At 38.4% G+C, this 144,179-nt stretch overlaps 2 pseudogenes; both read right to left on the reverse strand.

Annotated features, from left to right (window-relative positions):
• Positions 1 to 23,625: 23,625 nt before the first annotated feature.
• LOC150042573 (vomeronasal type-2 receptor 116-like) lies at positions 23,626 to 102,492 on the reverse strand (annotated as a pseudogene).
• A 129-nt stretch (positions 102,493 to 102,621) lies between these two features.
• Positions 102,622 to 115,246, reverse strand: LOC150042574 (vomeronasal type-2 receptor 116-like; annotated as a pseudogene).
• Between the last annotated feature and the right edge of the window lie 28,933 nt (positions 115,247 to 144,179).

A 144,179-nucleotide genomic window follows, 5' to 3' on the forward strand; every position in this document is an offset into this window, starting at 1 on the left:
TTCCCAGAGGGCTACTTGCTCAAATTCAGCATGCAGCCCTTATGCTTGTAAGAGCCTCTCACCTCAAGAGTCGGCTGTTTCTTCCATAGCAAAAAATTCATTAGGGATCCCAGGAGCTATTCAGTGAATTTGTGGGGTGCCTTACTGAGGCTGTGGATCAATTTATAGGGTGCAAAGAGACAGATAATGAACTCATTAGACCTCTTGCCTTTGAGAATGACAATTCTGCCTGTCAGGCTGCAATACCTCCTCTTCGCCATGGCAAAACTCTTTCTGATTACATCAGACTTTGTGCTGATGTTGACCCAGCCTCACGTTATATTGGATTGGCTATTGGAGTCGTCTTCAAAGATTTTACCCAGGGACCCAAGGCTAAGACATGTTTTAACTGCAAATAGCCTGGTCATGTTTTGAAAGATTGCAAGGCCCCTAAGGCAGAGCAGCCTCCCCCTTCATCAATTTGTCCCCGAGGCAAACAAAGAAAACATTGGGCCTCAGAGTGTAAGTCCAAAACTGATATCCATGGAAAACCATTGCCGCCAAAGCAGGGAAACTTGATGAGGGGCCCAACCCAGGGCCCCAAGCCAACACTGGGATTGAACCCTGGGGCTGTCAGGTTTGTTCCCCAATCTCCAGCTCATCTAATGTCATCTCCCTCATGTGAGCAAACCCAGATAGTGCAGGACTGGACCTATGTGCCACCTCCCACTCCATATTGACTCCTGATTCTGGGACTCAGATCCTTTCCACTGGAATTTTTGGCCCTTTTCCCCAAACACATTTGGCTTAATTTTGGGACACGGAAGCTCCACCATCTAGGGTCCTAATATTTCACCAAGCATTATTGATAATGATTATACTGCCAAAATCAAAATAGTGGCAACTGCTTCTCAAGGACCTTTAACTATTTTCCTTGGCCAGAGCATTGCTCTATTGGTATTGCTTCCTCTTATTACTAATAACCCCAGTCACGAACGCTGGAGAGGCACTCATAATTTTGGTTCCTAAGATACCTATTGGGTAGAGGAAATTACACATAAGAGGCCTTTATTAAAGTTAAAATTAGATGGAAGGGTTTTTGAGGGCATAGTTGATACAGGAGCAGATGCTACTTTCATCTCCAATAGAGATTGGCCTTCAGCCTGGCCCCTTAACCCTCCTATAACTCACTTAAAGGAAATAGGACAGACTTCTAACCCTCTTCAAAATTCTAAAATTATTTTGTGGGAAGACGAGGAATGAAACAAAGGCACGGTGCAGCATTATGTGGTCACCGGCCTCCCAGTTAAATTATGGGGAAGAGACATTCTTTCTCAGATGGGACTCATTATGTGAAGCCCCAAAGAATTAATTACTCAACAGATACTTAACCAAGGATATCGCCCAGGTTAAGGGCTGGGAACGAATTCTCAGGGTCTTACGGCGCCCATCCAGATGGATGCTAAGTCTGATCACGCTGGCATTAGCTATAAAAATTTTCTTTAGTGTCCATTGACATGTCTGTAGTGCATGCAGAGAAAATTTCTTGGAAAAGGACAGAGCCTGTGTGGGTTGATCAGTGGCCTCTAACAATTGAAAAGTTGGCTGCAGCCACAGCGTTAGTACAGGAACAGATTGCTGCAGGCCACATTGAATCTACTACTTCCCCCTTGGAACACACCCAATTTTGTAATAAAAAAGAAATCAGAAAAGTGGAGACTTCTTCAAGATCTTAGGGAATTTAATAAGGCCATGATTCCCATGGTTGCCCTTAACATGGCCTTCCTACTCAGGTTGCCATTTCCAAGGGATACTATACAATTGTTATTGATTTAAAGGATTGCTTTTTCTCCATCCCTCTCCATCCTGAGGATCGCCAATACTTTGCATTCAGTCTACCAGTAGTGAATTTTAAAGGCCCTATGCCTAGGTTTCAGTGGAAAGTTTTACCCCAGGGGATGGCCAATAGCCATACATTGTGTCAGACATTTGTTGCTCAGATTATAGATCCATTCAGATTAAAGGATCCCTCTCTATGTAATTCATTATATGGATGATATTCTTCTTGCTGGACCAGATGCTGATTGCCTTCTCCATTTTTCTCAGCAACTATCAAATGCTCTTACCAGTGCAGGTCTTCAATTTGCACCAGAGAAGATTCAGTTAAAACCTCCATATATATTTTTAGGCTTTGAGTTTTTTTCCAATAAAATATTATCCCAAAAATTCAACTTAGGATTAATCATCTTAAAACCTTAAATGATTTCCAAAAACTCTTAGGTGATATCAACTGGCTACGCCCCTATCTTAAATTGAGTACGGGTGAGCTTAATCCCATGTTTGATAGTCTTAGAGGAGATTCTGACCCCCTTTCTAAATGCTCTTTGGATGCTCCTGCTCAAGAAGCTCTCTCCTTAGTAAAGGCAGCCATTTCTAAACAGCAAATTACTTTTGTCAATTATGACCTACCCTTACAGTGTGTCATTTGTGCATCTAGTTTCACACCCACTGGCATCTTTTGGCAGAAAGAGCCCCTTTCTTGGGTACACCTGCCTTTTGAACCATCTAAGGTCCTTATACCCTACACTACGTGGGTGATGGAGCTAATTAAAATAGGAAGGGAACAAAGAAGAAAAAATTTTGGCAAAGACCCAGATAAAATAATTTTACCATATACTCCCTCCCAGATTCAATGATTAATTCAAAATGATGATGATTATGCTGTTTCACGCATTTCCTTTTTAGGCACTTTCGATAATCATTATCCTGTTGATAAACTTCTTCAGTTTTTGCAATATCAACCCATTACCTTCGCTGTACAGACCTTCCAAAAACCCCTTCCTAATGCCTCCTTTGTGTTCACAGATGGCTCCTCCAATGGGCAAGCTGCCTTTTCTATTAATGGCAAAATTACTTCCTTAAAGTTCCCCTATTGTGATGCCCAGTTGGTTGAGTTGTTTGCAGTCTTACAAGTTTTCTCTCAGTTACATACTTCTTCTTTTAATCTGTACACTCATAGTGCCTATATTGTTCATTCAATACCATTGCTTGAAACAGTGCCTTTTATTAAGCCAACTACAAATGCTGCTCCCCTATTTTTCTTAATTCAACGATATATTCAAACTAGAAGTTGTCCCTTCTTTAGAGGCAACATCCGTGCCCACTCTGGCCTCCATGGACTTTTGACAAAGGGCAGTGAAACAATAGACCAAGCTACCCCATTGGTACTTTTAGCTAAAAATGACCTGATAGCCCAGGCCAGAGAAGCTCATTCGCTACATCACCTTAATGCCCAGACCCTTTGTCTTCGTTTTAAAATCACCAGAGAGCAGGCATGGCAAACTGTGCCAAAATTGTATTACCCTGTTGCCAATACCCCGTTTGGGTCTTACTTCCTGAGGATTGGTTCCTAATGAATTGGGGCAAATGGATGTTACTCAGGTTCCCTTTTTTTGGTACTCTTAAATATCTTCATGTTTCAGTAGATACCTTATTGGAATTATTTTTGCTACACCACATTCTGGTGAGGCCTCCAAAAATGTTACCGCCCATATACTTAATTGCATGGCAGTTATGGGAAAGCCTAACATTATTAAGACTGATAATGGCCCCGGATATACTGGTATAAATTTTCAACATTTCTGCTGCCAGATGCAAATAAAACACATCACTGTTATTCCCTATAATCGTCAAGATCAAGGAATTGTTGAATGAGCTCATCAAACCCTTAAAAATACTTTTCAAAAGTTAAGAACACAAAACTTATCTCCCACAAAAGGAACTCCAAAAATATTCTTCACCATGCCCTATTTGTTATTAATTTTTTAACACTGGATATTAATGAAAAATCTGCAGCTGATCGCCTTTGGCACCCCCAAATTATTAATAATTATGCAACTATTATGTGGAAGGATCATGTGACTTCAAAATGGAAGGGCCCTGACCCAATGCTGATCTGGGGAAGAGGATCAGCCTGTATATTTGATAATAAAGAAGGCACTGCTCATTGGCTCCCAGAAGGACTCGTAAAGCCTATTGATAACTCTCCTTCCAGGGAAGGTTAGCTCTCTGAGAATAAAAACCTTTACTTCTATTCTAGAAAATCGTCAAAACTGCTGTGGATCCTACAAATGTCAGTCTTGCTTTTGCTGCTGTCATCATCAGAGAACACAGACCTCTACTAGATAAAGAAACCCTCCTACTTTCACTTTTTGGCAACCCTTTGATGGCCATGGGGGCACACCAATCCCGATTGCCATTCCAAGCAATAATTCCCTTAGCCCTATTAATTCTGCCTATTAATTCTTTCTGCTTTTTTTTCAGTCCTGGGCTTGAGCTCAGGGCCTGAGCACTGTCCTTGGACTTTCTCAAGGCTAGAGCTCTACCACTTGAACCTCAGCCCCAGTTCCAGGTTTTTTTTTCTATTTATGTGGTACCAAGGAATCGAACCTGAGTCTTCATGCATGCTAAGCAAGCACTTTCACCACTAGGCCAAACTCCCGGCCTCTTTGTCCTTTTTTACTCAATCTTAGAATAATATCTTTGATATACATGTAGGAGTAATTTCTTTTAGCAATTGTTTAGCAGTAATTATTTACTCTTCTCCTACTATTTCCCTTTGCCCTCCTGTAGGAAACGTATTTGTCTGTGGAGGCAACCTGACCTTTACCCAACTCCTTGTATAATGGCCTGGAGTTTGTGTACTTGCTTCACTGCTCCCCGATATAGACATTATTCCTGGAAGTGAAATTCTGCCAATTCCCAGACTAGAAATGGTAGGAGGAAGACATAAGCAGGCTGCTTTTATTCCCCTCCTGGCAGAATTGGGAATCACTGCAGCCCGAGGTGCAGGAATGGCAGGATTGGGGGTGCCACTACACTCTCACGCCAAATTGTCCAATCAGTTAATAGAGGATTTCAGGCATTGTCCAGCACTATTAGTGACCTTCAGGATCAGATGGACTCCCTGGCTGAGGTAGTTCTTCAGAATAGAAGAGAGCTAGATTTACTCACCACAGAAGGAGGAGGAGTTTGTTTGGCTTTACAGGAACGTTGCTGCTTTTATGCAAACAAGTCTGGTATTGTGTGAGACAAGATTAAGAACATCCAGGGGGACTTGATCAAACATCGCTGAGAATTGTTTGATAACCCCTTTTTGAATTGGATTAAATGGAATGTTGCCTTACCTCTTTCCCCTCCTAGATCTTTTGTTTGGTATTTTGATTATTGTATCCATAGGACCATGCATATTCAATAGAATCATGAGTTTTGTAAAACAGCCAATTGACGCCCTGGCATCTAAACCCCTTCTAATTCATTATCATGGGCTATATTTGGCCACTCAAGAGGCAGGTGAAGGCACGGAGGCCACCATCTCCTACTACCCAAGCAGATCAACAAAGAACAGCAGTTCTACAAAGGCAGCCAGAATCCAAACCGGCTAGATGTAGGCCATGGGCACCTAAGGAAGGGTAGAACCGAGAGGTATCTACTGTCTTGGGATCAATGCAAAAGTGCCGATCGCGCTCATGGAAGCAAACCCATCTGCATAGGGGTTGGATCGGGGTAAAAAATCCCCTCCCCTCAAAAAGGATCCTGTAAAGCCTTCCAGAGGGATGTGTTAATGCCAATCATGCTTAAATCTTTGATTTCTCTAAGATATGGTTTTGCTTATAGCTGCTTCCAAACGTATTGTAACAATATTTGGCCTTTTAATAAATTAAATAAAGAGGGAGAAGAGGATGGGGACAAAACAGCTTTTGCTATGACATGCAGAAATCATAAGATTCTGTAAGCTGAAAGAATTAAGTAATAAACTAAAAGAACTTATTAACTGTAAAAATCTGTAACTTGAAAGTATTGTTATTTGTTTCTACTAACCCTTCCATGACAACCCAACTGCAATATTCTGTAAGCAAAAAGAGCTTGATTTATGTATCCTGCTTGGCAAATATGAAGATCACAGTCCAGAAGAGACCATGCCAAAACACAAGAGCCTCTTTCAAAAACAAAAACAAAACAAAGCAACAACAAAGCAACAACACACCCCACCACAAATGAAACCAAGATCCAAAAAGTTAACGAATCCTCCCCCCAAAGCCCTAAACGGAAAAACAGGAACCCCAGAGGAAAAACAAAGAAAACCGGAACCACAACCAAAAGGCACCAACAAGTACGCAAGGAAAGACAGGCTCTGGTCGTTTGGCCCAGTGCAATGGAGTGCTTGCCTAGCTGGATCCCATTCCTTGGGACCACATTCCTAGACAACACTGACTGAGATCCTCCTGTTCACCCTTTCCCCATAGCTGAGATGACCCTAGTGCCCTGAGGGCCCTAGTGCTCCTGGCTTCCCTGTTGGTTGAGTTGGGATGGTGATAACTTCTGAGAGGAGGGCAGGCTTAAGGGGTGAAGACCCTGCCCAATGGAGGTTCCTAAGGAGTTTGAAAACTAACTGTAGGAGGATGTCCTAATACCATGCCATACACTCCCTCAGCTATCTTTAGGAAAGACAAGATAGGATGGATGTTTCCAGCGAGCTTGCCCAACTTTTGTGGTTAAGTCATAAAGTACGAGATGGAGAGAAATGCGTTGTGGGAGGAGGGAGGAATAAAGTCGGTTTGGGGAGGGGTGTCTCAAGTCTGAACATCCTAGCTACTCAGGAGGCTGAGATCTGAGGACTGCAGTTCAAAGCCAGCCTGGCAACTACAGGACCTAAGACTCTCACCACCAAGGAATTGTTAGAAAAATGGGAAGTTGTGCTGTGGATCCAGGGGTAGGGCAGTAGCCAAGAGCAGAAGAGTTCAGGGACGGGGCCTAGAGTTCAAGACCCATAACTCACAAAGCAAGCAAGGAAGCAAAGATACCAGACAAGAAAAAGGCCAAAAAAGGGAAGAGAAGAAAGAGCCTTTTGGCCATAGGGTCAAACCTCACTTTCAGTGAAAATTCCCCTGAAATGGCCCATGTAGACAGAAGTGGTCAGAAGCATTTGCCTGAAAAAGGAATTGAAAGTTGTTGCTGCTGCTGCTGCAATGTAAATTCCAGCGCCTATTGTTATGTAAATCAAGTTGCCTGGGACAGGTGCAAGGTTTCAAGCCTTTTCTGGGGCTCTGCCACTCTTAGCATAAATAAGAGGGACAGTCGGCCTCTCAGGCCTCTCGGAGGAAGGGCCACCCCAGCTAGACAATCTGCATTGGGAGCTTGAATAGCACCTCTGAGTGTGAGAGCGGTAGGATCTGCTCTTTTCATTCTTGTTCATCTTCTCTTTGGTCTTTTATGAGCTCACTTGGTGGGTCCGTGGTTCGTTCAGTCTGTCAGTGTGTTGGTTTGTGGGTCGGTCAGTCTGTCGGTCGGTCACTCTCGGTGGGTTGTGTGGCTAGTGCCCGGCCTGGGGGCTACCCCTGATGCCCTCTGGGCTCTGGGCTAGCGATGTACCACTGGAGCCAAAACACTGCGATTGATTACCAGGTGGTTGATCGGAGGGAGGAGAGAAGGGGGTCAGGCGCGCTTTCCTAAGCGGGCAGGCCAGGAAGCGCGACCTTCAGATCCCAGCCCGCCTAAGTAGCTAAGATGATTGGTGAGAGCTCGCGATGCCCGCCTTGCCGGTTTCAACGATGGACTGCAAAGCTCTGCAAGCCTTCCAGAAGGAGCTGAGCTGCGCTGTCTGCAGAAATACCTTCCTAGTCCCAGTCACAATAGACTTCGGCCAGTTTCTGTCGACCTTGTCTCTGCCTGTCCTGGGAAGAAAGGCAGACCCTCCCAGGAACGTGCCCTGCCTGCCTCGAACCCACTCAGCAGGGAGACCTAAAGTCTGACGTCCTTCTGAAGAGCCTGGTGGCCCTTGCCAGAAAAGCCAGGCTCTGGCGATTCCTGAGCTCAGAGGAGCACAGTGTGGCCCACACAAGGAGACAAGGCACATCTTCTGCCAGGTCGACAAGGACCTGCTCTGTGTGCAGTGCTCCTGCTCTCAGGAGCACGAGTCTCAGAACCACCAGGCCGTCGAAAGGGCTGCTGAAGAGCAATGGGAGGCCATTTGCAAGCTGATGTCCACCATCTGGAACAAGGTACAAGAAAACAAGAGGAACATCCACAAGAACAGGAGACTCATCATCCAGTGGGTTCGGTATGTGAACCTCTACCGAGGGACCACCAAGGAGTTTTTTGCAATGCTGTGTGAGGAACGCCACGAGGAGGAAAAGAAGCATTCAGAGAGACTTCTCAGCGAAGGAAGACAGGTTTTAGGGCAACTCAACCAAATGGAGACCCAGATGATTGAGAAGAGGCGCCAGCTCAGAGAAACCTACCAGGACCTGATCCAGACATACCAGAAGCCAGACCTGGAAGTTCTCCGTGCTTTCGACTTGACACTGGAGAGTTGTAAGGAAGTGCTGGCCTTCATGCCTGGCCCTCTGAGGCCACAGCTCCATGTGCTTCCAGTCCCTGGAGTACTGGAGAGACTCAACAGGTACCAAATGGTCATTTCCTTTTGAGAGGCTGCCCACAATCAAGATGAGCCTCCTGCTCCTCCGCAAGAGGTTGCGGCCAACCGTGGAGATGCACTTGGGAATCCTGCTGAACACTCCATCAACTTGACTGCCTTCAGGGCCCAGGTCTTCAGCTCAGGAAAACATTACTGGGAGCTCAGTGCCAATGGTTTTTCCACCTGGGCTGTAGGAGTCTATAGGGACTCGGTGGTAGGGAGAGACCTCCCCATGGATGAATCTCAGGACCTCTTTCTTCTTTTAACTCTGAAAACCAACACCAGCAACAATCTGTTCACCACTTCTCCACTTGTGTCTCACTACATGGAGATGCCTCTGGACCTGGTTGGGGTCTTCCTTGTCCTAGACAGTGGGAGTGTGCGCTTTTGGAATGTCGCCAAGAGTTCCCTTATCTGGATATACCCCAATGGAACTCTGCAATTTCCGGTCAGGCCCGTTTTTCACAGAGGCAACCCATTGAAGTGAGTGGAGAGCCTTTCCAGGTGTTGAGAACTCCGCACCTGAGAACCGGGCTCACAAGCATCCCCATCCCAACTCAACCAACTGGTAATCCAGGGGTCTCTGCTATGTCATCTCACCTATGGGGAAAGGGTGAACAGGAAGATCACAGTCCAGAAGAGACCATGCCAAAACACAAAAGCCTCTTCCAAAAACAAAAGCCAAAACAAAGCAACAACAAATCAACAACACACCCCACCACAAATGAAACCAAAAACCCAATAGTGAATGACATCTCCCCCCAAAACCCTAAACAGAAAAACAGGAACACCAAAGGACAAACAAAGTAGTCCATAACCACTACCAAAAGAAACCAATAAGTACGTAAGGAAGGAAAGACAGGCTCTAGTCGTTTGTCCCAGTGCAATGGAGTGCTTGCCTAGCTGGATCCCATTCCTTGGGACCACATTCCTAGACAACACTGACTGAGATCCTCCTGTTCACCCTTTCCCCATAGCTGAGGTGACCCTAGTGCCCTGAGGGCCCTAGTGCTCCTGACTTCCCTGTCTGTTGAGTTGGGATGGTGATAGCTTGTGAGAGGCGGGCAGGCTTAGGGGTTGAAAACCCTGCCCAACAGAGGTTCCTAAGGAGTTTGAAAACTAACTGTAGGAGGATGCCCTAATACCATGCCATACACTCCCTCAGCTATCTTTAGGAAACACAAGGTAGCATGGATATTTCCAGCGAGCTTGCCCAACTTGTGTGGTTAAGTCATAAAGTACGAAATGGAGAGAAATGAGTTGGGTGGGGGGAGGAAAAAAGTCGGCTTGAGGAGCGGTGTCTCAAGTCAGTACATCCTTACTACTCAGGAGGCTAAGATCTGAGGACTGCAGTTCAAAGCCGGCCTGGCAACTACAGGACCTGAGACTCTCACCTCCAAGGAATCATTAGAAAAATGGAAAGTTGGGCTGTGGCTTCAGGAGTAGGACAGTAGGCATGAGCTGAAGAGTTCTGAGTCAGGGCCCAGAGTTCAAGCCCCATAACCCACAAAGCAAGCAAGGATGCAAAGAAATCAGAGAAGAAAAAGGCCAAAAAAGGGAAGAGAAGAAAGAGCCTTTTGGCCATGGGGTCAAACCTCACTTTCAGTGAAAATTCCCCTGTAATGGCCAGTGTAGAAAGAAATGGTCAGAAGCATTTGCCTGAAAAATGAATTGAGAAGTGTTGCTGCTGCTGCAATGTAAATTCCAGCAAGTATTGATAGAAAAGTCTTTTGAGAAATCATATGAATATCCTCATGTTCCAAATAGAGGACTCTAGATACAGAATGATTCATACTGGGTTGCTTAAGTTCAAAAGTTTTTTTTTTAATGTCATAGCAGCTTTGAACTGAAGCATTATTTTGTATTGTCATGACCTTCAAACCAGCAGTAACTCCATTTGACTAATTTTATTTCAAGAAGCTAGGGAAGTGTAAAATAACCTTCACAAGGTTATTTCGATGTTTAAGCATCAGTGCATGAATTTAAACCTGTGTCAGGCTGACTAAAAGCCAATTTTCTCCTGCTTTGCTGCTTTATATCAGAAGTGAGATCAAGTTCTGTATTACATGTTTGTACCTTGAGTTTATTAGAGTTTGACATGTAGTCATGGGTCCTTGAAGATGCTGAATCTGTCATCTGAATCAGAGAGGGGAGAACTCCATAGAAATCCACACAAGGCAGGGACTGATGGTTCACACCTGTAATCCCAGCTACTGAACATCTAAGATCTGATGCTCATGGCTCAGGTCAGCTAAGTTAAGAAGCCCATGTGAATTTCTTTTTTCTTCCTTCCTTCTTTCTTTTCTTTTCTTTTCTTTCTTTCTTTCTTTCTTTCTTTCTTTCTTTCTTTCTTTCTTTCTTTGTTTCTTCTTTCTTTCTTCTTCCTTCCTTCCTTTCTTTCTCCCTTTCTTTCTTTTTCTCCTTCATTCTTTTTATTTGCCACTCCTAGGGCTTGGACTCAAGGCCTGCCCAATATCCTTGGGCTTTCTCAAGGCTAGGGCTCTACCACATGTGCCACAGCACCACTTCCAGCCTTTTCTGTGTATGTGATACCTAGGAATTGAACCCAGGCCTTCATATATGTTAGGCAAGCATTTTACCACTAGGCAAAACTCCCAGTCCCGGAAGTCCATGAGACTCTTATTTCCAATGAACTACGGCAAAGCTGGAACCGGAGCTATCGTTTAAATAGTAGAGCATCAGCCTTGAGTGAAAATGCTAGACAGTGTCCACATCCTGGTATTAAATTCTTACTAATGAACTCAAACTAAACCAAACAAACACATTTATCTGCAAGTCAGAATTGTTTGCTTCAGGCACAGCGAATTGTATTAAGCCATACATAATATACAGTATGAATCTGAACCCAGGCTGTCAGAATGTAAAACCCATATACATTATTTAGAGGAAAGTCAAACTAGATATACCAGTGTTAATAAATAGAAGTACTTAATATTAATTTTTTAAAAATAATATAATATATATGTTACTTTACATATATACTATATAAAATGTAACAGTGGAGTATCTAAAGATCACATACAACAAGAATATTGCCTTTTAGAAACAGGCTTTTAATATATTTACCATTATAGGAATAGCAATCATAATATTATTCATCATCATGGATAGTGATCAGAATAAGTACTATTCTTTTCTTTTCTTCTGTCTTCTTTTCTTTTGTTAGTTTTCTACCAGTGTGGGACAGTGCCACCTACGGATTTTTCTTAGTATGTGGTATCAAGAACACTTACCACTAGGCTACACTTATGGCCCTAAGTACTATTCTTTAAAAGGGGGCTTACACTTGCAGTCTTAGTTATTCAGGAAGCTGAGATCTAAAGACCAAAATTCAAAGCCAACCTGGATAGTAAGGTCCATGTTTATTTTTTTCATATATTTTTATTTAATTAATAGAAGGGTTACATTTTATTTGTCACATAGAAGGTGCATTAATTCACATACATTGGTACTCTTTCTCATGTCTTAGTCATCATTCCCTCCCCACCACCCCCACCCCACATCCTATACAGGAAGCTGAGATCTAAGGGTCAAAGTTCAAAGCCAACCTGGACAGTAAAGTCCATGATTCTTTTGTCTCCAACGAACCAGCAAAATAGCCAGAAGTAGAGGTACGGCTCAAGTGGTAGATCACCAGCCTTGAGGGAGAAAAAGAAATCTCAGGGACAGAACACAGGCCCTAGAACTAGCACATTAATAAATAACAACAACAACAAAAAAAAACCTAAACAAACTGAAACGAAGGAAGGGAATATAATATAAATAGTTTTATTTATGTATATATATATTATACATATACATTATGTTATATCATTATATTTATAATATATTTTATGTTATATATTTATATTACATTTAATATATTATATATTATATATACATGTTATATATTTACATTACAGTATATTTTATATAAGTATATATACATATATGAAACTTACCACATTGCATATGTAATCTGACATTTAACCTTATTTATATTAAATATATAATAGATACTTTCTATATTATATATAAACAAAGGTTATATAGAGCTGGAAATTTGTCCTAGTAGAACAGTACTTGCCTAGCACACATGAAGACCTGGGTTCCATTCTTAGGTACCACATAGAAAAATAGCTGGAACTGGTTCTGTGGCTCAGGTGGTGGAGCTCTAGCCTTGAGAAAGCCCAAGGACAGTGCTCAGGCCCTGAGTTCAAACCAGGACTGGCAAAAAAGAGGGAGGTTATATATATATATATATATATTATTATTATTAAAAGCATTAAAAGTTCATATATACTATTGAAATAAGGTTGTGTATTATATATACATACATATACATATATATTTAAACCTGCATAAAGTAGTGCATGCCTATAATCACAGCATTTTGGAGTCAGGAAGTCTCAAAGATTAAAGTAGCCTAGGTTGTATTGCAACCTGAATGGCAATTAATTATATATAAAAGTCTGCTTATTTAAAAGAATGCTACTCAATTTGTGGACACTTGACATGTGCACGCAAGCTTTAGAATTGTTGAACTACTTAGGAGCTGAATGTGGGAATAAAATTGTTGGAATCATTAGTAATGTGTTTCTTCCAATGGGTCTTTTTTATTTTTCCTCTCTTTGGTGAGTGGGCAGCCTTTTGCACTTCTGTAAAAAATATTTGCTTCATGTCAAGAAGGCCCCAGCGATGAAATTAATAGAGAAAGGATTAGAAAAAATTCTGGGGGAGGAAAGTGCTTTGAGGACCTTTCAGGGTTGCTAAGGAAATTCTTGTAAGTTCTTGAGCATGCAGAAGCACTAAGGAAACATATCTGCTGTTTAAAAGACTTCTCTAATCCCAAGCAGAAATCAGTTGACAGAGTGGGGTTGGGTTTTGCTCCCTGGGTGGCCATTCTTTAGTGTGGAGCTTTTGTAAGAGCCCCTGGGCTAATAAACTTCTCACCTGAAGAACTCCTGCCCTCTGCAGTGGTTATAAAAATCCAGACACAGGGGCTCGGAGTTTGGCCTGGTGGTTAAAGTGCTTGCTAGCATGCACAAAAACCCGGGTTCAATTCCTCCGTACCACATACATGGAAAAAAGCCAGAAATGGTGCTGAGGCTCAAGCGGTAGAGCTGTAGCCTTGAGAAAGTCCAAGCACAGTGCTCAGGCCCTGAGCTCAAGCCCAGGACAGGCAAAAACTAAAAGAAAATAAAATCCAGACACAAAGCAGAGACCAGTCAGTCCCCCAGGCTCAGCAGCCTGGTCTACTCTTGCTTCCCTGCCTCTACCCTCACCCAGACTGCAGGAATGCAAATGCAGATCCAATGAAACTTGGGGAGTTTTAAACACCTTTAAGTTCAAAAAACTGGAGAATATGCCTGAAGAAATAACCCCAACCTCTTTCATGCCACCAATCACTGTTTCTTTGCTTTTTTTCACTGAGGAATTAATATTATTATTTAAATGAGTTTACATCTGTCTTTATTCTTGCAAAAATAAAATACCCAAGCCTTCATTGCCAATCTACGTGGGAAAATTAAAATATAGAAATAGAAACTGTACGTAAAACAAGTACAGCCTGACTTCAGGATACATTTATCCAATGTTCCCATTTGGTATCAATTTACCATTCCTTTGTAAGTTATTACTCTAGTAGAATTGGTGCCATCTGTTTTGATGGATCCACTGAGTGCCAGACTTTGTGTTTTGGATGGAGTAGTTTATTTTGTTTTTCTTCTCTGAATAACCTCATTGCTTTGCATTTTAAGAAAATCCACTTAGGTTAACTTAGGGAGTTGCCTGTTGGAGAAATTTCCGGATACTAAATCATTAAGGAGAGTATCTTATTTGTGATTTATGGAACCCCAGTCCAGGTTCTCTAAGCAACAAAAGCTGATAAATTTCAAGGAAATTCTGGATGGATGGTTCCATGGATTGTTAAAGCTACTATGTGATTCATTATTGTACTTAGATTACCCCTCCTTTAAATCTCATGGATACCATGTAATTAGTTCAGGTTGCACACACACGCACACACAAACACACACATGATGTCTATTTGTTCAGTGGAATAAAAGTTTTATATTTCAAGCCCTGTGTGAAACAATATACTTTCAGGAAAAAATCCTAAAACAAACAAGAAAAGATACAATGCTTCTTTTTTAGCCATGCTGTGAACCAAGGGGTATAAAACCCTTGACTTAAATTTTTAACCAAGATGTTTATTCCATAGTGGAATTTTAATATCTTTTTCGGTGGTGGGGAAAAAGGTGCCATGCCTATTTCTACTTCATAAATTGCAAAAATGCTTATTTGCATTGTGGGATTCTTTCTTAAAAATATTTATCTATAAAAATTTGAGTGTCGGGCCGGGAGTTTGGCCTAGTGGTAGAGTACTTTGCGCAGCCTGCACCAAGACCCGGGTTCAATTCCTTGGTTCCACGTACACAGACAAAAAGCCAGAAGTGGTGCTGAGGCTCAAGTGGTAGAGCTCTAGCCTTGAGAAAGTCCAAGGACAGCGCTCAGGCCCTGAGCTCAAGCCCAGGACTGGCAAAAATAAAGCTGAGTGTTGCTTGCTTTGACAGTTGGAAAAAAATAGGATTCCCATTTCCTTACAGTTTTTTTTTTTGCCAGTCCGGGGGCTTAAACTTGGCCTGGGCACTGTCATTGAGCTTTCTCAAGGCTAATGCTCCACCACTTGAGCCACAGCAACACTTGTGGCATTTTCTGTGTATGTTCTACTGAGGAATGAAACTCAGGGCTTCGAGCATGGTAGGCAAGTACACAACCTCTAGACCACACTCCTGGCCCCGTCTTTTGTACTTTTGTGTTGGGATTTTGTTTTTGAGAGACAAGTACAACTTTGGGTCATTTTAATTCCTTTATACCTACAAGAGATTCCTAAATAGTTACAGCTCTTCATGTTCTGGAATTGACTTATGTGTTGATACTTTAAACCAATTATTTACTTATTGTACTTCTAGTAAGAAGAAAAATATTGAGTACTATGTTTTGTTTTCATATTTAATAGCAGCCAAATTTAAATGTATTGAGAAGGGTGGTGTGTGTGGGGTTTGAGGAATGTAACGGCTTGGCTAGCTAGAAATATTGTTTATATTAAACTCCTTTTAATGTGAATCAAACAATAAGAAAAGAAGCCTCAGGGAAGTTAGCTTTGAAATGAAGTCAGTTGATATGTTATCATGTTTGTCTTTATTATTATTATTATTTAACTGGAAAAGTACACAGTAACACAGAAATTGCTTTATATCACAAAGTTCCTAAGGCTCAGATGCCCCTCCCCCCTTTCTTCTTCCTTCTCTCTTCCTTAAAACTTAGTGCTTGTGTACAGACTCTTATCTTTTTCTTTAAAGCCTGATACTCTACCACTTCAGTCCCTGCTATATTTCTGGATCTTTAGTAGTTAATCAATGATAAAGATCTCACAGATTTCATGCTTTGAACTTTGATTTTCATGATTTTAGCCCTCCTGAATAGGTAGGATGACTGGCTTGAGTCACAAGTACCCAACTAGATTGATTGATCACTTGATTGATTTATGGGTCTTCCATAAAATTTTATCTGAAACCTTACTTATACAATTCAAATACAAAGATTGTGGTCAATTGGATCTGAGGTAGCATTTTCTCTTATATACATGGAATTTATGTATGTAATTTGTGTTGTAAATATTATCTGTCTTTTTTGCTAAGATGGTCATTCCTGCAGGTCTAAGATCTTGGTCTTCATACTCTTTCTCAGAATCCAGGCTATCATCTCTATTTTATTGATATAAAATTCTAATTGAGAATATATCTTTTTTCCATTTATTACTTTATATTTTTATGCTGGTAATGGGACTTGAACGCAGGGCCTGGGAGCTTTCCCTTAGCTTTATCACTCAATGCCAACGCTCTATTTCCAGCTTTATTTTTGTAGGGAATTAAAGAATCTCATGGACTTTCTTATCAGGACTGGCTTTGAAGTGTGATCCTCAGATTTCAGTCTATTGAGTAGCTATGATTACAGGTACAAGATGCCCAGGCCTGGCCTTATTATTGCTTTTAATTAGGAAACGACTTTAAAAATATTATGTTTAAGTAAGTGCACAAAGAGATTTCAATTCCATGTGTCTGTTCATAAGTACAATGCATCTAGATCAGTGTCATCTAGTACTGTATTGTTTGGTTAGTTGGTTTTACCAGTCCTGTGCACTGTCTTTGAGCTTTTTCAAGGGTACAGCTGTACGACTTGAGCCACAGATCCACTTCCAGCTGTTACTGTATTCTTTTGCCATCAATTCCTTTCTTTGTAGAATATGACTTTGCAAAGGAAAGAGGACTGGAAGCAGATATGCAATTCACTGAGGGACTTCATGTGGCTGAGATACAAATGGAAGACCATGTTTTGTGAATGACATTGATTGATTTCACATTTTCCTTTCTTCTCCCTGGTCCACTTTCTATTAGGAAATTTTGGTGATGACTGTTCTAGACAAACCTGATGTCAAGCTGCCTAAGGCAAGTTTCATTAGGGATTAAGGATTTTAGGAGTTTCCTTAAAAGTAACTGAGCAAAGAAAATGTTAGTGTCAACGCTTGGCATAATGAAAGTGCTAACAAAAACTTAGCTATTGTCATATTTTAAAAGAATTTTCTTCACATACAATGAGACTTATTGTTGCCCAAAGTTCTATGTGTCATTTCACTGGATAGTTTGAAACAATACAAAGAAGACTTCATTTTTAATAGGATTTCATGATCTTATCTAAGTGTCATATAGATAGGAATTATTTTCACTAACGGCAAGACAAAAGAATGCACGTCTGTTTTACAACTTCCCACCTCAACTCATCTGTTAGTCCTGGGACTTGAACTCAGGACCTGGGCATTGTCGCTGAGCTTTTTGCCCCTCAAGGCTTGCACTCTATATACCACTTCGGCCACGGTTCCACTTCCAGATTTTTTTCATATATTTTATTGTAATTTATAGAAGGGTTACATGATATTTGCCAGATAGAAGGTGCATCAATTCACATAAATTGATACCCTTTCTCATGCCTTGGTCGCCATGTCCCTCCCATCCCACTCCCATGCCTCAACTTGGTTCCTCACCTTCCCTAAACAATTTCAAATAACCAAATACAAATATATCCAATATATCAGGTTACAAAGTGAGATATTGTAACAATATGTGATAACCAAGGGACAGCAAAAGAGATGAGAGATAACATAGTACATTAAGGACACCAATCACTCATTATATGGCTTTTGTTTCTATATCCTAGAGGTCCTTTCATTTAGCATCATACTATGTGGCCTTATGTATCTACTTTATGCTCTATCGCAAATCTCTGCTAGGAGAGCCCAAGGTTTCTACTGATTATGACAAATGAGTGAGACCATTGAGCCTATGTTCATTTGAGTCTGGCTTACTTCACTTAATGTGATTTTTTTCTAAGTCTTTCCATTTCTTAACAAATGGGGCAATGTCATTCTTTCTGAGAGCAGCATAGAATTCAATTGTGTACAAATACCACAACTTGTTGATCCACTCATCAACTGAGGGACATCTGGGTTAGGTCCATACATTTGCGATGGTAAATAGTGCTGCAATGAATATCATTGTGCTAGTGGGTTTAGCATGTCCTTGTTTCTGGAAAATTGGGTAGATGTCTAGTAGTGGAATTGCTGGGTCATAGGAGAGCTCTATTTATAGTCTTTTGAGAAAATGCCTTACTGCTTTCCATAGTGGTTTAATGAGTTTCCACTCCCACCAACAGTGTAGTAGTGATCCCTCCTAGTCACATCCCCTCCAGCATCTGTTGTTATAAGTTTTCTTGATCCTGGCCATTCTAACAGAGGTGAGGTAGAATCCTAGAGTTGTTTCGATTTGTATTTCTTTTATGACCAGAGATGTTGAGCATTTTTTCATGTGTCTATAGGCCATATTTATTTCTTCTTCAGAGAATACTCTTTTTATGTCTTAGCCCATTTTTAATGGGATGGTTATTACTTTGGAGATTAGTTTTGGAGAGATTCAATATTTTGAGCTGTTGATATATTTTAGATATGAGGCCTTTGTGGGTTGTATGGTTCTTCTCCCATTCTGTAGGCTTCCTAATTAATTTACTAGGTATGTCCTTGGCAATACAAATGATCTGCAGTTTAATGCAGTCTCACTTACCACCTTTCTCTGATTTGTTGTGATTCTTGGTCCTTATTAAGGAAGTTTTGACCTCTACCAAAGAGGCCTATTGTATCTCCTATTCCTTCTTGTAAAGTTTCCAGTGTATTGGCTTCTACTTCCAGATCTTTGATCCATTTGGAGTTAACTCTAGTGCAGGGTGACAAAGAAGGATCCAACTGTAGTTTTCTGCAGGTGCTTAACCACTTCTGCCAGCACAAGTTGTTGAGGAGGGCATCTTTCTTCCATTCTATATTATTGACTCCCTTGTCAAAGTTTAGGTGGCCATAGGTCTGTGGTTTAATATCTGGGTCTTCAGTTCTATTCCATTGGTCTTCAAGCCTGTTCTTGTGAGAGTACCAAGCTCTTTTGATAATTATAGCTCTGTAATAGAGTCTAAAGTTTGGTATTGAAATTCCTCCTGTGCTGTTCTTTCTGCTAAGAGGTGTATTTGCAATACTGAGTTTTTTATTATTCCATATGAAATTTTGGATTGCCTCTTCTATTTCTTTAAAGAATGACATTGGTATATTGATGGGTATTGCGTTGAATTTTAGATAGCCCTTGGCAAGACTGTTATTTTCACACTATTGATTCTTCTAATCTGGAGAATGGGATGTTTTTTCATTTCCTCAGTTTTGCTTTAATTTCCTTTTCCAGGATTTTAAAGTTTTCATCAAAATTGTCCTTTATATTCTTAGTTAAAGTAATTCCTAGGTACTTTATTTTCTTTGAGGCCATTGCAAAAGTAGTTGCTGTCCTGACTGTTGCCTCATTCTTCACACTGTTGGTATAGAAGAAAGCAGTTTATTTTTGAGGGTTAATTTTATTCCCTGCTCCCCTTCCAAAATTTTGAATCAGCTCAAAGAGCTTGGGAGTAGAGTCTATAGGATTCTTTAAATACAGAATCATGTCATCTTCAAAGAGGGATAGTATTACTTCCTCTTTCCCTATTTGGATCCAATTTATGATTGCTTCTTGCCTTATTGCACTGGCTAGGAATTCTCATACTATGTTAAGGAGGAGTGGAGAGAGTGGGTATCCTTGTCTCATTCCTTATTTTAATGAGGATGGCTTTAGCTTTCCACAATTAAGTATAATAATAGCTGAGGGTTGGTTACACACAGCCTTTATTATACTGATGAATGTTCACCAACCATACAATGGACAAATGCCTTCTTCTCTGAAGAAGAAACAAAAATGGCCTATAGACACATGAAGAAATGCTCAACATAACTGGTCATAAAAGAAACGCAAATCAAAACAACTCTAAGATTCCTCCTCACTCCAGTTAGAATGGACAGGATCAAGAAACTTATAACAATAGAGGCTGGAGGGGATGTGGCCAGGAGGGATCACTACTACACTGCTGGTGGGAGTGCAAACTTGTTCAACCACTATGGAAAGCACTATGGCATTTCCTCAAAAGACTTAACATAGAGCTTCCCTATGTTCCAGCAATTCCACTACTTGGCATTTAACCAATCATCCAGAAACAAGGACATACTAAATCCACCAGCACCACAATGTTCATTGCAGCACTATTTACCATAGCAAAGATTTGGAACCAACCTAAATGTCCCTCAGTTGATGAATGGATCAACAAGATGTGGTATTTGTACACTATGGAATTCTATGCTGCTGTCAGAAAGAACGACATTGCCCCATTTGTTAGGAAATGGAAAGACTTAGAAATAGTCGTATGAAGTGAAGTAAGCCAGACTCAAAGGAAATGAGGCTCAATGGTGTTCCTCATTTGTCATCGTTAGTATAAACCTTGGTCTCTCCTAGCAGAGATTTGCAATAGAGCAAAACCTTGATACAAAAGGCCATGTAGTATGACGCTAAATGAAAGGATCTCTAGGATATAGAAACATAAGCCATATAATGCATGATTTTTGTCCATAAGGTATTATGTTATCTCTCATCTCTTTTGCTGTCCCTTGGTTTCTCATATTGTTACAGCATCTCACTTTGTAATCTGATGTATCGGATATATTTGTAATTGGTTATTTGAAATTGGATAGGGAAGGGGGGAAAACAAGATGAGGGGTGGGAGTGGGTGGAGGGAAATGGGACCAAGACATGTGAAAGGTATCAATGTATGTGAATTAATGTACCTTCAATCTGGCAAATATCAGGTGACCCTTCTATTAATTACAATAAAAATATATGAAAAAGTAGCTTTTGTTTAGAACTGATTGTATATATATAATGTTTAATACATATTTTAAAAGATTTATATTTAATAAGGCCATATAGTATGTAGCTAATTGAAAGTACCTCTAGGATATTGGAACAAAAGCCATATAACGAATGATTGTTGTACTTAATGTACTATGTTATCTCTCATCTCCTTTGCTGTCCCTTGGGTATCTCATATTGTTACAGTACCTCAATTTGTTATCTGATATATTGAATTTATTTGTATTTGGTTATTTGAAATTTGATTGGGAAGGGGAAAAACACGACGGGGGCGGGTGGGAGTGAGAGTAAAGGGTAGCAAGACATGTGAAAGGGTATCAATGTATGTGAATTAATTCACCTTCTATGTGGCAAATATCATGTAACCCCTTTTTAATTACAATAAAAATTATATAAAAGATTTATATTTAATGTATTTTATAGTATATATTATATATTGCATATAATAGACTGGGTGTGATATATATATATAGGATATTATACATATAAAATATTTTTGGAATACTTTTCTATAAAGAGTATGTATATTTGTTATTTAAAATTACAGTGTTTCCAAAAAATCATGTGCTTCTTAATCTATAGGCATGTAATAATAACAATACAATATAATTTTGTAATAAAAACTAGGTGAGGTGAGAATCTAGAGCCAGTGGAATGGTTTTGGGAATGGAAGTTGAAGCATCATTGTGTTCTAGGATCATGGTTCTCACTGTTGAGAAAAGCTGAATGTATGTCTACCCTGACATAACAAGGGCAAATGCATGTAAGATATTCACTAAAAGCGTCTGCATAGACACTATCCAGAAGAGGTAGGAATTCAAAACCAAAATATAAATGACATTACAATGAATGAGTAGAATTTTAAAACAATTATTTAATTGAGCAGTACACTGTGATGAGACAACATAACCCACCAAACACACAACAGTATAGGTGATGTAACTAAGCAAAATGAGGGCTTATGATATACTTCTGTTGATATGGGAATAAAAAACTGACCAAGTGCTTTTATCAGTAGCTTCTGTCTGTGATCCTAGCTACTCAGGAGGCTGAGGTCTGAGGATTGTGGATTGAAGCCAGCCTTGGAAGAGTACATGAAATTTTGCTCCTAAATGGGTATAGGAATGATCACAATATTTCTTTAATCCAGAAAAATCTCAACCGATTCAGCACATTTGTTATGCAAGTCTCATAAGCCTTTTTGTTTGGTCTGAAATCCAGAATGTCTGGGGGCTATTCCCTTCACATACCATCAGTGGTTCTTTTCTCTGTATTTATTAGAGAACTAGGTCTCAAATGTCAAGAAATATTGTCTATAACTCTGGTATGCCAGCTAAGATGAAAGGTCATGAATTTTATTTTCTCAGTGTAATCAAAGGTAAAAAAAACTGTCATAATGGCTAAGTGTGTGCATCTAGACTGAGATTTTCTGTAAGGAGATTAAATAGGATTGTGGCCAGAAAAATTACATCAGACTTAGCATTTAGTGTAATACAGGTGCTTGATGTGAGGCAATTCACTGTTTGAAAATGTTTCCTGAATCCAGATTCACAACTGGTATAATATTTTGTTCAAAGTTTAGAAGAACTTAGATAAAACTTAAGAAAATAAGAAGAGTAATAAGAAGAATGTGTAGAGAAAAGAGGGAGGTAGATATTGGAGATTTCAATGATACAAATTTTAAAAAGAAAAAATAAACAAAACAACAACAAACAAAACAAAAGAGAGCACAACAAAAAAGGAAAAAAAAAAGGTTGGGGGAACTTCCTCAGTATTGTGAGTTCTTACCCAAAAGATTCTAGGGTTGAGAACCAAGAGAATAAAGAGCAGGTGACAGCACCAATATAGATATCATTTTTAATCTGACTACACCCAGAGCTGTCACTGTGTTTCTAGGAACGACCACAGTGGCAGAAGGAATGCGGGAAAAGAGACGAGAAAAAAAAGCAAAAAAAAGAATGAATCATATCGTTTAATAAAAGGTGTAGGGAAAATGGTAAAGAGAAAATAAGAACTCCAAAAATGCAAATGAATAGGAGTAGAACAACAACAACAACAACAACAACAAAGGGTACTCTTCAATTTTTTTGGGGGGGTGTGGTGGGCAGGGTAGGAAACTTGTGTCTCTACTAAATTCGGGATCTCTTCTGATTTTTCTTTGTGTTTTTTTTTGGATCAGATTGCTTGTTTGGGAAAACAAAGGTGAAAGATTTGCCGGCGGCTTTGTTTACCAGGTCTGTGGCGCAGCGCTGGGGACAGACTACAGAATCACCAGGGTTGGATGTCTGGCTAAGTTATCCCTGGGAAATCCTTTGCCAGTTAGAATCGTGGCACTGCCAGCATCACCTCTCAGCCTCCATTTGCTTTGGCCGGGTCTTTGCCAGCAGTCAAGATGGTGCTGCTCTCAGCTGGTGCATAAGGAGGCACCCTCCCAATGCCATTCTGTGAGCAGAAGTGGAAACTCCTCCTCGGAGGTACTCACAAATTGCTGGATTCTCCGGTTCCATAAAGCTGGCCTCTCCGTGTATTGCCAGGTGTCGGCTCTTGGCTCCCGAAGGCTCTGTGTGCCTCTGTCTGCATTCAGCATTTCTACATCAATCAAGGTAGACACCTATCCCCTAGGCAGCCAGAAGTTGTATCTTGGCAGGAGCTCAGAACGACTCACACTGAACCGCTGCCATCTTCCACAGATCTCCTCCTCATTGAAGTAATTTCTATATTATTATCTAATGTAATTCCAGGAAAGAAATACGGATTAAGTTCAGATCTTCTATCACATGACCATTCACATTAGTCATGTAGGGTAGGCTTTGTTCCTCTAGTATGTGTTTTATATCTGAAGCCATGGACAGAATTTCTTTCTGGTCTTAACATGATTAGGTAACATTTGGGGGCAAAGATGCAGCCTAAGATCCCTGTAGTAGAAGCCAAGACAGAGAATATCTTCACAGCTACCACGTTCTTCCCCTTGGCGCTATGATATACTGGCAGAAAATTAGCCCACACACTGCAGATCACCAGCATGCTGAATGTTAGGAACTTGGGTTCATTGGAAGCATCAGGTAGGTTCCTGTCAAGGAAAGCTACAGCGAAGCTGGCCAGGGCCAGGTCGCCAAGGTATCCCAGAACACAATAGGAATCAGTGAAGGAACCTTCATTGCACACGATGAGGATGTGGCCATATTCATAGTGTGCATCTGTGTCAATGAAGAAGGAGAGGCTGTGATCAAGAATCCACAGATTGCCACCTTGGTAATTGTGCAGAGGGGAATAATGAAATTAAGAGCCCCTGATAACAATAGCCACTTTATTCTTTTTCCTAGAGAAGTGACCTTGAATTCTTGGACCACAGTCATAGTTTTTGTGAGCACTGTGGAAATTGCTAAGGTGAACACAATTCCAAATGTGATCTGCTGCAGCATGCAGGTGATTGGGTTGGGAAGGCCAATAAACAGAAGGGAGCAGAGGAAACAGAACATAAGGGAGATGAGCAGGATGTAGCTGAGAGCCTGGTTATTTGCCTTAACGATTGGAGTTTTGTGGTGTTTCACTAAAACTCTTAGAAGAATAGAAGTGAGAACAGAGAAGCAAACAGTCATACAGTCCAGGGCCATCCCTAAGGATTCTCCATGAGCCATGAAACTTACAGATTTTAGGAGGCAATGGTTTCTCTCTGGGTCGGCATATTGATTATCTGGACACCTCACATATTGCTCCATATCTAGTGAGGAATATGAATTATCATTAGCCTCTGTTGCATAGTATCCTTTCTTCAAAGGAAATTTGGCAATCACCATTTAGAGGTAAATTTAACATGGTAGTAGTTATGATAGTAAAAGCAAGAGTTCTCAGATACTTCAAGAAATATCTGCTATTCTATTTCTATCTCTCTACAACCATAATTCACCTTTATTCTTGTGTTCTATTTTTTAGTGTTTAGAAAACTTTCCAGATCTTTATTAAGTAAATAAATAAGCAAGAAGGTAAGCAAAGAAGCACATGGATAAGTAGAAAGGCAGGGAAACACTCTTTCAGAGTTTGGGTGCTGTCAAAGGGAGAGAGACATCATGCTCTATTTTTTTTTACTTTCTAAATGCAACTCCTTTTTACCTTTAGTTCTATGATACATAGTGATATTGTGATAGATTTGTAATTTCTAGTATCTTGACAATAATTATTACAATGTTTGATGCTACAATATTAATGTTCTTTACTGTATACACAAATCAGTGAACACCATTCAAAATTATCAATAATAAAACTTATATTTTCCTATGTTTTTGGCTAACATTAATAGAAACCTTTTAGCCCTCCCTTGAATTTAGCACGTTGTATTTCTCACCTCACGTACTGTAGAACAAGAACCAAAGAACTCATTAAAGGTCTGTAGCCATGTTATGTATGCATAACAGTTCTATCTATTTTGTTAAGTAAACTCAGCTTTCTGATCACTTGCTCTGTGCAAACAGCAGTTGTAAACAGTGGGAATAAATTTTTATGTGTTTTATTGTAGTTGAAACCTAATTTAAAAAAATGGAGACATTATTCTAAATAATACGTCTCATTATTTTGATAGAGGTTAACTCAACTTGCTGAATAGAGAGAGGAGAGAACTTCTTGAAATATACACCTATACATTCAAACCCCACAGTTTGTGTTATTATAAAAAGCAGTTTTCCCAAGGTACAGTGGCTCAGGCCTTATGGAAACTTAGAAAGATATTTTCAAGATCTCAGTTTGAATTCAGTGGGACAGAAAATTCTGTGAGCAATATTCTCAATTAACCACCAAAAGGGCTGTAAGTAGAATTGTGCCTCAAGTGTTAGAATATTAACCTTGAGTAAAAAAGATTAGGGACAGTGCCAAGGCACAAGACACACACACGCAACACACACACAAACACACACACAAGACACACACACACAAAACACACACACACACACACACACAAAGGAGAAATATCATAAGGAAAGAACTATTCTTTCCTACCATCATAATTTAGAACTATTTTATCAAGTTAGATGAATTGAGAAAAATGAGGAGAGTTGCAGAATGACTACATAGGACATATGCTTTCCAGTCACATTAGAAATTTCATTCTCTGGGCAAGGGATGCAATCAAAACAACAGGCAGACTTTCCCTCCTGCGGTGATTTCCTGAATCCAGATTCACAACTGTCACTGCAGACTGAATGAGGTATCTGAGAAAAAGAAAGGAAGAAAGATATCAGTAGCTACTTAGAAATTACTTAGAAATCCCAAATGTTCACTATTGTGAAATAATTCAGCTGTCAAGCAATATACTTCATGCCTAAATCTGATCACTGCATTAAATTCTGCTGTAGATTCCAAAATAAAAATTCCACATAACTTGTATACTACAGTCTTGACATTCAGCTTATTGAACTATTGAAGAAAGTGGAGCTTTTAAAGATAGTGGAGGCTGGGAGTTTGGCCTGTTGGTAGAGTGCTTGCCTAGCATGCACGAAGACCCGGGTTCAATTCCGCAGTACCACATACATAGAAAAAAGCCAGAAATGGTGCTGAGGCTCAAGTGGTAGAGTTCTAACCTTGAGAAAGTTCAAGGACAGTGCTCAGGCCCTGAGCTCAAGCCCATGACTGGCAAAAAAAAGAAAAAAAAAGATAGTGGATAATGGTGAAAGAGTATGTCTTTCCAGCTAACACTATGAAACTTCCTTGAATTTATGTCATTATATGTTGTGTCTTGCTTATATGTGAAATACTGAAGGACAATGAAGAAGAATCCAAATTGAAGCTTTCAAAGCATGCTCTACATCACAGATATCACTTTTATAGTGATATGTGAGCCCTAGGCCCTTCATATCTTTCTTTATGCTTCTCAGTTACCATGTGTTGAGATTGTTCTTTTTTGGACAAGAAATCCAACAAACAGTCTAGATACTACCCAGGTAATGGCAGCCACTAAAAATCAATCTCTTTATTATCAGTACCTTCCCCCATAAATACATTCCAGGCAGTAGGAAATGAATTTTATTTCAGGTCCTCTGCTCAGCTCTAGGTACACATGAGACATTTTTAGGCCAGCTTCAAAGTAAGAAAATCCTGTGATCTTCATTAACAAAGATTTCATTAGTGTCTGTGAATTGATGCTCCTCAGAGGTCTATTAATTGATGAGCTTTGGGAATTTCTAAGCCTCTCACGTCATTCCGATGTTTCAAATACCATGGATATAATGGTTACATTCTAGACGTGAAACCCTGCTGTCTGACCTCACAAAGTATAATCATTAGATTATGGCAACATAAAGAATATTACTCCCATTTGCATTCTCCTGGAATGCATAAGACTTGGCATGTCTCCGAAGAGGTCTGTGATCTTCATGTATTTGTCTGCTGAAGCAGTCACAAGATAGCGCTTTGATTTGACTATTCAGGTCAACATTAGAAATTTCATTATTGTGTGTTTTAAGTATATAAACTGTCTTGTTTGAATAGGAATCACATATAAATACAAATCCATGTCCCATGCTAGCTAAAAAATGCACAGGTGAAAGGTGATTCTAAGTGACTCATCAACTGCACAATGAATTGCCACATTTGCTGGATTTGGTCTGGAGTTTGGAAGTCATACAGTGGCACTGATTTATAATCTAATTCAGAAATCAGTGTCTGTGCTTTGAGTGGATGAAATTGTCAAGTCTGGAGTTCGTCTGTGTGCGTGAAAATGGTTGCCACTGCTTTCCCTATGGACATATGTTATGGGACTATGTGGCTGTCATCCAATGCCCTCACCAACACATTCTGCCATGAACAGTCAAGGAAAACATCAATATGCTCTACTGCTGAGGAGTTCTTCCATTTTTGACAGAGCAATTCATTTTATTTGTTTTCAAGAATTCCAACAAGCCCCCTACATACCATTCAGGTGAAGATATGTACAAAGACAAGCAATATCTTGCCATTACATTAATTTCTGTCACCACAGATACCTCATTAACAGACCAACTAATCACTGAATGACTTGCCCACAAATGCGATCAAATGAACCTTTCAGCTTTATAAATTTATACTCAGGAATATTGTCACAAAGATGGAAACTTGTTAAAGCAGGCTTTATCTTTGATTATACATCATCATTCCCAAACTTACTGATCATTTCCACCCAAGACTCAAGAATAAGAAAAATTTTGAAGTTGGATATACTTAAATGTGCAATGGTAGGGCATAAATGAGAAAGAGGGACATAAATTTCAGATTTTTTCTTACTTCTGTATAATTGAAATTATGATGACTTTTATCAAACCCACATCGGTACTTCCTAAGGCCCACTCTATCCTATATTCCGATAATGACACCTGATGACCATGTGGGGCATCACTTTACGCTGAAGACCTTCTGGAAAATTCCAAATGTTGAAAATATCATACTCTGCCTTTAATTTCTTTCTTCATCCAAAATATAATTGTTTCCAGCAAGACTGTGAAACTGGATATTCTTTAAAAAAAAAGGGTGCCATTATTAAACCATGTGTGGTGGCTCATATCTGTAATCCTAGGTATTCAGGAGGCTGAGATCTGATAATTAAGGTTCAAAGCCAGCCTGAGACTCTTATCTCCAATTAACCCAGAAAATGGGAAGTGGGGCTTGGCTGAAGGGTAGGATGGTAGACTTGAGCTGAAGAGATCAGGGGAAATGCCCAGGGCCAGGGGTAGGATAGTAGCCTTGAGATGAAGAGTGCAGGGACACTATCCAGCCTGAGTTCAAGCCCCATGACCTATAAAAAAGAAAAGAAAATTTAATTACCTTGGGCTTATTAAAGGTATACATAATTACAGATTATAATTGCAGATAATATTACACACACTCAAAGACTACAACCAGATACCTTATTTAGAATATAAAAACTGTGAGCATACTGATTCATTTGAAACACAAAAAATTAAATGGGATGGGACATTCATTCCTTTTATGTCAATTTTGTCTTCAAGTGTACATGAACACAGGTTAGGAGTACCTTCAAATATTTAAACAAATAAAAGTATCTTCTGTCAGTTGCAAGCATCTCACACTTGTATCATCCTAGCTACTCAAGAAGCTAAATTATGAGAATTGAAATTGGAAGTCAACCCAGTCAAAAAAGACCCTTTGAGATCCTATTTCCAAGTTACTACTCAAAAACTGGTAGTGAAAGCTGTGGCTCAAAATGGTAGTGCTCTAGAGTTCAAGCCCCAAGACTGACAAAGAAAATAAAAAGAAAAGAAGCTGCTCTTGAGCTTTACAAAAATGATCTGAAAGTACTTCATTTAATTCTCTATAAAATCCCCTTACAGAATGCTGTGGAAAAGTTTGAACCAATACAAACATGATACTGACTACAGTCTATGTTTGAAATGAAGTTTACAATTTGGGGAGAGGGCAGTAGGAATGGGGGAATAGGGAGAAAGGTGGTGGGGTAAAACTTTTAAAAAATAAATGTACTAATATATGATCTACAATAAAAATTTAAAAATAAAAATAAAGCATAAATTAAAAGCTAAATTATTTACCAGAAAAAAACAGACCAGAAATAAACAAAAAATATGACTTTGCTGTTCCAACAAAGGGAATTACCTGTGTAGGGGAAGGCAGCATCCCTTTCCCATTACTCATCAGTGTCAATTCTGTTTGATCAACAAAGATTTCATGGAGGGCATGGGCCACAACATACACAGCATTATATAAGTTGTAACTCTCTTCACACATGGCCATGTCAAAAATATGTGTCAACCACCACAAGGAAGGTTCATGAAGACAATTCTCCCATGTAACACAATCTGGCTCAGAAACTGAACATTTAAATAAGAGAAACACAGCCTTGCAAGATAGAAATCCCAAAAGCAGCACAACAGAAATAAAGATAAGAATACAGCAGCACCAGACAAAGATATATATTTTTCTATACCATGGAAGAGAATAATTTTTAGCACGGCCACCTTGTCTTCAAACTATGGGAGGCAATCTCAGGATACACTTGTCAAACAAGCATTTGAGAAGAATGAAAATATAGAAACAATGACATCTTATCCAGCAAAAAGTGTGTATGTGTGTGTATGTGTGTGTGTGTGTGTGTGTGTGAGAGAGAGAGAGAGAGAGAGGGAGACAGAGACAGAGACAGAGACAGAGACAGAGACAGAGAGAGACACACAGAGAGTATTTGTATATGTGTGTGTGTTCTAGAGCATGAAATGAGTGGCAAAATTTTCTTTGTGAGTTTATTTTCTCAAGGCTAGGATTTTGACATTTCAATTACAGGTCTCCTTCCATATTTGAGTGTTTAATTGGAGATAAAAGTCTCATAGGCTCGCTACAAGCCTCAATCATCAGACAGAAGCCTTCTTAGTACTTAGGATAACAGTCATAAGCCACCACACTACAATAATAATTTTTAACTACCCTCACAATGTAAGTATTAGCAACTAAATCCCTGACCACTGGTCATCATGGAGAGAAATGTGTCTACAGCCTTTTAGTGCAGAACTCATGCCCCTAATTCAGTTTGTTTGTATTAGCATTACCTCGTATTCTACATTGACAGCTGGTATGGAGGAGATACAGGGAACCTGGAATAAAGTGTAGAGGTTACAGCCCTGGAAAGACAGCAAACCCCAAATCCTCTCCTAACACCAGATAGAAAATTACTCCACAGTAGATACAGGATAATACAATGAAAGTAATCTACTACTTGTGCATAGGGATGGGAGTTCAGAGTAGAGAACACAGAACATTCATATGTGCACTTGGAGTTCTCACAGCTATAGCTCATACTGAACACAAAACAGTACATGAAAAGGCAACATTGAGTTACTTACGGCTTGTTCTCTTCATGACTACAAGCATCACTGGTATTGCCTTCTCTTCCCAAAGTGTAGAGAGGGAAAAACCCAGAAATCATCACATCTCCATCCATGTGTGCTCGGTGTTTCATTGTAGAAAAGCAGCTTGTGCCAGCCAAGGACCTGACAGAGCGTGAAAGCTGGAGAATAATGAGGGTTAAAATCAAAAGGCACATCCCCGAAGCAACTACACAGCTGAAATTCTGGCTAGAAGTGAGACCCATAATGTCAGATATGTATATCAATATATCTTTATATATATGTACATATATATATATATACTTAATTCTAAAATTCTCATCATGTGTTATTAAGACATGTGCATGTCTGTGTGCATGCAATGGGAACTCAGACTACAAAAAATATAGTTTCTTGTAAAAAATACATACCAATTTCCTTAGCACATGCATTAACTGGCATAAATCATGTGCTGGTTTAACCTTTATCTTTATTTTGGCAGCATATATTCTTAGACTTCTTCATAGAGATTTTCACTGGAGCGAGATAAAAGACAGTGTTGAGGGCTGGGAGGGTGACCTAGTGGTAGAGTATGCACAAAGCCCTGGATTTGAGTCCTTGGTGCCACAGTGAGGGATCAGGATGAACTATTTTAATTCATCTAGCTTTCCTGTAAAACAACATAGCTGCTAAAAGTGTTGCCATGACACGTGGTAAATTTGCAAAGAACAAAGAACTAGGCTCAAGCCTAAGTTTTGCTTCCCTGCCAATGAGTTGCAGTTTCCTTAAAGTCCTCTGCCATACCATAATACTAGGTTCCCCAGCAACAACCACAGGAAGACAGAGAATATGGGCATAAAACAACGGTTTGAGGAAGACTTCAGAACCAATCAAAACACAAATGATCTTTTTGTTCAAATTCTATCCATCCAGGGTATACTGTGATGGTATCACGCCTAACCTCCAAACATCGCGAATAAAAAACAGTTCCCCACACATTTTGAGATTCACTCTCAGCTGGCCCTGCTACTTTAGGATGTGCTGGTGTGAGTCCAGGCTGGAGCTTGCCCTACAATAAAGACCCTTTTGCTTTTTGCACCTGTGGTGGTCTCCTGGTGTCCTTTGACATTACCTCAATCTGGACATTTCAACGGAAACAGAAAAATCTGGAAGTAGTGCTTTGGCTATGTATATTATTTATAAACAATAGATTACTATGTTTCTATCAGATAGAAAGCCTTTGAAAATTTTGTAATTAAATGGAAAGACTGGGAACTTTTTTTATTATGATCAGAAAATCAGACCCAGAGATAACAATAGTGCCTTTCTAGCTTTGGAAAACCTCAAGGATAGTGCTCTGAGTTCAAGCTGGAAGACTAGCAAAACAAATTTCAATGTTGAGTAGGAGATGATGGCCAAAAGAGAATAGGGAAAGGTAAAACTCTCTCCACAGAAGCAGAGTTTTAGTTTCCCCTCAGGATTTATACATCTCGGAACTCACACCAAGTACGATTTAATTCTCCAGATATAAACCAAAGAATAGGTGTGCTGAATCAGGGAAAGTAACCATGACAACATTGGCCTAGCATGTGGGCTTCAGCTGTTCCTTCAGTTTGATTTTAACCAGAAAAAAGGGAGACCAAACCTCATCCATACCCCCAGCTGGCCTGGTTCCCCCTCCTCAACCCCAACAGGTGGTCAATAACCCTGCGGTGGTGGGGAGGGGAGAGCAAGGTTGGCAGCAGGCCAGCAACTATGCTGAATTAATGGGAGGGCTCCAAACTGTTCGAGGAAGAGCTTGCACTCCGACTTGGCTTTTTTCAGGATCCCACAGGACCTGGCTAGGTGTCAGAAGTGGGTGGAGAATTGTAGGAGAGCAGACTTGGAAGACAAAACACTTCATCAGGGAAATACACATGATTCACACTGAGACCTCCATGATCTGTAGAACTAGTCTTCACAGGACAGTTGAACGGTTTCTATGTTGGACTGTGGCTGATTGAGCAGTGGGCTCCTATTCCATCCATTTAAATTCATGCAAAGCCCACCAGCTGGGCTGACTCTGCTACTGTTGCCACAGCTGACTTAGCTCACTGTTTCTTTGGAGAAGACCTCTGTATCATTATAGCTTCCTTGATGTGACTCCGTAGACTGGAATGCCTAATGCCAACCTAAAACTCTTCTATGGAGACATACTAGTTGCTCATTGGAGACATAATTTCTTCCCTGCTCTATTTCCATCATCTTCTACTTGACATCGAATTTTTTCTCACTCAGATCACGATGTCTTTCAGGAACTCTAATAACAAATGCTGCCGAAATTAAGGGCAAAGGAACAATTACACATGATTCAAGTAGGTTACACAAGGAAGTATAAAGAGATTTATGATATTAAGCATGGCAACTAACTTGTGGGAATGAGGCCCATTGCACACACACACACACACACACATATATATATATGTATTTTTACATATAAGCTCTTCGTATGGTTAACTTAAAATAAGGAAAAATTAAAATTTTAAGTGATAAAAAAATCCTATAAGAAACCTCCACACTGCTTTCCAGAGTGGCCGAATTAGCTTACAATCCCACCAGCAGTGCAGTAGGGCTCCTTTATCTCCACAACCCCATAAGCATCTGTCATTGTCTGTGTTCAAAATCTTGACCATTCTTGTTGGGTTAAGATGGTATTTTAGGGTTGTTTTTATTGGCATTTCCTTTATGAACATGGATGATGAGAATTTTCTCATATGATTTCTGCCATTTTAAACTCTTCTTTTGATAAGTGTATCTTTTCTATCCTAAACATCATAACCCAGGATAAAATAAGGACACCTGCTCAGCTATGTATATCTCTGCACTATTCACAATAGCCAAGGGATGGAAAAAGTTCAGATGCCCTATTGCAGATGAATAGATAAAAAATATGATACATATAGAGAGAGACAGATAGATAGATAGATAGATAGTTAGACAGATACACATATATTATATATATATATATATATATATAATGGAATGCTACATAACCAACAGAAAAAATAATGGCATTTGGTGGTATGTGGATGAATCTAGAGCGAATCATGTTCAGTGAGATAAGTCAAGAACAAAAGGCGCATGCTGTCCTTAATATTGGGCTATTTGATCCAAACAGTAGAAGAGCAGTGACTCCATATTTCTGTACCCAATGCTCTGGACAAGGTATTAGAAATGTAAACACAACTATATAGACATAAAAATTTGTGACTGTCAATTATGATCATACAAAATGTAATGAATAGGCTATTACATTAGAATGGAATTCTCATTAGAAAGTACAGAAATGGATTACAATACTGAAGTAAATCTCTTTTCAAGGGCCATTGAGATGTCTTCAATGAAAATGTGTCTAATATATTTTGATAAATAGTAATCATAGTTAGTTGTAATATTAAGGCTTGTAATGGAGAACCTTTTTTTCGATTATCACATGTTCTCAGACAAGTACATCATGAAAAAAAACTGAGTTGTGTGTGTAGAAAGTTCAGTAAAAGTTACCAGTTTTGTTGGGGCTGAGTGTGGAGTCAGACTGAGCTTGCACCTGCAGTACTGCTTAGAGCTAAGCACACAAGGAGATGAGCTGCCATGAAAAACAACTTGTATCATAGTGAATGACTCCATGCTTACCAACTTTGAGCTGTGTCAACAGTATTGTGAACTTTCTGGCTTTATCACTTCTTGCTGGGGTGCTATGTCTGAAACTTGCTTGTTGTTTTATATGAAAGTAACCCCTGGATGTTTCCTGTTTCTAAAGTAGTGTATAAGACTAGAACCAGTATAAATCTACAGGATAAATCTGCAGTCGCTTTAGGCTCCACCTTAAGCTGTAGACCTTCCAACCCCATCTGTTTCTTGTGTTTTTCTTCTCATCCTCACCCCTAAATCAGGAATCCTGCCTTGATACCGGCTGGCCTTGGCACAGTTTGAAAGAGCAATTTCAGAATACAAACATGCAACACATTTTTGACAATGACTTTATTAACATCAAATTGCTGGTTTTACCAACATCATTGCTGAATTAGGCAATAGCATATGGCTGCTTTTGTGGAGGCCTCTGTACAATAGCTTGCATCAAATTGTAATCTGTGGATCTTATGGCAATTTGGTGTGCAAATTGACCATCTGTGTATGATGCCCTAATAACTTTGGTTGACATGTCACTGGGAAAGAATTTTTTCTAGTCATTTCTATATGCATCTGATGTAGCATCCTCTGATACAATCCAGTTGCATCATCCTAAATGGCTTTTGAGAAAATAGTTCCTTGGCACAAATGTTGAACCAAATTTATCAAAGTTAACTCCCTTCCTGGGGCTTCACTGTGATTTTGGAGGAAATCCATGTCACCTGAGATGAACAAGGAGAATCTGAAAATTTGTTTTCCAAGTTGTGGTATTCTCTAGCATGCATAGCCACAGCTGCAGAGCTGCAATAAAAGAGTTTTACATATTCTGCCTGTGGCTTCACCAAAGGATTTGGTGGAAGATGAGCTACAGTGTCAATACAAAGACAAAACTGCAACTATACAAAGATATATGAGCATATATACCTGACACTGTGGGCAACTTCTAGCCAGAATTTCAGCTGGACAGATATTTCAAAGATGTGTCCTTTGATTTTCACTCAGTCTTTTCCAGCTTCCCCTTCCTGTCAGGTCCTTGGCTGGAACTAGCTGCTTTTCTACAATGAAATATTGAGCATATGTGGATGGAAATGTGATTATTTCTGGGTTTTTCCTTCTTTACACTCAGGAAACAGATGGCAGTAACAGTGATGCTACCAGGGCTGAACATACAAGCCATAAGTAACTCAATATTTTATTTCCATATACCATTTTGTTCTCAAGATGGGAAGCAGGTGAGGGAAGTCTAGGTACACAGATGATGTTATCCATCTGTACTACTATGATATCCTTCTCCCTGTGCACTGGAAATAGTTTATTTTCATTGTTTTAATTTGAATCTATTTGTGGTAATATTCTACCTGCTAGTAGAAGAGCACTAGTAGTAGTAAAGTTTCCTTCCCTTCCATATCTGTAAGCTCCTCACTTCCAGCATTAATTTATCCACTCCATCCAAGTTGCCATTGCAGGGGATCAAATGATTTTATTACTACCAACCAGAGTCAGTGGCATAAGTTCTTTAATGAAAGGCTTCAGAAACATTTCCTTTCTCACAGACAAGTGGTCTGAGAAGAGCTCTTTGGTAACTTGTATTGTGCGGACATCAATAAAAATTCTTATTGTAGGCTGGTGGCTCATGACTGTCTATTCTTCACTATGTTGGAGGCTGGTATTTGACGACTAATGTCTGAAGCAAGCCCCAACATAAAAATCTGTGACACTTTTATCTCCAATTAACCGTCCAAATCTGGAAGGAGAGCTGTGGGTCAGGTGGCAGAGTTCTAACCTTGAGAAAATAAGCTCAAAGACAGTATCTGGCCTCTGATTTCATGCCCTAATACACACACACACACACACACACACACACACACACATTCTCTTTTATTGCAGACAAATAGTTACTTTTACAAACTAACCACTGTAACACTATTTCATGTCAGATATGCTTCACGACCCAGGCATGACCAGGCATTGTAAAAGATCTTTTATGATAGATTTTTGTCTGCCCTCAGTAACTTTTTGTTTACTCATGTACGTGTATATTCTTGGCTCTTGTCCTGGAATAGAGGACCTCAGTAATAAATGCCTAAACAAAGATAATGGAAGGGAAGAGAAGGGGAGGGAAGAGGAAGGGATAGGACGGGGGAGGCATAAGAAAATGGCTATTTGGAGCTCTAAGAAACTCTAACAGCCTACTCCACATGTATTGTAAGAAAAAATGTCACTGTCTCTATCATTTTCATTATTTTTCAACTGCTTGGGTGACAAGCGTGTCATTGGGTATTTGCCAGCATTTGGGAGCTAAAATGGCAGTGATAAACCTGATATATTACATATATGTCTTTATCTTATATGTCACTGATGCTTCCTTATATTTATTTCTTTTGGGCTGGCCCTGGGATCCAGCACCTGCACACTCTCCATGACCTTTTTGAATGAAGGCCAGTGCTCTACCACGTGAGCCACAGCTCCACATCTGGCATATTTTGGATGTTAAATAGAGATTGAGTCTCTTAGACACACCTACTGAGGATGGGTTCAAACATGGTCCTCAAATCTCAGATTTCTGAGTAGTTAAGTCTACAGACATAACAAAACTTTGCCTTAGCTTATTTTGTTTCTTCACCACTCTCTACCAATGTTTTTTTCTAATTTTCCTACTCTTAAATTTCCCCACACATGTTTCAGTCCTTTTGCACATTAGTGCTAAGATAGACATATTAAGCAGTATAGTTCCAACAGGTTGATGTTTCTTATCTATCTGCAGAAATGAAAAACAGTATGGTCTGGGTTAGGTAAAATTTCATGTTTGGTATTGATTACAGACATGAGTATTTATTCATGAAGTTATTCATATAGACAAGTGTATTGCTGCAACTAGAAATTGGTAAGTTAGAGATTTGACTCAACTCTACATCCATTGATGCTCCAAAGTATTTCTCAATTGTTATACAATAGGGTACTTTTGCCACCTAACTGATTCATATTTTACTACCTTAAATGACATGTACTTTGATTGCATTTATGGCCATATTTATAACGTGTCACATACCCTGTTTTCTCTCTCATATCACTTGAGCCACCTATCTACATCTGGCTTACCATTGGTTAACTGCATATATGAGTGTCTTGGAGAGAATTGTAATACAACAAAACCTAGATATATAAGACCATACAGTACGATGCTAAGTGAAAGCACCTGTAGGATGTAGAAACAAAAGCCATATAATGAGTGATTGTTGTCCTTAATGTACTATGTTATCTCTCATCTCTTTTGTTGTCCCTTGGTTATCTCATATTTTTACACTATATCACTTTGTTATATGATATATTGGATATATTTGTATTTGGTTATTTGAAATTGGTTAGGGAAGGGGGGAAAACAAGATGAGAGGTGTGCGTGGTGGGGAGGGAAATGGGGACCAACACAGGAGAAACGGTATCAATGTATGTGAATTAATGCACCTTCCATCTGGCCAATATAATGTATCCCTTGTATTAATTACAATAAAATATATGAAAAAAATTTAAAAATTTTGAAAAAGTGCATCATGGAATTTTCTGCTCCAGATTGTCTTCATTGAGGCTCTTTGGATATGATCCTCTTGGTCAGCTATGATTACAGGAACAAATAGTTTTCATTTCTGAGGTATCCCCTATTTGTAATTTTTATCATCATAAAAGCTGCAATTCTTTTTTTATAATTTTTATTTTATCTATGACTTAGTACAAATTATGTTTTGAAAGGTTTCCATTGTGATTTTTTTCCACAGAAGTGCCTAGTACATTTAGAATAAATTTACTTTCTAAATTTACCTTCTCCTTCATATATTTTATATTAAAGAAATTAAGCAATGATTTTCAGAATCAAGCTCTGTGATCCAGAACATTAGCATGAACACTGACTGTTTCATTTTATGGAGATAATTCCAGATACAAATGTGCATGAATGACTAGTTGGACTGTAAATTATCTACCTATGAATATATTTTTAATGTTATCAACGAAATGAGAAGCCTCTAGTTTTCATGGCATTTGCATGACAAACTTTACTGACATGTAAATAAGCAATGAAAATGTAAACTCATACTATCTCTAAGGGACTCTTTGAGGTACTAATCTGCAAGTTCTCTCCTTACAATGTTATTTCTTCACTTGAGGTTGCAGGTACTTAATTAAAAATTAAATACTATACCAGAAATATATACACCTTCACGTCTACAACAGGGGAACAGCACTTAAATACCTTGTGTCTAGCATGCAACTCCAGCTCAGATCATAGCTCTTTATTTTTAAAGGCTTCATTCATCATAACATAAACTGGAGTGTCTCAAAACAAGATTTTTCACACAGGTAGAGCTAGTGACTCCGAGATAATGGTAATAGAATATATGGTATCTGCTGAAAGCCCACTCTATTGTTAATGGATGACAGGTTTTGTGGGTGTGCATCTGTTAATAGAGCACTTTCTCTGCTGAAATAATTTTCTGAATCTCATTCATGAAAAATTCTCTTCAAGTCCTTACATAATCCTACATACACTGCATTAATGTTCCATTCCCATTGTGGTTCATGTTTATACACACTCATTGGCAAAGGTCAAACATTCAGTCCATCAAAATTATGAGCTTTGAAGTACTCCTAAATTTCTATACTCTGTTCACAGATGTATCTTTATTGAAGTACTTCTAAATTTCAGTGCTCTGTTCATAGATTTATCTTTAAGAACTACCAATTTGCTTGGGCCTTAACTTTTGCTATGAAGAGATCAATGAAAACCCTGATCTTTACATAACTTGAGTCTGGGGTTTGATGTATGTAATGTTCAACGTAAGGTTTGGAAAACATTTAAAAATCCCTTCTACAGCCTCTTGGGGAACTATAACATTTCAAACTACTCCTATATGAGAGAGAGAGACCAAATCTCTAGCAGCACTTACAAGACCATCGAGATTAACAACTGCTCAAGTTGGGACGATTTTGGACCTCTACCGTTTTCCACAAGTAAGGGTAGGAGGAGTGGAGTGATATTGTTTAAATTTCAAGTTTGGTATTAGAAATTTATACAAAGAGACTGGATTTATGAGCATATCAAATTGGTAATATTAAAAAATAAGAATTCAAGATAATGGGAGGGCCGGGAGTTTGCCCTAGTGGTTAAAAGCTTGCCTAGCATGCATGAAGAACCAGGTTCGATTCCTTAGTTCCACATACATGGAAAAAAGCCAGAAGTGGTGCTGAGGCTCAAGTGGTAGAGCTCTAGCTTTGAGAAAGTCCAAGGACAGTGCTCAGGCCCTGAGCTTAAGCCCAGGACTGGCAAAAAAAGAATTCAAGATAATGGGAAATATTATCCAATTTCTTGGCAAAGATGAAGGAAAAGCTTTAGCTTTATCAATTATTTTTTTTAAACTACTAGGAAATGAAAAATGAAAATAGAATATAAAGGCATGTTGAGTGGTGCTTTTGGCTCACAAAGAGAATCTTAGCTACTCAGGAGATATATTCCTAATTCACTAGCAAAATAAAGGAGGAATACGTGGTTCAAGTGGTGCAATGCTACCTGTGTTATTTATTCACAATGGAATTCTATGCTGCTATCAGAAAGAATGACATCCCCCCATATGTAAGGAAATGGAAAGGCATAGAAAAAATCATATTAAGTGAAGTAAGCCAGACTCAAAGGAACATAGGCTCAATGGTTTCCCTCATTTGTCATAATCAGTAGAAACCTTGGACTGTCCTATCGGATATTTACTATAGAACAAAACCTAGGTACATAAGGCCATATAGTATGACGCTAAATGAAAGCCTTCCAGGATATAGAAACAAAAGTCATATTATGTATGATTGTTGTCCTTAATGTACTATGTTATCTCTCATCACTTTTGTAATCCCTTAGTGTGGTTTCTTTTAAAAGAAATCCTCATACTAGACATTTCTTAAAGACATAATACTAATGAATTCACTTCCTTGAAAGTGCATTGAATGCTAAGCATTGGAGGTTCATATTTGTAATCATAGTTATTCAGGAGACTGGGATCTGAGTAGAAAACCAGCCAAGTTAGAGAGTATCATGACGCTCTTATTTACAACTAACTATCAAAAAGCCTAAAGTGGAGCTATGACTCAAGAGTGAAGTACAATCCTTGAGTGAAAAAGCTAAGAGATAGAACATAGGCTTTGAATTCAAGCTCCAGTACTGGCACACACAGACACGCACATATGCAAACACACACACACACACACACACACACACACACACACACACTTGCGCACACAGATGTGTGTTATGGATCTAAAACTAAGAATATGATGTATGTATGAATCCTTCTTTTTTAAATTTTTTTCATGCTACAAATATTTAATATTGTAAAGGTGATATACAGAGAGGTTACAGTTATAGAAGTCAAGTAATAAGTGGCTTACTTTTTTCACGTTTAATAAACAAGTATTCAAGGAGGGATTCTTTTTTCATATATTTTTATTGTAATTGATAGAAGGGTTGCATGATATTTTCCAGATAGAAGGTGCATTAAGTCACAAACATTGATTCCCTTCCACCTGTCTTGGTCCCATTTCTCTCCCTCACACCCCCACTCCTTATCTTGTTTTCCCCCCTTCCCTATCCTATTTCAAATAACCAAATGCAAATATATCCGATATATCTGGTAACAAAGCGAGATACTGTAACAATATGAGATAACCAAGGGATAACAAAAGAGATGAGAGATAACATAGTACCTTAAGGACAACAATCATTCATTTTATGGCTTATGTTTATATAACCTAGAGATCCTTTCATTTAGCATCATACTATATGGCCTTTGGTATCAAGGTTTTTCTCAATTGCAAATCTCTGCTAGGAGAGCCCAAGGTTTCTACTGATTATGGCAAATGAGGGAAACCATTCAGCCTAAGTTCCTTTGAGTCTCCCTTACTTCACTTAATATGATTTTTTCTAAGTCTTTCCATTTCCTAACAAATGGGGCGATGCCCTTCTTTCTGACAGCAGCATAGAATTGCATTGTGTACAAATACTACAACTTGTTGATCCATTCATCAACTGAGGAACATCTAGGTTGGTTCCCTCTCTTTGCTATGGTAAATAGTGCTGCAATGAACATTGTTGTGCTGGTGGATTTAATATGTCCTTGTTTCTGGATGATTGGGTAAATGCCAAGTAGTGGAATTGCTGGGTCATAGGGGAGCTCTATGTTTAGTCTTTTGAAGAACTGTCATACTGCTTTCCATAGTGGTTGAACAAGATTCACTCCTACCAACAGTGTACTAGTGATCCCTCCTGGCCACATCCGCTCTAGCATCTGTTATTATTAGTTTTCTTGATCCTGGCCATTCTAACTGGAGTGAGGTGGAATTTTAGAGTTGTTTTGATTTGCATTTCTTTTATGACCAGAGATGTTGAGCATTTTTTCATGTGTCTACAGGCCATATGTATTTCTTCTTCAGCGAAGACTCTTTTTATGACATGGCCCATTTTTTAATGGGATGGTTGTTACTTTGGAGGTTAGTTTTGGAGGGATTCAATTTTTTGAGTTGTTGAAATATTGTAGATATGATGCCTTTGTCAGTTGCATGGTTCTTCTCCCATTTTGTAGGCTTCCTAAGTAATTTAGTAGCTATGCCCTTGGCAAAACAAAAGCTCTGAAGTTTAATGCAGTACCACTTATCCAGCCTTTCTCTTACTTGCTGTGATTCTTGTTCTTTATTTAGAAAGTTTCGACCTGTGCCAAGGAGGCCTAGGGTATCTCCTATTCCTTCTTGTAAAGTTTTCACTGTGTCAGCTTTTACCTCCAGGTCTTTGATCCATTTGGAGTTAATTCTAATGCAGGGTGACAAAGAAGGGTACTAAACCAGGTGCTAAACCAGTTTTGCCAGCACAACTTATTGAAGAGGCTATCATTCTTCCAGTCTTTTTTTGAGTCCCTTGTCAAAGATTAGGTGGCTTAGGTCTATGGTTTAATATCTGGGTCCTCAGTTCTATTAAATTTGTCTTCAGGCCTGTTCTTGTGCCAGTACCAACCTGTGTTGATAATTATAGCTCTGTAATAGAGTCTAAAGTTTGGAATTGAAATTCCTTCTGTGCTGTTCTTTTTGCTAAGTAGTGTTTTTGCTATACGAGGTCTTTATTATTGCATGTGAAATTTTGGATTGCCTCTTCTATTTCTTTAAAGAATGCCATTGGGATGTTGATGGCTATTGCGTTGAATTTGTAGATAGCCCTTGGCAAGATTGTCATTTTCACAATGTTGATTCTTCCAATCCAGGAGCATAGGAGGTTTTTCCATTTCCTAAGTACTGAATTAATTTCCTTTTTAAGGGTTTTAAAGTTTTCATCAAAAAGGTCCTTTACATTCTTAGTTAAGCTAATTCCTAGGTACTTTATTTTCTTTGAGGCTATTGCGAAAGGAGTTGCTTTCCTGATTATTGCCTCGTTCCTCTCACTGTTGGAGTAGAGGAAGGCAGTTGCTTTTTGAGGGTTAATTTTATAGCCTGCTACGCTTCCAAAGTTTTGAATCAGCTCAAAGAGCTTGGGAGTAGAGTGTACAAGATTCTTTAAATACAGAATCATGTCATCTGCAAAGAGGGAGAGTTTTACTTACTTTTTCCCTGTTTTGATCCCCTTTATTGTTGCTTCTCGCCTTATTACACTGGCTAGGAATTCTAATACTATGTTAAAGAGGAATGGAGAGAGTGGGCATCCTTGTCTTGTTCCTGATTTTAGAGGGAATGGCTTTAGCTTTTCGCCATTAAGTATAATATTAGCTGTGGGTTTGTCATACCCAGCCTTTATTATATTAAGGAATGTTCCTTTGATTCCTAGTTTCTCCAGAGTTTTTAACATAAAGGGGTGTTTGATCTTGTCAACAATCATGAGAAAATCATGTGATTTTTGTCCTTGCTCCTGTTGATGTGTTGAATTATGTTACTTTATTTTCGTATGTTGAACCAGCTTTGCCTCCCTGTGATGAATCCTGTTTGATCATAGTGTATAATTTTTTTGATAAGTTGTTGTAGAAGGTTGGATAGTATTTTCTTTAGAAGTTTTGCATTGACATTCATTAAAGAAATAGGTCTATAATTCTCTTACTTTGATGAATCTCTGTCTGACTTGTGGATGAGGGTTATACTGGCTTAATAGAATGAGTTTGGTAAAGAACCTTCCTTTTCAATTTCGTTGAAGAGCTTGAGGAGTATTGGTGTGAGCTCTGCTTTGAAGACCTTGTAGAATTCAGCTCTGACTCTATCTGGCCCTGGGCTTTTCTTAGGTGGAAGGTCTCTTATTGCCATTTCTATTTCAGAGCTTGAAGTAGGCCTGTTTAGTTGGGTTGGTTTTTCTTGGTTCAGTGTGGGTATGTTAATATTGGCTAGGAATTCATCCATTTCTTCTACATTCTCAAATTTGTTGGTGTAAAAGTTTGAGAAGTGTTTCCTCATGATATTCTGGATCTTAGTAATTTCTCTCGAGATTTTACCATTTTAGTCTGCGATTTTGTTTATTTGGTGTGCACTCTTCTTTTTTTTTGGTAAGATTTGCTAAGGGTTTGTCGCTTTTGTAAATTCTTTCAAAGGAGCAACTCCTTGTCTGTTGGTTCTTTCTTTAGTTTTTATTTTGGATTCCTAATCATTTAATTCTGCTTTGATTTGAATAATTTGCTTCCTTCTACTGGGGTTAGGGTTAGTTTGTTGCTCTTTTTTCAGGAGCTTAAGGTGAAACATTAACTTGTTTGTTTGCGATTTTTCCAATTTGTTGTTTTAGGCACTCAGCGCTGTAAATTTTCCTCTGAGTACTTCCTTTGCCGTGTCCCAAATGAGTTGGTATTTTGTGTGCTCCTTATTGTTAAATTTCATGAACTGTTGGATTTCTGATCTGATCTCTTCAATGTCCCATTGGTGATTCAACAATGTGTTGTTCAGTCTCCATGAGTTACAGGGTTTTCGTTGGTGTAGATAGGTGTTCAGTTCCAATTTGATGCCTTTTTGGTCTGAGAGCGTGAAGGGAATAATTTCAGTGTTTCTGAATCTGTCCAGGTTTGTTTTATGGCCAAAATGTGGTCTGTTTTGGAAAATGTCCCATGTGCTGTTGAAAAATACCTGTAGTGTGTTGTTGCTGGGTGGAATAATCCGCAGATGAATGTTAGATCTAGTTGCTCTACACAGTTGTTCAATTCTAATATTTCTCTTTTGCGTCTATCCCTGGTTGATCTGTCCATAGGTGAGAGTGGTGTGTTGAAGTCACCAACAATCACTGTGTTTCGAACTATGTATGGTTTCAGTGAAAGTAAAGTTTGATTGATGAAGTTCGGAGCTCTGGGATTAGGTGTGTAGATGTTTAGGGCGATTATTACTTCCTGAAGGAAAGATTCCTTTAGTAGTATGTAGTAACCTTCGTTGTCTTTTGTCACTAATTGGAGTTTGAAGGCTATTTATCTGATATGAGGATGGCAACTCCAGCCTGTTTATGGGGGCCATTAGATTGATAGAGTTTATTCCAACCTCTCACTTTCAAAAATGTTTGTTTTTTTGTGGGGTAAGATGTGTCTCTTGAAGACAGCAGAACGATGGATTTTGCTTTTTATCCAACCAGATAGTCTCTGTCCCTATTTGGAGTGTTAAGTCCATTGATATTGAGAGTCAGGATTGAGAAATATTTATTAGTTCCTGCCATTTATACAATCATTCATTAGGGCCTGTGTCTTGATAGTTCTTGCGGTACTTAGATGCTAGGAGTTTTAGGTGCCATTTCTTTGTCTGTATTATGTTTGTGTTGGTTTTCTATGTGTAGAACATCTTTGAGACATTTCTGTAATATTGGTTTGGTTGCTACATACTGTTACAGCTTTTCCCTGGAATGGAATGTTATTGTTGCCTCAGTTATAAATGAGAGCTTAGCTGGATACAGTATTCTTGGTTGGTAGTTATTTCACTTCAGGGCATGACATATATCCTTCCAATATTTTCTTGCTTGCATGGTCTCTGCTGAGAATTCTCGGGTTATTCTGATTGGTTTGCCTTTATAGGTGATCGTTATCTTCTACCTGGTTGCTTTTAGGATCCTGTCTTTGGTTTCTATTGATCCTGTATGGATTACAATATGACGATTGGATGTCCTTTTCTGATCTGGTCTATTTGGGCTTCTAAAATCTTGTATCTGGATAGGCCTGCCCTTCTTGATATTTGGGAAGTTCTCTGAGATAATTCCCTGACATATATTTCCAATACCATTGACCTCTTTCTCCAGACCCTACTCAATATGAATTAATCTTAAATTAGGCTTCCTACTTGTATCTTGGACCTCTGTAGTGTTTTCTCATATTTCCTCGATTTGAATTGACTCATTTTCTGTTCTTTCTCTATAACAACTAAATTATCTTCAACCCCAGAAATTCTCTCTTCTGCATTGTCTAATCTGCTATCAGAGCTTTCTACTTTATTCTTCATCTCCCTTGCTTCTAATTGCTCAGTTTTGATGCCTTACATGTCTCATTTTAGGTTATGTAGTAGTTCCTTGATTTCCATTTGAGTGGTTAGCTCAGCCGCTTTATACTCTTGGATTTCAGTTAACATTTTGTTTGTGGATTCTATGAATTCATCCATTTTTCTTTGCAAAACCTTAAATATGACCTCCTTTATGGCTTCCCCTTTTTCACATATCACCTTGTTTATGGTTTCCTCTTGTTTAGCTATGGCTTCCTCCCTTATCTCTTTCTTTAAGTTTTCACACATTTCATTAATGATGTTTATCAATTGCATTTGTACAGCACTTGGAAGATTCTTCTAGATTTGCCACTGACTGCTCCATTGCTTGTTTTGTTGAGTGGCAGATCCTATTCCTTGATTTGAGAATTTTCTTGAGTTTCTTGTTCTGCCCATTTGAAAATGGGAGCAAGATTAGTACTAAACAAGATTACAATTTTTCAGATATAACTAACCTAGACCTTTTTAGTTGGCTGACAATATATGTTTGCTCTTTTAGATTGGTAATATCACTTCTTTTTGTGCACTTACATACAAATCCAATACAACCACATATTATCGATTTATCACCAAACCATAAATGCCTCAATCTAAACTCTATTGTATTTAAGTCCCTCTGGACATAGAGTATAATTGAACACCTAGGGACACATCATTGCTCAACAACCATCAACTGTAGATTCATGCATTATAAGAGTTGAAGGATGAAGGGAGGACCAGAGAGAAAAATAAAATGAAAGTCGACAATGGGGGTAGGAAAAGAATACTGCAGGAGTTTATGGTTATTATAGTAATGAAGGAAAATGTTGTGTAAGATAACTGATCTAAGGTGATAGACAGGTAGAATATTTGAATAGAAATTTAGATGAACTCAAGCAAAACTTATAAAAATAAGAAGAGTAAAAGGAAAAATATATAGAGAAATCAGGGAGGTAGATATAGGAGATTTCAATGGTACAAATTTTAAAAAGAAAAAAGAAACAAAACAACAATAAAATAAAAGCAATCAGAACATACACAGACAAAAACCAAAAAAACAAAAAATAAAAACCAAGAAAACAAACAAACAAACAAAAAAGTTGGGGGAATATTACTTACTATTGTGAGTTGTTACCCACAAGATACTAAGGTTGAGAACCAGGAGTTTAAAAAGCAATATGGATATCATTTGAATTCAGACTGTACCCAGAGCTATTACTGTGTTTCTAGGAACTACCACAGTGATAGAAAGGATGCAGGAGAAGAGAGGAGAAAAAAAAAGGAATGAATGGTAACATTAGACAAAAAGGTGCAGGTAAAATTGCAAAGAGAAAAATAAGAACACCTAAAAATGCAAATGAAAAGGCATAGAAGAACAAACAAAAAAAAGAAAAAGGGTATTCTTCAGTTATTTTCGGTGGGGGCAGGATAGGAAAGTAGTGTCTCCACTCAATTTGGGATACAAAAACTTCACAAAGTCTTTTTCTCTTGTGATTTGGCCTTGCAGTTCTTCAGATCAGATTGCTTGATTGGTAAAACAAAGCTGGAAGATCCGAGGGGGGTTTTGTTTACCAGGTCTGTGGCTGGTGCAGGGGATGGCTTCTGGCCAGTGCAGGGGATGGACTTCAGCAGCGATGGGGTTGGATTTTTGGCAAAAGGGTCTCTGGGAAATGCTTTGCCAGTAAGATTGATGTCACTGTCAGCAACACCTCTCAGGCTCCAATTGCTTAGGCCTGGTCTTTGCCAGTAGTCAGAATGGCCCTGCTCTCGCTGGAGTGTGAGGTACTCCCTCCCAATGCCATTCCATGAGCAAATGTGGAAACTTCTCCTCGGAGGTACTCACAAATTGCTGGATTCTCCGGTTCCGTGGAGCTGACAGGGCCATGCACGGCTGAGTGTCATCTCTGGCTTATGCAGGCTCTGTGTGGCTCTGTCTACAGCCGGCGGGTCTGTGCCACCATGAAGACCTGTCTGCCCCGCAGCTGGCCGGGCTCCAAGCTGTCTTCTCTCGCCGGTATTCTGCCTTTTTCCTCCCCGACTGAGATCTCTGTGGTGCTAAAGCTTACTTAAGATCAATTTCTGGTAAAGAACTGTCCCCTACACTGCCACAACTTGAATCTTGGTGGGAGCTCAGTACGTCTCACACTGAACCACCGTCACCTTCTGCCCCGCACGCACTTCCAGATTTTTACTGGTTAACTAGACATAGTGATTCTCTGATTTGTATGCCTAGGTTAAAAGTGTGAGCCCCACATCTCAGCCTCCTGAGTAGCTAGGATTACAAGAAATACACAGCAGTACCCAACAAATGTAGTCTTTAAACCACTAATTAATTATAAAGAACAAATCATAAGATTATATCTAGTATGGTGTGATGGTTCCCTTATCTTTCCCTTCCACTCCCATCCACTCTCTACTCTTCTCCTTCCCTTCCTTTTTCTTCCTCTCCTTCTTCACATTCTCTTCCTTTTCCTGCCCTTCTATCCCTCTCATCCTCCCTTCATCCCTCCCTCCTTTCTCCTCTGATCATCACAGTAAAACAACAGTGAAACAACATCGCCACCCAGTGTCCATTCATATAAATATAATAAAAAAATACAAACATATTTTAATTTTTTGCCAGTCCTGGGCTTGAATCTAGGATGTCAGCACTGTCCTCAGGCATTCTCAAGGTTAGTGCTCTGCCACTTGAGCAACATCACCACTTCTTGCTTTTTCTGTGCATGTGGTACTGAGGAACCATACCTGGATCTTTTTGCATGCTAGGCAAGGAATCTACCTCTAGGCCCAACTCTGGCCCCTGAACAACATATTTACAGTGAATCGACAAATTTCATCTTTTTAAAGATTTCTTTTAGCCAAACACCAATGGCTTAAGCCTGCAATTTTAGCTACTCAACAGGCGGCAATATGGGGAATATATTTCAAAGCCAGTCTTAGTGAGAAAGTCCAGGAGATTCTATCTCCAAGGAAACACCAAAATGGTGAATGTAGAAGTATAGCTCAAATGATAGAGTGCATGTCTTGAATACAGATCTAAAAACATGAGACCCTGAGTTCAAACTGCAGTATTGGAACAAAATTATCTTTAGAAGCTCTTCTCCCACTCTGTAGGCTTCCTAATTAATTTACTAGGTATGACCTTTGCCATACAAAAGCTCTGAAGTTTAATGCAGTCCCACTTATCCAGCCTTTCTCTGATTTGTTGTGATTCTTGGTCCTTATTAAGAAAGTTTCGACCTGTGCCAGAGAGGCCTAGTGTATCTCCTATTCCTTCTTGTAAAGTTTTCAGTGTGATGGCTTTACCGCCAGGTCTTTGTTCCATTTGGAGTTAATTCTAGTGCAGGGTGTTAAAAAGGATCCAACTTTAGTTTTCTGCAGGTGCTTAACCACTTCTTCCAGCACCAGTTGTTGAAGAGGGTATCTTTCCTCCATTCTATATTTTTGGGTCCCTTGTCAAAGATTAGGTGCACATAGGTCTGTGGTTTAATATCTGGGTCTTCAGTTCTATTCCATTGGACTTCAGGCCTGTTCTTGTGCCAGTACCAAGCTCTTTTGATAATTATAGCTCTGTAATAGATTCTAAAATTTGGTATTGAAATTACTCCTACACTGTTCTTTCTCCTAAGAAGTCTTTTTGCTATATTAGGTCTTTTATTATTCCACATGAAATTTTGGATTGCCTCTTCTATTTCTTTAAAAAAATTACATTGGGATATTGATGGGAATTTTGTTGAATTTGTAGATAGTTGTTGGCAAGATTGTCATTTTCACGATATTGATTCTTCCTATCCAGGAGCATGGGAAGTTGTTCCATTTGCTGAGTTCTGCTTTAATTTCCTTTTTCAGGATTTTACATTTTTGAACAAAAATATCCTTTCCATTCTTAGTTAAGATTATTCCTAGGAATTTTATATTCTTTGAGGCTATTGCAAAAGTAGTATCTGTCCTGATTGTTGCCTCATTTCTCTCACTGTTGGCGAACAGGAAGGCAGTTGATATTTGAGGGTTAATTTTATATCCTGCTCCCCTTCCAAAGTTTTGAATCAGCTCAAGGAGCTTGGGAGTAGAGTCTATAGGATTCTTTAAATGCAGGATCATATCATCTGGAAAGAGGGATAGTTTTACTTCCTCTTTCCCTATTTGGATCCCTTTATGCTTGCTTCTTGCCTTATTGCACTGACTAGGAATTCTAATACTATGTTAAAGAGGAGTGAAGAGAGTGGGCATCCTTCTCTCGTTCCTTATTTTAATGGGAATTGCTTTAGCTTTCCACAATTAAGTATAATACTAGCTGTGAGTTGGGTACACACAGCCTTTATTATACTGGTGAATGTTTGCCAACCATACAATGGTCAAAGGCCTTCTCTGAAGAAGAAACAAAAATGGCCTATAGATACATGAACAAATGCTCAACATCTCTGGTCATAAAAGAAATGCAAATCAAAACAACTCTAAGATCCCACCTCACTCCAGGTAGAATGGCCAGGATCAAGAAAACTTATAACAACAGGTTCTGGAGGGGATGTGGCCAGGAGGGATCACTACTACACTGCTGGTAGGAGTGCAAACTCATTCAACCACTTTGGAAGGCAGTATGGCATTTCCTCAAAAGACCAAACAGGGAGCTCCCCTATGACCCAGCATTTCCACTACTTGGCATTTACCCAATCATCCAGAAACAAGGACATACTAAATCCACCAGAACAAGAATGTTCATTGCAGCACTATTTACCATAGCAAAGATAGGGAACCAAGCTAGTTGTCCCTCAGTAGATGAATGGATCAACAAGATTTGGTATTTGTACACAAGGGAATTCTATGCGGCTGTCAGAAAGAACGACATTGCCCAATTTGTTAGGAAATTGAAAGACTTAGAAAAAATCTTATTAAGTGAAATAAGCCAGACTTAAAGGAATTTAGGCTGAATGGTTTCCCTCATTTGTCATAATTAGTAGAAACCTTGGGCTCTCCTAGGAGAGATTTGTAATAGAGCAAAACCTTGATACAAAAGGCCATATAGTATGACGCTAAATGAAAGAATCTCTAAGATATAGAAACATAAGCTATATAATGAATGATTGTTGTCCATAAGGTACTATGTTATCTCTCATCTCTTTTGCTGTATCTTGATTATCTCATTTTGTTACTGTATCTCACTTTGTTACATGATATATCAGATATATTTGTATTTGGTTATTGGAAATTGGATACGGAAGGGGGTAAAACAAGATGGGGGGGGTGGAGAGAAATGGGGATCAAGGTATGTGACAGGGTGTCAATATATGTGAATTAATGCACCTTCTATCTGGAAAATATCATGTAACCCTTCCATTAATTACAATAAAAATATATGTAAATGTATCATTTTTTAGGTCTGATTGTACATATATAATGTATAAAACATATTTTAAAAGATTTACATTTAATGTATTTTATAATATATTATATATCACATATCCTAGACTGGGTATGATATGTATAGTATAATATACATATAAAATATTTTTATGGAATGCTTTTCTATAAAGAATATGCATTTTCGTTATTTAAAGTTACAGTGTTTCCAAAAAATCATGTGCTTATTAAATTATATGCAAATAATAATAACAACACAAGATAATTTTGTAATAAAAACTAGGTGGGGTGACAATCTGGAGCCTGTGGAATGGTTTTGGGCATGGAAGTTGAAGCATCATTGTGTTTTAGGATCATGGTTCTCACTGTTGACAAAAGCTGAATGTATGTCTACCCTGACATAACAAGGGCAAATGCATGTAAGATATTCACTAAAAGCATCTGCATAGATCACTATCCAGAATAGGTAGGAATTAAAAACTACCAAAATATCAATGACATTACAATGGATGAGTAGAATCTTAGAACACTTATTTAATTGAGCAGTACACAGTGATGAGACAACATAAACTACCAAACACACAATAGTATATGTGATGTAACTAAGCAAAATGAGGGCTTATGATATACTTCTGTTTATTTAGGACTGAAAAACTGACCAAGTGCTTTTTATCAGTAGCTTCTGTCTATGATCCTAGCCACTCAGGTGCTGAGGTCTGAAGATTGTGGTTTGAAGCCAGCCTAGGAAGAGTCCATGAAATTTTGCTCCTAAATGGGTATAAGAATGATTACAATAATTCTTTAATCGAGAAAAATCTCAACTGATTTAGCACATTTGTTATGCAAGTCTCATAAGCCTTTTTGTTTGGTCTGAAATCCAGAATGTCTGGGGCCTATTCCCTTCACATACCATCAATGTTTTTTTTCTCTGTATTTATTAGAAAATTAGCTCTCAAATGTCAAGAAATATTGTCTATAACTCTAGTTTGCCAGCTATGCTGAAAGGTCATGAATTTTATTTTCTCAGTGTTACCAAAGGCAGAAAAACTGTCATAATGGCTTAGTGTGTGCATCTTGACTGAGATTGTCTCTAAGTACATTAAATAGGATTGTGGCCAGAAAAATTACATCAGACTTAGCATTTAGTGTAATAAAGGTGCTTGATGTGAGGTAATTCAGTGTTTGATAATGTTGCTAAGTAGCACATATAACATTGTGATAAATGAATAAACAATAAGGAGCAGAATTTTCTTACGAGAGTCAACTATAGCTGGGCACTGGTGGCTCATACCTGTAAATCCTGGCTACTCAAGAGGCTCTTTTTTCTTTCTAATTGAAGTTTTATACACTTTACTGCCTGGCTGGCTTTGAGCTGAAATTCATCTCAAGAGAATGAGATCTGAGGATAAAAATTCAAAGCCAACTCAGGCAGGAATGTCTATTAGAAATTTTACCTCCAATTAGGCACCAAAAATCCAGAAGTGTGGCTCAATTAGTAGAGCAGTATCCTTGAGCAAAAGTGCTCAGGGACAGTGCCCAGGATCTACGTTTAAACCCTAAGACAGGTAGACATATACAAGCAAAAAACCTAAAACCCCAAACAGAATGACAATGCAGACTTATCAACCATCAATCATCTAATAACACAGAAAACCAGTATTGGAGTTACTGCCTACCTGTAATCATGCCTTTATCATATATTTCTTACAAATTTGTTTTGGTTTCACATATTGCAAAGTGTATTATTTAGTGTCTTAGAATTTTGGATTGTGGTATCTGATCTGTTGACCTCCTTATCATTATGAAATGATTCTCTTTTATTAAAAAAATCCTTCTAGTCATCACTCCCAAGATGCTTGAGCTGATGTGAAACTTTGGCAAAGTTTCAGGCTTGTTACAGTATGTTACATTGTTATCTGATATGTAGTATGTATGCTTATTTGGTTATTTGAAATCTGATAGGGAAGGGGGAAACACAAGATTAGGGGTGGAGGTGGGGGAGGGAAATGGGGATGAAGACATGAGAAAGGGCATCAATGTTCATGAATTAATGCACCTTCTATCTGGTGAATATATTGTAATCCTCCTATTAATTATATTAAAGTATATAAAAAGTTAATCCTCAAAAACGAACTGCTTTCCTATATGCCAACAATGAGAGGAGCAAGGCATAAGTTAGGAAAGCAACTCCTTTTGTAGTAGCCTCAAAGGAAATGTAGTAGTTAGGAATTAAATTAACTAAGAATGTAAAAGAACACTATGATGAAAAATTTAAAAATCTGAAAAAAGAAATTAAAGCAGAACTGAGGAAGTGGAAAAACCTCCCATGCTCCTGCATTGGAAGAATTAACATCATGAAAACGGCAATCATGCCAAGGGCTATCTACAAATTCAGTGTAATACTCATCAATATCCCAATGTTATTCTTTAAGGAAATAAAAGAGATAAACCAAAATTTCATATGGAATAATAAAAGACCCTGTACAGTAAAAAAAAACTTAGCTGAAAGAAGAGTGCTGTGGAGATATCTATACCAAACATTTAACTCTATTATAGAGCTAAAGTAACCCAAACAGCTTGGTTTTGGCATAAGAATAGGCCTGAGGACCAATGGAATAAAACTGAAGACCCAGAAGACAACTGTAGGCCTATGGCCACCCAATCTTTGATAAGGGAACCAAAAAATAATCGAATGGAAGAAAGACAGTCCTCTGAACAAGAGGTGCTGTCAGAACTGATTATATACCTGCAGAAAAGTAAAGTTTGATAATTCTATATCACCCTGCATCTTTGTTAATTCCAAAAGGATCAAAGACCTTGAGGTTAAAATCAAATATCCTGAAAACTTTGCAGAAAAGAATAGGAAATACAGTAGACTATTTGGCAGAAGTTGAAACTTTCTTAATAAAGGCCCAGAAATGCAACAAATTAAAGAAATTTTGGACAAATGGGACTGCATTGAACTGCAGAGCTTCTGTATGGCAAAGGGGATAGCTAGCCATACAAGAGACTAAGGACTCATATCTAAAATATATCTATAGCTAAAAAAATTGAATCTCTCAAAAGCCCAAAAATATTCAAAGACACAACCATCCCATTAAAAGATGGGCCAAAGACTTAAAGAGAGACTTCTCTGAATAAGGAATAAGAATAGTGTATAGACACATGAAGAAATGCTCAGCATCTCTGGCCAAAAAGAGATGCAAATCAAAACAACTCTAAGATTCCACCTTACTCCAGTTAGAATGGCCAGGATCAAGAAAACTAATAACAGATGTGGGAGTGGATATGGACAGGAAGGATCACTACTACACTGTTGGTGGGAGTGCAAACTCGTTCAACCACTATGGAAAGCAGTATGGCAGTTACTCAAAAGATTAAACATAGAGATCCCTGATAACCCAGCAATTCCCCCACTTGTCATTTACCCAACTGTCCAGAAACAAGGGCATACTAAATCCACTAGCACAATGATGCTCATTGGAGAACTATTTCCCATAGCAAAGTTATGGAACCAACCCACATGTCCCTCACTTGATGAGTGGATCAACAAGATGTGGTACATATACACAATGGAATTTTATGCTTCAGTCAGAAATAACGACCTCACCCCATTTGTAAGGAAATGAAAAGACTTAGAAAAAATTATATTAAGTGAAGTAAGCCAGACTCAAAGGAACCTAGGCCCAATAGTCTCATTTGTGCATTAGTTTTTACTTCAAGTCTGGTACTCTACTACTTGAGCCACTGTTCCACTTCTGACTCTTTGCTTGTTAATTGGAGATCAGAGTCTCGTGGACTTTTCTAATTGTGCTGGCAATGAACTGTGAAAACTCAGAATTCATCTTCCTAAGCAGCTAGGGTTATAATTTAAGTCACTGGTCCTTGGCTTACCCTACTATTTGGCACTGATTTTCTATTTATATTAAGTTCTTTTCTCCATAACTTCCTAATTAATATTTTTATTCAATAGATTTACCTATTAGTTCTATCTAGTTTTTGTACACTTTTTGTGTGCGTGTGTGTGTGTGTTTACTTTCGTGGGCACTTCATTGTGCATCTTTAACTTATTACATTCTAGCATTGAATCCAATTTTATTACAATTATAAGTTAATATAAGATAATCTGCTATAGAATCAACAAGAGTTGACCTAGCTCTTGTATCCTGTGTGCTACAACACAGCCCTGTCCTCTCAAATTAGTGGGGTCAAAACAACACCATCATCATCATCAAAACAACAACCACAGACCCCATAAGGTTAGGGACATGTCTCCTGTGATAGAGGACTTGTCTAGCCTGAATAAAGCTGTTTAACTGCAGCATTTTCAAAACAGTTGTCACCATAAAACGATTGTAGTAGGGCCAGAGTTTTTACATTGCATACACCAGAACAACCTTGTTTTCATCCCCAGTAGAAAAAACAAAATCTATGAACTCCTGCATTTGTGCACTTTTTTCCCTTTGTGGGTAGGTAATAAACATTACAATGCTTCTTAATCTTTGAGTTCAATCTACTAACCTTCCAAGACTTTTAAATTATAAAGAACATTCTTTATTATCTACCAAAGTTATTAGCATTTTTGGTTTCAGTTATTTTATTCTGGTTGAAGGAATTCTGTTCACATATTTTGAAGTATGAATTCTGGGTTTTGATTACTTCTATCCTCACCCGTGTTTTGTGTCAGTCCAGGTGCTTGAACTCAGGGTCGGGGTATTATCCTTAATCTTCTTTTGCCAAGGCTAGTGCTCTACCCTTGGCCTGCATTGTCATTTCCAGCTTTCTCTGTGGTTAACTGAAGGTAAAAGCCACATAGAGTTTTTTGTTTGGGCTGGCTTTGAATCATGATCCTCAGATGTCATCTTCCTGAGTAGAAAGTATTACAGATGGATGCCAATTCTTACACTTTTTATGTTTCTGGGAAAACATGTTTTTGATCTTTTAATTCTGAGAGGTATTTTCTACCAGGTAACAACTTCTAGGCTTAGAGAATTTTTTTTTAAATTCTGGTTTATTGTTTCTTCTTGACTTCACCATTTCACTAGAAAACATGTGGCTGTTTGCATCCCTTTTATGTGTCATGTTTCTAATACCCAAAGACTTTTTAGACAGTTCATTAAGTAAAATAAGCCAGACCCAAAGAAACATCCATGATTTCCCTCATTAGTAATTCTTAGTACACATCTAGGACTCTCCTAACAGAGGATCACAAAAGCTTTCTAGATATGGTCATATTGGATGAGGACAAGCGAAATAAACTCCAGGATATGGAAACAAGAGTTTTATCTTGGGAATTGTTGTTGTTAATATACAATGTGAAATTATTTCTGTTCTCTTTTTTTCCCTTATGGTTTACATCATGTTGTTACTGTATATGACTTTGTTACCTAGTATTTTGTAAATACATTTATTTGAAAGAAGAAAGGGAAAGGCATAAAACAAAATGATTGGGAGTGGGTGGGGGGAGCAAAAATGGGGAAAAAAACCTGGGAAGTGGTAACAATGTTCAATCACCACGAATGTAACTGTTACCCCTTTATATCTCACCCTGGCAATAAAATTCAGCAACAAAAAAGGAATATTCAACAGCAACAAGAATATAAAAGACTTTTTTTTTAATTTCAAGTGTAGTATTATTGTAACTTTGGCCTTAGACATCTTTTCATTAATTATGGTAGGAGAATATTCTGTTTAAATCTCAGCATTTATAAGTCAAAAATGAATCAAATTTGGGAAAACTTTGTCCAGAATTTCTTCTCATCGGTTCCATCATTTCTTCTGTGTTCTGTTTGAGACTCAGTTAATTACTTAACCAGTTCTTTCATATGATGAACATCATAAGATATTCTTCTTTTGTGGTCATGGGGCTTGAACTCAGGGCCTGAGCACTGTCTCTGAGAATATTTTGATCAAGGCTATCATTCTACTTCTTGCACCAGAGATCCACTTCTGGCTTTTTGGTGCTTAATTAATATTTAAATACTTAAAAGACTCATGGACTTTTCCTGCTTGGGCTGGATTTGAACTGTGATTCATAGATCTTAGCCTCCTGAGTAGCTAGGGTTACAGATATGAGCCACCAGTTCCAGCCAGCTAATGCTCTGTTCATATTTGGGTTTATTTTAAATAATTTCAATGTCTATGTCTTTACAATAGTCAATATTTATTTTGATATATTTCATCCTTTCTCAAATTAATCCAGTATATTTTGGTCTGAATATAGATTTCATCTTTGATAGTTGAATTCATTTCTTTTTCTTTTTCTTTTGGCCTGATCTGGGACTTGAATTCAGAGCTTGGGCACTGTCCTTGGAATTTCTCAAGGCTAGTTCTCTACCACGTGAGTGTCACAGCACACTTCTGGTTATTTCTGTGAATGCGTTACTGAGGAATCAACCCCAGAGTTCTTGCATGCTAGGTTAGGCAAGCACTCTACCACTAGGCCATGCTCCCAGCCCCATTCTTTTATGTATTTTCTAGCTTTCTATTTCATATGCTCAAGCCTGGCTTTGCCTTGCCTTTCTTGCCTTTCTTTTCTTTTTGTGCTGGTACCAGGACTTGAACTTCGGGAATCATACTCTTACTTGGCTGTTTGCTCAGGGCTCTACTACTTCAACCGTACTTATACGTCCAGATTTTTACTGCTCAGGCTGGCTTCAAACTTTCATCTGATCTCAGTATCCTGAGTAGTGATGACAAGTGTGAGCATCCTTCACCTGGCTTTGAAATCTTTGCTTTGTTTGTTTTTTTGTTGTTATTTTAAGTCAGATCCTAGATGTTTTTCATTTTGAAGGGGCTGCTGGATAGTTTGAGAAAAAATTATCCGTGTTTATGTTTGATATTTGTTCTGGGATATGTTGAAGATATTTGGGAATTGATTCTTTTGGGTCATGATTTAAATTTTATAAACAAGGACCAAAGAAATTTTTCATCTAGAGTTAATGATTTACATATGACTGAGGCCAAACCCTTGTTAGTATTCCATAAACTATAAAGTTTTCCATTTGAGGGATTTGGTTAAACATACATCTTGGCTTTTTTTGAGCTATAGACATTGCTCTCCAAATAATTTCTGTTGGATTTTTCGAAAGTCTTGGGTAATTTCCTTCTCTACTTGGTTAATAATCAAATGAAAAGTTGTAGGCATCCTTCTTGAGTTTCCGACAGTTGTGTGTTTGTGCAGCTCTCTCCTGTCCTGTGCTCCTATAACCATGGAAATATTTCCCAGGTTCTCAGATCGTCTTTCCTCTGAGTGATTGGCAGACCCCAAGGCCAAGGTGTCAAGACTTTCAATGAAGTCAAACAAATGCTCTCTAAGTAAGCAGGAGTCTATAGGTGTTTGAGGACTTTATATTTTTCTCTTCCAGTCATTGTGTGTGTGTGTGTGTGTGTGTGTGTGTGAAAGAGAGAGAGAGAGACTGAGAGAGACAGAGAGAAAGAGAGAGAGAGACAGAGAGATAGAGACAGACAGACAGACAGACAGACAGACAGACGGACAGAAAATCCTTCACTTCCTGAAGCTGCGTCATATCTGTTTTGTGCATTTTCAGATTTATTGATTAGGAGGAAAGATACATCTATATTCTTCTGGGTTTTTCCTTTTGTTGCTGTTTTGTTTTTCCTTTGTGATAGTCCTGGGGCTTGAACTCAGGGCTTGGGCAGTGTCCTTGAGTTAGTGCTCTACCACCTGAACTATTCAAACATGTCCAACTTTTCAATGATTAATTACAGATAAGTGTCTCATGGAGTTTATTGCCCTGGCTGGCTTTAAACTCTAATCCACAAATCTCAGATTCCTAAGTAGCTAGGAATACAGACATGAGCTACTGGTGTCTTGCCAAAGTTCATATTATTTTAGTCTAATTTTATCTACCATGGAAATAAAAATTAACTATAATGAGAAAGTGATGACATGTAAATTGTCAAATGGAGAGCAGAAACTAACATTTATTGACTGTGCCTGTCTTGGGCTATGCTCAGGCACCATTAGCTCAGCCACCATATGAGAGTAATACAATGAACTTAATTTATAGTTAAAGCAGATCCCATAGTGTTTTATATATCCATGCATTCTCTAAATGGTAGTGGTAAGAATTAAAACTTAGTCGGCTGGCAGAGTACAGTCTGGATTCTTGTAAAAAGACATCCTCATACTAGACATTTCTTAAAGACTTACACTAATGAATTCACCTACTTGAAAGTGCATTGAAAGCTAGGCATTTGAGGCTTGCATTTGTAGTTGTAGTTGCTCAGGAGACTGGGATCTGAATACAAAGCCAGCTCAGGTAGAAATGATCATGAGGCTCTTATTTACAGGTAACCAACAAAAAGGCTGAAGTGGAACTATGGCTCAAGAATGAAGCACCAGCCTCGAGTGAAAAAACTAACAGACAGAACATTGGCTCTGAGTTCAAGCGCCAGTACTGGCACGCACACGCGCGCACACACACACACACACACACACTTGCACACACAGATGTTTGAGCAGTCTATCCTAAGCTTGCTTCATGGAAGCTCGTGTAAGAGCTGTTTTTCTCATTTATAGTCAATACCTCACTTAATTTTACAAAGAGAATAAATGAGAAATTTTTATATATCTAAAACTAAATAAAATATGACGCAGAACACAGACGGCGGCGGAGACCCGAGGGGAGTGAAAGACTCCCCACCACCGTGGAACACCCACAGACGGATGCAGAGGTGGGAGTAATACAACGCGTCCTCAAACACATCGGGAAAGCAGAGCGGGTGGAGAGTGGAGGGCACTGGGACCCTGCCTTACTACAGTGGGTAGGGGGTGCGGGAAAACAGGAGCCAGCATATGCCCCCACTCAATTCTTGAGCAGGGCATCCTCCAGGTGGGAATCCTGAGCAAGACAGCACTGAGGGGCACCCCACAGTCACAGACTCTGACAAAGCAGTAGAAACACAGCAGGGATCTGAAGGCCCAACCAGCAGTCAAGCTCCCCTTCTGGGAATCAAAAAGGCGCGGCTCTGCCCCTGGAGCCCAAGTTCTCAGCTGTTCCCCGCCCCTGGGATCAGAGGGGTCTCCTGCTGTTCCTGCTGAGAGCCCCTGGAAACTCTCAATCCCCAGACCCTTGGCTTGGGGCCGCACCTGGAAGCAGCACAGGAAAACATTTGCCAACCTCGCTCAAACGGAAGCTCACAGATCCATCCCATGGTCCACTGTGAGGCCACTGGTTGGGCTAAGAGCTAGTTGTGCAGCAACACATAAGTTTTATTCTAATACTTTCCAAACTTTGTTCACAAATACGCAACTTACTTACAAAAATAGGTCAGTTATCCTTATGCTATATTTTTTCTTCATTACTAAATTATTCTTACACTCCTACATTAATCCTCTTGTACCTCCCCTGACCTCTCTTATTCTATTTTTCTATCTCTGGACCTCTATTCATCTTTCAACCCTTATACTGCATGCATCTACACTTGATGACTGTTGAGCAATACTGTATATCTAGGTGTTTAATTATTCTCTAGGCTCAGAGGGACTTAAAGACAATAGAGATTGGATTGAGAGGCTTATTGTTTTGGGTATAAATCGTTTACCAGTGAATTATTAGACTAGTCTGTAACTGCACAAAAAGAAAGAGTGATAACACCAATCAAAACTTGTGAACATCTAGTGTCTGCCAGCTACAGAGGTATAGGTTGGTTATATCTGAAAAACTATAATCGTGTTTAGTATTAATCTTGCTCCCATTTTCAAATGGGCAGAAAAAGAAACTCAAGAAAAATGTCAAATCAAGAAACAACATCCCACACCCAATGTAAACAGACAATGGAACAGTCTATGGCAATCCTAGAGGAGAGTCTTCCAAGTGCTATACAAATGCAATTCATAAACATCATTAATGAAAAATGTGAAAATATAAAGAAAGAGATAAGGGAGGAAGCCATAGCTGAACAAGAGGAAACCATAAACAAGGTGATAAATGAAAAAGAAGAAGCCATAAAGGAGGTCATAATAAAGGTTTTTCAAAGAAAGATGGATGAATTCATAGAATCCACAAATAAAAAGGTGACCGAACTCCAGCAAATGTTCAAAGAAAATAAAGCTACTGAGCTAACCACTCAAATAGAAATCAAGGAGCTAAAGAAATCCATACATGATCTAAAAGAAGAGATGCAAGGCATCAAAAATGAGCAATTAGAAGCAAGGCAGATGAAAAATAAAGTAGATAGCTTTGATAGCAGGTTAGACAATGCAGAGGAGAGAATTTCCTGGGCTGAAGATAATTTAGTTATTATAGAGAAAGAACAGAACATGAGTCAATACAAATCTAGGAAAAATGAGAGAGCGATTCAGGAGGTCCAAGATACAATTAGGAAGCCTAATTTAAGGCTAATTGGTATTGAGGAGGGCGGGGAGCAAGAGGTCAATGGTATTGGAAATATACTTCAGGGAATCATCTCAAAGAATTTCCCAAATATCCAGAAGGGCAGACTCATCCAGATACAAAAAGCATTTAAATCTCCAAACAGACCTGACCAGAAAAGAACATCCCACCGCCATATCGTAACCTGAACTGGATCAATAGAAACCAAAGAAAGGATCCTAAAGGCAACCAGGGAAAAGGGATCAGTAACCTATAAAGGAAAACCAAACAGAATAACCCCAGAGCTGAAGGAAGATGGCGCCGAGACAATAGGGATGCTGCCTAGCTTTCTCTGACAAAAGGAGAGAACCAGGGAGTCCCACGAGCCAACTACCTAAAGAAATCCACAACAAACTCAAAAAGCAACGGAGAAGGACTCAAACCGGAAAAGAAGTCCAGATAAAGCTCACATCCAACTTTCTCAAAGAATTTGGAACGCGAGAACCCCTCCCCCACCTCTCCCAAAGCCGTGGAAACCGAGAAAAGTGGCAGCTGTTGCCAGACCAAGCAGCGAAAAGCGGCTTGAGCGGGTTCCAGCTCCATGCGGGGAAAGCGGGGGCGGGCACCGGCTCTAATCCACAAAAAGCAGTGGCAGTGGAGGGCACCAGGTTGGGAGCCCAACGGCTGCAGAAACCAGCACAGAACCGGGCCATCCAACGGCGGAAGCACCGGAACCCAGACACGGAACCAGAACAGCAAGCAGCAGAACCCACACGCAGAACACAGGCGGCGGTGGAGACCCGAGGGGAGTGAAAGACTCCCCACCACCCTGGAGCACCCGCAGACAGACGCAGAGGCGTGAGTAATACAGCGCGTTCCCAAACAAATCAGGAAAGCAGAGCGGGTGTCAAGCAATAGAACTTAACTCACACCACAACACCCCACCCAAGAAAAACTGGCGCGAGCAGGGTGGCAAGGAATTTAGAATCCTGTCCCTCCCCTCAACAGCCCCCTCCCTCAGGCCATTGACTGGAGATTGACAGGGGGGCTACCCATAAGACCCAGCACCCCACCAAGGGAGGTGGGGCTGTCCCAACTCCCACCTGCCCAATGGGCTCAACCCCAGCCCTCTGACTGGACACTGACAAGCGGGCAGACCCTAAGACTCAGCACCCCACCAGGGGAGGCGGAGCTGTCCCAGCTCACACCGGCCACCAGGCTGCTCTCCCAGGCCACTGGATCAGGAGAGTGGAGGGCGTTGGGACCCTGCTTTACCACAGTGGGTAGGGGGTGCGGGTAAATAGGACCCTGCATCTGCCCCCCTCAATTCTTGAGCGGGGCATCCTCCAGCTGGGAATCCTGAGCAAGACACCACCGAGGGCCCCCCCACAGTCACAGACTCTGACAAAGCAGTGGAAACACAGCACGGATCTGAAGGGCTGACCAGCAGCCAAGCTCCCCTTCTGAGAACCAGAAAGGCACGGCTCCGCCATTGGAGGACATGTCCCCAGCTGGGACCCGCCTCTGGGAACAGAGGGGTCTCCTGCTGGTCCTGCTGAGAGCCCCAGACCCTTGGCTTGGGGCTGCCCCTGGAAGCAGCACAGGAAAACATCCTCCAATCGTGCTCAGACGGAAGCTCGCAGATCCATCCCATGGTCCACTGTGAGGCCACTGGTTGGGCTAAGAGCTAGTCGCGCAGCAACAAATAAGTTTTATTCTAATACTTTCCAAACTTTGTACTCAAATACGCTACCTACTTACCCCCTGACCTCTCTCATTCTATTTTTCTATCTCTGGACCTCTGCTCCTCTTTCAACCCTTATACTGCATGGATCTACACTTGATGGCTGTTGAGCAACATTGTATATCCAGGTGATTAATTATTCTGTAGGCTCCGAGGGACTTAAACACAATAGAGATTGGATTGAGAGGCTTATTGTTTTGGGTATAAATAGCTTACCAGTGAATTATTAGACTAGTCGGTAACTGCACAAAAAGAAAGAGTGATAACACCAATCAAAACTTGTGAACATCTAGAGTCTGCCAGCTACAGAGGTCTAGGTTGGTTATATCTGAAAAACTATAACCGTGTTTAGTATTAATCTTGCCCCCATTTTCAAATGGGCAGAAAAAGAAACTCAAGAAAAATGTCAAATCAAGAAACAACATCCCCCACCCCCCTACCCAATGTAAACAGCCAATGGAACAGTCACTGGAAAACCTAGGGGAGAGTCTTCCAAGTGCTGTACAAATGCAATTTATAAACATCATTAATGAAAAATGTGAAAATATAAAGAAAGAGATAAGGGAGGAAGCCATAGCTGAACAAAAGGAAACCATAAACAAGGTGATAAGTGAAAAAGAAGAAGCCATAAAAGAGGCGATAATAAAGGTTTTTCAAAGAAAGATGGATGAATTCATAGAATCCACAAATAAAAAGGTGACCGAACTCCAGCAAATGTTCAAAGAAAATAAAGCTACTGAGCTAACCACTCAAATAGAAATCAAGGAGCTAAAGAAATCCATACATGATCTAAAAGAAGAGATGCAAGGTATCAAAAATGAGCAATTAGTAGCAAGGCAGATGAAAAATAAAGTAGATAGCTTTGATAGCAGGTTAGACAATGCAGAGGAGAGAATTTCCGGGGCTGAAGATAATTTAGTTATTATAGAGAAAGAACAGAACATGAGTCAATACAAATCTAGGAAAAATGAGAGAGCGCTTCAGGAGGTCCAAGATACAATTAGGAAGCCTAATTTAAGGCTAAATGGTATTGAGGCGGGCGTGTAGAAAAAGGTCAATGGTATTGGAAATATACTTCAGGAAATCCTCTCAAAGAATTTCCCAAATATCCAGAAGGGCAGACCCATCCAGATACAAGAAGCTTTTAGAACCCCAAACAGACCTGACCAGAAAAGAACATCCCACCGCCACATCGTAATCTGAACTGGATCAATAGAAACCAAAACTAGGATCCTAAAGGCAGCCAGGGAAAAGGGTTCAGTAACTTATAAAGGAAAACCAATCAGAATAAGCCCAGTTTACTCAGCAGAGACCATGCAAGCAAGAAGTGACTGGAAGCATATATGTCATGCCCTGAAGTCAAATAACTACCAACCAAGAATCCTGTACCCAGCTAAGCTCTCATTCATTACTGAGGGAACAATAAAAACATTCCATTCCAGGGAATAGCTACAACAATATGTCACAGCAAAACCAACACTACAGAGAACTCTCAAAGAGGTTCTATACATAGAAAACCAAAATAAATGCAATATAGGGAAAGAAATGGCACCTAAACAGCATACCAGCTAAGGACCACAAGAACTGTCAAGACACAGGCCCAAATAAAAGCTTTTAAAAATAGTAGGACCTAATAAATATCTCTCAATCCTAACTCTCAATATCAATGGACTTAACTCTCCAATTAAACGGCATAGGCTGTCTAGTTGGATCAAAAAGCAAGAGCCATCGTTCTGCTGTCTTCAAGAGACACATCTTACCCAAAAAAACAAGCATCTTTTGAAAGTGAGAGGTTGGAATAAAATCTATCAAGCTAACGGCCCCCCAAAACAGGCTGGATTTGCCATCCTCATATCAGATAAAATAGACTTCAAACCAAAATTAGTAAGAAAACACAAAGAAGGTTACTACATACTACTAAAGGGATCTTTCCTCCAGGAAGTCATAACGATCCTAAATATTTACACACCCAATTCCGGAGCTCCAATCTTCATCAAGCAATCTTTACTTACACTGAAACCATACATAGATCGAAATACAGTGATTGTCGGTGACTTTAACACACCACTCTCACCTATGGACAGATCAACAAGGAAAAACTCAACAGAGAAACCTTAGAACTGAACAACTATATAGACCAAGTAGATCTAACACACATCTGCAGAATATTCCACCTAGCAACAATACAATATACGGTTTTCTCAGCAGCACATGGAACATTTTCCAAAATAGATCACATCTTAGGCCATAAAACAAACCTGGACAGATTCAGAAACACTGAAATTATTCCATGCACACTCTCAGACCACAAAGGCATCAAACTGGAACTGAACACACATCTCCACCAACGAAAACCCTGTAACTCATGGAGACTGAACAACACATTGTTGAATCACCAATGGGTTATCGAAGAGATCAGAACAGAAATCCAACAGTTTAGGAAATTTAACAGTAAGGAGCACACAAAATACCAACTCCTTTGGGACACAGCAAAGGCAGTATTCAGAGGAAAATTTATAGCGCTGAGTGCCTACAACAACAAGTTGGAAAAATTGCAAACCAACAAGTTAAAGTCTCACCTTAAGCTCCTGGAAAAAAAGCAACAAACCAACCCTAATCCCAGTAGAAGAAAGCAAATAATTAAAATCAAAGCAGAATTAAATGGTTTGGAATGCAAAAAAATATAGAAAGAATCAACAAAACAAGGAGTTGGTTCTTTGAAAGAATTAATAAAATTGACAAGCCCTTAGCAAATCTTACCAAAAAAAGAAGAGAGCATATCGAAATAAACAAAATCGCAGATGAAAATGGTAATATCACGACAGAAATTACCAAGATCCAGAATATCATGAGGGAATACTTCTCAAAACTCTATGCCAACAAATTTGACAATCTAGATGAAATGGATGAATTCCTAGCCAATATTAACATACCCACACTGAACCAAGAAGAACTAAGCCAACTCAGCAGGCCTATTTCAAGCTCTGAAATAGAAATGGCAATTAAAGAACTTCCACCTAAGAAAAGCCCAGGGCCAGATGGATTCACAGCTGAATTCTATAAGGTCTTCAAAGCAGCTCTCACACCAATACTCCTCAAGCTCTTCAACGAAATTGAAAATGAAGGTTCCTTACCAAACTCATTCTATGAAGCCAGTATAACCCTCATCCCCAAACCAGACAGAGATTCATCTAAGAATATGAACTATAGACCTAATTCTTTGATGAACATTGATGCAAAACTTCTCAACAAAATACTGGGCAACCATCTACAACAACTCATCAAAAAAATTATACACTATGATAAAACTGGATTCATCACAGGGAGGCAAAGCTGGTTCAACGTACGCAAATCAACTAGTATAATTCAACCCATCAACAGGAGCAAGGACAAAAATCACATGATTGTCTCGATAGATGCGGAAAAGGCATTTGACAAGATCCAACACCCCTTTATGTTAAAAGCTCTGGAGAAACTAGGAATCCATGGAACATTCCGCAATGTAATAAATGCTGTGTATGAGAAACCCACTGCTAGTATTACACTTAATGGTGAAAATCTAAAGCCATTCCCTCTAAAATCAGGAACGAGACAAGGATGCCCACTCTCCTCATTACTCTTTAACATAGTACTAGAATTCCTAGCCAGTGTAATACGGCAAGAAGCACGCATAAAGGGGATCCAAGTAAGGAAAGAGGAAATAAAATTATCCCTCTTTGCAGATGACATGATTCTGTATTTATAGAATCCTATAGACTACTCCCAAGCTCCTTGAGCTGATTCAAAAGTTTGGAAGAGTAGCAGGCTATATAATTAACCCTCAAAAATCCACTGCCTTCCTTTACACTAACAGTGAGAAGAAGGAGGCAATAACCAAGAAAGCACCTCCTTTCACAATAGCCTCAAAGAAAATAAAGTACCTAGGAATTAGCTTAACTAAGAATGTAAAGGACCTTTTTGACGAAAACTTTAAAACCCTAAAAAAGGAAATTAAAGCAGAACTAAGGAAATGGAAAAACCTCCCATGCTCCTGGATTGGAAGAATCAACATTGTGAAAATGACAATCTTGCCAAGGTCTATCTACAAATTCAATGCAATACCCATCAATATCCCAATGGCATTCTTTAAAGAAACAGAAGAGGCAATTCAAAATTTCATATGGAATAATAAAAGACCCCGTATTGCAAAAACACTTCTTAGCAGAAAGAACAGCGCCAGACGAAATTCAATTCCAAACTTTAGACTCTATTACACTTCTACAATTCTCAAAACAGCTTGGTACTGGCACAAGAACAGGCCTGAAGTCCAATGCAATAGAACTGAGGACCCAGATACTAAACCACAGACCTATGGCCACCCAATCTTTGTCCAGGGAGCCAAAAATATAGAATGGAAGAAAGATAGCCTCTTCAACAACTGGTGCTGTCAGAACTTGTTAAGCACCTGCAGAAAACTAAAGTTGGATCCTTCTTTGTCACCTTGCACTAGAATTAACTCCAAATGGATCAAAGACCTGGAGGTAAAAGCTGACACACTGAAAACTTTACAAGAAGGAATAGAAGATACACTAGGTCAACTTGGCACCGGTCGAAACTTCCTTAATAAGAACCAAGAATCACAACAAATCAGAGAAAGGCTGGATAAGTGGGACTGCATTAAACTGCGGAGCTTTTGTATGGCAAAGGACATAACTAATAAATTAATTAGGAAGCCTACAGAGTCAGAGAAGATTTTCACCAACCAAACAACGGACAAAGGCCTCATATCTAAAATATATCAACAACTCAAAAAATTGAATCACTCCAAAACCAATATAAAGTAACAACCATCCCATGAAAAAACGGTCCAAAAACTTAAACAGAGTTTTCTCTGAACAAGAAACAAAAATGGCCTATAGACACATGAAGAAATGCTCAACATCTCTGGTCATAAAAGAAATGCAAGTCAAGACAACTCTAAGATTCCACCTCATTGGCCAGGATCAGGAAAACGAATAATAACAGATTGTGGAGGGGATGTGGCCAGGAGGGATCACTACTACACTGCTGGTGTGAGTGCAAACTAATTCAACCACTATGGAAAGCAGTATAGCAGTGCCTCAAAAGGCTAAACATAGAACTCCCCTATGACCCAGCAATTTCCCTACTTGGCATTTACCCAACCATCCAGAATCTAGGGTATACTAAATTCACTAGCACAACAATGTTCATTGCAGCATTATTCACCATAGCAAAGATATGGAACCAACCTAGATGTCCCTCAGTTGATGAGTGGATCATGAAGTTGTTGTATTTGTGCACAATGGAATTCTATGCTGCTGTCAGAAAGAATCACATCGACCCATTTGTTAGGGAATGGAAAGACTTAGAAAAAATCCCATTAAGTGAAGTAAGCCAACTCAAAGGAACTTAGGCTCAATGGTTTCTCTCTTTGGTCATAATCAGTAGAAACCTTGGGCTCTACTAGCAGAGGTCTGCAATAGAGCAAAATCTTGATACATAAGGCCATTAGTATGAAGGTAATTGAAAGGACCTCCAGAATATTGGAACAAAAGCCATATAACGAATGATTGCTATCCTTAATGTACTATGTTATCCCTCATCTCCTTTGCTGTCCCTTGGGTATCTCATATTGTTACAGTATCTCACTTTGTTATCTGATATATTGAATGTATTTGTATTAGGTTATCTGAAACTTGATAGGGAAGGGGGGAAAACCAATACGGAGCTGGGTGGTGGGTGGGAGGAGGGTAATGGGTACCAAGACATGTGAAAGGGTATCAATGTATGTGAATTAATGCACCTTCTATCTGGCAAATATCATGTAACCCTTTTATTATTATTAATTACAGCATATATATATGTATATATATATATATATATATATATATATATATATATAAAGAATGACATTGGAATACTGATGGGTATTGCCTTGAATTTGTAGATATTCCTTGGCAGGATTGTCATTTTCATGATGTTAATTCTTCTAATCCCAGAACATTGGAAGTTTACCCAATTCTTCAGTTCTGCTTTAATTTCCTTTTTGAGGTTTTTTTTTTAATGTTCATTATAAAGGCCCTTTAAATTCTTAGTTAAATTAATTCCTAAGTGCTTTATTTTTGGGGGGATATTGCAAAAGGAGTTGCTTTTCTGATTTTCTGCCTTGTCTCTCATTTTTGGCAAATAAGAAAGCAGTTGATTTTTGAGGGTTAATTTTATACACTGCTACCTGCTCAAGTTTCAAATCAGCTCAAGCACCTTGGGAATGAAATGTATAGAATTCTTTAAATATAGAATCATGTCATCTGCAAAGAAGAAAGCTTCACTTCCTCTTTTACTATTTAGATCCCCTTTATATTTGCATGTTGCCTTATTGCTCTAGCTAGGAATTCTAATAGTATATGAAATATGAGTGGAGAGAGTGGGCTTTAGTTTTTTGCCATTAAGTATAATGCTCGCTGTGTGTATGTTATACACATCCATTATAATACTGAAGAATGCTCCATGGATTCCCTGTTTCTCCAGAGCTTTTAGTATGAAGGCATGTTGTATCTTATTAAATAGCTTTTCTGCATATATTTATTCAGGTGATTCTTTTACTTGGTCCTGTTGATGTGAATTATGTTTACTCATTCTTGTGCATGGAACCAGTTTTGCATTATTCTGAGGAATCCTGTTTGATCATAGTGCATAATTTATTGATGAGTTGTTGTAGATGGTTGGCCAGTATTTTGTTGAGAAGTTCTGCATCAATGTTTGTCAAAGATATAGGTCTATATATGTCTTTCTTTGATGAGTCCCTGGTTGGTTTTGTATGAGGATTATCCTGGCTTCATAAAAGGAGTTTGGTAAAAAGTGTTCTCTTTCAATTTCATTGAAGAGCTTGAGAAGTATTGGTGTGAGCTCGAATTTGAAGGTCTTATACAATTGAGCTATGAATCCATAGGGCCTGGGATTTTCTTGGATGGGAGGTCTCCTATTGCCATTTCTATTTCAATACTCTAAGTAGGTCTGTTTAGTTGGTTTAGGATTACTTGGTTGAGTTGGGGTATGTCAATATTGCATAAAAATTTATCTATTTGTTCTAGATATTTAAATTTTTGGCATAAAGGTGTGGAAAATATTCCCATATGAGAGTCTGTACCTTGGTTATTTATGATATTTCCATTCTTTTCCATCCTTCTGTTTATTTTGGTAGGCTGCCAAATTGGGTGGGGGGGATATTTGCTTACGGTCTGTCAATTTTGTTAACATTTCAAAGAACCAAATCCTTTTGTTTATTCTTTCTATGTGTTTTGTCTGTAATTCATTTAATTCTGCAATGATTTTTAATAATTTGGTTCCTTCTACTGATATTGGGATCGGTTTGTTGCTCTTTATCCAAGCAGATAAGGTTTAATATAAAACTGTTGGTTTGAGACAAGATCCAACATCCCTTTATACTAAAAGTTCTGGAGAAACTAGGAATTTATGGAACATTGCTCAGTACAATAAAGGCTGTGTATGGCAAACCCACAGCTAACAAAATACTTATGGGGAAAAGCTAAATACATTCCCTCTAAAATCAGGAACAAGACAAGGATGGCCAGTCTCTCAACTTCTCTTAAACATAGTATTAGAATTCCTAGACAATGCAATAAGGTAAGAAGCAAAGATAAAAGAGATCCAAATAGGAAAGAGGAAGTGAAACATTCCCTCTTTGCAGATGACATGATTCTGTATATAAAGAACCATACAGACTCCACACCCCAGCTGTTTGAGGTGATTCAAAACTTTGGTAAGGTAGCAGGGCATAAAATTAGCCCTCAAAAATCAACTGCTTTCCTCTAGGCCAACAATGAGAGGAATGAGGCAACAATCAGAAAAGCAATTACTCTGGCAATAGCCTCAATGAAAATAAAGTACCTGGGAATTAACTAAGTATGTAAAGGTACTTTTGATGAAAAATTTAATACCCTGAAATAAGAAATTAAATTATAACTGGGGAAATAGAAAAACCTACCATACTCCTGGATTGGAAGAATAAACATCATGAAAATGGCAAATTTGACAAGGGCTATCTACAAATTCATTGCATACTCTTCAATATCCGAATGTCATTCTTTAAGGAAATAGAAGTGGCAATCCAAAATTTCATATGGAATAATAAAAGGCCCATATAGCAAAAAGAATTCTTAGCAGAAAGAACAGCACTGGAAGTATATCATTTCTAAACTTTAGACTGTGTTACAGAGCTATAGTCACCCAAAGAGTTTGATACTGGCACAAGAGCTGAACCAATGTAATAGAACTTAGGACTTGGATATTATCCCACAGACCTATGGCAACCTAATCTTTGATAAGCGTGCCAAAAATGTAGAATGAAAGAATGAGAGCCTCTTCAACAAGTGGTGCTGCCAGAACTGGTTATGAACCTGTAGAAAACTAAAGTTTGCTTCTTCTTTGTCATCCTGCACAAGGATTAATTAAAAAAAGGATCAAGCTGGGAGTTTGGCCTAGTGGTTAAAGTGCTTGCCTAGCATGCACGAAGATCCAGGTTCGATTCCTAGGTACCACATAGATAGAAAAAAGCTGGAAGTGGTGCTGAGGCTCAAGTGGTAGAGCTTTAGACTTGAGAAAGTCCAAGGACAGTGCTCAGGCCCTGAGCTCAAGCCCAGGACTGGCAAAAAAAGGATCAAAGACTTGAGATAAAAGCAGATACATGGAAAACTTGACAAGAAGCAATAGGAGGTACAGTAGGTCTCCGTGGCACAGGACAAAACTTTCTGAATAAGGGCCCAGAAACATAACAAATCAGAGAAAGTCTGGATAAATGGGACTACATTAAACTTCAGAGCTTCTGCAGGGCAAAGGACATAGGTAGCAAGTTAAATAGAAAGCCTACAGAATGGGCGAAGATCTTCACTCACCATAGAACAGAAAAAGACCTCATATCTAAAATACATCTACAGCTCAAAAATTGAATTACTCCTAAACTAATCTCCAAAGTAACAAACATCCCATTAAAACATGGGCCAAAGACATAACCAGAGTATTCTCTGAAGAAGAAATAATAATGGCCTATAGACATATGAAGAAATGCTCAACATATCTGGCCATAAAAGAAATGAAAATCAAAACAAATCTAAGATTCCACCTCACTGCAGTTAGAATAGCCAGGATTAAAAAATCTAGTAACAACAGTTGCTGGAGGGGATATGGACAGGAGGGATCACTACAACACTGTTGGTGTGAGTGCAAACTTGTTCAACCACTATGGAAAGTAACATGGCAGTTCCTGAAACGAATACACACAGATCTCCACTATGAACCAGCAATTCCACTTCTTGGAATTTATCCAATCATACAGAAACAAGGGCAGACTAAATCCACTAGCAATACAATGTTCATTGCAGCATTATTTACAATGCTATAATGGAACCAACGCAGATGCCCCTCAGTTGATGAGTGGGTCAACAAGATATGGTATTTATACACAATGGAGTTCTATGCTGGTGTTATAAACAAAGACATCACCCCATTTGTAAGGAAATATAAGGACTTAGAAAAAATCATATTAATTGAAGTAAGCCAGACACAAAGAACATAGGTTCAAAGGGTTCCCTTATTTTTCATAATCAGTAGAAACCTTGTGCTCTCCCACAGAGATACACAATACAGCAAAAACTAGATACATAAGGACTTACAGTATGAGCCTAATGAAAGGACCTCCAGGATGTCGTATTAAAAGCCATATAATGAGTGATTGTTGTCCTGAATATACTATGTTTTCTCTCACCTCTTTTGCTGTACATTGTGTTATCTGATATACTGTATATATGCTTATTTGTTTAGTGGAAATAGGATATGGAAATGGACAAAACAAGATGAGGGTTGGGGGCTTGGGAAAGGAAATGGGGACCATGACATGAGAAAGCGTATCAATATTTGTGAAGTAATGTACCTTTTAACTGGTGAATACAATGTAGCCCTTCTATTAATTACAAAAAAAAAACTATGTTAGAAAACTTAGTAAAAGAAAGTGAGTTCCAGGATTTTACCTCATTTTTGGAAAGTTGAAGCAGAGGATCAGGAGAGAGCACCATATTATGGTGATAGAGAATTCTGTTTCTAGTGAGACAAAGATCACACACACACACACACACACACACACACACACACACACACGACTAAAATGAAGCTGAAAGAATTCCAATATCAGCTACTCCTGGGTCATTTGAAAAGATCAAAGTCTGTGTCTTCCCTGTGTCAGGACAAAATTATCATATAAATGGAAAAAGAGGGGCTGGAAGTTTGGCCTAGTGATAGAGTGCTTGCCTAGCATGCAGGAAAACCTGGGTTCAATCATTGGTGGCACAAACATAGAAAAAGCCAGAGGTGCTGCGGTGGCACAAGTGGTAATGCTCTAGACTTTAGAAAACACAAGAACAGTGCTTAGGCCTTGAGCTCATACCCCTGGACTGGAAAAAATAATAAAATAAGTTTTAAAAAGGAATAGATTCATAAAACACTATCCTTAGGTCATTATAAATCAAGTAGCATTGAACCATGCAATTATTTAATATCTGAATTGGCTGTGAACAGCAATAATTCAGGTATGTTCTTCAAATAAATCATGTGAAAAACATGTACCACATCGCATTTTAAAATTCAAAAAAAAATATAGCCATTGGCATATCAGTAAAAGTTACCTAATAAACCAACATGAGAATAGCAAAAACGGACCATAGAAAATAGAGACACACAGACAGACAGACAGACAGACAGACAGACAGACAGACAGACAGACAGACGGATAGATAGATGATAGATAGATAGATAGATAGATAGATAGATAGATAGATAGATAGATAGACAGACTGATAGGTAGATAGACAAACAGAACAGACAGACAGATAGATCCATCAATCCATACATACATACACACATACACACACAAAGACAAACATACGTGTGTACGTACGTACATACATAGACGGGTACATAGATGGATGATAGATGAATTCATAGAAGATAAATACCAACAAGACTAATGATAAATGGTTGTGTGGATGATAGATACATACATAGATATATATAGGTACATAGGTAGCAGAAAGATTGATGATAGATGATAGATAAGTAGAAGATAGTCAGGGGGGGCTGGGAGGATAGCCTAGTGGTAAAGTAGTAGCCTAGCATGAACAACCACCTGGAGTCAATTCCTGAGTACCACATACACAGAAAAACCAGAAAGTGGTGCTATAGTTCATGTGGCAGAGTGCTAGTCTTGAGCAAAAAGTGTCCAAGAACATTGCCCAGGCCCTGAGTTCAAGGCCCAGGACTGGCAAAGAAAAATGAAACTAAATTAAAAAAGAAGATAGAGACATACTTGCATAATACATACGTACATACATACATACATACATACATACATACATACATCATATTTTAGTTAGTTTTAGATCCATAACAATTTCTCATTTATTCTCTTTGTAAAATTATGTAAGGTATTGATTATGAATGAGAAAACCAGCTCTTACACGAGCTTCCATGAAGCAAGCTTGGGATAGACTGCTCAAACATCTGTATGTGCAAGTGGGTGTACGTGCGTGTGTGTGTGTGTGTGTGTGTGTGTGTGTGTGTGTGTGTGTGTGTGTGTTTGTGCCAGTACTGGCACTTGAACTCAGAGCCAAAATTCTATCTCTTAGCTTTTTCACTCAATGCTGGTGCTTCATTCTTGAGCCATAGTTCCACTTCAGGCTTTTTGATAGTTTTAAATACGAGCCCCATGGTCTTTTCTATCTGGGCTGGCTTTGTACTCAGAACCCAATCTCCTGAGCAACGACAACTACAAATGCAAGCCTCCAATGCCTAGCTTTCAATGCACTTTCAAGTAGGTGAATTCATTAGTGTAAGTCTTTAAGGAATGTCTAGTATGAGGATGTCTTTTTACAAGAAACCAGACTGCATTCTGCCAGCAGACTAAGGTTTAATTCTTAGCTCTGCCATTTAGAGAATGAATGGCTATGTAAAACACTCTGGGTTCGGCTTTAACTATAAATTAAGTTCATTGTATTACTCTCATATGGTGGCTGAGCTAATGGTGCCTGAGCATAGCCCAAGACAGGCACAGTCAATAAACGTTAGTTTCTGCTTTTCTTTTGACAATTTACATGTCATCACTTTCTCATTATAGTTAATTTTTATTTCCATGGTAGATAAAATTAGACTAAAATAATATGAACTTATGGCAAGACACCAGTGGCTCATGTCTGTAATCCTAGCTACTTAGGAGTCTGAGATCTGGGGATTAGAGCTTAAAGCCAGCCAGGGCAATAAACTCCATGAGACACTTATCTCTAATTACTCACTGAAAAGTTGGACGTGTTTGTATAATTCAGGTGGTAGAGCACTAACTCAAGGACACTGCCCAAGCCCTGAGTTCAAGCCCCAGGACTATCACAAAGGAAAAACAAAACAGCAACAAAAAGAAAAACCCAGAAGAGTATAGATGTATCTTACCTCCTAATCAATAAATCTGAAAATAAACAAAATAGATATGAAACATCTTCAGGAAGTGAAGGATTTTCTCTCTGTCTGTCTGTCTGTCTGTCTCTATCCCTCTGTCTCTGTCTCTGTCTATCTCTCTCTGTCACACACACACACACACACACACACAGACACACACACACACACACACACAGTGGAAGAGAATAATATAAAGTCTTCAAACCCCTATAGACCCCTGCTTACTTAGAGAGCATTTGTTTGACTTCATTGGAAGTCTTGACACCTTGGCCTTGGGGTCTGCCAATCACTCAGAGGAAAGACGATCTGAGAATCTGGGAAATATTTCCATGGTTATAAGAGCACAGGAGAGGACAGAGCTGCACAAACACACAACTGTCGGGAAACTCCAGAAGGATGCCTACAACTTTTCATTTGATTATTAATTAACATGTAGAGAAGGAAATTACCCAAGGCTTTGGAAAAATCCAACAGAAATTATTAGGTGAGCAAAGTCTATAGCTCAAAAAATGCCAACAGGTGTGTTTATCCAAATCCACAAAATCAAAAACTTTATAGTTTATGGAATACTAACAAGGGTTTGGCCTCAGTCTTATGTAAATTATTAACTCTAGATGAAACATTTCTTAGGTCTTGTTTATAAAATTTATATCATGACCCAAAAGAATCAACTTCCAAAAATATCTTAACATATCCCAGAACAAATATTAAACATAAACACGGATAATTTTTTCTCAAACTACCCAGCAGCCCCTTCGAAATGAAAAACATCTAGGATCTGACTTAAAATAACAACAATTAAAAACAAACAAAGCAAAAATTTCAAAGCCAGGTGAAGGCTGCTCACATTTGTAATCAAGCTACTCAAGAGACTGAGATCTGATGAAAGTTTGAAGCCAGCCTGAGCAGTAAAAAGCAGGAAGTGGAGGAATGGTTGAAGTAGTAGAGCCGGGACCAAACAGCCAATTTGTGTGTGATACCCTAAGTTCAAGCCCTGGTACCAGCACAAAAAGAAATTAAAGGCAAGAAAGGCAAGGCAAAGCCAGGCTTGAGCATATTAAATAAAAAGCAAGAAAATACATAAAAAGAATGTGGCTGGGAGCATGGCCTAGTGGTAGAGTGCTTGCCTAACGTAGCATGCAAGAACTCTGAGGTTGATTCTGCAGTAACACATACACAGAAATAACCAGAAGTGTGCTGTGACACTCAAGTGGTAGAGCACTAGCTTTGAGAAATTTCGAGGACAGTGCCCAAGCCCTGAATTCAAGTCCCAGATCAGGCCAAAAGAAAAAGATAAAGAAATGAATTCAACTGTCAAAGATGAAATCTATATTCAGATCAAAATATACTGGATTAATTTGAGAAAGGATGAAATATATCAAAATAAATATTGACTAACTTAAAGACATAGATATTGAAATTATTTAAAATAAACCCAAATATGAACAAAACATTAGCTGGCTGGAACTGGTGGCTCACATCTGTAACCCTAGCCACTCAGGAGGGTATGATTTGCGAATTACAGTTCAAATTCAGCCCAAGCAAAAAGTCCATGAAGCTTTTAAGTATTTAAATACTAATTAAGCACCAAAAAGCCAGAAGTGGATCTCTGGTTCAAGAAGTAGAGTGATAGCCTTGAGCAAATATTCTCAGAGACAGTGCTCAGGCCCTGAGTTCAAGCCCCATGGCCACAAAAAGAGAACATAATTCTATGAGGTTCATCATATGAAAAACTGGTTAAGTAATTAACTGAGTCTCAAAGAGAGCACCGAAGAAATGATGGAACCGATGTGAAGAAATTCTGGCCAAACTTTTCCCAAATTTGATTCAGTTTTGACATATAAATGCTGAGATTTAAACAGAATATTCTCCTACCATAATTAATGAAAAGATGTCTAAGGCCAAATTTACCAAAATACTACCCTTGAAATTAAAAAAAATGTCTTTTATATTATTGTTGGTGTGGAATATTCCTTTTTTTGTTACTGTATTTTATTGCCATGGTGATATATACAGAGTTAACAGTTACATTCCTGGATAGTGGGTAAATTACTTCTTGAACATTGTTACCCTTTCCGAGGTTTTTTTCCCCCCATTTTCACTTCCCCCACTCTCTCTAAAACATCTTGTTTTTCCCCTTTCCCTTTCTTCTTTCAAATAAATGCATTGACAAAATGCTGGGTAACAAAGTCATATACAGTAACAACATGATCTAAACCATAAGGGAAAAAAAGAGAACAGAAATAATTTAACATTGTATATTAAGAACAACAATTCCCAAGATAAACCTCTTGTTTCCATATCCTGGAGTTCATTTCGCTTGCCCTCATCCTATATGACCATATCTACAATGATTTTGTGATCCTCTGCGAGGAGAGTCCTAGATGTGTACTAAGAATTACTAATGAGGGACATCATGGATATTTATTTGGTTCTGGCTTATTTCACTTAAGAAAATATCTAAAAACTGTTTGGGGATTAGAAAAATTACATATAAAAGGGATACAACAGCCACATATTTTCTAGCAAAATGGTGAAGCCTAGAAGGAACAACAAATGAGAATTTAAAAAAAAATTCTGTGGGCCTAGAAGTTGTTATCTGGTAGAAAATACCTCTCAGAATTAAAACATGAATAACATGTTTTCCTAGGAACATAAAAAGAGTAAGAATTGGCATCCATCTGTAATCCTTTTTACTCAGGAAGAGGACATCGAGGAACATGATTCAAAGCCACCCCAAACAGAAAATTCTGTGTGAAGTTTACCTTCAGTTAACCACAGAGAAAGCTGGAAATGACAATGTAGGCCAAGGGTATAGCACTAGCCTTGCCAAAAGAAGATCAAGGACAATGGCCAGACCCTGAGTTGAAGTACCTGGACTGACACAAAACACGGGTGGGAATAGTAGTAATCAAAACCCAGACTTCATACTTCAAAATATGTGAACAGAAATCCTTCATGCCGAATAAAACAACTGAAACCAAAAATGCTAATAACTTTGGTAGATAATAAAGAATGTCCTTTATAATTTAAAAGACTTGGAAGGTTAATAGATTGAACTAAAAGATTAAGAAGCATTGTAATGTTTATTACCTATCCACAAAGGGAAAAAAGTGCACAAATCCAGGAGTTCATAGATTTTGTTTTTTCTACTGGGGATGAAAACAAGGTTGTTCTGGTGTATGCAATGTAAAAACTCTGGTCCTACTACAATCATTTCATGGTGACAGCTGTTTTGAAAATGCTGCAGTTAAAGAGCTTTATTCAGGCTAGACAAGTCCTCTATCACAGGAGCCATGTCCCTAACTCTATGGGGTCTGTGATTGTTGTTTTGATGATGATGATGGTATTGTTTTGACCCCACTAATTTGAGAGGACAGGGCTGTGTTGTATCACACAAGATACAAGAGGTAGGCCAGCTCTTGTTGATTCTATAACAGAATATCTTATATTACCTTATAATTGTAATAAAATTGGATTCAATGCTAGACTGTAATAAGTTAAATATGCAAAATGAAGTGTCCAGGAAAGTAAACACACACACACACACGAACACAAAAAGAGTACAAACACTACATAGAACTAATAGGTAAAACTACTCAATAAAATATAGATTAGGGAAAACATGGGGAAAAGAACTTAATATAAATAAAAAATCAGTGCCAAATAGTAGGTTAGGCCAAGCACCAGTGATTTAAGGTGTAATCCTAGCTGCTTAGGAAGATGAATTCTGAGTTTTCACAGTTCATTGCCAGCACAATTAGAAAATTCCATGAGACTCTGATCTCCAATTAACAAGCAAAGAGTCAGAAGTGGAACAGTGGCTCAACAGTAGAGTACCAGACTTGAAGGAAAAAGCTAATGCACAAATGAGGGAGAGCATTGGGCCTAGGTTCCTCTGAGTCTGGCTTACTTCACTTAATATGATTTTTTCTAAGTCTTTTCATTTCCTTACAAATGGGGTGAGGTCGTTATTTCTGACTGAAGCATAGAATTCCATTGTGTATAAATACCACATCTTGTTGATCCACTCATCCAGTGAGGGACATCTGGGTTGGTTCCATAACTTTGCTATGGAAAATAGTTCTGCAATGCGCATCATTGTGCTAGTGAATTTAGTATGCCCTTGTTTCTGGACTGTTGGGTAAATGCCAAGTAGTGGAATTGCTGGGTCATAAGGGATCTCTATGTTTAATCTTTTGAGTAACTGCCATACAGCTTTACATAGTGGATGAACGAGTTTGCACTCCCACCAACAGTGTAATAGTGATCCCTCCTGTCCATATCCCCTCCAACATCTGTTATTAGTTTTTGATCCTGGCCATTCTAACTGGAGTAAGGTGGAATCTTAGAGTTTTTTTTGATTTGCATCTCTTTTTGGACAGAGATACTGAGCATTTCTTCATATGTCTATACACTATTCTTATTCCTTATTCAGAGAAGTCTCTCTTTAAGTCTTTGGCCCATCTTTTAATGGGATGTTTGTGATTCGAAGATTTTTGTTCTTTGAGAGATTCAATTTTTTTACCCATATATATATTTTAAATATGAGTCCTTAGTCTCTTCTCTGGATAGCTATGCCCCTTGCCAAATATATGCTAGTTATAGAAAAGCATTCCATAAAAATATTTTATATATAATGTACTATATATCTCATACCCAGTCTATGATATGTAATATATAATACATATTATAAAATACATTAAATGTAAATGTTTTAAAACATGTATTATACATAGTATATATATACAATCAGTTCTAAACTAAAGATACTTTTTGCATATATTTTTATTGTAATTAATAGAAGGATTACATGATATTTGCCAGATAGAAAGTGCATTAATTCACATACATTGATACACTTTCACATATCTTGGTCCCCATTTCTCTCCACCCACCCCCACCCCTCATCTTGTTTTCCCCCATTCCCTATCCAAATTCAAATAAGCAAATACAAATATATATCCGATATATCAGGTAACAAAGTGAGATACTGTAACAATATGAGATAATCAAGGGACAACAAAAGAGAGGAGAGATAACATAGTACCTTATGGACAACAGTCATTCAATATATGCCTTATGTTTCCATATCCTAGAGATCCTTTCATTTAGTGTCATACTACATGGCCTTTTGTATCAAGATTTTGCTGTATTGCAAATCTCTGCTAGGAGAGCCCAAGGTTTCTACTAATTATGACAAATGAGGGAAACCATTCAGCCTAAATTCCTTTGAGTCTGGCTTCTTTCACTAAATATGACTTTTTCTAAGTCTTTCCATTTCCTAACAAATTGGGCAATGTTGTTCTTTGTGACAGCTGCATAGAATTCCATTGTGTACAAATACCATATCTTGTTGATCCATTCATCAACTGAGGAACATCTAGGTTGGTTTCCTATCTTTCCTATGGTAAATAGTGCTGCAATGAACATTCTTGTTCTGGTGGATTTTGTATGTCCTTGTTTCTGGATGATTGGGTAAATTCCAAGTAGTGGAAATGCTGGGTCATAGGAGAGCTCTACGTTTGGTCTTTTGTGGAAATTGCCATACTGCTTTCCAAAGTGGTTGAATGAGTTTGCACTCCCACCAGCAGTGTAGTAGTGATTCTTCCTGGCCACATCCCCTCCAGCATCTGTTGTTATTAGTTTTCTTGATCCTGGCCATTCTAACTGGAGTGAGGTAGGATTTTAGAGTTGTTTTGATTTGCATTTCTTTTATGACCAGAGATGTTGAGCATTTCTTCATGTGTTTATAGGGCATTTTTGTTTCTTCTTCAGAGAAGAAGGCCTTTGTCCATTTTATGGTTGGTGAACATTCATCAGTATAATAAAGGCTGTGTGTAGCCAATCCACAGCTAGTATTATACTTAATCGTGGAAAGCTAAAGCCATTCCCATTAAAATAAAGAATGAGACAAGGATTCCCACTCTCTCCACTCCTCTTTAACATAGTATTAGAATTCCTAGTCAGTGCAATAATACAAGAAGCAAGCATAAAGGGATCCAAATAGGGAAAGAGGAATTAAAACTATCCCTTTTTGCAGATGACATGATCCTGTATTTAAAGAATCCTATATAATCTACTCCCAAGCTCCTTGAGCTGATCCAAAACTTTGAAAGGGGAGCAGGGTGTAAAATTAACCTTCACATATCAGCTGTCTTCCTCTTCGCCAACAGTGAGAGGAATGAGGCAACAATCAGGACAGCAACTGCTTTTGCAATAGCCTCAAAGAAAATAAAATACCTACGAATTACCTTAACTAAGGATGTAAAAGATATTTTTTGATGAAATATGTAAAATCCTAAAAAAGGAAATTAAAGCAGAACTGAGGAAATGGAAAATCTTCCATGCTCCTGGATTGGAAGAATCAATATCAGGCAAATGACAATCTTGCCAATGGCTATCTACAAATTCAACACAATTCCTATCAATAATCCAATGTCATTCTTTAAAGAAATAGAAGAGGCAATCGAAATTTTCACATGGAATAATGAAAGACCCAGTATAGCAAAAACACTTCTTAGCAGAAAGAACAGTGCAGGAGGAATTTCAATACAAAACTTTAGAATCTATTACAGAACTATAATCATCAAAAGAGCTTGGAACTGGCACAAGAACAGGCCTGAAGACCAATTGAATAGAACTGAAGGCCCAGATATTAAACCACAGACTTATGGCCACCTACATTTGAAAAGGGAGCCAAAAATATAGAATGGAGGAAAGATACCCTCTTCAACAACTGGTGCTGGCAGAACTGGTTAAGCACCTGCAGAAAACTAAAGTTGGAACCTTCCTTGTCACCCTGCATTAGAATTATCTCCAAATGGTTCCAAGACATGTCTTGGTCCCCATTTCCCTTCCTCCACCCTTGCCCCTCATCTTGTTTACCCCCTTCCCTATCCTATTTCAAATAACCAAATTAGCGTATGTATATTATATCAGATAACAAGGTAATGGTATGAGATAACCAAGGGAGAGCAAAAGAGAAGAGAGATGACATATTACATTAAGGACAACAATCACTCATTATATGGCTTTTGTTTCTATAACCTAGATACATAAGTCCATATAGGAGCATTCTTAAGGGGAAAATGCTAACAGAATGTATGTAAGGATTAAACAACACAGTGAAGTAGAGGCAGAAATTTAGTGTAATTTCAACTATAAAATAATATCTATAATTCTAGACACTCAGGAAGCTCTTGATTGGTGATCACGGTTTGAATACAACCGGAAGAAAAATTCTTATCTCTAATTACCCATCAAATAGCCAAATGTGATGTTGGTGGTTGAAGTGGTAAAGCCCCAGCTTTAATCAGACACCCAGGGATGATTGCCTGGTTTTAGGTTCAAGCCCCAGGACAAGTAATCAAAACACAAATTTTAGCAAAGAATTATGAAAGAAAAAGTAAAAGAAGAGGCAACAGTAAAAATATAGTAATGGAAATGATGAGATAAGTACAGACTAATTAAAAAGCATCAAAATACACAGATTGAAATTTCAATTTTGCTAGTTATGGCTAGAACTATTCAGTGTAACATTACTAGAGAAAGGCATAAGAGTCACTTAGTAAATGAAGTGAGAGCCTGGTTATTACCCTTGACAATAGGGGTGTTCTGAAGTTACACAAACACCCCAAGAACAACTGCTGTTAGTGTAGAAAAAACAAGAGATATACATGTTAAGCCATCCCTAATGGCTCTCCATAACCCAGGATACTTGTTGCTCTTTGCAAGCACTTGTTTCTCTCTCTTGGCATACTGATGATCTGGGCAACTCACACATTGCTCCACATATGGTGCAGAACTCAAATAACAATCAGGCCCTCTTAAAGAATTTCAAAGGAAATTAATAAATCCTTATGTAGATATATTTTTGACATGTCAATAATTACTAGCAAAAACAATATTTTTACTGAATATTATAAGGTATGCTCATTACTATTTTTATATCTGATTTGTTCTCACATTGATTGCCACAATCCAAGTTGAAGTTGTTTACTTGAGATGACTAGCATGCATGTTGTGTCTTGCATATCTAATAACCTAACAATAATTCTCTATATTACTTCATGCTTCCATCATAATTCTCATCCTTTCATACACAACGCAATGTACACAACAAAGTGAATAGGAAAGCTTGTACTCTCCTGTATGCCTATGTGCAACATGAATACTTGCCCTGTGGCCCTTCCTTGCAGTTATATTTGTCTCTGCTACTCACCTGTCATGCAGTAAGGAACCCAGAACCAAATCATTTATTGAAGGTATAGATTCATGATATGTACAACATTTGTAGCTTCTTCTTACATCAAACTTGACCCAACACTTGCTCTAAGAACCTATCTGCCCTGAAACAAAGCTGTGAAAGATCTGTGTTTCCTTTATAATATAAAAATAATTTGGAGAGAACTCAGACCTTGTAATTAAAAGGGTTTTTCACATGATATGACAGAGATCAAATTTAAATTACGGAGTAGTTGTCCTTAATGTACTATGTTATCCCTCATCTCTTGCTGTCCCTTGGGTATCTCATATTGTTACAGTATCTCACTTTGTTATCTGATATATTGAATTCATCTGTATTTGCTTATCTGAAACTTGACAGGGAAGGGGGGAAAACCAATACGGGGAGTGGGTGGTGGGTGGGCGGAGGGTAATGGGTACCAAGACATGTGAAAGGGTATCAATGTATGTGAATTAATGCACCTTCTATCTGGCAAATATCATGTGACCTTTTTATTAATTACAATAAAAATATATAAAAAATAATTTGGAGAGGACTGAGAACTTGTAATTAAAAGGGTTTTCCACATGATATGACAGAGATCAAATTTAAATTATGGAGTACTTGAATAAACATTAATACAATAGACTCCAGAAAAGGTAATTGTATACGTAATTCAGAACCCACTGTATTTTTTTCAAAAAGCAGTATTAGGGGTCAGGAGTTTGGCCTAGTGCTAGAGTGCTTGCCTAGCATGCACGAAAACCCAGGTTCGATTCCTTGGTACCCCACATACATAGCAAAAAGCTGGAAGTTGTGCTGAGGCTCAAGAGCTCTAGCCTTTGAAAACCCAAGGACAGTGCTCAGGCCCTGAGCTCAAGCCCAGGACCGGTACAAAAAAAGCAGTGTCATCAATTGTCACATCAAATTACTAGGTAAAAGAAGGAAGACTGATTCTTAATGCATAACATTCTCACATATTTGCATGGATTTGGGGGGACACTAGGCAAGAGTATAAATTTCACCGAAAGCCAAGAACATACCTGTCTCATTAGCGGTCTCATTCTCTGAGCAAGGATTACAGTCAAACCAACAGGCAGCGTTTTCCTTCTGAGAGGATTTCCTGAATCCAGGAGCACAACTCTCACTGCAGGCAGAGTGAATAGGCTAAAAAAAATGAAATGAGTGCCAGTATCTGTTTATCCTTTTTCCTAATTCTCCCAAAGTTCTATTATTTGAAATAACTGGATTATGAAACACAGTGTTTCTACACATATAAATCCAGTCCGTTAATTAAATGGTGTTATGGTTTGCACATCATGTGACCAAAAAGGCTTATGTGCTATCGGGTTGCTCTCTAGTCTGTTGAACTACTGGTATACATGAACATTTTATAATTCAGAGATTAATATTGAGAATGTAAATCTTTGTGGAGCATCCTTGAATTCATGTCATTTCATGTCTCCTATTCATCTGTGAAATGGTAAAGAGCAAGGAGCAAGAATTAAAAAATATGCTATAAGGTAAAGCACAGAGCTCCCTATTTAGGATCATGTGAACCACATATACATATTATGTTCTCACTTTTCCAGTATCTGTACTGTGAGAATCTTTTTCTCACAAATTCATTGATTTCATTCAATGATTCCGTTCCTAGAAATAGCTGTGTAGCAGACCAACCTACAATTTAATGAACTTCCACTGAGTAGATCAAAACTAACCATTCAAACACATAAAGTGATCCCTCAGATAACTTATAACAAGGTTAGAACATGCTAAGAAACATGCAAATTGCATTTTTGATAAATAAATATTTAGAAGCAAATTTACACTCTCTTAGGGCGATGCTGATTCTGGAACTTGTATTTGGGGCCCAGACAGTATAATTGACCTTTCCTTACTCAAATTTAGCACTGTACCATTTGACCAAGAGCTCAAGCTTATTTTGTTGGTTATATATTGACAGAGTCTCACAGACCTTGTTATCCTGTTAGGCTTAAAATTCGTCTGTAGTTTTATATCTGAGCAAGGCAGCCTCCTGATTAGATAGGATTACAGGCATCAGTCACCAGCACACAGACCTGATTTTGTGGTGGTTAAATTAAGGTAACAGTTGTCCAGGTAGTCCTGCTTGGATTGACTTCAAACCTGTGATAATCAGACCTGAATAGCTACCATTATAGGAATTACTTGTTCCCATCAAATCAGCTATAAATTTTTAGTGTAAAGTTAACTTTTATATCCTTAAAATATTACCGTTAAATGCAAGCCACCTCTGCTGATTCTATGGCCCATTCTATCATATCTTCAGATAAAGACAGTTGATGACCATGTAAAACATTTGGAGAAAATTTTCCTATTTTCACATCAAGATCAAGACCTTCTGGAAAACTCCAAATGTTCACAATGTCATATTCTGCCACCAATTTGCTGTTGACATCTAAAATCACCTGATCTCCACCAGGATTGTAAAATAATGATGTTTTTCAGAAAATAGTGTATCAGAAAGAGATACATTATCTTATGATGAAGAATATTCCAAGGTTCAGTTAGAAAACCTGAACTGAGAAAAGTTCCTGATTCAGAATTCAAGGGTATAAGAAACAAGTAATGAAGTACTCCAGAGGAGAACCTTTGAAGGAGTAAAAATAATCTTTCTGAATCTTGGTCAATTGGCAAAGGAGTATAAAGCATTTTTCAAGAGACTCTTATTTCTCATAAATAATCATAAATGACACATTTCTCATATAGCTATTTCCAGTTTGCCACAAACATAAACTCTATCAGAGTCTATAGTTTGAGTTTCTGAAAATTGTAATACCTACAGTAGAATGCAACTAGGTCACTTACAAATATATATGCATACACACACACACACACACACAAACACACATATAGTTACTTTTGTTCAGCAGACCATAGAAACTAATAGAGAAGTGTATATATTTGTTCTTTTTCAAAACATTAGTTACAAATATATTGAGTATATTTGTAACTTAAAGAATGTGTAAAACATGGAATTCATTTGGTCCTTGTTATTGGCATGGTTTTCCTTAAGGGCACATGAACACATGCTTAGATTGCCTAACAGACATTTACAGAATTATAATTTCTTCAGTGTTGGAAAAATATCTGAAATATTTAATGTGTGTTGGTAAGAAATACCTCTAGGAAGTGACTTGGCTCATAGTTTTAGTCATCCAAAAGAGAAGGCCTGACCTATACAGAGGAAGATACTATCCCTTTGCTATTTCCCATTGTTTTTATTCTGTTTGATGAAGAAGGAGTTCATGCAGAGCCTGGGCCACAGTATACACAGTTTTGTATATATTGTTACTGTGTTCAGACATAGTCATGTGAAAAATGTGCCTAGGCAACCAACCCAAGAAAGCTTCGTGAGGACAGTTTTTCCATGTTACACAGTCAGACTAAGAATGTGAACAATTAAAAGAGAGAGATCACAGCCTAGCAAGGAAAAAGGCTTTTGGGTATTTGGAAGGGCTAACTGCCTTGACAAAAATCTGTGAATCCAGAAAGCTCTGGGGAATGGTGTGAAAAAATGTATGGCACATGAAATGAACCTTGCATGAAATAGGTTCTCCTTGTGGTTAAATCCAACTGTGAGTTCATGATACAAACTTTGCCTTTTATTAAATACTGCTCAATACACATCATTAAATTTAGTAGCTATTCATTATCAGCATATATAATGAGGGCATTTGCTGAAGTATTATTAATCTGGTTATAAAGTGCCATAACTTTAAATTACAGGGTATAGGTAGGGATTGTTAGCTCAAAGGCTCAAACTCTGTTGTTGGCCATCTGTTCTTTCAAGTCAGGAACAATCTGCAAACCATTCTCATCTTGTAAAGTTAACAATCCCACCAAGTTCCAGGTGAAGTGAAGCAATAAGGAGACCAGGGCAGTAGCTATCCATGTATCTTTTGAGGCCATCTGATAGAGAGCAGGAAACTTTTGATGGTCACTCAGGGCATGATCAAAAGACTCAAAGATAAGTTAAAGGGAATGAAAATTGGACTGTAAATGAATGAGAAAATTTCTATATAACACAATCTCAGTGAAGATACATGTTAAGTAATCAGTTAAAGTAAGAAAAGTTTGGGTTTTGCTTTCAGGTTTCAAAAAACATGAAAAAGTGTTTTAGTTCTACAACATATTACTTTGCGTGTAAATTGTCTCTTGAACTTTGTCACTGATTATCTCAACTCCTTCCTTCTATATCAACCCAACCCATTCCCTGACTTTCATAGTTGCATTGTCACATATGTACATTGAATATTTGTTGTATTTTCCAACATATATATTCCCTATTCTTCTGACCCCATGCACAACCCATGAGCCCCAACCCACCTCAGATAAAATATGACTCATTTAAATGGTGTTTGCTTTGTTTTTATATTGTTTGTTATTTGATTGGAGAGATTATGCCCTGGAATTTCACCGCATATGTAATATACGTTCCACATTAATCATATACATACATGTGTGTGTGTGTGTGTGTGTGTGTGTACCTTTAATGTAAATTTTATGTTTCTAAGAATTTTTTCTAGTCCTGGGTTTTGAACTCTGTGCCTGGGCACCCTCCTTAAGCTTTCTCAAGGCTACCACTCTACCATATGAAAAACAGCACCACTTCTAGCTCTTTTTGGTGTATATGATACTGAAGAAGTGAACCCAAGTGTTCATGCATGCTAGGCAACATTCTACCACTAGACCACACTCTGGCCCTGTTCTGCATGTATATCCTATATTATGCTAATGGTTTTTATTTAATATTTACATAATAGGACCCTGACTTCATTCAACATAATAACTTGTGCATGTGCCTCTGTTCCTGTGTGTGTGTTTCTGTATGCATGTGTTCACACATGTATGTTTGTGTTTGCTAGCACAGCTCCACTCACCCTCAGAACCTCATGCAGTTTCTTTGCTTTTTCCCTCAAGGTTAGAACACATTACAAGGGTATACCACACTATTACCTGCTTTTTGTTAGTTTATTAGATAATTCCTTTGTAGCTATGATTACAGGTGTAAGAAACTAGCATATCTTTATACTTTCAAGCCATTTTCCTTTTAAAGAAAATTATTGATAAGACATAAGATTCCAAATAATCCCTTTATCTGATGTAAATTTCCAATCCCTTTCCAAAGAATGGGACATACTTAGCCCATTTCCTTGAATACTCACTCTTCAGTATCATAAAATTTGCTAGATTTCTAAATCTGGTCCCTGATGTTAATTCTCTTCTAACACCTGAAATTGCACCAAATTAGACACCTTTAAATTTTGCCCCAGTCTTCCCACCTTCACCTGTGGAAATATGTAGAGACCCAGCAGTGTTCCTGTCTGTGCAGATGTTAATCCTGATTGTCCTGTAAGTACTGCTATAGACTTGCTGTTGCTCATACAGGAGTAGTTTGGACTATTGTACTTCCCAAAGAGGCAAATGAAGGGATTTTTAAATGGCATTGGAAATCCAAATTGAATATTGCAGATATGAAATCCCAGAGTCAAGTTATGTAATAGAACAGGGTTTTGGTTGATCTCTCCAATAGCAAATGTCAAGGCCATAAAAAACTGGTAGTTCTTGAAGTTTAACCTGTGTGATTAGTATACAAATTTTGGAAAATTATTTCACAACTTATAATTAGATGAAAAGAATTCTTGCTTCTCTGCCAAGGAATATGAAAATATTAACCCAATTAATTTCAAATGTGATTGTTGTGTCTTATCCTTGTATATATGATTAGATAAGGACATGAAGAAAATTTGTTATGAATGGGATTCAGAAAAAAACTTGACTCAAGAAAGACAGCTTGTTTAGTCCCTGCTACCTTACATTTCACAATAAATCTGCTGTATATTAAACATAAAATAGTCTTTCATGAACAGCAATTTTGCCCTGCAGATAATACATTTTTTATTTATTTAATGATTCTTACCTTTTATTGTTATTGTGGAGTTGTTATGTGGTGGGATTAGTTACATGAATCAGGAAGTAAATAGCAAGAATAATTCTTTTTGAAACATCTCTCCCCTTTTGTTGCTCTCTCCTGGTTTTCCTTCCTGTCTCCACCCACAAGATATACACTTCATTTCCCACATAGTGTCTAGTGAGTAACACAGTTTACTTTTCAACTTCGTTCTACCATTTATGTAGAACAAACACGGTTATGTAGAATAAACAAGGTTAAAGGAAATGAAAAGAAAAAATAGCAACAATGGCACCTGAAATATCTGCTGTCACATTTTTGGAGTTAATTTCATAAAATATTATTTTATATGATCCATTGAACATATCTCCTAAGGCTTTTTCAACCACACCATTAGGTATGATCCTTTACCATTTGTGTGTGAATGTTTTGAATACTATATAATTCACTACAGACACCAAATATTCTTTTGTCTTTCCCTTGCAATAAGTAACTCAAGTCTGTGAAAACTCTTGTGTTTTGAATAAAAGTTCATGTTATGTGGTTATATGGCAGGCCAGGCTAATTAATGAATCTTCACTTTTAGAGCATCTTTCAAAAGTAAAGTATCACTTAAGCAAGAGTCTATAGAAAGCTGTACTAGCAGACCCAAATTATTGAACAGCTCTACCTGCCAGATCAAGCAGAAAAAAATTTATATATCAGGCCAGTGAATTTTATTTTTGTTTATCTAATGAAACAAAACACTTTCATCCAACTTTGAGTATTTCCTTATAGAGAAAGAAGCCTCCAACATGTGGGAAGAAGAGAGAATTGTAAGTAGGCTTTACATTGAAATCCCAGTGCCATGGTCACCATTGTAAAATACAATGATAACTACTGTCTTCCTAATACATTTATCAATTGAGAAACTGGAATGAAAATAATAGATGAATAAACATGATGTAAATAACATTTTTCTTTCCTTCGTCTGTGCAAGGGTTTATGTAAATACACACACATTATGAAGAAATTAATATTAAATCAAAACACATTTTAAAGAGATAACAATTGAGGCAAGATAGAAATGCAAGAGAGAGGATGAATTTACTCTAAAAATGGGTATGTATACGTCACATTTCAAAATGAATGATTATCATTCTCATGATATATTCCAAGGGTATCAATGTATGTGAATTAACGCACCTTCTATCTGGCAAATATCATGTAACCCTTTTACTAATTACAATAAAAAAAAGAAATGCAAGAGACACGATGAATTTGCTCTAAACAAAGTGTATGTATATGTCACATTTCAAAATGAATGATTATCACTCTCATGATATATTCCAAGAAGAAGAAAATAATGAGTGTGAAGAAAAACTAATTGAACATACACATGTGGAGCAGCAACCTGACAACATTATTTCAAAAAGCAAACATTTCTGTTTTGGAGATTCAGAAAATGGTTATGAAAGCAAGAGTTGAAATGATTTTATTATGAGTAATGACAAAATTTGAAATTCCCAGTGTAGAGTAGGATGCTTATATAACCTCTCAAAACTGAAAGTTCATCCAGTACTTAACCAAGACATGAACACATCTACATCAAGGTGCCTTATATGTATATATGTTTATGGAAGCTTCTCTAGATTAGAAGAGTAAAGAGAGCAATAACCATTACATGAACCTATGTCTGTAACAGCTTATTCTTCACTAGAAAGCACAGAAGCAGAAGAGCATTGTAAGACATGTATTCAGATAAAAATAAAAAAGACTATAAGGCAAAACTCTAAGGTAAAATTACAAACTATTCACCAAGATCCCTGTACCTAGCACAAATATCATTTCAATATGAAGGTTAAATGGATAATGATATTCCCAGACAAGAAAAGTTAAGAGAATATATTTCACCAGACCTGTAAAAGATATATGAAATTAACCTGTCCAGTAGCAGAACCATTTATGAACAAGAAGAATATACAAGAATGCATCAAACTTACTACTAAGAGTTTGTATACAAGAGAGATGAGAATATTTTAACATTGTAAATATGCTAGAAAATCATACACAAGTTTTTGCAAGGGGTATATATTAATATAACTATATTTGGCCATTTTTATAAAACAGTATAAAATTAGATGTACAATATTACAAATGATGGGAGGATTATAATGCCATTGCAGATTTGCTTGCCTTTAATGTTTCATTTTAATATTTAAATGAAAAATTTTCACTGTAACATCTCTGTTATTTACTTATGTATTTTGGTTGCTTTTGTGATTGTTTTCTCTTTTTTTGCATTTTTTATTGTAATTAGTAAAAGGGTTACATGATATTTGCCAGATAGAAGGTGCATTAATTCATATACATTGATACCCTTTCACATATCTTGGTACCCATTTCCCTCCCCCCTACACCCCCCACCCGTCTTGGTTTTCCCCCCTTCCCTATCAAATTTCAAATAACCAAATACAAATAAATTCAATATATCAGATAACAAAGTGAGATACTATAACAATATGAGATAACCAAGGGACAGCAAAGGAGATGTAAGACAACATAGTACATTAAGGACAACAATCATTCGTTATATGGCTTTTTTTCAATATCCTGCAGGTCCTTTCCATTAGCTTCATACTATATGGCCTTATGTATCAAGATTTTGCTCTATTGCAGATCTCTGCTAGTAGAGCCCAATGTTTCTACTGATTATGAACGAAGAGGGAAACCATTGAGCCTAAGTTCCCGTGAGTCTGGCTTACTTCACTTAATATGATTTTTTCTAACTCTTTCCATTTCCTAACAAATGGGGCGATGTCAATCTTTCTGACAGCAGCATAGAATTCCATTGTGCACAAATACCACAACTTGTTGATCCACTCATCAACTGAGGGACATCTAGGTTGGTTCCATATCTTTGCTATGGTGAATAGTGCTGCAATGAACATTGTTGTGCTAGTGGATTTAGTATGCCCTTGTTTCTAGATGGTTGGGTAAATACCAAGTAGTGGAATTGCTGTGTCATAGGAGCGTTCTATGTTTAGCCTTTTGAGGCACTGCCACACTGCTTTCCATAGTGGTTGAACGAGTTTGCACTCCCACCAACAGTGTAGTAGTGATCCTTCCTGGACACATCCCCTCCAGCATCTGTTATTATTCGTTTTCCTGATCCTGGCCATTCTAACTAGAGTGAGGTGGAATCTTAGAGTTGTTTTGATTGGCATTTCTTTTATGACCAGAGATGTTGAGCATTTCTTCATTCGTCTATAGACCATTTTTGTTTCTTCTTCGGAGAAGATTCTCTTTAAGTCTTTGGCCCATTTTTTAATGGGATGGTTGTTGCTTTGGAGATTAGGTTTTGAGTGATTCAATTTTTTGAGTTGTTGATATATTTTAGATATGAGGCCTTTGTCCGTTGTTTGGTTGGTGAAGATTTTCTCCCACTCTGTAGGCTTCCTAATTAATTTACTATCTATGTCCTTTGCCATACAAAAGCTCTGCAGTTTAATGCAGTCCCACTTATCCAGCCTTTCTCTGATTTGTTGTGATTCTTGGTCCTTATTAAGAAAGTTTCGACCTGTGCCAAGGAGGCCTAGTGTATCTCCTATTCCTTCCTGTAAAGTTTTCAGTGGGTCAGCTTTTACCTCCAGGTCTTTGATCCATTTGGAGATAATTCTAGTGCAAGGTGACAAGGAAGGATCCAACTTTAGTTTTCTGCAAGTGCTTGACCAGTTCTGCCAGCATAACTTGTTGAAGAGGCTATCTTTCTTCCATTCTATTTTTTTGGCTCCCTTGTCAAAGATTAGGTGGCCATAGGTCTGTGGTTTAATATCTGGGTCCTCAGTTCTATTCCATTGGTCTTCAGGCCTGTTCTTGTGCCAGTACCAAGCTGTTTTTAGAATTATAGCTCTGAAATAGAGTCTAAAGTTTGGAATTGAAATTCCTCCAGCGCTGTTCTTTCTGCTAAGAAGTGTTTTTGCAATACGGGGTCTTTTATTATTCCATATGAAATTTTGAATTGCCTCTTCTGTTTCTTTAAAGAATGCCATTGGGATATTGATGGGTATTGCGATGAATTTGTAGATAGCTCTTGGCAAGATTGTCATTTTCACAATGTTGATTCTTCCAGTCCAGGAGCATGGGAGGTTTTTCCATTTCCTTAGTTCTGCTTTAATTTCCTTTTTTAGGGTTTTAAAGTTTTCATCAAAAAGGTCCTTTACGTTCTTAGTTAAGCTAATTCCTAGGTACTTTATTTTCTTTTTTTTATTTTCTTTCTTTTTTATATTTTTATTGTAATAAATAAAAGGGTTACATGATGTGAGCTCTGCTTCGAAGACCTTATAGAATTCAGCTGTGAATCCATCTGGCCCTGGGCTTTTCTTAGGTGGAAGTTCTCTAATTGCCATTTCTATTTCAGAGCTTGAAATAGACCTGTTGAGTTGGCTTAGTTCTTCTTGGTTCAGTGTGGATATGTTAATATTGGCTAGGAATTCATCCATTTCATCCAGATTCTGAAATTTGTTGGCATAAAGGTTTGAGAAGTATTCCCTCATGATATTCTGGATCTTGGTAATTTCTGTCGTGATATTATCATTTTCATCTGTGATTTTGTTTATTTCGATATGCTCTCTTCTTTTACTAATTACAATAAAAAATAAAAATCCTGAAAAAAGGGTTACATGATATTTGCCAGATGGAAGGTGCATTAATTAACATACATTGATACCGTTTCACATGTCTTGGTACCCATTACCCTCCCCCCTACCCCTCCAACCTTCTTGGTTTTCCCCCCTTCCCTATCAAATTTCAAATAACCAATTACAGATAAATTCAATATATCAGATAACAATGTGAGATACTCTAACAATAAGAGATACCCAAGGGACAGCAAAGGAGATGAGAGATAAAATAGTACATTAAGGAAAACAGTCATTCATTATATGGCTTTGGTTTCAATATCCTGGAGGTCCTTTCAATTAGCTTCATACTATATGGCCCTATGTATCAAGGTTTTGCTCTATTGCAGATCTCTGCTAGTAGAGCCCAAGGTTTCTACTGATTATTACAAATGAGGGAAACCATTGAGTCTAAGTTCCTTTGAGTCTGGCTTACTTCACTTAATATGATTTTTTCTAAGTCTTTCCATTTCCTAACAAATGGGGCAATGTCGTTTTTTCTGGCAGCAGCATAGAATTCCATGGTGTACAAATACCACAACTTGTTGATCCACTCATCAACTGAGGGACATCTAGGTTGGTTCCATATCTTTGCTATGGTGAATAATGCTGCAATGAACATTGTTGTGCTAGTGGATTTAGTATGCCCTAGATTCTGGATGGTTGGGTAAATGCCAAGTAGTGGAATTGCTGGGTCATAAGGGAGCTCTATGTTTAGTTCTATGTTTAGCCTTTTGAGGCACTGCCATACTTCTTTCCATAGTGGTTGAATGGTTTTGCACTCCCACCACCTGTGTAGTAGTGATCTCTCCTGGCCACATCCCCTCCAGCATGTTATTATTCGTTTTCCTGATCCTGGCCATTCTGACTGGAGTGAGGTGGAATCTTAGAGTTGTTTTGATTTGCATTTCTTTTTTTATTGTAATTAGTAAAAGGGTTACATGATATTTGCCAGATAGAAGGTGCGTTAATTTACATACATTGATACCCTTTCACATGTCTTGGTACCCATTTCCCTCCCCCCCTACACCCCCCACCCGTCTTGGTTTTCCCCCCTTCCCTATCAAATTTCAAATATCCAAATACAAATAAATTCAATATATTAGATAACAAAGTGAGATACTATACCAATATGAGATAACAAGGGACAGCAAAGGAGATGAGAGAGAACATAGGTACTTTATTTTCTGTGAGGCTATTGTGAAAGGAGTTTCTGTCCTGATTATTGCCTTGTTACTCTCACTGTTGGCGTAAAGGAAGGCAGTTGATTTTTGACGGTTGATTTTTAGCCTGCTACTCTTCCAAAGTTTTGTCATGCCCTTCAGTCAAATAACTACCAACCAAGGATACTGTACCCATATAAGCTCTCATTCATAACTGAGTGAACAATGAAAACATTTCATTGCAGGGAAAAGCTGCAACAATATGTCGCAACAAAACCAACACTACAGAGAATTCTCAAAGATGTCTATACATAGAAAACCAGTTTTCATGCAATAGTTCTGTAAAACAGAGGTGGATACTCAAAATCACTGCTAGATTTCTTTAGTAGAAAATCTATGAAAGAGAAGGCAATATTAGTTCAAATGTAGTGTGCACATGTATAAAACTATCAGAACGAACTACTTCATAATGTTATTTGTAGTAAGTTCTATATAAGATAAAAATTTTAAGAATCCTCTATTTCAGTAAAGAATATCTTTGGGATTTTGATAGGGATTGCAATGAATTTGTATATCAATTTTGGAAATATAGCCATTTCCACTATGTTGGTTCTCCGTAGCCATGAGCATGGGATGTCTTTCCATTTCCCAGTGTAACAATCATTCATTAGAAGGCTTTTGTTTCCACATCCTGGAGGCCCTTGCATTTAGCGTCATATGATATGGCCTTTTGTATCTAGGTTTTGTTCTATTGTAAATCTCTGCTAAGAGAGACCAAGGTTTCTACTGATTATGACACATTGAGCATATGTTCCTTTGAGTCTGGCTTACTTCACTTAATATGATTTTTTTCTACGTCTTTCCATTTCCTAAAAATGGGGGGATGTCATTCTTTCTAATAGCAGCATAGAATTCCATTGTGTACAAGTACCACATCTTGTTGATACACCCATCAACTGAGGGACATCTGGGTTGGTTCCATAGCTGTGCTATGGTAAATAGTGCTTCCATGAACATCGTTGTGCTAGGGGATTTAGTATGTCCTTGTTTCTGGACAATTGCCTAAATGCCTAGTAGTGGAATTGCTGGGTCATAGGCGAGCACTATGTTTAGTCTTTTGAGGAACTGCCATACCGCTTTCCATAGTGATTGAAAACCTTTGCACTCCCACCAACAGTGTAGTAGTGATCCCTCCTGGCCACATCCCCTCCAGCATCTGTTGTTATTATTTTTTTTGTTCCCGGCCATTCTAACTGGAGGGAGGTGGGATCTTAGATTTGTTTTGATTTGCATTTCTTTTACGACCATAGCTGTTGAGCATTTCTTCATGTTTCTATATGCCCTTTTTATTTATTCTTCAGAGAAGACTCTCTTTATGTCTTTGGCCCATCTTTTATTGGGATGGTTGATTCTTTGGAAACAATCATGTTATTTTTGTCCTTGCTCCTGTTGATCTGTTGAATTATATTTATTGATTTGCGTATGTTGAACCAGCTTTGTCTCCCTGTGATGAATCCTCTTTCATCATAGTTTATAATTTTTTTTGATGATTTGTTGTAGATGTTTGGCAAGTATTTTGTTGAGACGTATTACATCAATGTTCATCAAAGAAATGCGTCTATAGTTCTCTGTCATTGATAAATGTCTGTCTGGTTTGGGGATGAGGGTTATACTGGCTTTAAAGGGTTAAAAAGTTTTAAAAGAGTCTCAAGAACTGAAAAATACGAGCTGGCCTGAGGTAAAAACTGCCAGCCACAGGCTATAATTATTAACTTTGTGTGAATAAGTTTCAAGAATTAGTTTGTTTGTGAAAAATGTCAGCAAGACCAAAAAAACTGAAAAGAAGGAAGCTTAGGTTAAAATTCCACGCACTGAAAAACTGGCATGACTGATTATAGATTTTGAAACTTGCAGCTGCAGGAAAACTAAGATAAGGACTCAGGGTGCCGGGAAACGGTTGTTTGTGCAGATGTATACGTGCAGATAATACTCCAGCCCATGAATTCTGCATGAACGAAAAATTATAAGGATGAAAAATATCATCTGGACCAGTCAAAAAGTGTAACTACCAGCTGCAACTTATACCTGCAGATGGCCAAATAAGATAAAAGGGGATATATCCTGTGCCCCATGAACTTGCATGCCTAAGCAAGATTTATCATTCCAACCACTGAACTCTGCATGGACTTCTTTCTTTGTTAAGCCATATACAAACTTCACAGGATTTAGGATCGGGGCTCTCTTTTCCTGCGTGTTCAGTGAGCCCCGTGCATGTGCGGTGAATAAATCCCCTTGCTTTTTGCATGAGAGAACGTCTCTTGGAGTCTTCATTTGCACGGCGAGCTTTCGACCCTTACCGCTTCATAGAATGAGCTTGGTAAAGAGCCTTCATTTTTAATTTCATTGAAGTGCTTGAAGAGTATTGGTGTGAGCTCTGCTTTGAAGACCTTATAGAATTCAGCTGTGAATCCATCTGGACCTGGGCTTTTCTTAGTTGTAAGGTCTCTTATTGCCATTTCTATTTCAGTGCTTGAAATAGGCCCGTTTAGTTGGGTTACTTCTTCTTGGTTCAGTTGGTTATGTTAATATAGGCTAGGAATTCAACCATTTCTTCTAAATTCTTAAATTTGTTGGCATAAAGGTTTGAGAAGTATTCCCTCATGATGCTCTGGATCTTGGTAATTTCTGTCATGATATTACCATTTTCGTCTGTGATTTTGTTTATTTCGGTATGCTCTCTTCTTTTTTTGGTAAGATTTGCTAAGGGTCTGTCAATTTGTTAATTTTTTCAAAGAACAAACTCCTTGTTTGTCAATTCTTTGTATAGCTTTTTTTGGACTCCAATTCATTTATTTGTGCTTTGATTTTAATAGTTTGCTTCCTTCTACTGGGATTCAGGTTGGTTTGTTCCGCTTTTCCCAGGAGATTAAAGTGACACATTAAATTGTTGGTTTGCGATATATTCAATTTGTTATTGTAGGCACTCAGATTTACAAATTTTCCTTTTCGTACTGCCTTTTCTGTGTCCCAGAGGAGCTGATATTTTTTGTGCTCCTTTTTGTTAAATCTCATAAACTGTTGGATTTCTGTTCTGATATCCTCGATGACTCCTTGGTGATTCAACAATGTGTTGTTCGGTCTCCATGAGTTACAGGGTTTTCATTGGTGGAGATGGGTGTTTAGCTCCAATTTGATGCCCTTGTAATCTGAGAGAGTGGAGGGAATAATTTCAGTGCTTCTGATTCAGCCCAGGTTTGTTTTATGCCCTAAAATGTGGTCTATTTTGGAAAATGTTCCATGTGCTGCTGAAAAAACATATATTGAGTTGTTGCTGGGTGGAATAATCTGCAGATGTCTGTTAGATGTAGTTGGTCTATACAGTTGTTCAAATCTAAGGTTTCTCTGTTGAGTTTTTCTGGTTGATGTGTCCATAGGTGAGAGTGATGTGTTAAGTCACCAACAATCTGTGTGTTTCGATCTAGGTATATTTTCAGTGAAAGTAATGCTTGCTTGATGAAGTTCGGTGTTCCGTGATTACGTGTGTAGATATTTAGGATGGTTATGTCCTCCTGGAGGAAAGACCCCTTTAGTAGTATGTAGTAACCTTCTTTGTCTTTTCTCAATAATTGAAGTTTGAAGTCCATTTTATGTGATATGAGTTTGGCAACTCCAACTTGTTTATGGGGACCATTAGCCTGATAAAATTTCTTCCAACCTCTCAGTTTCAAAAATGTTTGTTTTTTTGGATAAGATGTGTTTCTTGAAGACAGCAGAATGATGGACCTTGTTTTTTGATCCAACTAGACAGTCTATGTCATTTAATTGGGGAGTTAAGTCCATTGATATTGAGAGTCAGGATTGAGAACTATTTATTAGTTCTTGCCATTTTAGAAAGCTTTCATTAGGCCCTGTGTCTTGACAGTTCTTGTGGTACTAAGATGGTATCAGTTTTAGGTGTCATTTCTTTCTCTGTATTACATTTGTGTTGGTTTTCTATGCGTAGAACATCTTTAAGAATTTTCTCTAATGTTGATTTGGTTGCTGTATAATGTTGAAGCTTTTCCCTGAAAGTGAATGTTTTTATTGTTCCCACAGTTATGAATGAGAGCTTAGCTGGGTACAGTATTCTTGGTTGGTAGTTATTTGACTTCAGGGCATGACATATATCCTTCCAATCTCTTCTTGCTTGCATGGTCTCAGCTGAGAAAACGGGTTATTCTGACTGGGTTGCCTTTGTAGGTGATTGATCCCCTCTCCCTGGCTGCCTTTAGGATCCTTTCTTTGGTCTCTATTGATCTAGTTTGGATAATACTGTGGCGATGGGACATTCTTTTCTGGTCAGGTCTGTTTGGGGTTCTAAAAGCTTCTTCTATCTGGATGGTCCTGCCCTTCCAGATATATGGGAAGTTCTCTGAGATGACTCCCTGAAGTATATTTCCAGTACAATTGACCTTTTTCTCTAGAACCTCCTCAATACCAATAAGCCTTAAATTAGGCTTCCTAATTGTATCTTGGACCTCCTAAAGCATTTTCTCATATTTTCTAGATTTGAATTGACTCATTTATTGTTCTTTTTATATAAAAACTAAATTATCTTCAACCCCAAAAATTCTCTTCTCCATTGTATAACATGCTTTGTACTTTATTCTTCATCTCCCTTGCTTCTAATTGCTCATTTTTGATGCCTTGCATCTCTTGTTTTAGATCATGTATGGATTTCTTTGCTCCTTGATTTTTCTTTGAGTGATTATCTCAGCAGCTTTATTCTCTTTGGACATTTGTTGGATTTCGATCACCTTTTTGTTGAGGATTCTATGAATTCATCCATTTCTCTTTGAAAAACCTTTATTATGGCCTCCTTTATGGCTTCCCCTTTCTTACATATCACCTTGTTTATGGTTTCCTCTTGTTTAGCTATGGCTTCCTACCTTAGATCTTTCTTTATGTTTTCACACTTTTCATTAATGATGTTTATCAATTGCATTTGTATAGCACTTGGAATTCTCTCTTCTAGATTTGCCACTGATGGCTCCATTGCCTGTTTATATTGGGTGGGAGATGTTATTCCTTGATTTGACAATTTTCTTGAATTTCTTGTTCTGTCCCTTTGAAAATGGGAGCAAGATTAATACTAAACAAGTTATAATTTTTTAGATCTAACCAACCTAGACCTTTTCAGTTGGCTGACAATACATGTTCACACTTTTAGATTGGTAATATCATTCTCTCTTTCTTTTTATACACTTACATACAAATCTAATACACCCACAAACTACCGATTTATGACCAAAACAGTTAGCTCCTCAATCCAAACTCTATTGTATTTAAGTCCATCTCAACTCAGAATATAATGGAACACCTAGATACACAGCATTGCTCAACAACCATCAAATGTAGGTCCATGCATTATAAGAGTTGAAGGATGCACAGAGGACCAGAAATAGTAAAATAATATGAAATAAAATAAGGGAAGTAGGAAAAGAATAATGCAGGAATGTAGGTTGTTATAGTAATGAATAAAAGGTAGAGTGTAAGGATAATTGACCTAGCGTGATAGACAGGTATAATATTTTTGTTCAAAGTTTAGAAGAACTTAGATAAAACTTAAGAAAATAAGAAGAGTAAAAAGAAGAATATATAGAAAAAAAAGAGGGAGGTAGATATTGGAGATTTCAATGATACAAATTTTAAAAAGAAAAAAGAACCAAAACAACAACAAAACAAAAAAAAAGACAACACAACAAAAAAGGGGAAAAAAAAGCTTGGGGGAGATTCGTCAGTGTTGTGAGTTCTTCCCTAAGAGATTCTAGGGTTGAGAACCAGGAGATTAAAAAGCAGGTGACAGTATCAATATAGATATCATTTTTATTTAGACTACACCCAGAGCTGTCACTGTGTTTCCAGGAATGACCTCAGTGGCAGAAGGAATGCGGGAAAAGAGATGAGAAAAAGAAAAAAAAGGAATGAATCAACGTTTAAAAAAAGGTGTAGGTAAAATGGCAAAGAGAAAATAAGAACTCCTAAAAATGCAAATGAATAGGGGTAGAAGAACAACAAGAACAACAAAAAAGGGTATTGTTCAGGTTTTTTTGGGAGAGTGGTGGGCAGGGTAGGAAACTTGTGTCTCCACTAAATTCGAGATCCAAACACTTCACAAAGTCTTTTTCTCTTCTGATTTGGCTTTACTGTTTTTTGGATCAGATTGTTTGTTTCTTTTTTGTTTTTTTGTTTTGTTTTGTTTTTTGCCAGTCCTGGGCTTGGGCACTCTACCACTAGGCCAAACTCCCAGCCCCTCTTAGGCGGCTTTGTTCACCAGATCGGTGGCACAGCGCTAGGGACAGAGTTCAAAAGCATCAGGGTCAGATTTCCAGCTAAGGTATCTCTGGGAAATCCTTTGCCAGTTAGAATGGTGGCACTGCCAGCACCACTTCTCAGGCTCCAATTTCTGTGGCCAGGTCTTTGCCAGCAGTCAAGATGGTGCTGCTCTCAGCTGGTGCAGGAGGGGGCACCCTCCCAATGCTGTTTTGTGAGCAGAAGTGGAAAATTCTCCTCGGAGGTACTCACAAATTGCTGGATTCTCCAGTTCCCTGAAGCTGGCAGCTCCGTGTACGGCCGGGTGTCGGCTCTTGGCTCCCACAGGCACTGTGTGCGTCTGTCTGCATTCAGCAATTCTGCGCCAATCAATTTTTGGTAGAGAACTGTCCCCTAGGCAGCCAGAACTTATATCTTGGCAGGAGATCAGAATCATTCACACAGAACCGGCACCATCTTCCACCTATCTCCTCCTCATTGAAGTAATTTTTATATTATTATCTAATGTAATTCCAGGAAAGAAATATTGATTAAGTTCAGAACTTCTATCACATGACCATTCACATTAGTCATGTAGGGTAGGCTTTGTTCTGCTAGTATGTGCTTTATATCTGAAGTCATTGACAGAATTTCTTTCCGATCTTAACATGATGAGGTAAAATTTGGGGGCAAAGATGCAGCCTAAGAGCCATGCACTGGAAGACAAGATAGAGAATATCTTCACAGCTACCACGATCTTCCCCTTGTTGCTATGATATACTAGCAGAAAAATAGCCCAGACACTGCACAACACCAGCATGCTGAATGTTAAGAACTTGGGTTCATTGGAAGCATCAGGGAGGTTCCTGTCAAGGAAAGCAACAGCGAAGCTGGCCAGGGCCAGGGAGTCAAGGTATACCAGAACACAATAGAAAGCTGTGAAGGAACCTTCATTGCACACGATGAGGATGTGGCCATATTCATAGTGAATTTAACATGGCAGTATTTATGATGGTAAAAGCAAGAATTCTCAGACAATTCAAGAAATATCTGCTATTCTATTTCTATCTCTACCACCATAATTCACCTTGATTCCTGTTTTCTATTTTTTAGTGTTAAGAAACATTTCTGGATCTTTATTAAGTGAATAAATAAGCAAGAAGGTAAGCAAAGAAGCACATGGATAAGCAGAAATGCAGGGAAACACTCTGTCAGAGTTTGGGTGCTGTCGAATGTAGAGAGACACCATGCTCTATTTTTTACTTTCTGAATGAAACTCCTTTTTACCTTTAGTTCTTATCATACACAGTAATATTGTGATAGATTTGTAATTTCTACTATCTTAACAATGATTATTATGATTTATGATATTAATGTTCTTTACTGTATACACAAATCAGTGAACACCATTCAAAATTATCGATAATAAAACTTATACTTTCCTATGTTTTTGGATAACATTCATAGAAGCCTTTTGGCCCTCCTTTGAATTTAGCACTTTTTATTTCTCACCTCATGTACTGTAGTACAAGAACCAAAGCACTCATTAAAGCTCTGTAGTCATGTTATGTATGCATAACCCTTCTTTCTACTTTGTTAAGTAAACTCAGCTTTCTGATCACCTGCTCTGTGGAAACAGCAGTTGTAAGCAGTGGGAATAAATTTTTATAGGTTTTATTGCAGTTGAAAACTAATTTTAAGAAAACATGGAGTCACTATTCTAAATAATACTTCATATTATTTTTAATAGAGGTTCAACTCAAGTTGCTGAATACAGAGAGAAGAGAATTTCTTGAAATAAACACCTATACATTAAAACCCCACAGTTTGTGTTATTATAAAAAGCAGTTTTCCCAAGTTCCAGTGGCTCAGGCCTTATGGAAACTTAGAAAGGTATTTTCAAGATCTCAGTTTGAATTCAGTGGGACAGAAAATTCTGTGAGAATTATTCTCAATTAACCACCAAAAGGGCTGTAAGTAGAATTGTGCCTCAAGTGTTAGAATATTAACCTTGAGTAAAAGAATTAGGGAGAGTGCCCAGGCACAAGACACACACACACAACACACACACACACACACACACACACACACACACACACATACACATACACACGCACACACAAGAAATATCATAAACAAAGAACTAATTATTTCCTACCATTGTAATTTAGAACTCTTTCATCAAGTTAGATGAATTGATAAAAATGTGGAGAGTTGGAGAATGACTACATAGGACATATGCTTTGCGGTCACATTAGCAATTTCATTCTCTGGGCAAGGGGTGCAATCAAAACAACAGGCAACCTTTCCCTCCTGGGATGATTTCCTGAATACAGATTCACAACTGTCACTGCAAACTGAATGAGGTATCTCAGAAAAATAAAGGAAGAAGGATATCAGTAGCTACTTAGAAATTTTCTAGAAATCACAAATGTTCACTGTTGTGAAGTAATTCAACTGACAAGCATCATACTTTGTACCTAAATCTAATCATTGCATTAAATTCTGCTATAGATTCCAAAATAAAAATTCCATATAACTCGTATACTGCAGTCTTGACATTTAGCTTATTGAACTACTGAGAAAATGGAGCTTTTAAAGACAATGGATAGTGGTGAAAGAGTATGCCTTTCTACCCAACACTATGAAACTTCCTTGAGTTTATGTCATTATATGTTTTGTGTTGCTCATAGGTCAAATACTGAAGGACTATGAGGAAGAACCTAAATTGAAGCTATCAAAGCATGCTCTAAATGACAGATATCATTTTTATAGTGGTATATTTACCCTAGGCCCTTCATATCTTTCTTTAGGCTTCTCAGTTACCATGTGATGAGATTGTTCTCTTTTGGACAAGAAATCCAACAAACACTCTATATACTACGCAAGTAATGCCATCCACTAAAAATCAAGCTCTGCATTATGAGTATCTTCCCCCATAAATACACACCAGGCAGTAGGAAATGAATTTTATTTCTGGTACTCTGCTCAGTTCTAGGTACAGATGAGACATTGTTAGGCCAGCTTCAACGTAAGAAAATCCTGTGATCTTCATTAACAGAGACTTCATTAGTGTCTGTGAATGGATGCTCCTCTGAGGTCTACTAATTGATGAGCTTTGGGAATTTCTAAGCCTCTCACGTCATTCAGATGTTTCAAATACTATGGATATAATGGTTACATTCTAGACATGAAACCCTGCTTTCTGACCTCACAAAGTATAAACATTAGATTATGGCAACATAAAGAATAGAACTCCCATTTGCATGCTTCTGGAATGCATAAGACTTGGCATGTCTCCTAAGATGTCTGTGATCTCCATGTATTTGTCTCCTGAACAGTCACAAGATAGCGCTTTGATTTGACTATTCAGGTCAACATTAGAAATTTCATTATTGTGTGCTTTAAGTATATAAACTGCCTTGTTTGAATTGGCATCACATACAAATACAAATCCATGTCCCATGTTAGCTAAAAAATGCACAGGTGAAAGGTGATTCTAAATGACCCATCATCTGCACAATGAATTGCCACATTTGCTGGATATAGTCTGGACTTTGGAAGTCATACAGTGGTACTGATATATACTCTAATTCAGAAATAAGTGTCTGTGCTTTGAGTGGATGAAATGGTCAAGTCTGGACTTTGTCTGTGTGCATGAAAATGGTGGCCACTGTTTTCCCTATGGACATATGTGATGGGATTATGTGGTTGTCAGCCAATACCCTCACCAAAACATTCTCCCATGAACAGTCAAGGAAAATATCAATATGCCCTACTGCTGAGGAGTTCTTCCATTTTTGACAGAGGAATTCATTTTATTTGTTTTCAAGAATTCCAACAACCCCCTACATGTGATTCAGGTGACGATATGTACAAAGACAAGGAACATCTTGCCATTAAATTTATTTCTGTCACCACAGACACCCGTTTAACAGGCCAACTAACCACTGAATGACTTGCCTTCAAAAGCGATCATATGAACCTTTCAGCTTTATAAATTTATACTCAGGAATACTGTCACAAAGATGGAAACTTGTTAAAGCAGGCTTTATCTTTGATTATACATCAACATTCCCAGTCTTACTGGTCCTTTCCAACCAATACTCAAGAATAAGAAAATTTTTGAATTTGGATATACTTAAATGTACAATGGTGGGGCATAAATGAGAAAGATTTTTGCTTCTGTGTAATTGAAATTATGATGATTTTTATCAAACCCACCTCGGTACTTCCTAAGGCCCACTCTATCCTATATTCTGATAATGACAGCTGATAACCATGTGGGGCATCACTTTACATTGAAGACCTTCTGGAAAATTCCAAATGTTGAAAATATCATACTCTGCCTTTAATTTCTTTCTTCATCCAAAATATAATGATTTCCAGCAAGATTGTGAAACTGGATACTCTTTCAAAAAAGGGTGCAGTTATTAAACCAGGTGTGGTGACTCACATCTGTAATCCTAGCTATTCTGGAGGCCGAGATCTGAGAATTAAGTATCAAAGCCAGTCTGAGACTCTTATCTCCAATTAACCCAGAAAATGGGAAGTGGGGCTTGGCTGAAGGGTAGAGTGGTAGACTTGAGCTGAAGAGCTCAGGGGAAATGCCCTGGACCAGGGGTAGGATGGTAGCCTTGAAATGAAGAGCGCAGGGACAATATCCAGGCTGAGGTCAAGCCCCATGACCTACAAAATGTTGGGCTTATTAAAGGTATATATAATTACAGATTATCCTTGCAGATAATATTACACAAACTCAAAGACTACAACCAGATACCTAATTTAGAATATAATAGCTGTGAGTATGCTGATTCATTTGAAACACAAAAAATTAAATGGAATGTGACATTCATTTCTTTTATGTCAGATTTGTCTTTATGTGCACATGAACACAGGTTAGGATTACCTTCAAATATTTAAACAAATAAAAGTATCTTGTCAGTTGCAAATACCTCACACTTGTATCATCCCATCTACTCAAGAAGCCAAAATATTAGAATTGAAATCTGAGGCCAACCCAGTCAAAATAGACTACTCAAAATAGACTACTCAAAAACTGGTAGTGAAAGCTGTGGGTTGAAGGGTTAACTGTCCTGATAAAATCTGTGAATCTGGTAATATCTTCATGGTGGTGTGAGAAAATGGGAGGTATTTGGAATGAGCCTACCATGAAATACCTCCTTCTGATGGTTAAATTCTGCTGTGAGTTTATAATATAAAGCTTTCCTCTCATTAAAAATTGCTCAATAACACTGAACTTCATCAAGCAAACCTTACTTTCACTGAAACCATACACAGTGATGGACAGATCAACCAGGCAAAAACTAAACAGAGAAACCTTAGATTTGAACAACTGTATAGACCAAATAGGTCTAACAGACACCTGCAGATTATTCCACCTAGCAACAACACAATATACATTCTTTTTTTCAGCAGCACGTGGAACATTTTCCAAAATAGACCACATTTTGGGGCATAAAACCAACCTGGACAGATTTAGAAGCACTGAAATTATTCCCTGCACTCTCTCAAACCACAGGGGCATCAAATTGTAACTGAACACCCATATCCACCAACGAAAACCATGTAACTCATGGAGATGAACAACACATTGTTGAATCACCAATGGGTCATCGAGGATATTATCCAACAGTTTATGAGATTTAACAAAAAGGAGCACACAAAATACCAGCTCCTTTGGGACTCAGCAAAGGCAGTACTCAGATGACAATTTATAAATCTGAGTGCCTACAATAAAAAATTGGAAAAATCGAAAACCAACAATTTAATGTGTTACCCTAAGCTCCTGGAAAAAGAGCAACAAATCAACCCTAATCCCAGTAGAAGGCAGCAAATTATTAAAATCAAAGCAGAATTAAATGAATTGGAGACCAAAAAACGATAGAAAGAATCATCAAAACAGGGAGTTGGTTCTTTGAAAAAATTAACAAAATTGACAGACCCTTAGCGAATCTTACTAAAAAAAGAAGGGAGCATACCAAAATATAATCACAGATGAAAATGTTAATATCAAGAGAGAATTTTCCAAGATCCAGAGCATCCTGAGGGAATACTACTCAAAACTTCATGCCAACAAATTTGAGAATCTAGAAGAAATGGATGAATTTCTAGCCAATATTAGCATACCCACACTGAACCAAGGAGACTTAACCCAACTGAACAGGCCTATTTCAAGCATTGAAAAAGAAATGTGAAAAGAGACTTCTACCTAAGAAAAGCCCAGGGCCAGATGGATTCCCAGCTGAATTCTATAAGGTCTTCAAAGAAGTTGGCAGAGTACCATAATTTATAATAATATAACAATATTTTTGGAACATTAGTGGGTGTAGAATTGAGTCCCATATCTAGCCTACTAATATATAATTGCCGTAGTCCACTTATATACAGGAAAGTATTTCGTGAGAAAATATTGCCATCTGTGCTGAATACCACACATAAAATTGTATTTAATCCAAACTACACTCCTCTTCATATCTATTGATATCTAAGAAACACCCACCGGCTGAAAGTATAACATTTAATGTTTCTTAGAATACTAATGAAAAATAGTCAGACATATTCTGGGCAATTAAGAGAAGGAAAATCAGCAAAACATGGTAGGTAGTGTTGAGTAAGAAAAATATGCTGAGATGGGTACTGATGGTTCATGCCTGTATTTCTAATTTCTCTTGAAGCTGACATCTGAGGATTATTCATTGAACTCATCTTAGGCTTGGTGTCTTGTCCCTGCCCGCGGCAATGACACGTCACTTCGGAGGCGTACTGGGAATGATCACAGACTCGAATCGCTGCAAACAGGTGTCGCTTATTTCTCTCTCCTTTCTCCTTTCCTGTCTCCTCTCTCCTCTCCCTTCTCTGTCTTTTCTCCCTTCTTCGCCTTCCCTCTCTTCTCCGTCTTCTCTCTGTCCTCTCTCTGTCCTATCTCTCTCCTCCCCGCAAACCCCACAATATTTTTATCCTTAAGCAGCCACTCACAGTAAAGGTCATCTGCAAAGCAGCAAACAAACGTGGAAGAAATCTAGCAATCCACTCTATTCACAAGCACGGAAAAAACAAATCAACGAATGCAAAGAAACTTCCTGGTCAACAAGTACTGACTCATTAGCGAGCTGCCAGGTGCCAATTTATAATCTTACTTCCTCAGGAGGCTGAAAACAATGGTATCCAACAGTGTCTGGGAGACTCTTAATTTAAAGTTTACTAAAAGTGCCAGATATGAACCTGTGGCTCAAGTGATAGAGCAATATCCTTGAGCCAATAAGTTCAAGAACAGTTCCCAAAAGCAGCAGAACAGAAATAAAGATAAGCAAATATACCAGCGCCATATAAAGACATATATTTTCTATACCAGGGAAGAGAATAATTTTTAGCACTGTCACCTTGTCTTCAAACGATGGGAGGCAATCTCAGGATACACTTGTAAAACAAGCAATTGAGAAGAATGAAAATATAGAGGCAATGACATCTTATCCTGCAACAGGCAAGGAATATGTTTCCAGATTATTGTGAAATTATGTTCTTTTCTTGAAGTTCTTTAGTTTTATACAGCCATTTATTAGTGAGAAATATTTATTACAGTTTATGTCTAGATTGTGAAGCATATTTGACATAAACTAATGACGCAATTCTTAGTTGAAAACAGTGATTACTTGCCTACAATCAAGTGTGTGTGTGTGTGTGTGTGTGTGTGTGTGTGTGTGAGAGAGAGAGAGAGAGAGAGAGAAAGAGAGACAGAGAGAGAGAGACAGAGACAGAGAGAGAGTGTAATTGTGTATGTGTGTGTGTTCTAGAGCATGAAAAATGTTCTTTGTGAGTTTACTTTCTCAAGACTATGATTTTGGCACTTCATTTACAGGTCTCCTTCCATATTTGAGTGTTTAATTGGAGATAAAAGTCCCATAGGCTTGCTATAAACCTCAATAATCAGACAGAAGCCTTCTTAGTACTTAGGATCACAGTCATAAGCCACCACCCTACAGTAATAATTTTATAACTACCCTCAAAATATAAGTATTAGTAAATAAATCTCAGACCACTGGTCATCATGGAATGAAATGTGTCTGCAGCCTTTTAGTACAGAACTCATGCCACTGACTCAGTTTGTTTGTAATAGCATTACTTAGTATTCTACATTGACAGCTGGTATGGAGGAGATACAGGGTACCTGGAATAAATGTAGAGGTTACAGCCATGGAAAGACAGCAAACCCCAAATCCTCTTCAAACACCAGATAGAAAATTACTCCACAGTAGATACAAGATAATACAATGAAACTAATCTACTTCTTGGTATTCTCCAGGATGCATAGCCACAGCTGCAGATCTGCAATAAAAGAGCTTTACATATTCCACCTGTGGCTTCACCAAAGGATTTGGTGGAAGATGAGCTACAGTGTCAATACAAAGACAAAACTGCACCTATACAAAGATATATGAGCATATATACCTGACACTGTGGGCAACTTAAAGCCAGAATTTCAGCTGGACAGATATTTCAGAGATGTGTCCTTTGATTTTTCACCCAGTCTTCTCGAGCTTCCCCTTCCTGTCATTTTCTTGGCAGGAACTAACTGCTTTTTTATAATGAAATATTGAGCATAGGTGGATGGAAATGTAATGATTTCTGGGTTTTTCCTTCTTTACACTCAGGAAACAGATGGAAGTAACAGTGATGCTAGCAGGGATGAACATACAAGCCATAAGTAACTCAATATTTTCTTTCCATATACCATTTTTTTCTCAAGATGGGAAGCAGGTGAGGCTAGTCTAGGTACACAGATGATGTTATCCATCTGTACTACTATGACATCCTACTCCCTATGCACTGGAAACAGTTTATTTTCATTGTTTTATTTTGAATCTGTTTGTGGTAATATTCTGCCTGCTAGTAGGAGAGTACTCTGGTTTCCTTCCCTCGTATGTCTGTAAGCTTCTCACTTCCAGCATTACTTTATCCACTCCATCCAAGTTGTCATTGCAGGGGATTAAATGATGTTATTACTACCAACCAGAGTCAGTGGCATGAGTTCTATACTAAAAGGATTCAGAAACATTTCCTTCCTCACAGAGAAGTGGTTTGAGAAGCTCAGTTTGGTAACTTGTATTGTGAGGACATCAATAAAATTTTTACTCTAGGCTGGTGGCTCATGACAGTCTATTCTTCACTATGATGGAGGCTGGTATTTGAGGACTAAGGTCTGAAGCAAGCACCAACATAAAAATCCTTGACACTTTTATCTCCAATTTACAATCCAAATCTGGAAGGAGAGCTGTGGGTCAGGTGGCAGAGTTCTAGCCTTGAGAAAATAAGCTCAAAGACAGTTTCTGGCCTCTGATTTCTTGCCCTAAGACAGACAGACAGACAGACAGACACACACACACACACACACACACATTCTCTTTTATTGCAGACAAATGTTACTTTTATAAACTAACCACTGTAACACTATTTCATGTCAGATATGCTTCAAGATCCAGGCATGACCAGGCATTGAAAAAGATCTTTTATGAGAGAATTTTGTCTGCCCTCAGTAAGTTTTGATTTACTCATGTACGTATATAACCTTGGTTATTGTCCTGGAACAGAGAGCCTCAGTAATAAATGCCTATATAAAGAAAATGGAAGGGAAGAGAAGGGGAGAGGAGGGAATGGGATGGGACAGGGAGGCATAAGAAAATGGCTATTTGGAACTCTAAGAAACTCTAACAGCACACTCCACATGTATTGTAAGAAAAAATGTCACTGCCTCTATAATTTTCATTATTTTTCAACTGCTTGGGTGACAAGTGGGTCATTGGGTATTTGCCCACATTTGGGAGCTAAAATGGCAGTGATAAACCTGATGTATTACATATATGTCTTTATCTTATATGTCACTGATGTTTCCTTATCTTTATTTCTTTTGTGCTGGCCCTGGGATTCCAGCACCTGCACACTCTCCCTGAGCTTTTTTGATGAAGGCCAGTGCTCTACCACTTGAGCCACAGCTCCACATCTGGCATAATTTGGATGTTAAATAGAGATTGAGTCTCTTAGACACACCTACTGAGGATGGGTTCAAACATGGTCCTCAAATATCAGATTTCTGAGTAGTTAAGTTTACAGATATAACATATCTTTCCTTAGCTTATTTTGTTTCTTCATCACTATCTGACTATGTTTTTCTAATTTTCCTTCTCTTAAATTTCCCCCCAAAATATTTCACTCCTTTTGCACATTAGTGCTAAGATAGACACATTATGCAGTATAGTTTCAACAGATTGTTGTTTCTTATCTATCTGCAGAAATGAAGAAAAGTATGGTCTGGGTTAGATGAAATTTTATGTTTGGTATTAATTACAGATATGAGTATTTATTCATGAAGTTATTCATGTAGATAAGTGCATTGCTGCAACTAGAAATTGGTAAGTTAGAGATTTGACTCAACTCTACATCCACTGATGCTCCAAATTTTTTCTCAATTGCTATACAATAGAGTACTTTTGACACCTAACTGATTCATATTGTTCTACCTTAGATGCCATGTACTTTGATTGTTTTTATGGCCATATTTATACCTTGTCACACATCCTATTTTCCCTCTCATATCACTTGAGCCACCCATCTACTTCTGGCTTACCATTGATTAACTGCACATATGAGTGTCTTGGAGAGATTTGCAATAGAGAAAATCCTAGATACATAAGACCATAGAGTATGATGCTAAATGAAAGGACATCTAGGATGTAGAAACAAAAGCCATATAATGATTGATTGTTGTCTTTAATGTATTATGTTCTCTCTCCTCTCTTTTGCTGTCCCTTGGTTATCTCATATTTTTACACTATATCACTTTGTTATCTGATATATTGGATATATATATATATATATATTTGGTTATTTGAAATTGGATAGGGAAGGGGGGAAAACAAGATGAGGGGTACGGGAGTGGGGGAGGGAATAGAGGACCAAGACATGAGAAAGAGTATCAATGTATGTGAATTAATGCACTTTGTGCCTTCTATCTGGGGAATGTTATGTAACTGGTATATTAATTATAATAAAAAATATGAAAAAATAATTAAACAAAGATATATTGAAAAGCATATCCAGCAATGTATAAGCAAACATAAGAATCTATATTTTTCTTCAGCTATAGCTTCATAAATCTCATACATTGTGATATACATTAGAAGTATATTTTCGTAGGATATATAAGCAATACTGAAATTTTAAAACCATGTAGAAAAAGAAGCCATATAGAAAACCATATAGAAGAAGTAGGAGGAGGAAAAAGAGGGAAAAAGAAAAGAGAGATGGAAGGGAGCTATAGAGGATGGGGCAAGATAAATTGATTCAAACAAACAGATTTCTAAATACTGAAAAAGCAGATGTGGGAATAGAAACTATTAAATAAAATGCAGTAATGAGTATAAGAAATCATGGAACATGTTAATAGGAAAATATCATTGAATTGTATTTGAGGACTAAGCAGCGTAATGATATGAATGCAAGAAGTTAATGTACTTTAAAATTTATTTCCTAGGTACTCAAAAGCTGGGATCTGATTAACACAGTTGGAAACCAACCTGGACAAGAAAGCTCATGACAATGTTATCTTCAGTTAACCACCAAATATCCAACAGTTAGGGTATGGCTTAAGAGGTAAAGCACGTAGCTTTGAACAAAAATACCCAGTGACAGTACCCAAACTTTATGTTGAAGCCCCAGAACTGACACAAAATAAGAAATTTTAGACAAGTTATTAATAAAGCAATATAAGAAAACAATTCAGAAGTGAAACTCTAATAGTGAAGTTGGTTGTGGTGGCTTATGACTATAATGCTAGCTACTCAGGAGGCTGAGATCTGAGGATCAAGCTTCAAAGCAGCTTGTGAACAAAAGGACTTGAGACTCTTACCTCCAATTAACCTCTAGAAAATGGGAAGTGGGACTTGGCCAAATGGGAATGTGGTATTCTAGAGCTGTAGAGCTCAGGGACATTGGCCAGGCTGAGTTCAAGCCTTATTATACATGCACAAACACACATACACACATACACACACACACACATACCCACAAACAGACACACACACACACAATATAATAGTAAAGATGAAAGGAGATTGAAAGTTAATAAAGAGCAAATAAAAAGAACCAAAAAATACAGAATAAAATTCAAATTTATCTGGCTCTGGCTACTACTTGTGACTGTACCATTACTAGAGAAAGGAATGTCACTCCTATGTTGAAGTGATTCCAAGAACACAAATGAGTATATTTGGTCAAATATTTAATGTTTAGCATAAGAGGGCCTATTAGTTTGAAGATGTCTTCTGTCCCAGAAGCCATGCAGAGAATTTCTATCTGGCCTTAACAAAATGATGTGCACTTGGGGGCAAAGATTCAGCCCAGAAGCCCAGCACTGGAGGCCATGATAGGGAGGACATCTACATCCACCATGACTTTCCCTTTGGCACTGTGGTAAATAGTCAGGAAAGTGAATCAGACACTGCAGAACAACAGCTTTCTGAAGGTCAGGCACTTGGCTTCATTGAAGGTGTTAGGCAAGTTCCTGGCAAAGAAAGCCCCAGTGAAGCTGGCCAAGGCCAGGGAGCCCAGGTATCCCAAGACACAGTAGAAAGCAGTGAGGGAGCCCTTGCTACATAACATGATGAGATGACCATGTTCATCTGTCTGAATGAAGGGAGGAGACGTTCCCAGCCAAATTCAATAGAGAGTCACCTGGATCAGGGTGCAGATGGGAATGATGAAGTTAGGAGCCCCTGATACCAATAGCCACCTCATCCTTCTTGCTGGAAGAGTGACCTAGAATGCCAGAACTACACTTACCGTTTTGGCCAAGACAGCAGAAACAGCTACAGTGAACACAATTCCAAATGTGGTTTCCTGTAGAATGCAGGTGACTGTGTTGGGATGGCCAATAAAGATCAAGGAACAGAGAAAACAGAAGATGAGAGAGACGAGCAGGATGTAGTTGAGAGACTGGTGATTAGCCTTGACAACGGCAGTGTTCTTATATTTCAAATACATCCCAAGAACAAATGCTGTGAGTGTAGATAAAGAGCCATGCAAGCCAAGGCCTCCCCCAAGGGTTCTCCAGAAGGAAGGAAACTTGCAGCTCTTAAGACGCACTGATTCCTCTCTGTGTGGGCATACACTGTTGGAATCCTTTGTAGGCCTTTCATGCACTGCTCCAAATCACATAAGAAAATCAAATTCGCAGTCCCTTTTCAGTACTTAAAAAGCAAATATTCTGACATGTGAAAATTTAGTAGCATAAAGTAAATATTACCAGATATGCTCAGTATTACTTTTATGCATTCATGTTCTTACAATAATTCTTACATTCTCATATTTTAGTCTGAGTGAAACTCTTTACTGCCAATGATGATTGTTCATATTATTTATTGCCATTTTTAATACGCTAAAATTATTTCATTTCTACTTCATGCTGACATAACTCTCAGACTTATGTCCACAAGTCCAACCATCATTCAAAATTTTATATATTGGGGCCAGGCATGTGGCCTAGTGTTATAGTGCCTGCCAAATATGCATAAAATTCTGGGTTTGATTCCTTAGGACCACATACATGGAAAAATGTGGAAGTGGTGCTGTGGTTAACGTGGTAGAAAGCTAGCCTTCTGAAACTCTAGGACACTGCCCAGTCCATGAGTTCAAGGGCCGCACTGGCAAAAAGGAAACATTTGTGGAGTGAACCTTGCATGTTCCTGTATGACTCTGTAGCACATAGTGGTCCTTCCTTCCAGTTGTTATGTTTGTCTCTTCTATTTATCTGTACAGGAACAGATAATCAAATCACTCTTTGAAGATATAAAGTCATGCTATACACAATACTTGTGCCTGATTCTTATCCTTTTTATTATTTTTTTCAGTCCTGGGGTCTGAACTCAGGGCCTGAGCACTGTCCTTGGGCTTTCCTCAAGGCTGGAGATCTACCATTTGAGCCACAGCACCAGTTCCGGCATTTCTATGTATGTGGTACCAAGGAATTGAACTTGGGTCTATGTGCATGCTAGGCAAGCACTCTACCACTAGGACAAACTCCCGACCCTCTGCCTGATCCTTTAATCAACCCAATCCAGAGCACTTGCTCTGCTGCCCCAAGATTTCTAAGTAATAGGAATTAAAGATGTGCAAAATCTGTGTTTTCTTTGCAGTTCAAAGGTAATATTGAAGATATAGATCTTGTTCTTAAAAATTCTTTGCATGTAATGTGATAGAAGTTAAAGTTATATTACTGAGTAATTGAGTAAACATACACACAACAGACCAGAAAAAATCCTACATGTAAATCAGAGCCTATGTTTTTCCCCCCCGAAGAGAAGTAGCAACCACTGTTACAATTAAATTACTAAGTGAAGGAGGAAGAATTTGAATCTGCAATTCTGCATTTGTATTGACTTGAATGGATGAGTATACGAGGAGACAGTATGAATTTCCCCCTAAGACATGAGCTTACCTGTTCCATTAGCAATCTCATTGTCTGGGCAAGGTGTGCAATCAAAGCAACAAGCAGCCTTTCCCTCCTGAGCAGATTTTCTGAATCCAGGACCACAACTCTCACTGCAGACAGAGTGAGTACGCTGAAGAAAATCAGATATGTGTCAGTAACTACTCAGAATTTTATATAATACTCCAAAAATATATCATTTTAACATAATGTTCCATTGAACATATTATTTCTTTTTTTATTGCCAGTCATGGGGCTTGAATTCAGGGTCTGGGCACTATCCTTGAGCATTCTCCATGCTGGTGTTCTAAAACGTGAGCCACAGCACCACTTCTGGTTTTTCTGTGTATGTGGTAATTAAGGAACAAACCCAGGGCTTCATGCATGGTAGGCAAGCACTCTACCACTAGGCCACGCCATAATATCGTCTTACTTTCTAGTGGCCATGAAGTGAGAATCTACTCACACAGGCTCATTCAAGGATTCCTTCAAGATGCTTAAAAGAGTAGACCAACTAACCAGTGAATGAAGCCTCCACAGAATGTAGCCAAAGTAAACATTTCAACGACATGAAGTGATTCCTCTGTTACTTTGAAAAAGTGTTAAAAACTTGCTAAGAAATATTCAACTTGTATTTTATGATGCTATTCTAAATTATTGCTATTCTAAACAATCAGTGTTAATGTCTACTTTTTGATACTGCTCCTGGGGTTTGATCTCAGGATCTGTGCATTGACCTTGGCTTTTTTTCCAGTCCTTTGGCATGAACTAATGGCCTAGGCAATTTCTTTGGTCCAAAGCACCACATCCAGCACTTTCGGTGTATGTGGTACCAAGGAATTGAAGCCAGGTGTTCATGCATGCTAGCACTCTACCACATGACCCACAGTTCTACTGAAGATTTTGGTGGCCAATTGAGATAAGAATCTCAAACACTTTACTAACAGGTTAAACTTCAAACAGAACCGTAATCTTAGATGTGAGGACGTCGGCTTACATCATCTCTTGTGTTGTCCCTTGATTATCACATATGTTACAGTGTCATACATTGTAATCCAGTATATTGCATGTATATGTATTTGTTTATTTGAAATAAGATAGGGAAGGGGGAAAAATTGAGGGGAGGGTGAGACAGGAGGGAAAGGGGGACAAAAGCATGAGAAGGGTATCAATTTTTGTGAAGTAATGCCCCTTCGATCTGATGAATATAATGTAACCCTTCTATTAATTACCATTTTTAAAATAATGTGGAAGAAGCTTCAGTTAACTCAGAAAACAAGTCACATATTAGCTGTGTTGCGATGTGATCTGTCAACCATGAATGTGAATGGAAATGCCAGAAATTCTACCAATAAAAATTAGAATGGCCAGGTGCGGTTGCTCACACCTGTCATCCTATCGTGGAGGTTGAGATCTAAGGATCAAAGTTCAAAGCCAGCCCAGGAACTAAAAAGTCTGTGAGACTCATCTCTAGTTAACTGCTAGAAAACTGGAAGTGGCGGTGTGGCTCAATGGTAGGGTGTTTGCCTTGAGGTGAAGAACTCAGTGTTAATGCCCAGACCCAGAATTCAAGCCCCGATGGCCAAAAGGAGTTACAATGTTTAAATGTAGCAAAACTCAAGGTCAAAGGATACCTTGATGTCAAGAAACAGACTTCACCATCAACGCCCCTCAGTGAGTATAAGAAAGGGTAGTCCATGCAAATGAAATCTAAAAGGAAGCTGCTCTATCTTAACATTTCACATCCAATAGACTTGAATTAAAGTGACAAAAAGTGACAAAATTGTAATGAAATGAAAGGATCAAATTTCCAAGATGAAATTGCAGTTTCAAATGTGTATTTACTTACACACTATCCAAACACTGAACTATTTTAATCAGACTTTGAAATAGTCCGCAATACAATACTAGCTGAAGATATTATGGAGGGATCATCCAGACAAAATTAACAGGGAAGAATCAGAGTTCAATTTCACAATTGATCAGGACTCACAGACTCACAGAATATTTGTTCAACATCTGTATAAAACTTTGTTCATCAACATACTGAGCATTCACCAGGAGAAATTAGCATATGGGACACAAAGTCAGCCAGATTTTAAAAAGTAACATTGAAAGTGTATTGAGCACACATGCAGACATGCGGTAAGAAGGCCAGAAATTAATGAGGAAAAGATTCACATAGTATGAAAGTTAAATGAATCACTTGTGAACCATAATTAAATAGTAAAATAATAATGAGAAAAGTGTTCAACTTAATTAAATAAATAAATTATGATAGTGAATTGTTTTTCAAGACAAATTTCATTAAATAAACTTATCTTTGGAACAAATGAAATGAAAATCATATGTATATAAAAGGGGGTGGGAGAAATAACAGGAAACTGTATCCTTTTGTTAAATCAAGCAGACACATACTGAGCTAAAGAATCTGCACGACATCTCTAGGAAAATGAGATTTTTTATAGTAATATTTGCTGTTCTTTTTTCCTCTTTTTTCTGATTTTTTTCCTATTTTTTTCTTTGGTTTATTCCCTTTCATCATCGTTTTTATTTCTGTACTTTATCTTGCATATAAGATGGTTAGATTTGGGGAAGAGAATGTGAAACACGGAAAGGGCAGGACAAAGGGTGAACCAATTCAGCAGACATTAGATAGTATGGTGGAAACATAATGTATAACTTGGCATGGAGATAAGTCTGAATGGTTAAAACAGAAAATAAAGGAGGGATCTACACTGACCAACAAGAAATATACTCATTATCTGAATTATGCATCTACTCTGTTCATCATGTACAATAAAAATTTAAAAACTTAAAATAAAATAAAAATAAAAAAGTAAGAGAACAGACACTGAACTGAAGAATTTACACAGAATCTCAAAGAACTAAAAATAACAATCTTCAAATTAGTAAAAGGAATGAAATAATCAAGCAGAAGAGTAGGTCAAAGGATGAGCCAACTCAGTGATATGAGACACTGTATTCGAAGTGAACTTTACAGTTTGATGAGGGAAGTGGAGTGGAGTTAGGAGGTCAAAGAGTGGGAGAAAATGAGGGAAGAGTGACACTGTTCAAAAAAGGCACTTATTACTTGACTTACATAAATTTAACCTCTCTATATTCCACCTTTATAATAAAATCTAAATTAAAACAGTAAAGGAGATGGTTTGAAAATGCAGTATCAAGAAAAAAGAAAAAAAGAGGAGTTTCTACAAAACCAAAAAGGAGATAAAACAAGTAAAAATTATGAAAAGCTAACTGTCCTGGAAAGATGATTAACAAAAGGAAACAAAGAGTCCTCTTCTACAAACAGGCAGAAAATCACTTGAAGGTAGATTCAAGATAAAATAAAGAAACTAAGGTGTTTTTCTTGCATAGGGATAGGAGGTGATGGTAGAGGATACAGAGAGCACTCATATGTGAACACAGAATTCCATGAGCCATGCCCATCCCCAAAACAAATCCGCAAATGGAAATGAAATATTGAGTTACTTACACATTGTACTGTTTATCTGCGAAATCATCACTGTTTCTGCGGTCTGTTCCCAAAATGTAGAGAGCAAAAAAACCCATCAATCATCACTTCTCCATGCATGTGTGCTTGCTGCTTCATTGCAGAAAAGCAGCTAGTGCCAGCCAAGAAACTGACAAAGAGAGGAAGCTGAAGAAGAATGAGTATGGCAATCAAATGGTACATCTCTGAAGCATCTGCCCAGCTGAAATTATGGCTGGAAGTGGGGTCCACTGGGTCATGTATGTGTGTTCACAAATCTCTGTATATGTACATATGTGTCTTTTTATTGATAGAGATATATGCTGTAGAAGTAGATGTGTAAGCCTATAGTGAATTCCCAGGAAGAATGAGTAATAAAATTCCCTGGGGCTCTGCATTTGTGGCCATGCATGCAGGAGAAAAACACGAGTTGGAAAACATGTTTGCACATTCTCCTTCTCTATCCCAGGTCCTAAGATTTCCTCCAAGACACCAGAGAGTGACTCCCATGGAGGAGGGTATCTTTGATGTATTTGATTAATGTCTGTGTCCAGAAACTATTTGCATGAAAGCCATTTTGGATGATTCACCCGGCTTGCGTCAGAGTATGCCATTTTAGGTATGCAGTGAAATGGGTAGAAAAAATTGTATGCTAGTGAGATGTCAACCAAAGATATTAGTGCATCATACTCAGATGGTCAATTCCCACACCCATTGCCCATAACAGCTACAGAAGGTTGGTAGGTGATTCAAGCAGGTTTCAGTAAGAATTCCACATACAAATGCCTCCACACATGCATCCATTTACTATTGCTTAAGGAAACAATGATGTTCCTGAACCCACATATTCAATCCACTAATTGTTTACTTGTTGTGCTAAAGAGTCTGATGTAATCCATTTGTCAATTCTTGCTTTTATTTTGTGAGCTCTTTGAAGTTTTAATCAGGAAGTTACTGCCTAAACAAAATGTTTCCTTTTTTTGTTATCCATGTTGTAATGCTTTAAGTTTTAGCTCTTTAATATATGGGTACTAAAAAAACAAAGATCATTCACAACTTAGGGTATCCTGGGATGCCTGGTTACAGTTTCCAAGTTGTGAAATGTGTTCATAGAGAAAAAAGGTCTGTGAGGAAATAATCAGCACATTTGTTGGTTTTAGTGTGCTCAGGTGGGGGGCATATAGAACTGAAGTCAACATGGTGGCTAGAATTTCTCAGCAGCTAGCATTGCTTCCAGGACTCAGAATAAATCCCACAAAGGAAAAAGATCAAGAAAGGACATATTGAAATTCTCTACTTCCATAAGATTTTGCACCATTCAGAAGGAAATGGAAAGATGTGGAAAAATTATTATATGAAGTAAGCCATACCCACAGATACATTGGTTGCATTGTTTCCTTCAGTTATTTTCTATCTAAAATATGTATATAAATCTATAAGTAAACACAATAGACCTTAAAAGAAAAATAAATATACACTTGGACATAATAAATTATACTGAACTCCAGATAGACACACTATGAGCTTTAAGGAGGGAATTCTGTTTTCTCCAAAGTAACAAACATCCCATTAAAACATGAGCCAAAGACATGAAGAGAGTCTTCTCTGAAGAAGAAATAATAATGGCCTATAGACACATGAAATAATGCTGAACATATCTGGCCATAAAAGAAATGCAAATCAAAACAAATCTAAGATTCCGCTTCACTCCACTTAGAATGGCCAGGATTAAGAAATCTACTAACAACAGTTGCTGGTGGGGATATGGACAGGAGGGATCACTACTACACTGCTGGTCTGAGTGCAAACTCGTTAAACCACTATGCAAAGCAGTGTGGGAGTTCCTGAAATGACTACACACAGCTCCCCTATGAACCAGCAATTCTACTTCTTGGAATTTACCCAATCATAGAAAAACAAGGGCATACTAAATCCGCTAGCACAACAATGTTCATTGTAGCATTATTTCCCATAGCATATGGTAAGTAGAAATGGAACCAATCCAGAAGCCCCTCGGTTGATGAGTGGGTCAATAAGAGGTGATATTTATACACAATAGAATTCTATGCTGGTGTTAGAAATAAATACATCACCACATTTCTAAGGAAGTGGAAAGCCTTAAAAAAGTCATATTAAGGGAAGTAAGCCAGACTCAAAGGAACACAGGTTCAAAGGTTTCCCTCATTTTTCATAATCAGTACAAACCTTGGGGTCTCTGAGCAGACATATACAGTAGAGAAAAACTAGATACAGAAGGACTTACAGTATGAACCTAATGAAAGGACCTCCAGGATGTAGTAGTAAAAGCCATATGAGTGATTTTTGTCCTGAATGTACTATGTTATCTCTCATCTCTTTTGCTGTCCATTGGTTATCTCATGTTGGTACAGTATTTTTCTGTTATCTGATATATTGTATATATGCTTATTTGTTTATTTGAAATAGGATATGGAAATGGAGAAAACAAGATTAAGGGTGGGGGCTTGGGAAAGGAAATGGGGACCATGACATGAGAAAGGGTATCAATGTTTGTGAAGTAATGTACCTTTTAACTGGTGAATACAATGTAGCCCTTCTATTAACTAAAATAAAAAGTACGTTAAAAAAACTTAGTAAAAGAAAGTGAGTTCCAGGATTTTACCTCGTTTTTGGAAAACTGAAGCAGAGGATCAGGAGAGAGCATCATACTATGGTGATAGAGAATTGTCTGTTTCTAGGGAGACAAAGATCACATACACACACACACACACACACACACACACACACACGACTAAAATGAAGCTGAAAGAATTCTAATATCAGCTACTCCTCGGTCATTTGAAAAGATCAAAATCTGTGTCTTCCCTGTGTCAGAACAAAATTATCATATAAATGGAAAGAGAGGGGCTGGAAATTTGGCCTAGTGATAGAGTGCTTGCCTCGCATGCAGGAAAACTTGGGTTGAATCATTGGTGGCACAAACATAGAAAAAGCCAGAGGTGCTGCTGTGGCTCAAGTGGTAATGCTGTAGACGTTAGAAAACACAAGAACAGTGCTTAGGCCATGAGATCAAGCCCCTGGACTGGAAAAAATAATAAAATAAATTTTAAAAAGGAATACATTTTTAAAACACTATCCTTATATCATTATAAATCAAGTAGCATTGAACCATGCAGTTATTTAATATCTGAATTGGCTGTGAACAGCAATAATTCAGGTATGTTTCTTCAAATAAATCATGTAAAAAACCTGTACCACATCACATTTTAAAATTCAAAAATAAATATAGCCATTGGCTAATCAGTAAAAATTATCTAACATACCAACACGAGAATTTCAAATGAATAGCAAAAGCAGACCATAGAAAATAGAGACACACGGATAGACAGACAGACCGGTAGATAGATAGACAGACAGACAGACAGACAGACAGACAGACAGACAGACAGACAGATCCATCAATTCATACATACATACATACACGCCGAAATACAAACATATGTGTGTATGTACGTACATACATAGGCAGATATATAGATGAATGATAGGAGAATTTATGGAATATAGATCCCAAGAAGACTAATGATAAATGGTTGGGTGGATGATAGATAGATAGATATATAGATAGATACATAGATAGCAGAAAGATTGATGATAGATGATAGATAAACAGGAGATAGTCAGGGGCGCTGGGAGCATAGCCTAGTGATATACTACTATCCTAGAATGAACAACCACCTGGGGTCAATACCTGAGTACCACATACACAGAAAAACCTGAAAGTGGTGCTATAGTTCATTTGGCAGTGTGCTAGCCTTGAGCAAAAAGTGTCCAAGAACATTGCCCAGGCCTTGAGTTCAAGGCCCAGGACTGGTAAAGAAAAATGAAACTAAATTAAAAAAGAAAATAGAAACATACATACATACATACATCATATTTTAGTTAGTTTTAGATCCATAACAATTTCTCATTTATTCTCTTTGTAAAATTATGTGAGGTACTGACTGTGAATGAGAAAACCAGCTCTTACACGAGCTTCCATGAAGCAAGCTTAGGATAGACTGCTCAAACATTTGTGTGTGCAAGTGTGTGTGTGTGTGTGTGTGTGTGTGTGTGTGTGTGTGTGTGTGTGTGTGCCAGTACTGACGCTTGAACTCAGAGCCAAAGTTCTGTCTCTTAGCTTTTTCACTCAAGGCTGGTGCTTCATTCTTGAGCAATAGTTCCACTTCAGGCTTTTTGATGGTTAGTTGTAAATAAGAGCCTCATGATCATTTCTACCTGGGCTGGCTTTGTACTCAGAACCCAGTCTCCTGAGCAACTACAACTACAAATGCAAGTCTCCAATACCTACCTTTCAATGCACTTTCAAATAGGAGAATTCATTAGTGTCTTTAAGAAATGTCTAGTATGAGGATATCATTTTACAGGAAACCAGACTGCACTTTGCCAGGAGACTTAGGTTTAATTCTTAGCTGTGCCATTTAGAGAATGCATGGATTTATAAAACACTCTGGGATCTGCTTTAACTATAAATTAAGTTCATTGTATTACTCTCATATGGTGGCTGAGCTAATGGTGCCTGGGCATAGCCCAAGACAGGCAGAGCAATAAATGTTACTTTCTGCTCTTCATATGACAATTTACATGTCATCACTTTCTTATTATAGTTAATTTTTATTTCCATGGCAGATAAAAATAGAGTAAAATAATATGAACTTATGGCAAGACACCAGTTGCTCATTTCTGTAATCCTAGCTACTTAGGAGTCTGAGATCTGGGGATTAGAGTTTAAAGCCAGCCAGGGCAATAAACTCCATGAGATATTTATCTCTATTTAATTACTGAAAAGTTGGACGTGTTTGTATGGTTCAGGTGGCAGAGCCCTAACTCAAGGACACTGCCCAAGCCCTGAGTTCAAGCCCCAGGATTATCATAAAGCAAAAACAAAACAGCAACAAAAGGAAAAACCCAGAAGAGTATAGATTTATCTTACCTCCTAATCAATAAATCTGAAAATAAACAAAATAGATATGAAACAGCTTCAGGAAGTGAAGGAATTTCTCTCTGTCTGTCTCTCTGTCTGTCTGTCTCTATCTCTTTGTCTTTGTCTCTCTCTCTGACAATACACACACACACACACACACACACACACACGTACACACACACACACTGGAAGAGAAAAATATGAAGTCCTCAAACCCCTATAGACTCCTGCTTACTTAGAGACCATTTGTTTGACTTCACTGGAAGTCTTGACACTCCTTGGGCTTGGGGTCTGCCAATCACTCAGAGGAAAGATGATCTGAGAATATGGGAAATATTTCCATGGTTATAAGAGCACAGGAGAGGAGAGAGCTGCACAAACACACAACTGTTGGAAACTAAAGAAGGATGCCTACAACTTTTCATTTGATTATTAATTAACCAAGTAGAGAAGGAAATTACCCAAGACTTTGGAAAAATCCAACAGAAATTATTAGGAGAGCAAAGTCTATAGCTCAAAAAATGCCAAGAGGTGGATTTAACTAAATCCACAAAATGGAAAAGTTAATAGTTTATGGAATACTAACAAGGGTTTGGCCTCAGTCATATGTAAATCATTAACTCTAGATGAAACATTTCTTTGGTCCTTGTTTATAAAATTTAAATCATGACCCAAAACAATCAATTTCCAAAAATATCTTCAACATATCCCAGAACAAATATCAAACATAAACACGGATAATTTTTTCTCACACTATCCAGCAGCCCCTTCGAAATGAAAAACATCTAGGATCTGACTTAAAATAACAACAATTAAAAAGCCAGGTGAAGGCTGCTCACACTTGTAATCAAGCTACTCAAGAGACTGAGAACTGATGAAAGTTTGAAACCAGCCTGAGCAGTAAAAAGCAGGAAGTGGAGGTATGGTTGAAGTAGTAGAGCCCTGAGCAAACAGTCAAGTAAGTGTTTGATTCCCTAATTTCAAGCCCTGGTACAAGCACAAAAAGAAAGGAAAGGCAAGAAAGGCAAGGCAAAGCCAGGCTTGAGCATATTAAATAGAAAGCTAGAAAATATATAAAAAGAATGGGGCTGGGAGCATGGCCTAGTGGTAGAGTGCTTGCCTAACCTAGCATGCAAGAACTTTGGGGTTGATTCCTCAGTAACACATACACAGAAATAACCAGAAGTGTGCTGTGACACTCACGTGGTAGAGAACTAGCCTTGAGAAATTCCAAGGACAGTGCCCAAGCTCTGAATTCAAGTCCCAGATCAGGCCAAAAGAAAAAGGTAAAGAAATGAATTCAACTATCAAAAATGATACATATATTCAGATCAAAATATACTGGAATAATTTGAGAAAGGATGAAATATATCAAAATGAATCTTGACTTTCTTAAAGACATAGATATTGAAATTATTTTAAAATAAACCCAAATATGAAAAAAACATTAGCTGGCTGGAACTGGTGGCTCATATCTGTAACCCTAGCTACTCAGGAGGCTAAGATCTGTGAATCACAGTTCAAATCCAGCCCAAGCAGGAAAAGTCCATGAGGCTTTTAATTATTTAAATACTAATTAAGCACCAAAAAGCCAGAAGTGTATCTCTGGTTCAAGAAGCAGAGTGATAGCCTTGAGCAAAATATTCTCAGAGACAGTGCTCAGGCCCTGAGTTCAAGCCCCAGGCCACAAAAGAAAAACATAATGCTATGTAGTTCATCATATAAAAACCGGTTAAGTAATTAACTGAGTCTCAAACAGAGCACAGAAGAAATGATGGAACTGATGTGAAGAAATTCTGGCCAAATTTATCCCAAATTTGATTCATTTTTGACTTAAAAATGGTGAGATTTAAACAGAATATTCTCCTACCTTAATTAATGAAAAGATGTCGAAATCCAAAGTTACCATAATACTACAATTGAAATTAAAAAAATGTCTTTTATATTCTTGTTGCTGTTGAATATTCCTTTTTGTTACTGTATTTTATTGCCAGTTACATTCGTGGATGGTGGGTAAATTATTTCTTGAACATTGTTACCTCTTCCAAGGTTTTGTTTCCTATTTTCTCTTCCCCCACCATCTCCCAATCATCTTGTTTTTCCCCTTTCCCTTTCTTCTTTCAAATAAATGCATTTACAAAATACTAGGTAACAAAGTCATATATAGTAACAACATGATCTAAACCATAAGGGAAAAAAAGAGAACAGAAATAATTGCACATTGTATATTAAGAACAAAAATTCCCAAGATAAACCTCTTGTTTCCACATCGTTGAGTTCATTTCGCTTGCCCTCATCCTATATGACCATATCTACAAAGATTTTGTGATCCTCTGCTAGGAGAGTCCTAGATGTGTACTGAGAATTACTAATGATGGAATTCATGGATATTTCTTTGGGTCTGGCTTAGAAACATTACATATAAAAGGGATGCAAACAGCCACATATTTTCTAGTGAAATGGTGAAGTCTACAAGGAACAAGAAACCAGAATTTACAAAAAAAATTCTCTGGGCCTAGAAGTTGTTCCCTGGTAGAAAATACTTCTCAGAATTAAAACGTGAATAACATGATTTCCCAGGAACATAAAAAGAGTAAGAATTGCCATCTATCTGTAATCCTTTCTACTCAGGAAGATGACATCTGAGGATCATGTTTCAAAGCCAGCCCAAACAGAAAACACTGTGTGACTTTTACCTTCAGTTAACCACAGAGAAAGCTGGAAATGACAATGTAGGCCAAGGGTAGAGCCCTAGCCTTGGCAAAAGAAGATCAAGTATAATGCCCAGACCCTGAGTTCAAGCACCTGGACTGACACAAAACACGGGTGGGGATAGTAGTAATCAAAACCCAGACTTCATACTTCAAAATATGTGAACAGAAATCCTTCAAGCATAATAAAAAAACTGAAACCAAAAATGCTAATAATTTGGTAGATAATAAAATATGTTCTTTATTATTTAAAAGTCTTGGAATGTTAGTAGATTGAACTCAAAGATTAAGAAGCATTGTAATATTTATAATCTATCCACAAAGGGAAAAAGTGCACAAATTCAGGCGTTCATAGATTTTGTTTTTTCTACTGGGAATGAAAACAAGTTTATTCCCGTGTATGCAATGTAAAAACTCTGGTCCTTCCACAATCATTTTGTGGTGACAGCTGTTTTGAAAATGCTGCAGTTAAAGAGCTTTAGTCAGGCTAGACAAGTCCTCTATCACAGGAGCCATGGCCCTAACTTTATGGGTTTGTGGTTGTTGTTTTAATGATGATAATAGTGATGTTTTGACCCCACTAATTTAAGAAGACAGGGCTGTGTTGTATCACAGAAGATACTAGAGCTAGGCCAGCTCTTGTTGTTTCTATAACAGAATATCTTATAATACCTTATAATTGTAATACAATTGGATTCAGTGCTAGACTGTAATAAGTTAAAGATGCACAATGAAATACCCAAGAAAGTAAAAACAAACATACACATGCACACAAAAAGAGTACAAAAACTAGGTAGAACTAATAGGTAAAACTACTCAAAAATATTAATTAGGAAAAAAATGGAGAAAAGAACTTAATATAAATAGAAAATCAGTGCCAAATAGTAGGTTAAGTCAAGCACCAGTGACTTAAGGTGTAATCCTAGCTGCTTAGGAAGATGAATTCTGAGTTTTCACAGTTCATTGCCAGCACAATTAGAAAATTCCACGAGACTCTGATCTCCAATTAACAAGCAAAGAGTCAGAAGTGGAACAATGGCTCAAGTAGTAGAGTACCAGACTTGAAGGAAAAATCTAATGCACAAATGAGAGGGAGACTATTGGGCCTAGGTTCCTTTGAGGCTGGCTTACTTCACTTAATATGATTTTTTCTAAGTCTTTTCATTTCCTTACAAATGGGGGAAGTCGTTATTTCTGACTGCAGCATAGAATTCCATTGTGTACAAATACCACATCTTGTTGATCCACTCATCAAGAGAGGGACCTCTAGGCTGGTTCCATAACATTGCTATGGGAAATAGTTCTGCAGTGATCATCATTGTATGAGTAGATTTAGTATGCCCTTGTTTCTGGATGGTTGGGTAAATGCCAAGTAGTGGAATTGCTGTGTCATAAGGGATCTCTATAATTAGTCTTTTGAGGCACTGCCATACTGCTTTCCATAGTGGTTGAACGAGTTTGCACTCCCACCAACAGTGTAGTAGTGATCCCTCCTGTCCACAGCCCCTCCAACACCTGTTGTTATTAGTTTTCTTGATCCTGGCCATTCTAACTGAAGTAAGGTGGAATCTTAGAGTTGTTTTGATTTGCATCTCTTTTTGACCAGAGATGCTGAGCATTTCTTCATGTGTCTATACACTATTCCTATTCCTTATTCAGAGAAGTCTCTCTTTAAGTCTTTGGCCCATCTTTTAATGGGATGGTTGCTACTTTGAATATTTTTTGAATTTGGAGAGATTCAATTCTTTTAGCTATAGATATATTTTAGATAGGAGTCCTCAGTCTCTTGTATAGCTAACGATGCCCTTTGCTATACAAAAACTCTGCAGTTCAATGCAGTCCCATTTTTCCAAAATTTCTTTAATTTGTTTTATTTCTGGGCCTTTATTAAGAATGTTTCAACTTGTGCCAAACAGTCTACTGTATTTCCTATTCTTTCCTGCAAAGTTTTCAGGATATTTGCTTTTAACCTCAAGGTCTTTGATCCTTTTGGAATTAACACAGATGCAGGGTGACATAGAATGATCCAAGTTTACTTTCCTGCAGGTATTTAACCAGTTCTGCCAGCAGCTCTTGTTCAGAGGAATGTCTTTCTTCCATTCAATTATTTTTTGGTTCCCTTATGAAAGATTGGGTGGCCATAGGCCTACAGTTGTCTTCTTGGTATTCAGTTTTATTCCATTGGTCCTCAGGCCTATTCTTATGCCAGAACCAAGTTGTTTGGGTTACTATAGTTATATAATAGAGTTAAAATTTTAGTATTGATATTCCTACAGCACTCTTCCTTCAGCTAAGATTTTTTTTACTATACAGCGTCTTTTATTATTCCATATGAAATTTTGGATTACCTCTTTTATTTCCTTAAAGAATGACATTGGGATACTGATGAGCATTGCATTGAATTTGTAGATAGCCCTTGGCAAGATTGCCGTTTTCACGTTGTTAATCCTGCCAATTCCTGGAGCATGGGGGATTTTTCCTCTTCCTCAGTTCTGCTTTAATTTCTTTTTTCAAGTTTTTTTTTAAATTTTCATCATAATGGTCTTTTACATTCTTAGTTAATTTAATTCCTAACTACTTTAATTCCTTAGAGGGTATTACAAAAGGAGTTGCTTTCCTGATATCTGCCTTGCACCTCCAATTGTTGGCATATAGGAAAGCAGTTCATTTTTGAGGATTAAGTTTTTTTATATAATTTATTTTAATTATAGAAGGATTACATTATATTCACTAGCTAGAAGCTGCATTACATCATGAACCTTGATACACTTCCTCATGTCTTCGTCCCCATTTCCCTCCCCCACCTCCACCCCTCTTCTTGTTTTCCCCCTTCCCTATCACATTTCAAATAAGCATATATACAATATATCAGATAACAATGTAACATACTTTAACAAGACTGCAAGTTTGCCAAAGTTTGAAATCAGCTCAAGCAACTAGGGAGTGGGGACTAGAAGAATTTTTTTAATAAAAGAGAATCATTTCATAATGATAATGTGGTCAACAGATCAGATACCACAATCCAAAATTCTAAGACACGAAGCAATACACTTTGCAATATGTGAAACCACATCAATTTATAAGAAATATAAGATAAAGGCATGATTAGAGGTAGGCAGTAACTCCAATAGTGGTTTTCTGTGTTATTAGATGAATGATGGTTGATAAGTCTACAATGTCATTCTGTTTGGGGTTTCAGGTTTTTTGCTTGTGTATGTTTACCTGTCTTAGGGTTTGAACGAGATCCTGGGCACTGTTCCTGAGCACTTTTGCTCAAGGATAGTGCTCTACCAATTGAGCCACACTTCTGGATTTTGGGTGCCTAATTGGAGGTAAAGTTTCTAATAGACATTCCTGCCTGACTTGGCTTTGAAGTTTCATCCTCAGATCTCATTCTCTTGAGATGAATTTCAGCTCAAAGCCAGCCAGGCAGTAAAGTGTACAAAACTCCAATTAATTAGAAAGAAAAAAGAGCCTCTTGAATAGCCAGGATTTACATGTATGAGCCACCAGTGCCCAGCTATAGTTGACTCTCATAAGAAAATTCTGCTCCTTATTGTTTATTCATTTATCACCATGTTATATGTGCTACTGAGAAACATTTTCAAACAGTGAATTGCCTCACATCAAGCACCTATATTACACTAAATGGTAAGTCTGATGTATTTTTTCTGGCCACAATCCCATTTAATCTACTTAGAGAAAATCTCAGTCATGATGCACACACTAAGCCATTATGACAGTTTTTCTGTCTTTGGTAACACTGAGAAAATAAAATTCATGACCTTTCAGCTTAGCTGGCAAACCAGAGTTATAGACAATATTTCTTGACATTTGAGAGCTAGTTCTCTAATAAATATAGAGAAAAGAACCACTGATGGTATATGTATGGAATAGGCCCCAGACATTCTGGATTTCAGACCAAACAAAAAGGCTTATGAGATTTGCATAACAAATGTGCTGAATCAGTTGAGATTTTTCTGGATGAAAGAAATATTTTGATCATTCCCATACCCATTTAGGAGCAAAATTTCATGGACTCTTCCTAGGATATCTTCAAACCACAATCCTCAGACCTCAGCCTCCTGAGTAGCTAGGATCATAGACAGAAGCTACTGATAAAAGCACTTGGTCAGTTTTTTAGTCTTATATAGACAGAAGTATATCATAAACCCTCATTTTGCTTAGTTGTATCATCTGTACTGTTTTGTGTGTGTGTTTTATGTTGTCTCATCACTGTGTAATGCTCAATTAAATAATTTTTCTGGGATTCTACTCATCCATTGTAATGTCATTGATATTTTGGTAGTTTTTAATTCCTACCTATTCCGAATAGTGTGTACGCAGATGCTTTTAGTGAATAATTTACATGCATTTGCCCTTGTTATGTCAGGGTAGACATACATTCAGCTTTTGTCAACAGTGAGAACCATGATCCTAGAACACAATGATGCTTCAACTTCCATTCCAAAAAGCATTTCACTTGCTCTAGATTCTCACCTCATCTAGTTTTTATTACGAAATTATAAGGTGTTCTTATAATTATATGCCTATTTAAAGAAGCACATGATTATTTGGAAACACTGTAATTTTAAATAACAAAAATGTATGCTCTTTGTAGAAAAGCATTCCAAAAAATATTTGATATGTATAATATACTATATATATCATAGCCAGTCTATGATATGTAATATATGATATATTACAAAATACATTAAATATAAATCTTTTAAAATATGTATCATACATTATATATACAATCAGTTCTAAACACAAGATACTTTTTTCATACATTTTTATTGTAATTAAAATAAGTGTTGCAGGATATTTGCCAGATAGAAGGTACAATAATTCACATACATTGATACCCTTTCTAATGTCTTGATCCCCATTTCTCTCCACCCACCCCCATCCCTCATCTTGTTATCCCCCTACCCTATTCAATTTCAAATAACAAAATACAAATATATATATCCGATATATTAGATTACAAAGTGAGATACTGTAACAATATATGATAACCAAGGGAAAGAAAAAGAGATGAGAGATAATATAGTACTTTATGGACAACAATCATTCATTATATGGCTTATGTTTGTATATCATAAAGTTACTTTCACTTATCGTCATACTATATGGTCTTATGTGTCAAGGTTTTGTTCTATTGCAAATCTCTGCTAGGAGAGCCCAAGGTTTCTACTGATTAGGACAAATGAGGGAAACCACTGAGCCTAAGTTCCTTTGAGTCTGGATTACTTCCATTAATATGATTTTTTCTAAGTCTTGCCATTTCCTAACAAATGGGGCAATGTTCTTCTTTCTAACAGCAGCATAGAATTCCATTGTGTACAAATACCACATCTTGTTGATCCATTCATCAACTGAGGGACATCTAGGTTGGTTCCCTATCTTTGCTATGGTAAATACTGTTGCAATGAACATTGTTGCTCTGGTGGATTTAGTATGTCCTTGTTTCTGTATGATTGGGTAAATGCCAAGTAGTGGAAGTGCTGGGTCATGGGGGAGCTGTATGTTTAGTCTTTTGAGGAAATGTCATAGTGCTTTCCATAGTGGTTGAACGAGTTTGCACTCTCACCAGCAGTGTAGTAGTGATCCCTCCTGGCCACATCCCTTCCTGCATCTCTTCTTATTAGTTTTCTTGACCCTGGACATTCTAACTGGAGTTAGGTGGAATCTTAGAGTTGTTTTGATTTGCATTTCTTTTATTACCAGAGATGTTGAGCATTTCTTCATGTGTCTAAAGGGCATTTTTGTTTCTTCTTCTGAGAAGAAGACCTTTGTCCATTGTATGGTTGGTGAACATTCATCAGTATAATAAAGGCTGTGTATGACAAATCCACTGCTAGTATTACACTTAATGGTGAAAAGCTAAAATCATTCCCATTAAAATAAGGAATGAGACAAGGATGCCCACTCTCTCCACTCCTCTTTAACATAATATTAGAATTCCTAGCCAGTGCAATAAGGCAAGGAGCAAGCATAAATGGGATACAAATAGGGAAAGAGGAATTAAAACTATCCCTCTTTGCAGTTGACATGATCCTGTATTTAAAGAATCCTATACACTCTACTCCCAAGATCCTTGAGCTGATTCAAAACTTTGGAAGTGTAGCAGGGTATCATATTACCCGTCAAAAATCAACTGCATTCCTCTACGCCAGCAATGAGAGGAACGAGGCAATGATCAGGACAGCAACTACTTTTGCAATAGCCTCAAAGAAAATAAAGTACCTGGGATTTGCCTTAACTAAGAATGTAAAGGACATTTTTGATGAAAACGTTAACATCCTGAAAAAAGAATATAAAGCAGAACTGAGGAAATGGAAAAACCTCCCATGCTCCCAGATAGGAAGAATCAAAATCGTGAAAATGACAATCTTGCCAAGGGCTATCTACAAATGCAACACAATACCCATCAGTATCCCAATGTCATTCTTTAAAGAAATAGAAGAGGCAATCTAAAATTTCATATTGAATAATAAAAGACCCAGTATAGCAAAAACACTTCTTAGCAGAAAGAACAGCGAAGGAGGAATTTCAATACCAAACTTTAGAATCTATTACAGAGCTATAATTATCAAAAGAACTTGGTACTGGCACAAGAACAGGCCTGAAGACCAATGGAATAGAACTGAAGACCCAGATATTAACACACAGACTATGGCCACCTAACCTTTGCAAGGGAGCCAATAATATAGAATGTGAAAAAAAGGTACCCTCTTCAACAACTGGTGCTGGCAGAACTCCTTAAGCACCTGCAGAAACTAAAGTTGGATACTTCTTTGTCACACTGCACTAGAATTAACTCCAAACGGAACAAAGACCTGGAGGTAAAAGCCGACATACTGAAAACTTTACAAGAAGGAATAGGAGATCCACTAGGCCTCCTTGGCACAGGTCGAAACTTTCTTAATAAGGACTAAGAATCACAACAAATCAGAGAAATGCTGGACAAGTGGGACTGCATTAAACTGCAGAGCTTTTGTATGGCAAAGTATATAGCTAGTAAATTAGTTATGAAGCCTACAGAGTGGGAGAAGATTTTCTAAAGATACTTTTGTTCCAATACTGCAGTTTGAACTCAGGGCTTCATGTTTTTAGATTTGTACTCAAGGCATGCACTCTATCATTTGAGTTACACTTCTACGTTCACAATTTTGGTGTTTCATTGGAGATAGAATCTCCTGGACTTTCTCACTAAGACTGGCATTGAAATATATTCCCCATATTGCAGCCTGTTGAGTAGCTAAGATTTCAGGCTCAAGCGATTGGTGCTTGGCTAAAATAAATCTTTAAAAAGATGAAGTTTGACACTGTTGTTGGGAGTGCAAACTCGTTCAACCACTATGGAAAGCAGTGTGGCAGTGCCTCAAAAGGCTAAACATAGACCTCCCCTATGACCCAGCAATTCCACTACTTGGTATTTAAGCAACCACCCAGAAACAAGGACATACTAAACCCACTAGCACAACCATGTTCATTGCAGCACTATTCACCATAGCAAAGATATGGAACCAACCTAGATGTCCCTCAGTTGATGAGTGGATCAACAAGTTGTGGTATTTGTACACAATGGAATTCTATGCTGCTGTCAGAAAGAATGACATCGCCCCATTTGTTAGGAAATGGAAAGACTTAGAAAAAATCATATTAAGTGAAGTAAGCCAGACTCAAAGGAACTTAGGCTCAATGGTTTCCTTCATTCGTCATAATCAGTAAAAACCTTGGGCTCTCCTAGCAGAGATTTGCAATAGAGCAAAATCTTGATACATAAGGACATATAATGTGAAGCTAATTGAAAGGACCTCCAGGATAGTGAAACAAAAGCCATATAATGAATGATTTGTGTCCTTAATGTACTATGTTGTCTCTCATCTCCTTTGCTGTCCCTTGGTTATCTCATATTGGTATAGTATCTCACTTTGTTATCTGATTTATTGAATTTATTTGTATTTGCATATTTGAAATTTGATAGGGAAGGGGGGAAAACCAAGACGGGTGGGGGGTGTGGGGGGGGAGGGATACGGGTACCAAGACATGTGAAAGGGTATCAATGTATGTGAACTAATGCACCTTCTACCTGGCAAATATCATGTAACCCTTTTACTAATTACAATAAAAAAATCAAAAAAAAATAAAAAAATAAAAAAATAAAAAAAGATGTAGTTTGTCGATTCACTGTATATATGTTGTTTAGGGGCCAGAGTTGGTCCCAGATGTAGATCCCTTGCCTAGTATGCAAGAAGATCCAGGTTTTGTTCCACAGTACCACATGCACAGAAAAAGCCAGAAGTCTTGATGTTGCTCAACTGGCAGAGCACTAACCTTGAGAAAGCCTGAGGACGGTGCTCACTTCCTGAGTTCAAGCCAGGACTGGCAAAAAAGGAAAATACATTTATATTTTTATTATATTTATGTGAATTGACACTGGGTTGCAATTTTGTTTCAGTGTTGTTTTACTGTGATGATCAGAGGAGAAAGGAGGGAAGGATGAAGGGAGGATGAGGGGGATAGAAGGGCAGGAAAAGAAAGAGAATGTGAAGAAGGAGAGGGAGAAAAAGGAAGGGAGGGAGAAGAGAGTGGAGGGGAGGGTAAGGGAAAAAGTAGGGAACCATCACAGCCACACTTGAGATGATCTTATGATTTGTTCTTTATAATTAATTAGTGGTTTAAAGACTATATTTGTTGAGTACTGCTGGTTCTTGCTTGTAATCCTAGATACTTTGGAGGCTGAGATGTGGGGCTCACGGTTTTAACCTAGGCAGACAAATCAGAGGATCCTGTGTCTAGTTAACCAGAAATTGCAGAGAGCCTTTGGGGTATCTCTAGATAAGGGAACTCTTGGTGACATTACAAAAGCTCCCACTCCCACTGTGCAGGTCAAGGACGACCCCAACCAGGTCCAGAGGCATCTCCATGTAGTGAGACACAAGTGGAGAAGTGGTGAACAGACTGTCGAGGGTGTTGGATTTCATAGTTAAGAGAAGAAAGAGGTCCTGAGACTCATCCACGTGGAGGTCTTTCCACACTGCCGAGTCCCTGCAGACTCTTATAGCCCAGGTGGAAGAACCATTGGCACTAAGCTCCCAGTAATGTTTCCCCGAGCTGAACCCCTGGGCCCCGAGGCGGTCGAGGCGATGGAGTGTTCAGCAAGTTTCCCAAGTGCCTCTCCACGGGCAGCTCCATCCTCTTGCGGAGGAGCATGCAGCTCATCTTGATTGCAGACAGCCTCTTGCAAGGAAGTGCCCACTCAGTACCTGTTGAGTCCCTCTACTACTCCAGGTACTGGAAGAGCACGGAGCTGTGGCCTCAGATGGCCAGGCATGAAGGCCAGAACTTCCTTACAACTCTCCAGTGTCAAATTGACAGCCCGGAGAAGTTCCAGGTCTGGCTTCCGGTACGTCTGGATCAGCTCTTGGTAGGTTTCTCTGAGCTGACACCTCTTCTGAATCATCTGGGTCTCCATTTGGCAGAGTTGCCCTAAAACCTGTCTTCCTTGGCTAAGAAGTCTCTCTGAATGCTGCTTTTCCTTCTCGTGGCGTTCCCGATCCAGCATTGCAAAAACCTTTTGGTGGTCCCTCGATACAGGCTCACATAGGGAACCCACTGGACGATGAGTCTCCTGTTCTTGTGGATGTTCCTCTGGTTTTCATGTACCTTGTTCCAGGTGGTGGACATCAGCTTGTAAATGGCCTCCCGCTGCTCTGCAGCAGCCATTTCAACAGGATAGTGGCTGTGAGACTTGTGCTCCTGAGAGCGGGAGCACTGGGCACAGAGCAGGTCCTTATCGACCTGGCAGAGGATGTGCCTTGTTTCCTTGTATAGGCCACACTTGTGTTCCTCGGAGCTCAGGAATCACCAGAGGTTGTCTTTTCTGGAAAGGGCTGCCAGGCTCTTCAGAGGGACATCAGACTTGAGGTCTGCCTGTTGGGTGGGTTCGCAGAACACACGGCACGTTTCTGGGCGGGTCTGCCTTTCTTCCCAGACAGGCAGAGAAAAGGTCGACAGGAACTGTGGCCGCAGTCTATGGTGACTGGGTCTAGGAAGGTATTTCTGCAGATGGCATAGCTCAAATCCTTCTGGAAGACTTGAAGAGCTTTGCCGTCCATCATTGAAAGAGGGGAGCCTCAACTCATTTCTCTCCATCTCAGACTTTATGACTTAACCTCATAAGGAGGGCAAGCTCGCAGGAAACATCCATCTTATCTTAAGTTTCCTAAAGATAGCTGAGGGAGTCTATGTCATGATATTGGGGGCATCCTCCTACACTTTATTTTTGGAAGTCCTTAGGGAACTCTCTTGGGCAGGGTCTTCACCCCTTGAGCCCTGCCCTCATCTCACAAATTATCACCATCCCAACTCAACAGACAGGGAATCCAGGAACACTAGGGCCTTCAGGGCACTAGGGTCATCTCAGATATGGGGAAAGCATGAACAGGAGGATTTCAGTCAGCTTTGTCTAGGAATGTGGTCCCAAGTAATGGGATCCAGCTAGGCAAGCACTCCATTACACTAGGCCAAATGACCAGATCCTGTCTTTCCTTACGTATTTATTGGTTTCTTTTGGTTGTGGTTATGGTTTCTTTGTTTTTCCTTTGGTGTTCCTGTTTTTCTGTTTAGGGGTTTGGATGGAGGAATTGTTCCCTGTTTGGTTTTTGGTTTCATTTGAGTTGGGGTGTGCTGTTGCTTTGTCGTTGCTTTGTTTTTGGAAGAGGCTCTTGTGTTTTGGCATGGTCTCTTCTGGACTGTGATCTTACTGTTCACCCTTTCCCCATAGCTGAGATGACAGGCAAGAGAGCCCCTGGCTTACCTGTTGAGTTGGGATGGTGACAACTTGTGAGCTGGGTTCTCGGGTGCAGAGTTCCCAAAACATGGAAAGTCTCTCGTCTCACTGCAATGGGTTGCCCCTGTGAAAATCGGGCCTGACTGGAAATTGCAGAGTGCTATTGGGCTATCTCCAGATAAGGGAACTCTTGGCAACTTTCCAAAAGCTCCCACTCCCACTGTCCAGGTCAAGGAAGTCCCCAACCAGGTCCAGAGTCATCTCCATGTAGTGAGACACAAGTGGAGAAGTGGTGAACAGACTGTCGTAGGTGTTGGATTTCAGAGTTAAGAGAAGGAAGAGGTCCTGAGACTCATCCATGGGGAGGCCTCTCCCTAACGCTGAAGCTCTGCAGACTCCGACAGCCCAGGTGGAAGAACCATTGGCACTGAACTCATAGTAATGTTTCATGGAGCTGAAGACCTGGGCCCCAAAGTAGTTCGAGTCAATGGACTGTTTAGCAGGATTCCCAAGTGGGTCTCTACGGGTGGCTCCAACCTGTTTGGGAGGAGCAGGCAGCTCATCTTGACTACGGGCACCCTCTTGCAAGAAAATGCCCACTCAGTACTGCTGGAGTCTCACCCAGTACTCCAGGGAGTGCAAGAGCACTGAGCTGTGGCCTGAGAGGGCCAGGCATGAAGGCCAGTACTTCCACAGGACTCCAGTGTCAAGTCTACAGCCAGGAGAAATCCAGGTCTGGCTTCCGGTACGTCTAGATTGGCTCCTCTTAGGTTTCTCTGAGCTGGGGCATCGTCTAAATCATCTGGGTCTCCATTTGGCTCATTTGCCCTAAAACATGTCTTCCTTGGCTGTGAAGTCTCTTTGAATGCTACTTTTCCTCCTCGTGGTGTTCCCGACTCAGCATTGCAAAAACCTCCTTGATGGTCCCTCGATACAGGCTCACATAGGGAACCCACTGGACGATGACTCTCCTGTTCTTGTGGATGTTCCTCTGGTTTTCATGTACCTTGTTCCAGATGGTGGACATCAGCTTGCAAATGGCCTCCTGGTGCCCTTCTGCAGACCTTTCCACGGGTTGGTGGCTGTGAGACTTGTGCTCCTGAGAGCAGGAGCACTGCACACAGAGCAGGTCCTTATCGACCTGGCAGAAGATGTGCCTTGTCTCCTTGTATAGACCACACTTGTGTTTCTTGGAGCTCAGGAATCACCAGAGGATGGCTTTTCTGGCAAGGGCCACCAGGCTCTTCAGAAGGATGTCAGACTTGAGGTCTCCCTGCTGGGTGGGTCCCTGGCACATGGCACATTTCTGGGAGGGTCTGCCTTTTCTCCCAGGGCAGGGAGAGACAAAGTCGACAGAAACTGTGGTCGCAGTCTATGGTGACTGGGTCTAGGAAGGTATTTCTGCAGACGGCGCAGCTCACCTCTTTCTGGAAGGCTTGCGAAGTTTTGCCATCCATTGTCGCAACTGGGGAGCTGGACTTCGATTGCTCTCAACGCTGATCTCAGCTACTCCGGGGGGCTGAGATCTGATGGTCCCACTTCCTGGCCTGTCCGCGCAGGAAAGCAGGCTGACCCCCTTTTCTTACTATTCACCCTTTCCCGATAGCTGAGATGACAGGCCAGAGAGCCCCTGGCTTACCTGATGTTTGAGTTGGAATGGTGATCACTTGTGAGCCAGGTTCTCGGGTGCAGAGTACCAAAATCCTGGAAAGGCTCTCCTCTCACTGCAATGAGTTGCCCCTGTGAAAAACGGGGCAGAAATTGAAGAGTGCCATTGGGTATCTCCAGATAAGGGAACTCTTGTGACATTCCAAAAGCTCCCACTCCCAGTGTCCAGGTCAAGGAAGACCCCAACCAGGTCCAGAGCCATTTCCATGTATTGAGACACAAGTGGAGAAATGGTGAAAAGACTGTCGTAGTTGTTGGATTTCATAATTAAGAGAAGAAAGAGGTCCTGTGGTTCATCCATGGGCAGGTCTCTCCCTACCGCTGACCCCTTGCACGCTCCTACAGCCCAGGTGGAAGAACCATCAGCACTGACCTCCCAGTAATGTTTCCCGGAGCTGAAGACCTGGGCCACAAAGTCGGTTGAGTCGATGGAGTGTTCACCAGGATTCCCAACTCTCCAGTGTCAAGTCGACAGCCTGGAGAAGTTCCAGGTCTGGATTCTGGTATGTCTGCATCAGCTTCTGGTAAGTTTCTCTGAGTTGGTGCCTCTTCTGAATCATCTGGGTCTTCATTTGGCTGAGTTGCCCTAAAACATGTCTTCCTTCGCTGAGAAGTCTCTCTGAAAGCTGCTTTTCCTCCTTGTGGCATTCCTCACCCAGAATTGCAAAAATCTCCTTCGTGGTCTCTCGGTATAGGTTCACAAAAGAAAACACTTGATGATGTGACACAGCCTTCAGGGTAGTCTTCTAGAGCTGGAGGAGGAGTAGACCTAAATATGAGAGAACACAGACACCATAACGGAGACCAAGACAGTATTCTGATCAAGGTCTCAATCTTTATTTTTGCACAGCACAATATATAGTTTTAGTAGAAAGGTGATTAATGCAAGCAGATTACCTAGTGATATTGCTTAGTAACCATCTCTATACAAGATTTACCTGAATCAAACCTGGGGAGGGGTTCAGGAGGTGGTCAAAGTGTTTGCCAAACAGGATACATAAATCAAGTTCTTTTGCTTAGAGAATACTGCAGTTGGGTTGTCATGGAAGGTGTAGTAGAAACAATTAGCAATTCTTTCTACTTACAAAGTCCCCCGTCCCGCGGGTTCAATTATTCATGAGACTCGAGGAGGCACCTCCTAAGAGAAGAAAACAAATGGGGGAAAGAGAGGAAGGAGACCAGGTGCATAAAGAAAGACAGAGACAATCTGAGTCGCGTCAAGGTCTCATTTATTAAAAGTAAAGCAGGGTTTATATACCCTGAGTGTAAGGAAGGGAGTATAGAGGGGGGGGATGGAGAGTTTTTGCGATAACAAGAACGGGAAATCTCAAGGTTAGGGGTGGGTCATGCTGTTCTTTTGGCCATTGTGCTAACCCAAGCAACAACCTGCGGTTATTCCGAGAAGTATTTTGTGCAGATGACTCAACCAGATGCGATTTGCTCAAGGCTAGAGGGTCTTTGCTTTGTTCCGTTTAACTCCTTGGTCTCTGACAACAAAGTCTTACACATAATAAGTTCTTTTAGTTTACTTAGTTCTTTCATCTTACAGAATCTTATGGTTTCTGCATGTCATAGAAACAGCTGTTGAGTACCCAGCCTATCCTCCCTCGTTATTTATTAAAAGGCCATATATTGTTATAATATAGGTGAAGCAGCTTTAAGCAGAACCATATCTTACAGAAATCAATGTTTTAAGCAAGATTGGCATTAACCCATGGAAGGAAGTAGGAACCCATCCCCCTGGAAAGCTTTACAGGAACCTTTTTGAGGAGGGGGGATTTTTATCCGGATCCAACCCCTATGCAGATGGGTTTGCTTCCTCCAGCCCGACCGGCACTTTTGCATTGATCCCAAGTCAGTAGACCACTCGGTTCTACCCTTCCATAGGTGCCGATGGCCTACATACAGCCGGTTCGTGTTCTGGCCACCTTTGTAGAACTGCTGTTCTTTGTTGATCTGCTTGGGTAGTAGGAGATGGTGGCCTCCGTGCCTTCACCTGCCTCTTGAGTGGCCAAATCTAGACTATGATAATGAATTTGAAGGGGTTTAGATGCCAGGGAGTCAATTGGCTGTATTACAAAGCTCATGATTCCATTGAATATGCATGGTTCTATGGATACAATAATCAAAATACCCACCAAAGACCTAGGAGGGGAAGGAGAAAAGGCAAAATTCCATTTAATACAGTCCAAAACGGGTTATCAAATGATTCTCAGAGGTGTTTGATCAAGTCCTCCTGGAGTTTCTTAATCTTCTCTTGCACAATACTGGACTTGTTTGCATAAAATCAGCACCTCTTCTGTAAAGCCAAACAAATTCTTCCATGTACTGTGGTGAGTAGATCTAGCCCTCTTCTATTCTGAATAACTACCACAGCCAGGGAGTCAATCTGATCCTGAAGGTCACTAATAGTGCTGGACAATGCCTGAACATCCTCTATTAACTAATTGGACAATTTGGCGTAAGAGTGTAATGACACTCCCAATCCTGCCATTCCTGCACCTCCAGTTGCAGTGATTCACAATCCTGCCAGGAGGGGAATAAAAACAGCCCACATATGTCTTCCTCCTACCATTTCTAGGCTGGGAATTGGCAGAACTTCACTTCCAGGAATAATGTCTGTATCGGGGAGCAGTGAAGCAAATACACAAACTCCGGTCCATTTTACAGGGAGTTGGGTAAAGGCCAGGTTGCCTCCACAGACAAATACTTTTCCTACAGGAGGGCAAAGGGAAATAGTAGGAGAAGAGTAATTGATTACTGCTAAACAATTGCTAATAGAAATTACTCCTACATGTATATCAAAGGTATTATTTTGAAATTGACTATAAAAGCACAAAGAATTAATAGGCAGAATTAATAGGGCTAAGGGAATTATTGCTTGGAATGGCAATCGGGATTGGTGTGCCCCGATGGCCATCAAAGGGGTTGCCAAAAAGTGAAAGTAGGAGGGTTTCTTTATCTACTAGTGGTCTGTGTCCTTGGATGATGACAGCAGCAACAGCAAGACTGACATTTGTAGGATCCGCAGCAGTTTTGACGATTTTCTAGAATAGAAGAAAGGGTTTTTGTTCTCAGGGAGGTAGCCTTCCCTGGAAGGTGAGTTATCAATAGGATTTACGAGTCGTTCTGGGAACCAACGAGCAAGGGCTTCTTTATTATCAAATATACAGGCTGAACTTCTTCCCCAGATCAACACTGGGTCAGGGCCCTTCCATTGGAAAGTCAGAGTATCCTTCCATATAAGAGTTGCTTAATTATTAATAGTTTAGGGGTGCCAAAGGAGATCAGCTGCAGATTTAAAATTAATATCCAGTGTTAAAAAAGTAATAACAAATAGAGCAATATTTTTGGAGTTCCTTTTGTGGGAGAAAAGGTTTGTGTTCTTAACTTTTGAAAAGTATTTTTAAGTGTTTGATGAGTTCATTCAACAATTCCTTGTCCATGAGGATTATGGGGAATACCAGTGATGTGTTTTATTTGCATTTGGCGGCAGAAATGTTGAAAATTTATGCCAGTATATCCCGGAACCTTATCAGTCTTAATAATTCTAGGCTTTCCCATAATTGCCATGCAATGAAGTACATGAGCAATAACATTTTTGGAAGCCTCACCAGAATGTGGTGTGGCAAAAATAAATCCACTAGAGTTATCTACAGTAACATGAAGGTATTTAAGCCTACCAAAAATAGGGAACTTGAATACCATCCATTTGCCACAATTTATTAGGAACCAATCCTCAGGAAGTAAGAGCCAAATGGGGTATTGGCAACAGGGTAATGCAATTTTGGCACTGTTTAACAATTTGCCATGCCTGCTCTCTGGTGATTTTAAAAAGAAGACGAAGGGTCTGGGCATTAAGTTGATGTAGCGAATGAGCTTCTCTAGCCTGGGCTATCAGGTCATTTTTAGCTAAAAGTACCAATTGGATAGCTTGGTCTATTGTTTCATTGCCCTTTGTCAAAGGTCCTTGGAGGCCAGAGTGGGTATGGATGTCGCCTC

The sequence above is a fragment of the Megascapheus bottae genome, chromosome 35, assembly GCF_031878675.1.
Source record: "Megascapheus bottae isolate mThoBot1 chromosome 35, mThoBot2.hap1, whole genome shotgun sequence".
In the NCBI taxonomy this organism is placed as follows: Eukaryota; Metazoa; Chordata; class Mammalia; order Rodentia; family Geomyidae; genus Megascapheus; species Megascapheus bottae.